The 144179-nt window shown below is 36.7% G+C and overlaps 1 protein-coding gene across 2 annotated transcripts; it reads right to left on the bottom strand.

The window, feature by feature from the left end:
- Positions 1-70973: 70973 nt before the first annotated feature.
- Positions 70974-137842, bottom strand: AEBP2 (AE binding protein 2). Of its 2 annotated transcripts, none has more exons than XM_019714646.3 (9): positions 136978-137842; positions 117858-118065; positions 109802-109909; positions 98609-98795; positions 95247-95371; positions 90246-90313; positions 88474-88587; positions 86064-86090; positions 70974-73254 (listed from the first exon to the last, which is right to left on the bottom strand). In XM_019714646.3, exons 1-9 carry the CDS (start codon positions 137637-137639, stop codon positions 73251-73253), a joined length of 1503 nt encoding a protein of 500 aa, XP_019570205.2. In that variant the 5' UTR covers positions 137640-137842; the 3' UTR covers positions 70974-73250. The 2 variants fall into 2 exon arrangements, with proteins under 2 accessions (XP_019570205.2, XP_019570204.2); XM_019714645.3 differs by lacking the exon at positions 70974-73254 and adding an exon at positions 83965-85518 and having other exon boundaries at positions 136978-137810.
- Between the last annotated feature and the right edge of the window lie 6337 nt (positions 137843-144179).

Below are 144179 nucleotides of genomic sequence, written 5' to 3'. Positions count from 1 at the left end.
ATTGGATTAGAATTATGCCAAGTACTTTTTAAAAATTAGCATTATTGTGAATTATTTTTAGAATAATTTTGAGGGCATTCTGAGGGAAAAGATTGATTGAAGAGTCTCAGAAAGACCTATAAATATACCCAAATTTTTCCTAAGAAACTGTGTGGTGCCACTCTGAGTCAGAAATGGTTACTCCAGAAGGACCCTGTTAATTTCAAAATTATAATTGTGACTTGTCTCAAAAGTAACAAAAGCAGTCTACTTGATGCCAAAACCCCTGGGCCACACGTGAAACTATATTCAAAGTGAAAATTTTATCATTAAATGCCTTAGTATGTGTTAAAATTAAAATGTAAGAAATTAAAAATATAACACCAAAAAACACCAAACTAAAAATAAAGCAGGGAATTATTAAAGAAAAATTTAATTTCTAACCAGAAAGCAATAATAATAATATATAAAATTGAAAGCTGTTTCTCTGCAAATATATTTTAAAATACGTAAACCCTTGGCAAACCTGATTAGTGGAAAAAAGAAAAAAATATACAACCCTAAGATAAAGATGATAACCACAGACATTTTTCACTTATTTTTAATCATGATTAAACCAGTTTTTTAAGTGATTTAAAAATCATAAAGGAATATCTATGTAAATCTATAGAAACTGTTCCAGACACATTTTATGGGTCACCTCAGTTTCTCAAGACCATACTTGTCTCCTAGAGCCGTCACCCATCCATCTGTCACTGCTGCCATCACCACTTCCTCAGTCATCTCTGGTTATCTCATTCTCTTCTGAGGTGAGTGCTAGGCTCTGGAAACATGATGACCTCCTTCATGTCTTCCCAGAAGCTGCAGAAGCTCTAGGCCCCTCAGCACAACTCAATCAGATCAATGTAGGCTCTGATTTCTTCTACCGATTCTGGACCCCAAAGAGGACTCCAGGACATTGGCATTCAACAGGAGTGGGATCTGGCTTTTGCAGCAGCAGCCAAAAGAGCCAGGTGATGTGATCTAGAAGGGCAGGGGAGCAAACTCCCCATGGGCAAACACTGACCAGTAAAAGGAATGAGATGGGAAGGGGCTGGCAGATAAAGCTGTCTCCCTTCATCCCTCCAACAGACTACTCCAACACATATTTTCTGGAGACTACCTGTCTGAATGAGTGACATACCCTTCTTTCACCTTCAGGAAGCAGTGGGCACTTGATAACTTGCACACTTGCATTTGCTTCCCATCCTTTCCTGTCTTGTTTCCTATCCCCTCTCTTTTACTGTTCCAGGATCACACCTCCCAATAAAACATTAGCACTCAAGCCTTCCTTCGGCCTATTTTCTAGAGGTCTCAAGCTAAGACAGTGATATATTTGAAAATTTAGAGAAAATCCTTGATTTTCTATCAAAATAAAAACTATTATATTTGAACATATAGGAGGTAGAAAGCTTCAAAAGATTAACAATCACAGAAGTCACTGGAAAACGAAGGTTTACCATTTCCAAAAAGACACTAGGCCTAGATAATGTAACAGAGAGATAATATCTAACTTTAAAAGTACAAATTCCTATTTTATTTTATCTATTCTCAACCAGAGAATTCATTTTACTTATTTTATGTGTTATCATGTTCTTATTAACATAATATAATATACCATTTTCTCCAAAAATTAGACCTTGCCGGACCATCAGCTCTAATGCATCTTTTGGAGCAAACATTAATATAAGACCCAGTCTTATTTTAATGTAATATAAGACCGGGTATAATATAATATAATATAACATAGTATATATAATATAATACTGGGTCTTATATTAATATTTGCTCCAGAAGACGCATTAGAGCTGATGGTCCGGCTAGGTCTTCTTTTGGGGAAACACGGTAGTTCAAAAAAAGAAAACGATCAGCAGTCACTTTCTTCCTGCACTTATGTACTGCATTTTGGGACTATATTTTCTTTTAATAAATGCTTGGCCTTCTTGGCTTTGTTCACGAGGCTTTGTTCCTACATCCTGGAATGCCTACCCACTCTCCGACCACACATTTAAAAGAGAAAGAAAAAATAAGAAAGACAAGGATACCTCCTGGAAATTTATTGTTTGCCTGTAAGAATTTCCTAAATCACTGGCCAGAATTATTGTTACAAATTTAGAGGGGCCCAGCTTAGGAGGCACAAGATTCAACACACCCAGAGGCCAACTCCAAACCAAACCAGAGTACTACCGGGTTTGACCTAAAAGTGACACACCCGAGGGAATTATCTACAGGCACAAGAGCCCATAGAGGCCAAACTACATTTAAGCGGTCAACCCTCACGCAGCAGAACACCCTGCGGTGGGCAGAGCCAAGTCTCACAACTAGTCAGTCTAGGAGTTAACCCCACCTACTCACAAGCGAAAAGCAATTAAAGATCTTCTTTAACAGGACAATATACACAACGCAAGAGTCACCTTTGGAGCACATGCAGAGGAGAAGAACGAAGTAGTGCAAGTCAAATATAAAGGACACATACTACATAAGATAACCCAGCAAGAACTAAGAACTCTAGGGGATCTACCTAATACATCGAAGCAAACACAGAGAGTCAGCCAGAATGGGGAAACAAAGAAACATGTCCCAAATAAAAGAACAGAAGAAACCTCCAGAAATGGAACCAAATGAAATAGAGGTAACCAACCTATCAGAGACAGAGTTCAGAATGATAAGAATGTTTAAGGAGCTTAGAGACGACATAAAGAAGAATAGAGAAATCATAATGAACAACCAGTTAGAACTAAAGAACACAATTACCGAAATAAAGAACTCACTTGAAGGAATTAACAGAAGGTTAGATGAAGCAGAGGATCGACTCAGCAACTTAGAAGACAAGTTAGCAGAGATAACCCAAACAGAACAACAGAAAGAAAAAAGAATAAAAAACAATGAAGATGGTTTAAGAGACCTCTGGGATAACATCAAGCGCAACAACATGCGCATCATAGGAATACCAGAAGGTGAAGAGAGGAAGCAAGGGATTGAGAACATATTTGAAGTAACAATGTCCGAAAACTTCCCTAACCTGATATAGGAAACCAACATACAACCCCAGGAAGTGCAGAAAGTTCCAACCAGGATAAACCCAAACAGGTCCACACCAAGACACATTATAGTTAAAATGGCAAAGGTTAAAGACAAAGAGAGAATCCTAAAAGCAGCAAGAGAAAGACAGAGGGTTACATACAAGGGAACTCCTATCAGACTATCAAATGACTTTTCTACAGAAACACTGAAGGCCAGGAGGGAGTGGCAGGAGATACTCAAAGTGATGCAAAACAAAAGCCTACAACCTAGATTGCTTTATCTAGCAAGGCTATCATTTAAAGTTGACGGAGAGATAAAGAGCTTCCCAGAAAAGAACCAGCTAAAGGAATTTATTACCACCAAGCCAGCATTGCAAGAAATACTAAAAGGACTTCTGTAAATAGAAGAAAGATGAAAACAATCTAACTACAAATTTAAAAATGGCAATAACTATGTACCTATCAATAACCACTTTAAATGTAAATGGATTAAATGCTCCAATCAAGAGACACAGGGTGGTTGAGTAGATAAGAAAGGAAGACCCTTGTATATGCTGTACACAAGAGACTCACCTCAGATCAAAAGACACACACAAGCTGAAAGTGAAGGGTTGGAGTAAGATATTTCATGCAAATGGAAATGAGAAAAAAGCTGGAGTTGCAACACTTATATCTGACAAACTAGACTTTAAAATGAAGAACATATTAAAAGACAACGATGGGCACTATATAATAATAAAGGGATCTGACAATAGGGCATAACCCTAGTAAACATCTATGCACTCAACATAGGAGCACCTAAATATATAAAACAGATATTGACAGACATAAAGACAGAGATCAACAGCAACTATCATAGTAGGGCACTTCAACACACCTCTGACAACAAGGGAAAGGTCTTCCAGACAGAAAATCAACATGGAAACAACAGCTTTAAATGACACATTGGACCACTTGGATTTAATCGATAGTTTCAGAGCATTTCACCCCAATACTGCAGAATACACATTCTTCTCAAGCTCACATGGAACATTCTCTAAGATAGACCATATGTTAGGCCACAAAACAAGTCTTGATACATTTAAGAAAATTGAAATCATACCAATTGTCTTCTCTGACCACAGTGCTATGAAATTAGAAATGAACTACAGGAAAAAAACTGGAAAACACACCAATTCATGGAGGCTGAATACCATGTTACTAAATAACGAATGGGTCAACCAGGAGATCAAGGAAGAAATCAAAAGTTATCTTGAGACAAACGAAAATGAAAACATGATGACCCAAAATCTATGGGATGCTGCGAAAGCAGTCCTAAGAGGGAAATTCATAGCATTGCAGGCCTACCTAAAGAAACAAGAAAAATCACCAATCAACAGTTTGTCTTCAAACTTAAGGGATATGGAAAATGAACAGCAAAATAAGCCCAGAGGAAGGAGATAATAAAGATCAGAGCGGAAATAAATTAAACAGAAACCAGAAAAATAATACAAAAGATCAAGAGTTGGTTCTTAGAGAAGATAAACAAAATTGACAAACCTTTAGCCAGACTCATTAAAAGAGAGAGAGAGAGTACCCAAATTAATAAAATCAGTAATGAAAGAGGAGAAGTGACAACAGACACCGCAGAAATACAAAAAGTTTTAAGAAATTACTATGACCAACTGTATGCCAACAAATTTGACAACCTGGAAGAAATGGACAATTTTCTAGAGGCGTACAACCTTCCAAGGCTAACTCAAGAAGAAACAGAAAACCTGAATGGACTGATTACCACCAAGGAAATTGAATCAGTAATCAACAATCTCCCAACAAACAAAAGCCCTGGACCAGATGGCTTTACAGGCGAATTTTACAAAACGTTCAAAAAAGAATTATCACCTATTCTCCTCAAACTCTTCCGAAAACTCCAGAGGGAGGGAAGGCTCCCAAACACTTTTTATGAAGCCACTATCACCCTGATCCCAAAATCAGACAAAGACACCGCAAAAATCTACAGGCCGATATCTCTAATGAACATAGATGCAAAAATCCTCAACAAAATATTAGCGAACAGAATTCAGCAATACATTAAAAAGATCATACACCATGATCAAGTGGGATTCATACCTGGTATGCAAGCATGGTTTAACATCCGCAAATCAATTACTGTGGTACACCACATTAACAAAATGAAAAATAAAAATCACATGATCATATCGATAGATGCAGAAAATGCATTTGATAAAATCCAGCAGCCATTTATGATAAAAACCCTTAAGAAAGTGGGAATAGAGGGATCATATCTCAACATAATAAAGGCCATATATGATAAACCCACAGCTGACATCATACTCAATGGGGAAAAGCTAAAACCATTCCTCATAAGATCAGGAACAAGGCAAGGTTGCCCACTTTCTCCATTTCTATTCAACATAGTACTGGAAGTTATAGCCACAGCAATCAGACAAGAAAAAGAAATAAAAGGCATCCAAATCGGTAAGGAGGAAGTAAATTGTCATTATATGCAGATGACATGATACTATATAGAGAGAACACTAAAGACTCCACCAAGAAACTATTAGAGCTGATAGATGAATTTAGTAAAGCAGCAGGATACAAAATTAATATTGAGAAATCAGTTGCATTTGTATATACCAATAATAAAACATCAGAAGGAGTTTTATTCTGATAAAAAACAATCCCATTTATAATTGCTTCAAAGACTATAAAATACCTGGGAATAAATTTAACCAAAGAAGTAAAAGATTTGTACTCAGAAAATTATAAGACACTGAAGAAAGAAACGAAACAAGATACAAATAGATGGAAACACATACCATATTCATGGATAGGAAGAATTAATATAGTTAAAATGTCCATACTGCCTAAGGCAATGTACATATTCAATGCAATTCTTATCAGACTACCAATGATGTTTTTCACAGAAATAGAACATATAATCCTAAAATTTATATGGGACCATAAAAGACCCCGGATAGCCTCAGCAATCTTGAGAAATAAGAACAAAGTGGGAGGTATAACCATACCTGACATCAAAGTATACTACAAGGCTACAGTAATCAAAACAGCATGGTACTGGCATAAAAACAGACACATAGATCAATGGAACTGAATAGAGAGTCCAGAAATAAATCCATGCCTATGTGGCCATTTAATCTACGACAATGGAAGCAAGAATGTACGGTGGGGTAAAGACAGTCTATTCAATAAGTGGTGCTGGGAAACCTGGACAGACACATGCAAAAGAATGAAGCTGGACCACCTCCTTACACCATATACAAAAATAAATTCAAAATGGTTTAGAGACTTAAATGTAAGATCTGAAACCATGGAATTCCTAGAAGAAAATATAGGAAGAAACTTCACAGACATTACCCGGAGTGAGAGTTTTACTGATATATCTCCTCGCTCAAGGGAAGTAAGAGAAAAATAAACATGTGGGATTACATCAAACTAAAAAGTTTTTTCACAGCAAAGGAAACCATCAATAAAACAAAAAGGGACCCTACTGAATGGGAAAAGATATTTGCCAATGATATATCTGATAAGGGGTTAATATCACATATTTATAAAAAACTCACTCAACTCAACTCCAGAAAAACAAACAACCCAATTAAAAAATGGGCAGAGGATATGAAGAGACATTTTTCTAAAAAGGACATACAGATGGCAAACAGACATATGAAAAAATGCTCAAACTCACTAATCATTAGAGAAATGCAAATAAAAACCACAATAAGATACCATCTCACTCCAGTCAAAATGGCTATCATCAATAAATCAACAAACAGCAAGTGTTGGCATGAATGTGGAGAAAAGAGAACCCTTGTGCACTGTTGGTGGGATTGCAGATTGGTGCAGCCACTATGGAAAACAGTATGGTGGTATCTCAAAAATCTGAAAATGGAACTACCTTATGATCCAGCAATTCCACTCCTAGGTATCTATCCGGAGAAATCCAAAACTCTAATTCAAAAAACTTTATGTAGTACTATGTTTATTGCAGCACTATACACAATAGCCAAAACATGGAATCAACCGAAATGCCCATCGGTAGATGACTGGATTAAGAAACTGTGGTACATTTATACAATGGAGTATTACGCAGCCATAAAGAAGAAAGAAATCTTGCCACTTGCAACAACATGGATGGACCTAGAGAACATTATGCTAAGTGAAATAAGTCAGACAGAGAAAGACAAATACCATATGATCTCACTGATATGTGGAATCTAAAGAAAAGAATAAGTGCGTGAACTAAACAGAAACAGTTTTGGAGACATAGAGGAAAAACTGAGGGTTGCTAGATGGGCGGGGGGTGGGGATAAGGGGGAAGGTGAGGGGATTAGAAAACAGTCAGTAACCACAAGATGGCCACGATGTTCTGAAAATTAATTTGGGGAATGTAATCAATAATGTTGTAAAGATTTTGTAGTGTATCCAATGGACACTTGTCTCATTAGGGCGACCACCTCAGGGATGATGTAGATGACTGATCACTGCACTGTACACCTGAAGCTGAAGTTGAACAATAATGAATGTCAACCACAAGCTTATATATCTATATGTATATGTATATGTATATGTATATGTATATGTATATGTATATGTATATGTATATGTATATGTATATGTATATGTATATGTATATGTATATGTATATGTATGTGTGTATATATCTATATGTATGTACTTACAAGAAGTGGAGTACAGCATTAGGAATAGAAACAGTGGAAAAGTAATGGCTCTGTGCGATATCAGAGGGATAGTAGATGGGGGGAGGGGGTTCACACAGTGTGAGGGATATAAATGATAAACGTCTAAGTATTACTTTGTCTTGTCCACCCGAAACTAATAAAAAAAAAAAAGGAAAGAAAACTATCAGCAAACTTCATTTATGAATAAGGATGCAAACATTTAAAAATGACATCAAATACATTCTGGCAGTGCATTAAAAGAACAATTTATCATAACCAATCTTTCAATCATTAGCAGGTCGTGTCAATGTCAACACGTATGAGGGAATTCAATAATTTTCTCAGTATAACACAAAACCCTTCAAGATCTCAATAGCGCTCTCTCTCTCTCTCTCTCTCTCTCTCTCTCTCTCTCTCTCTCTCTCACACACACACACACACACACACACACACACACACACACACACACAATGACCATATGAATAAAACATATTAGATACAGCTGACTTCTCAGAATCTTTCATACCTTCCTTGTGCTTTTTCTTCATCCCTCAACCACTGACCACCAGAGTGTCTTTGGGGTCAGTAGCCTAGCCTAACAAGGGTAGAACTGGCATTTGAGGAAAGATCACTCTAGTCTGTGTAAGCCTGACTCAGGCATTATAGGATGCTTATCATTTCTGATCCTGGGCATTACATTTCATAGTACTCCCAAGTCACTGACAAATCAAAAGCCCCCATACATTGCCAAGTGTATGATGAGGATGATCTATTCCTCCTTAACCACCGGAGGGAATTCCACAGAGAGTGACCCCTGCATTTGTACCCAGTAACGAGTGGGAACTCTATCCTTCTCAGATGACCTATGACCAGCTTCAGAAACTGGAGAGGACACCCATCATTTTAGTTCTCTTGGCCTTTCCTATCTGAATGTGCTAGAACATCAGAGCCCAGAAAATGTCCACAGAATCAAAAACGACAGAATTTCCACAGAATTCCCACAGAATCAAAAACGACAATCAACCCTGACCTATTAAGTCAAAATATTCACCACTGAAGTTCTTTTCCTCCTCTGATTCTCAGTATTACAAATGTTAACAATGCCGGCTCTGAAGAGAGATGGATATAAATCCAAATTCCATTCTGCCCTTTCTTCTATATACCATTGAGCAATTTATTAGCACCTCTGACCTTAGCTTTCCCCATCTATAGAATGAGGGAAATAGTACCTATTTTGTAGGGTCATTATGATAATTTAATGAGATAATGCTTGTAAGATGCTCAGCAGAGTGCCTAGCATATACTGAGTATATTTTATTATCTCCCCAAAACACTATACTAGCATATACTTCCAAAGGCAGATTTCCAAAATCATTTTTAATTAACCCATTTTAAATGTTCCTTTTCCATATTTTGAGGAACTTCAACCATAGCACACTTCACTGTAGTGAGAAACACCCACAATTTACTCTTGGAAGAGTTTTGCTTAAATGACAATCTCCCCAAAAGGCTATGGGTACTAATGGCACAAAAGGGTCAGACAGAAAAAGTTGAGAACCATGATTGCATTCATGTGTGGGATATAAAACTGAAAGCAACAAATGAACAATCTGAAAATGGAACTAACTTATGATCCAGCAGTTCCACTCCTAGGTATCTATCCAGAGAAATCCAAAAGTCTAATTCAAAAAACTTTATGCAGTACTATGTTTATTGCAGCACTATACACAATAGCCAAGACATGGAAACAACCGAAATGCCCATCGGTAGATGACTGGATTAAGAAACTGTGGTACATTTATACAGTGGAGTATTAGGCAGCCATAAGGAAGAAAGAAATCTTACCATTTGCAACAACATGGATGGACCTAGAGAACATTATGTTAAGTGCAATAAGTCAGACAGAGAAAGACAAATACCATATGATCTCACTTATATGTGGAATCTAAAGAAAAGAAGTGAATGAACTAATCAGAAACAGTTTGGGAGACATAGAGGAAAAAATGAGGGTTGCTTGATGTGGAGGTGGGGATAAAAGGGAAGGTGAGGGGATTAGAAAGCAGTCAGTAACCACAACTATAGACATTGAATAGCTATTTACTAAATGTGGAATGAATGAAAAACAAAGGCTCACAATGATTTAGTGCCTTAGAAATACTTAGTATTTCATTTAATTAATTTAATTAGTACTTAGTATTTTAAATAAATTATTTCTAAAAGTCATAGCTACCCTAAAAAGTAGGCATGATCAGCAACTGATTAGGTGTACCATGGCAACAGAGATGTATCCTAAAAGCAGAGCTTGGTGAAAAATGGCAAAACACAGAAAAAACTATAGAACACAATGATATTCATGAAAATTAACAATAAATATATAAGTTGTCAAAAGTCACTGAATGCTATGCATAAAAGTTGATAATTTCTCTGTGTGTGAATTTTAACTAAAAAAAAAAACTATAAACAAATACTGAAATATAATTAGTGACATGCATGCTAAAGTGTTTAGAATAAAACGGCACTGATGTCTGCAACTAACTTTGAAATTCATCTAGAAATTAAGATGGATGATGAATGGATAGAGTGATGAAAAAATTAACAGATATGTGATGAAGTAAATATAACAAAATCTTATTTGTAAAATCAACCTGGTGTTCACTGTATAATTCTTCCAACTTTTCCGTATTTTGAAATTTTTTCACAATAAAATGTTCTGGGGAAAAAATGCATGCAAAAACCATGGCTATCTTCTAAACATACAAACAGAAAAAAAAAAAGAAAAAAAAAAAAAAAAAAAAAAAATATATATATATATATATATATATATATACACACTGAACGCATTAAAACAGTGCCTGGCACACAAGAAGCAATTTATACGTATTACCAAAGTGGACGAGAGGAGGAAAATGGGAGTGGAATACGGATACAAGAGAAAATAAATAAATAAAAAACAGGAAAGAAAAGCTAAAGTGTATATGATTAGTTACCATTTTACAGAAATAACAGCTGAGTTTCAACAATGTTAAGAGCTTCTATGAATATGAAATATATATATATATATAAATTTCTTAAAATTATACCCCACTTCAAAGAGCAATTATCTGAATAAAACTGTCACCAATTCCATCTCTTCTTCTCTTGCATATTTTCCTTCTCATATCTGTTCAGATAATTAAACTTCTCTAATGTACTTTCAAATAATTAGCATTTCTACCAAGAATTGAAGAAAAAGCATTGTTCTTTATAAAATATGATTAAAATTTCTTACCAAAATATGATCAACATTTTTTACCTTTATGCAAGGTTTTTGCTGAGACTTCCATGTAAATAAATAAATAAATAAGCAAATAAATAAATAAATAAATAATTTTACACACACACACACTTCTCCTGTGCATGGGGGTAGAAATTATTCCTGAGTTTACTTTCATTCTCCATAAATTTTAATTTTGTTCATGTTCTCCTGGATACTTTCTTTCTTGTTGATTTATGGAAGTCATTGAAACAATTCCTGAGAGAAAGTTTTAGATCCTCACAATTGTTGTTAGAGTCTCATTCATCCATAGGGACTTTGTTTCTATGTTGCATGTTAAAGTACCTCATAATTGTTTAGCATTAATACCTTTCATTTTCTCAAGTTACTTCATTATTTCAATTCTCCCTTTAGAATGAAGGATGTCCAAAGACCCTAATTCTTAACACGTGCACTTGGAAATCAGCGTTTGATTTGGACCAGAGAAAATGAATCACAAAACACATAACAAAATTTCATACTTTCTCAATCAATATAGCCTGGTATTGATGTTTTTTCTTTCATTTTTTTTTGAACAGTAATTTCTAATGTTGGTTGCACATACTCCCCAGAATAAGCCACCTGATCCACTGAAGAAAGAGAAGAATATGAAAACACTACTTTTTTTTCATCATTTAAATTTTTGTATTTTATTCCTCATTCTTTGGAATTTCTATTTCTGTGTATAGGACTTACTAATAATATATTAGTACAGTACGTGTTAATCAGGAAAGTTTAGAAGCTACTGTTATGAATTTATAGTCCTAAGCTTTTGGGACTTTTTGGAAGTCCTAAACTTTTTTCTTCATGATTCATAAAATGAAGTTATAATAACCAACTTACTAGGTCAAAAGAATTTCAAATATAGAAAAGGATCATTCCATTTATTAGGCACTAAGTGTTCTTCAGGGCCAAAGTCACAGTTTTTGTGGACTACTAACATTGGTCAGTATTTTCCATCAGAGTCCTTCACAAGAATAGTAAAGATGAATTAGTCAGATTTTTCAACCCACAAGTCAGAGAAATGCTGGTGAAACTGTAGAGTGTTACACTTTGGGGTGTGTGTGTGTGTGTGTGTGTGTGTGTGTGTAGGAGAACACTCCTCCTGGAGATAAGCAGAATCTCTTGACTATAAGGTCCAAGGTCACATAACTAAGAAGTAGAGCTGCACCTTGAGCCCTCATCTTCTCATTCCCAAACCCATTGTTGTTCTAATTTATACTAAGCGTATCTTTCTGGGCACCTGGAGACTCCATTACAGCATTCGTGCAACGTGGCATAGAGCTAATATGGCTTAATGGGGGGGAAAATAACTAGAAAAGCTTCAGAAGCTTCCACCACTTACTGGATAAGTGACCTTAGAAAAGCATTTTAATCTCTAGAACCTCAATTTCCTCATTCTATGAAGAGGACGCAATGATTCCTGCCATGCCTACCTCAAAAGGTTGTCAAGATACAACCATATAAAGTATGTTAACATGGCTTACAAATTGTAAAGAACTAGGAAAGTTAGGCACTCCGTTTGGTTTTCATGAACTCTCATTAAGAGGTATTGCCCTGGGCAGGCATGTGCAGTCCTGGATATTTCCTATCTATGCTGTGAAAGTCACTGATCTTCCACTCCAGTAATTTTGGACACCATTTAATGTGAAAAGCAGTAGAACATGCAGTTTCATAGCCACCAGCTACAAAACAGTGAAACCCTATTCAAATTAAACTTAAGATTAATCCAAGCTAAGAATTCAAGAAGGACGCTAAGGGAAAGGGGAGAGCCTTTACCCACCAGCAGTTATGGGAAGCAAATCATTGTATGCCCTGAAATTGGAAGGAAAATTGGGATAAAAAATATTCAGTTTTGGTATTCTTGGAGAAGCAACTGTGTACACAATTCAAAAGGAAAATAAATGTTCCCCTTCCAAAATCATCATCTTCTGGAAAGAAAATCAGAACCATGTTTCTTCTTTCTATCCAAGCTCAGCAACTGTCAGTAAGTCTTCCTTGTGGGAAGTTAATGTAACAAAAAAACTACTGAGGGAATATTAAGACCTAATACTTTCCTTAGAATCACTTAATTCTATAACGTACAGATGGAATTTTTATTTTAATAGCCATGTAGAGAGCATTTAATACTTTAACATTTTTCCCTAGCCATTTTTGCACCTCACAGTTTAGTGCTTGGAAGAGTGAAAAAATATGACCAGTAATGCTGACAGTCAAAAAAAAAAAAAAAAAGGAAAACTTTCTCCATCACTTCTCTCTCACTACATTTTTATTGCTCACGTGGATTGACCTGCAGGGTTTAATGGCCAAGGATTAATCAGAAATGTCTGTTCTGGTAGAAACATTGCTGCCATTGCTATGGTTAGTGATTTCCTTTTTAACATAATTTTTAAAAGCTAAATTACCATCAAGTAGTGAAATGCTCTTTCTTGGTAGATTCCCTTTCATTATTCTTATAAATTAGCTGCAATTTCAAAGAGTTTGGTGCCATTTTTCCATTATGTTGAGTAGCTAAATGATCCAAAGAGGCGCTTAATATTTCTAAAAGTCCTGCCAAGTCATTCCTTCCAAACCTGAGACCACACACAAAGATGGATATTGAGATTTCTTGGTTTTAAGACTAAGACAAATGATAAGCAAGCCAAGCAAAATAAGATGAGGTGACCACTTTTAGGCCACTTCCTTGCCTAAAACACTTTCGTAATACATAACCATGAAGTTGTTTAACACTCCCCAGACAGTATTCTGGCGTTTCTTATGAAAAGAAAACCACTTCAGATTGACAACTATGGGGAAAAGCATATGTAGTCCAAGGAATCAATAAGCATGGATAGATAGAAGGTCAATGACAATAAACATAGCAACACAGGAAACCAAGTAAATGAGAATCTTAATGAAGTGTTCTGAAAAAAATGTCTATCGTCAGATTCAGCATTCACAATCAATATGACACAAATTAGGCACTTGATAATAATTGAATGAGTAGGATGAAAAGTTTAGCTAGTCTTCAAAATTATCCAAGGATTATTTTTCTCCAGAATTTTCAATTCTTAGCTTTTAAGGCTAGAGAAAGCTATTCACATTCCTAAATAGTAAATTGCAGGCTTCTGACACAGACCATAACTGGGAAGGCCTACTGAGCAGTGCATTGCTTTGAGTGGCCCTCAGCATAGTAACAAAGGCATCTAGAATTGAAATACATTTCAGGGATATACCTGAATTTTTATCTCTACCATTTACCTGGACATAGCTGACTATCTTCTTGCCCTGTCCCTGAAATAAGAAATGCTGTACAGAAGAGGCTTAAAAATACTATTTTCATCTCTAGTTACTGAAATAAGAAAATCTGGGGAAAAATATAAAGTAACAAAATATATTCTTTCTAGGCCTCATTATCAGGAAACAAAGCAGAGAACTAGACGGTTGAATGCCTATAAAGATTTTTTGTTATGAATCAGAATTAAATCACACAGGAATCTGTGTTTTTCTTTTTCAAAATAAGCTTGCATCCTTTTTCAAAGTGTGTTATTTGGTCCCATGTGTGCTACTAATAACTGTAATTGTTCTTTCTGGATTAAAACCATCATCTCCTCACTCTTTGATGTCTAGCACTATCCATGCAAGTCAGTAAAAAAAACAGGATACACGAAAAAAGAACTCCAAATTAATGCCATCCTAAGAGGAAAGTAAATGGGAGCAATGAAGCAAGGATAAAATTTCTCACTTGAGTATAGTAGAGAGAGTTTTTATTCATAATGAAGTGTATACAGTGTCACCTGGAGAGTTTTAAGACCTGTGTTAAGATCAGCCTCTGAAATCTGCAAACTAATGACTCCTAAATTTTTATCTCTACCATCTACCGGGACATAGCTGACTATCTTCTTGCCCTGTCTTAGCCCTTCACCTCACCCCATTCATGTCTTCTTGAGTAACCAATTGGTATAATAATTTCTGATATTATTTCTAAAGTAATATTTAGCACTAAAAAACTTCAATAAACGTAAGGGGGCTAGAATTAATAACAGGAAACCCTTATATGGCATGTGTTCTGAGGTCTTTACATACCTTAATTCTTTTAATCCTCACAATCCCATAGATAGTCCCATAGAAAGTAGATAGTCATCCAAGTTTTTTACAGATAATTAATGCATACACATACAGAGAGAGAGAGAGAGAGAAGAGAGAGAGAGAGAGAGAGCCAAAAAATGTATACACATTTTAAGAAAAAAACTGCTAAAATTACGCTGATGGTAATTACATTGAGCACCTCTTGTAATTGCCAAAGTCAAACATGACTTGTATTCATCTTTTGTTATCAGTATACATTGAGTATTACAATTTTAATACAGCTTTTTCCTTTCTTAAAATGTGAATACATTTTTTTGGCACCGTGTGTGTGTGTGTGTGTGTGTGTGTGTGTGTGTCTGTTATATGAAAGAATCACTCTCTTCTTGTTCTGAAGCTCAGATTTTCTGGGGGAGTAACTACTCACTTTTATATTTTCTCAGTGTAGATTTAAGCTCAGTCACTTCAGGATTTTCCTTGCTGATTCTTTCATCACAGGGAGTAAATGCAGTTCAGGTGGCCTTATAAAGAGTCATAATTTTGTAAGGCAAGAAGGCTTCTGGTCCATTGTCATACTCTGCCTTCCACTGGCATCCTCTGAGATGTATCTCATCCTGGCTTTGTTATTTTTGTTATTGTTTTGGTTTGATATTGGCTATTTTCTTTGGTGGAGTCCTCTGAGAGACATCATAGATCTCCCTCTTAGCCTTTCTGTGCCTCTCTCAGGAGCAAAAAAAAAAAAACAATACTTCCAGATGCCTTCTCACACCGCTGGTGGCCATGAACAATTAGAGTGCTGCCTTAGATGCTCTCTTCCTACACTCAGATTGGTCAAAAAACTTTTCCACAAGTCTTTTCATCTCCCCTGATTTCATCAGGAAGAGAGATTTGGAATCTCCCTGGTTGCATGATGAACTGGGGACATAGTCAATAGAAATGTCAACAAAATCTGAGGCTGCAGTGAAATTTCAGTCCTTCTTAGTGGTCTGAGTTAATTAGCTTAATTCCAGGAATTACTTGGAAAGCAAAGGAAAAACTGTTTCTCCTTGTGGAATAAACCAGTGAGATGATCCAAAGGCTCAGTCTCAACCCCATAAAGATCCACTCTCCAACATGGTAGACATGAACCACATGTAGAGGTTTAAACTTAAATTGTAAATAATGAAAATTAAATAAAACTTAAAATTCAATTTCTCAGTTACACCAGCCACATTTCAAGAACTCAATAGTGACATGTGGCTGGAGGCTACCCTTTTGCACAATACAGACATAGAATATTTCTATCATCATAGAAAATTCTATTGGATAGCACTGTCTTAGAAGATGCTTACATAAGAGAAAGCAAAGTGGGTACCCTAAAGAAAGTCATTCGAGTCCCAAATAGCAGGATTATTGATTTTGGCATTAGGCATCCAGATTCACAAGTAGAGTAACCTGCTTTCACTTTTGCATCTGGAAGAACTAAGGGCCAGAAGGACTCACACAAGAGGTAATAGGCAGTTTTCGAGAGACCTCAAAAATCATTACTTCCCTTGAGTTAAAGGGAGAGACCAAGGCGGGGGCTATTATCCTAGTTCATCGTTAGGCTGATCTGAGCTATAATGGAATGAGATTATCATTGTCTTTTACCCAGGCTGTTACCCCATGTGGCTGATACAGTTACAAAACAAAGGAAGGAAATTTCTCCACCAGAAATTGTGTGCTCTTTAAACATATACTATAGGCCCATTTCACCAAGTCTCTGTGCTATCAATCAAAAATTTTCATGTTGCCGGTTTTAAATGTTTATATTTATTTTCTTTGTCATTCTCTGCACATTGACGTATAGACTTGTTAGTCAATTGCATATCAATGTTTTAACTACACACCTAAATCCCTCTTCATCTATGCTCTTTCTTTCTCAACAACATTGTAGAGTTCTTGGTTATTCAGTTCAGTCTCCGATTTTCTTCTCTCCTTGTACCAACATTGAGCCTGTGAGCCCTCACATGTCATTCCTCTCCCTCCTCTGCCTTGCTCTGTAGAGAAGAGGGGTGCTGAGCCCTGCAGGCTGCATTTCCAAGGTTCGCCTGTAGTTGGCGGATCTGAAATTGGCCAAGGGAACTATAGAGAGAGACTGGAGACATAGAGGAAAGAACAACCCAGGGTATTTCTACCCCCTACCCCTTCTCCACCTTTGGCAGCAGCTCCAGCAGGGGCTCATCTCCTCCCTCTCTAGTGCCAACTCATACCACCCAGGCCTAGAGTGACTTCATCTACCCTAGAGTGATCCTGGCCTCCAGGCTCTAATAACACTAACTGCTCCCTTTGTCATTCCTGCCATGGCCAATACTGGGGTTGGCTCATGATGTCCTATTTGACTTCTCAACAATTCCCTCACCTGTGTGATGAGTTCTCACAGTAAACTTCCTATGTCTAACTACTAAGAGTGGCTTCTGGGTCCTGGAGGGTTCTGATGCACTGCTACAAAATCTATTCAAGCTCACCTCACATAGGAAAGCTAGCCAAGTTCTTCCACAAATGCTGCAAAATACTCACAAGCCTCCCAGGAGTCTATCAGTCTGTCTGTGTAAGCCAAGTTGACAGAATTAATTATTCCTTAACTTGCATGCATACAAGTATATGGGTGCATGTGTGGTATCCTGCTCTGATTTTTTTTTTTTTTTAATTGTAATCTTTAAAAGCAAAAACTATGAAAATTTACCCCTTGGCATGCCACCATGTTTAGTAATTCAGGTTGTGCCTGGTACAGTGGCCCCCTGCCAGGGAAGTATAAGAGATGGCTCCAGTCTGACCATCACACAAGCCCTCTGACCACCAGGCCCTCTGTCTGCCAAGGGCTGACTTGGCCTACCCAGAGTGATGCCTTTCTCTCCTTTCTCTTTGTAAGGGGTGAGGGGACAAATTTTGCAATTTTCTGTCCAGAAGAGGTTTCTCTTTCTAATTTGCACAAAGGGAACTTTGTGCTCGAGGTGGCCCTCCACCTGGGTATCCATTTTCCTATCGAGATATAGGTAACACCACTACAGATCTAAAGTCATCTAACTGACTGTGTAACTTCTGATAAGGAGCAAACAAGGATCCATGCTGCGGCCCGCACAGGCCAGGAGGGCTAAGCCTGAGGGGGAAGGGTGGGAGATTAAGAAAGACACAGAGACAGGAAAGCTGGGATCGGGAGGTCCACTGTCTACAGATGGCAGAGCAGTGGTGCAGTTTTTATTTCTCACACGGTTTTTATACAGTCTTAGAACAATAGCCTATACAAGCTAGTATTAGTAGAATAAGCAAGTATTAGAAGAACATACTCTTCTGTGAATATGCAAGTTTGTATGTCTGTCGCTGTAATTGTGTTATCTTGTTCTTTCTGGGGGAAGATGCTGACGCGAGGCCTCCTTTGAATGACCTTGCAGCCTGCAAGGTCCCCATCAGCCTACATCCTGCTCTCCACATCTCCCCCTTCTCTTTTTGTTTTAAGCTGCGGTCTATGAATCTCGTATATCATATTAGAAAATAGACTTAAACTAATCACCTTGTCTCTAGAAAGTGCCATGATGCAATAGTAATTGTTGTATGTACCTCTCCAGGGGATAAAACCTTTATGTTGAAACTTACTGAAAATAATAGATGGAGAACTGATGTTATCACATCATTGAATCACTTATATCATTGAATATAGCCACAGAGGTAGAAACTCTCCATAGCCGGGGAAAGGTGGAGATCTAAGTCTACCTCTATTAACCCCGTGAGTAATTAGATGACCCCTATGCGACTGTGCCTGTCTTAGGTTGTTCCTTTTTTAAGGAATCTTACCCGTCATTGACTAACCAGCCGTCTTTTGGGGTCGAGTTCTCCAGATGGCCCCCTATGCAGCTGTGCCTGGCTTAGGTCGTTCCCCCCGTGGGGAATCTTACCCGTCATTGACTAACCAGCCGTCTCTTGGGGTCGAGTTCTCCAGATGGCCCCCTATGCAGCTGTGCCTGGCTTAGGTCGTTCCCCCCATGGGGAATCTTACCCGTCATTGACTAACCAGCCATCCTTTGGGGCCAAACAGGGAGACATAAGGTGTAAGCACAAAGGTGAGGTAAAGTTCCCAAAAGGATCAGTCTCAGACTCTTCTTTCTTATTATGAGGGTTAGGAACGAGACTTTTTGTACTGAGTATTTGTAAGGTTTTATGCCCTGCAGCTACATTTGTGTTATCGTGTTCTTTCTGGGGGAAGATGCTGAGGCAAGACCTCCCTGGATGACCTTGCAGGCTGCAAGGACCTTGTCAGCTACATCCTGCTCTCCACAGGTCCAGGGATCTTACATTAAGAGGGTCCCTCAATCCTTTCCAAGTCCATAGCATTTTTTACATTCTAGATCACAATGCATTATAACTAATGGATTCATCTATCATCTCCATAGATTGTTAGCTCCCAGTGCGCAAGGACTGTGCCTCTTTCAGCTTTGTATCTGCAGAGCTTAACAAAGTGCATTGCACATAGCAGGTGCTCAATATATGTTTACTGAATGAAGACTGAATTGTGTTTTATAGTTTACAAACCACTTTTACATGTGTTATCACCTTTAATGTTCACAGCAACAATGTGAAGTAACCTTGATGATTTTGCAGATTTGGAAATTGAGACCTAGAGAAGCTACGGCCACACTCATGGTTAGTAATGCATGAAGAACTTCACCTTGGGCCTACGTAATTCCAGACAAATGTTCTATCACACCTATCTAAGCAATCATCCTGGTACTAATTCTGCACCAGAAGTAGGAAAAAGCAACCGATTCTGATTCTGGGTGGACGAATTACAAAAAGCTCTTTCTTCTGAGTAAACAAATTAGAAAACGACCCTCCTTCCTCCTGGCTAGGTCAGCCTGACCAGTGCACAGGCCACTTTGGCCAGGAGATTTTGTGCAGAGCACAGCCCACCCAATCATACATGCGCACACATACAGTGCGATTTGTTACAGCCCATCTGTAAACTGAAGTTCAGGGATTCCTTTTTTGTTTTTAAATTACATATGTCTTATTTTATTAATTCTAATACATACTTATACTGTAAAGATGCTTTTCTGATTTTGTTTTTTCATAATGTATTTAAACTCAAAGCATTATTAAAGAAGTCTTTGATGGCAGAAATATTTTTCCATATCACAATGAAATAGCTATTTTACGTTAGCTACTTATCTTTTCTATCACCATCATCTTCAAATGCTTACAGCACTGAGCAAGGTAATTTTGAATAGATTTACAACTTTTTTCCCATAAATCTTCCATAAATCTGTCAACCCATAGATATTTCTAATGGATTTGTGAGCATATTGTCTTTTATCGGCTGTCAATTTTCCATAATTTTTCTTATTTTTAATTCTCATTTTCAAATAGAGAATGTACCCGAGTTAACCACTTAGAAGACACCTAATCCATAAACCACACTTTATATCACACCAGGTCCACCCTGTTCCTGTTTCAGGATCATTTGACACATGTCAGAAACTGCCCTCCAGGCTCATGAAAATGGTGGTGTCTCTCTTGATATTAACCACACACACACACACACACAAAAGCAACTCTGCAAATTTTTTGTAACTTTCTTTGGTCTTCTCCTAAACTTCAAAAAAGAACCACAACTTCATTTCCTGGTTTACATTTTTTTTCCCCTGTCCTTTACAATATCAATTGGGGTCTCCTTCCTTACATCTTTTTAGGGAATTGTTATAGACACTTCTGGGATTTATGAAATAATTTCCTTATATTAATGCAAAAATTATGTTGCTTTCCAACTCTATAGAAAAAAAGTTATGATTCCAATTTTATTTTTCTCTCTTCTCTTTCCAATCTTTACCTCATGTTCCTTTTATCTCACCATTTCCATTTCTAAAACTCAAGATCAATCTTTTTCCTCTATTTCTCCATACCACCCTCCAAACCTTGCAAAAACAAGAATTAAATATTTTCCAACATGTTCACAGGTGTGCTCAGCTCTCTTTCCTTTCTATCTTCTGTCAGTCGCTGACATTTGAACACTGCTCCCCACTCCCCAATTTTGACTGGTCTTCAAAATTATGTACCACTAACACCTTTATCCATTACAGGATATAAACTTGACATTGATCTGGTAAGATGGGTATATTTTTTTAAATCAATCTGGCCATCAGAAGAATAAGTAGAAGGGTAAGATGATAGTTGGGAGGCCAATTAGGGTATAATTGCAGTGGTCCACAGAAAATGTCATCAGGGCCCAGTTGAGATAATAGTACAAGCAACACAGGAGAAAAGATGGAGCTCAAGACTCTAAGAAATAAAATTGACAAGACCCAGTGTCTGGGATGTAAGGGTTAAGGAAGAACAAGTTGTAGAAAATGCTCCCAAGATGGTCCTTGGTAGCTGAGCCATATCATCCTTTATGAAATAAGAAGACAAGAAGAGCAAACTTTGGTGAAAATTTTGCTGAAATGATTCATTCATTTTGGGGAAATACCCTTCCTGTGGAAATCAATGCTTTGTTTTCATTCAATTTGAAGTTGATGTGTAGCATTTTTTAGGTTCAGTGAGATGTGGGTAAATGGATTTTGCTTAGCCATTGGTTTTTCTGGGTTCACCTTTGATATCCCCATGGGACAACCACAATGTGATGGCTGAAAAACAGAAACACAAATTGGAACTCTCAAGAAAGATTTGGGCTAGAAATACAAATTTTTGTATATGTTTTACATATGCAAAACATAAAAATATTATATACATACTTACATATATATATATATATATATATATATATATATATATATATATAATATGTGCTCATTTTTTTATATATACACATCCTTTGTGCCATTTTTTAGCTATTGTCTCTCAACTCCAAATCTAATTCTTGCATATTGTGCTTTGTGATGCTGCGACAGAGATACTGCAAACTACATTTCCCAGACTCCTTTACCAGGTGGCTTCCTGTTAAATTTTGCACTAGAGAGAGACTGGAAGGCAAGTTGAGGAGACAGGCAATTCCCTCCTTCCTTTTTTCCTTTTGCTTAGTGTTCCCGTCAGTGGCACTTAGCTGCAATACCTGGTTCCTGCTTCAAGCACTTTTGGCACCCATACACAACCTCATCTGAAGCTATCAGTTACCAGCTGCAACCCAGTCATAATCATTCCTCAGAGGCCTGAGCCCCAGCATGCTGGTCACTTACTCTGAGGTTCTAGTTTTTGACCATCCCAACTTCTTTCCTTTTGTTTCCCCAGGACTAGGATTGGTAGCAGCCTCCTCGGTAATTATCTCCAGCACCCCCCTTTTTATTTTCTGTTCTCCAACACCTCTGGAAACAATTCCCTATATTAAATTCCCTCTGTTGAAATCTTTAGTATGGTTTCTGTTTTTGTGACTAGACAATGACTAATATATATTGGATATATACAGAAAATGAATAGGAAACTTCCTTTTCCTTGTGGAGTTCACAGATCTGTTAGATGAAGATAGCCAATAAAAGTACTAGATTCTATTCAAAATTGTTCCCATCTTTCTTGCCTCTCCCTCCCAACACTATAACAAAGTGATAGCAAAGGAATTAAAAGGTATAAACATCAGAGAGAATAGGGGAGAAAGGAGACATATCCACAGAGCATTTCAACAAATTTCTGGAAGTTAGAAGGTAGAAGACTTGTAACTGATAAAGCAAGACAGAGAAAGCCACAGCCTGGGATACACAGAGATGGTTGTGGATAAGGATCGAGACAGTCTGTCCAGCAGAGCCCCAAAAGGACTAGGAACTCAAAAACACCAATTACCATGGAGGGTGAGACTGAGGGACCGGTCTGAACAATGGAATAATTGCATGTGCATAGACTGGCTGCCTCTCCATCCCCACCTCCTTGAGCACAGTGCTCAGCAGCAGATAACCGTCATCCCCCCACCTCCAGGAAAATAAAAATGATTTATCTCCAATAAAATAGGATGAACCATCTGGGGGTAAACCAGAATAGCTAGTGGCAATGTTGTTGACCCACAACCAATTCTTCTGGAATTTAGGGATCCCTAGCTTAATAGCAGGCTTCTTGGCCACATACTTTAAAATAAAGCCTGCCAGTAAAAAAGCCTCACCACATCTACCAAAATTAAGTTTTCTACTGCATGTCTTCATTTTTAAAAAATCAAATACAGTCACACGTACAGAATCAAAAATCAAATAATATAAAAAGAATAATTAAAATTCTTAGTCACTTTTCCCCATCCACCCAGGTCTCACTTACTCCCACCCCAAAGGCAACCTCTCTCATTTGTTCTTGGATATCCTTCTAGAGTTTTCACATAAACACAAGAAAATATATTTGTATATCCCATTTTTCCATTAAAATTAGTAAACAATACACACTGGTCAGTTTTTTTTTCAATATTAGCCATTCTAATAACTGTATAATGGTATCTCATAGTGGTTTGAATTTGCATGTCCCTTATGTCTAATGATATTGAACAACTTTTCACGTGTTTTTGCCATCTGTATCAGTCTCTTATGGCTGCTAGAACATACTACCATAAATTTGGTGGCTTAAAACAACAGAATTTTATTCTCTCTAGTTCTGAAGGCCAGAAGTCCAAAGTCAGTATCACTGAGCCAAAATTAAGGTTCTGCAGGGCTGTGCTCCCTTGGAAGATGCTAGGGGAGAATATCTTCCTTGCCTTGTCCAGCTTCTAGAGCTGCATTCCTTACATTCTTTGGCTCCTGGCCCCTTCCTCCATCTTCAGAACTTGTGGGTAGTATTTTCTTTCTCTAACTCTTGGTTCCTTCTACTTCCATCATATGTGAACAAGGCAGAACTTCACAACATTTTTATGACATAGCCTTGGAAGCCACATAACATCACTTCCACAATACTTTATTGTTTAAGACAGTCAAAAATAATCCTCTTCAAAGAAGACATACAAATGGCCAACAGGTACATGAAATGATTCTCTGCATCATTCATCATCAGGGAAATGCAAAACAAAACAACTATGAGATATCACCTCTCACCTGTTAGGATGGCCATCATCAAGAAGTCCTGAGATAACAAGTATTGGCAAGGATGTGGAGAAAAGGGAACACTTGTGCACTGGTGGTAGGAATATAAAGTAATGCAGCCACTATAAAGTATGGAGGTTCCTCAAGAAACCTCCAGCAATCCCTCTTCTGGATACATATCCAAAGGAAATGAAATTAGGATATTAAAGAGATATCTACACTCCCATGTTAATTGCTGCATTATTCACAATAGCAAAGATATGGAAACAACCTAAGTGTTTGTCAACAGATAGATAAAGAAGAGGTGGTATATATTTTATATATATATATATATATATATACACACACACACACACACACACACACACACACACACTAGAATGTTATATTATTCAGCCATAAGAAGGGAATCTTGATATTTGTGACAACATAGATGGACTTTGAAAGCATTATGCTAAGTGACATAACAGAGAAAGACAAAATACCATACATCCTCACTCATTGCCAGAATCTAAAAAAAGGTGAACTCGTAGGAACAGAGAGTAGAATAGTGATTACCAGAGGCTAGGGAATAGGGAAAATGAGGAGATATTGGTCAAGGGTACAAACTTCCAATTATAAGACAAATACATTCTGGGAATTAATGTACAGCTTGGAGACTATAGTTAATAATACTGTATTATATGCTTGAAAGTGCTAAGAAAATAGATCTTAAGTGTTCTTACTGCAAAACAAAAAAGGTAATTATATGAGTGGATGAAGGTATTAACTACCTTATTGTGGTAATTAAATATATATATATACATAACATACATATTAGATATATATTAGATAATCACGTGGTACACCTTAAACTTACACAATGTTCTGTTAATTATATCTCAATAAAAGTGGAAAAAGAAAAAATTTACATATACCCTAAGACTTAGCAATTCACTTCTAAATATATGCCCAACAGAAATGCATACATATGTATCCCAAAAGACAAGCCAGAAAATGCCCATTGCTACATTATTTGTAATGCCCCAAAGCTGAAAACAATCAAAATATTTTTTCAACAGGAGAGAAGGTATCTGTATGTATCATGATATGTACATACAAGTGAATACAGGGGTAAAAAAAAAAATGAGTAAACTACAACTAAATGCCTCAACATGGATGAGTCTCACAAACATACCTACTGTACAATTGCCTTTATATAAAGTTCAAAACCAGGCAAATCTAAATTATGGTGTTAGAATATTTCGTTGTTTCCCAAGTATGAGGTGACAAAGCTATAAAACCAAATAAACAGTGATGTTAGAAATGGGACAGACATCAAAATGGCGGCGTGAGGTGAACCTCTGGAAATCTCCCCTAGAATTTACAACAAACTAAACAGTTACAATCCACAAAGGACTCCCTGCATAGTAGACAGACAAGACGAAGAGGCTCACTACTGAATTCACCTAAAGATGGGCAAATTGCATGAGCAGGGGAGGAAGGTAGGGAGAAGTGTGGAGACGGAGCCGTGTGGGCGCAGGACGCAGACCTAGCTGAGTGCTCCGAGCTCGCTGCTTCCCGGAACCACCGCAGCTGAGGGACAGGGAAGAACTCGGACTGCTAGGGCTCCGCTTATGGCCCACAGGATTGAGGGGGCAGCATATAACATGGTTGAACCCAACGCTCACGGCAGAGACCTCAGAGAAAAGATTGAGGGAAGAAGGCTGAAAACGGTAGTTTAAGCCCGCACTGCCGAACAGAGAATGGAGCCTTAGGGACTGAGACTAGCTGCCCCCTCCCTACCCTCCCAGAGCTTGCCCCGCCCCCACCTGCCCAGTGCTAGAAACAGAACAGTAGCAGTGTCAGATCAAAAGAACAGAATATTTGCTGTTCTGAGAACTGTGCACCGCAGACACAGATTCGCAGCCCAACTAATTCCGGCAAAGGGGAGGGAGCTGTGGAAGCAGGACCGGCTTTGGTGGCCGTTGCTGCCATTGCTCTGGGCCACCTCTCACAACTCACCCCGCCCGTGACACCACCTATCTGGGCGGATGCCTGCAGGAGTAAACAGAACTACTGAAACATATGGGCTCTGAATCTGGAGCTGGAAGAGCTTTGGAACATAAAAAGCTCTCCGCATACCCACAGGGACACTGCACCCTGTGACCTAGATGAACTATTAACAGAGGAGAAGCCCATCTCCCAGGGAATCCCCCCATTGTGTGAGAAGCTGGAATAGTGCAGAGAAAACATAGCACTACCATGTGGGAGAAGAAAAATAAGCTGCAGTCGGAGAAAAAATAAAACATTCTACCAACAAGTACTGGAAAACAAAAGAAAGACCGCTTCCTATCAACCTGTTGCAGAAGCCACTCCTGTAGATGTCTAGGAAGAGAAATAGTAAACCAGTAATTGCCATGAATAACCAAGGCAACAAGATAGTTCAGAAAGAAAGTGAAAAATCTCCAGAAAAGGCAGTTAAAGATACAGAAATATGTGACTTAAATGACAGAGAATTCAAGATTTCAGTTCTGAAAAAACTCAACAAGATGCAAGAAAACACAGATAGGCAGTTAAATGAACTCAGAAACTCAATCAAAGAACAGCATGAGCATTTTACGAAAGAGATTGAAATTTTAAAAAAGAACCAAATAGAATTTCTGGAGATTAAGAACTCAATAGAAGAAATTAAGAATGAAATAAGCAGCTGAGGTAGTAGACTTGACCAGATGGAGGAAAGAATCAGTAACATCGAAGATAGAAACACGTAAATTGCACAGATGGAAGAAGAAAGAGACTTGAGACTTAAAAGAAATGAAAGAACTCTATAAGAACTTTCTGACTCCATCAGAAAGAGCAATATAAGAATAATGGGCATACCAGAAGGAGAAGAAAGAGAGAAGGGAACAGAGAATATATTCAAGCAAATTGTCGATGAGAACTTCCCAAACTTGTGGACTGAACTGGACCCTCGAATCCAAGAAGCAAATAGAACACCTAATTACCTTAATCCCAACAGGCCTTCTCCAAGGCACATTGTATTGAAGCTGTCTAAAATCAATGACAAAGAAAGAATCCTCAAGGCAGCCAGGGAAAAGAAGATGGTAACCTACAAAGGAAAGCCCATTAGATTATCATGAAATTTTTCAGCAGAAACTCTACAAGCCAGGAGGGAGTGGAACCAAATATTCAAAGTATTGAGAGAGAGAAATCATGAGCCAAGAATAACATATCCAGCAAAGACATCCTTGAGATATGAAGGAGGAATAAAGACCTTTCCAGACATTCAGAAGCTGAGGGAATTTTCTAATACACGACCTGCACTGCAAGAAATACTAAAGGAGGCTGTTCGACCACCATCAACAGGGACAATTTGTGGCAACCAAAACTCAAAAAGGGGGAGAGTAAAGGCCTGAACCAGAATATGGGAATGGAGAAAGTAAGCGTGCTGAAGAAAATGGAATACTCTAAATATCAAACTTTCTTTTACATAAACTTAAGGATAACCACTCAAAAAAAATCCAGAACTGAAATATATACTGTAATAAAAGAAGAAACAGAGGGAAACATCATAGAATACCACCACACAGAAATAACAGACAACAAAAAGGCAAAGAAACAATGGAGACACAGCCTTACCAGAAAACTAAAGATAGAATGACAGGAAATCCTCACATATCAATAATCACCATAAGTGTAAATGGACTGAATTCACCAATAAAAAGGCACAGAGTAGCAGATTGGATCAAAAAACTAAACCCAACCATATGCTGTCTCCAAGAGACACAGCTCAGCTACAAGGACAAGCATAGACTCAAAGTGAAAGGGTGGAAATTGACACTCCAAGGAAATGGTAACCAGAGAAAATCAGGTGTAGCCATAATGACATCAGATGAAACAGACTTCAAGGTGAAAAAGATAAACAAAGATGGACATTTCATAATGGTGAAGGGGACTATACAACAAGAAGACATAACAGTCATCAATATTTATGCCCCCAATCAGGGAGCACCGAAATATACCAAGCAACTACTAACAGAACTAAAGGGAGAAATTGACCAAAACACAATTATACTAGGGGACTTAAATACATCATTGACAGCTATGGATAGATCATCCAAACAGAAAATAAATAACGAAACAGCAGCCCTAAATGACACATTAGATGAAATGGACATAATTGACATTTATAGAGCATTTCTTCCTCAAACATCAGACTATACATTCTTTTCTAGTGTACACGGAACATTCTCAAGGATAGACCATATATTGGGACATAAAATCAGTCTCAGCAAATTTAAGAAGATTGAAATCATACCAAGCATATTCTCTGATCACAAGGCTCTGAAATTGGATATCAACTGCAAAAAGAAAGCGGGGAAAAAAACACAAATACATGGAGATTAAACAACATACTTTTAAAGAACGACTGGGTCAAAGAAAAAGTTAGAGGAGAGATCAAAAGATACATAGAAACAAATGACAATGAAAATATATCCTACCAAAAGTTTTGGGGATGCAGCGAAAGCAGTTTTAAGAGGGAAATTTATCTCATTACAGGCCTATCTCAAGAAACAAGAAAACTCCCAAATAAATAAACTCATGTTACACCTTAAAGAACCAGAAAAAGAAGAACAAGTAAAACCCAAGGTCAGTAGAAGAAAGGAAATAACAAAAATTAAAGCAGAACTAAATGAAATAGAGAACAAAAATACAATAGAAAAAAATTAATGTGACAAAGAGCTGGTTCTTAGAAAAGATTAACAAAATTGACAAACCCTTGGCTAGACTCACTAAGATAAAGAGAGAAGACACTAATTAACAAAATCAGAAACGAAAGAGGGGAAGTTATCACGGACACCACAAAAATACAAAGGATCATCCAAGAATACTATGAAGGACCATATACCACCAAATTCAATAACCTAGAAGAAATAGACAAGTTCTTAGAAACATATAGCCTTCCAAGGCTGAACCATGAAGAACTGGAAAATCTAAACAGACCGATCACCAGTAACAAAATTGAATCAGTCATCCAAAACCTTCCCAGAAGCAAAAGTCCAGGGCCAGATGGCTTCACTAGTGAATTCTACCAAACCTTCAAAGAGGATACAATACCAGTCTAAAACTCTTCCAAAAAATTGAAGAAGAGACAGTACTCCCTAACTCATTTTATGAGGCCAACATTACCCTGATACCAAAACCTGGTAAGGACAGCACAAAAAAAGAAAACTACAGACCAATATCTCTGATGAATACCGATGCAAAAATCCTAAATAAAATTCTAGTAAATCGAATACAACAATGCATTAAAAAGATTATTCATCAAGACCAAGTGGGGTTCATCCCCAGGGCACAAGGATGGTTCAACATCCGCAAATCCATCAATGTGATACATCACATAAACAAAATAAAGGACAAAAATCATATGATTATATCAATTGATGCAGAAAAGCATTTGACAAGATACAACATCCATTTATGATTAAAACACTTAATAAAATAGGTATAGAAGGAAAATACCTTAACATAATAAAGGCCATATATGACAAGCCTTCTGCTAATCTCATAATTAATGGTGAAAAACTGAAGCCCTTTGCTCTACGTTCAGCAACACGACACGGCTGTCCCCTATCACCTCTGCAATTTCAACATAGTGTTGGAAGTCCTTGCCAGAGCAATCAGGCAAGAGAAAGAAAGAAAAGGCATCCAAATTGGGAATGAAGAAGTTAAATTATCACTCTTTGCAGATGACATGACGCTATATATAGAAAACCCTAAAGACTCCACCAAAAAGCTATTAGAAACAATGAACGAATACAGTAAAGTTGCTGGCTACAAAATCAACGTACAAAAGTCCATTGCTTTCCTATATACTAACAATGAAATCTCAGAAAAATACCAAAAACAATTCCTTTTGCAATTGCAGCAAAAATAATAAAATACCTAGGAATCAACTTAACCAAGGATGTGAAAGACCTATATGCTGAAAACTATAAGACATTTTTTAAAGAAATTGAAGAAGACACAAAGAAATGGAAAGGCATTCCGTGCTCTTGGATTGGAAGAATCAACATAGTTAAAATGGCCATATTACCCAAAGCAATATACAGATTCAATGCAATCCCCATCAAAATCCCAATGGCATTTTTTTAAAAAACAGAACAAAAAAATCAACAGATTTGTTTGGAACCACAAAAGACTCCGAATAGCCAAAGCAATCTTAAGGAAAAAGAACAATAATGGAGGTATCACACTTCCTGACTTCGGCTTGTACTACAGGGCTACAATAATCAAAACAGCATGGTATTGGCAGAAAAACAGACACATAAACCAATGGAATAGAATTGAGAACCCAGAAATAAAACCACATAAATATGGACAGATAATTTTTGACAAAGAAGCTAAAAACATACAATGGAGCAAAGACAGCCTCTTCAATAAATGGTGCTGGGAGAATTGGATAACTATGTGCAAAAGAATGAAACTGGACTGCTATTTGTCACCATGTACCAAAGTTAATTCAAAATGGATCAAAGACTTAAACACACGACCTGACACAATAAACTGCATAGAAGAAAACAGGTACTAAACTTATGGACCTTGGGTTCAAAGAGCATTTTATGAATTTGACTCCAAAGGCAATGGAAGTAAAAGCTAAAATAAACAAATGGGACTATATGAAACTTAAAAGCTTCTGCACAGCAAAAGAAACCATCGACAAAATAAAGAGGCCACCGACTGAATGGGAGAAGATTTTTGCAAATAGTGCCTCCGATAAGGGCTAATATCCAGAATATACAAGGAACTCATGAAACTCAACAACAAAAAAACAAACAACCCAATTGAAAAATGGGCAGAGGACCTGAAGAGACATTTCTCCAAAGAGGACATACAAATGGCAAATAGACATATGAAAAAATGCTCAACATCACTAATCATCAGAGACATGCAAATCAAAACCACAATGAGATAGCACCTCATTCCAGTCAGAATGGCGATCATCAACAAGACAAATAGTAACAAGTGTTGGAGAGGCTGTGGAGAAAAAGGAACCCTCATACACTGTTGGTGGGAATGCAGACTGGTGCAGCCGTTATGCAAGGCAGTGTGGAGGTTCCTCAAAAAATTATGAATAGAATTACCATATGACCCAGCAATCCTTCTGCTGGATATCTACCAAAAAAATCTGAAAACATTTATAGATAAAGACACGTGTGCTCCAATGTTCATTGCAGCTTTATTTACGGTGGCCAAGACATGGAAACAACCAAAATGTCGTTCAAGAGATGAATGGATAAAGAAGTTGTGGTATATATACACAATAGAATACTATTTGGTGGTAAGAAAAGATGAAATAGGACTATTTGTGACAACATGGATGGATCTTGAGAGTATAATGCTAAGCGAAATAAGTCAGACAGAAAAAGCAGAGAACCATATGATTTCACTGACATGTGGTATATAAACCAAAAACAACAAAAGAACAAGGCAAACAAATGAGAAACAAAAACTCATAGACACAGATGATAGTTTAGTGGTTACCAGAAGGTAAGGGGGGAGGAGGATGGGAGATGAGGGTAAAGGGGATCAAATATATGGTGATGGAAGGAGAACTGACTCTGGGTGGTGAACACACAATGGGATTTACAGATGATGTAATACAGAATTGTAAACATGAATTCTATGTAACTTTACTAACATTTGTCACTCCAATAAACTTTAATTTAAAAATTAATTAATTACTTAATTTAAGAAAAAGAAATAGGATAGTGTTTACCTGTGCGGACATAAGGGGACAGTGACTACAAGGAGTTCTGGGGAAGCTTCTGGGTTGATGATAATGATCTATTTCTTGGTCTGAATTGTGGCTCCTGATTTGTCTTTACTCTGGGGTAATTTATTGAGCTTATTAATTGTATATTTGTCTACATGTAGATCAACAAGCAAACATCCATTAAACACCTAATATGTGTATGTGAGATTGTACTGAGCACTGTGTCCCCTCTTCTTTGACCTACTTTGTTAGCATCACCTTGATGGAAGGAGCCCATGCTTATTAACTAGCTCAAGGGACAGCACAGTAAATGAGTGCCTCCAGGCTCTGCAAGTCCAGTTAGGGCCCAGTTAGGCTTAGGCCAGAGGCTCAGTCACTTTATTTAGCAGGGTGCACTTTAGCACTTCCCAGTTCATGAAAGCTCTTCTGTGCCACATTAAATTTCCAAAGGTAATTGCATGCTGATGGCCAGAAGTTCCCTGCTCCAAAGGCTCAGTGACTCGTCCTGATTCAGGTATCTGACTCTGCCATCTGGAAGCAGCAGTTGGTAGAGAGCTAGAGGAAGACCTCACTGCAACCCAGATGCTTGAGTGGGTGGGAGGCAGTGTCCAGTCTGAACTTGTTGAGAACTGTGCTCTGGTTACACACTAACTACATTATGTATTTTCTCAGCTATAAAGCTATAAGAATGGTAATATACCTGTTAATATTTGAGGACTTGTTTGCATAGTTAAGTTGTTAATGACATCAATGTGTGTGACAGTCTTGCCTGTATCCAGATGAAAATTTCAGTTGTCAAGTTAAAGAAATAAAACCATTTTGATAACCCCCCCAAAAACAAACAAACAAACAAAACAAACAAAACAAGCCCTTCAAGTTTCAACGGGAGGGCCCAAAAACTCTTCCTCTTGATAGGAGAATGGCAAGTTTCTAGAAAATATGTGACTTGAGGAAATGTAAGTGAAACATGCTCGTCACAGAAAGACAAATACAACGTGATTCCACTTATATGAAATACCTCAAGTAGTCAAATTCATATAATCAAAGAGCAGAATGCTGTTGCCAGAGAAAGGAGAAAATGAGTTACTAAGCAACGGGCCTCAAGTTCTAGAGATCTGCCGTACAATATTGCATCTACAGTCAACAACAGTGTATCGTACACTTTAAAAGTTGTTAAGAGGGTAGAGCTCATGTTAAGTGTTCTTTTTATAATGTTTTTTTAAAAGTAAGTTATGTGAGATAGGAGATACTGTCTCGATCGTCTTTAGAAAATATAATCTGCTGTGTGACCTTAGCATATTATTTGGGCATATGAAGATAAGCAGCAGCAGAGCTAAATACAGAATTAGTTTAAAAGAATTAAAAAGAGGTGGACCCTGGAGGATGGGCCTGGGGCTGATAAACAGTAGGATGGGGACTATGGTTTTTTATCTCAAGCCTTCTGTAATATTTTTTTAATCAAGTGCATGTATCAGTTTGATAGATTATTTTAATATTGTTTTTAGAATAATATAAACGTAGCTAAGATATCAGCTGTTCTCGCTCTGACCTTCACAAGATGACACTTCTGGTCTCACAACAGCCAATACTTAGAACCCAGCTCCTTCCCTGGTTTCCAAAAGAAAAAGAATCACTCCGAATTTGGAGATTTTCAAAAATTCTCTATGCAGATTTATGGGTCCATGGAAAAAGATCATATTACACACAATTGTTTTCCTAATTACAATATATTTTCGTAAATACACTATATTTTCCTAAATACAATTTTTAGATAATTTATGGAACTATTAGGTGCACTTGATTTTTTAAAACTCAAAAACTACCCCAGGCTTCTGGTAAAAAGCAACTGCCTCTCCCCCACCTGCTTTCCACTCCTAGTCCATTGTCCAGGGTCAACCTCTTTCAGTTCTTTTCAACTAACTCTATATTTAGTTCTTGTGGTGGTTTTTACCTGCAAAGTCCTCCATTTGAAATGTCTCTGCTTTTTTCAAGTCTCCTCTCTGTCTTCTCAATCCGACCCTCCAGCCCCACCTAGACTGTCCCCATTCCCTAGGAGGAACTCCTGCAAACTCCTCTGCTTCTCTGAGTCCTGGGACAACTCACTCCTCAGCCCCGGGGTTCAGCTGCAATTGCTGAGCAAGCTTGTCAACGCGACCCCCCCTTCAAAGGCTTGACTCTCCCCACAAAGAATTTTATACTTGCTGCACATAAAAGTTTCTCCTTATTTTACACAAATGAACAAAATACAGAGTAATATAATCAATCATGGAAGCTATGTTCGATGGTCAGAAAAAAAAATGCCAGGAATAAATGGCTCACTCTAAAGAAATCAGGAAAACATTTTTCAGAAGGAAAAAAAAATTAATAAGCAGGGAAGGCTTTTCAGATAGGTGGAAAGACCTGAGAATGGTAAAAATCACAGGATCTTATGGGAAACTGTATTTTTGAATTGTAAAGTTCAAGAGGAGAAAATGTGAGAAATGAACCTAAAAAAGTTAATAAGAGTCAGATGGTCCTTATATACAAAGGGTAAGGAGCTGGACGTGAGCCCACACAGTCCAGTAGTTGAAAATTTAAGTGCCTGTAAATGCCAAACAGATCATGTCAATGAGCAAAATGAGATCATGTAAATGAGAAAAAAGACAGGAAGTGTAGGCTCCTGTGGGAAACTGGGGGAAATCGTACCCTTACAAATGGAATGGTTCAATTATTTTTATACAAAATGTAAGGTTAGTGCTGCCAGAGCTTCCAGTTTTTTAATAATAGTAGAACATCCAGATTTTTCTGTCAAATTCTCCAATTTTTAAATGTTGGCAACTATTACGTGTTTTTTCAGGCTCACAGTATGTGGTCAAAAAAATTATATATACGCTTGAAAGCTGGTTTTAGCCAACGGACAAGTTTTCACATCTCCTAGAAGCAATAGGGAACAACCGTTATAACAATTTTATGACAAAGAGGAGCCATGGTCAAATCTGCAGTTTTAAAGATCACTCTGGTGCCAGGATATAGAATGGATTGACTGGGGGAAAGAAAATTAAAAATGAATGTAGAGAGATAAATTTGAAGGCTCTTGCAATCAATCATTAATAGTAGACGTGCTGAGAATCTAAACTAAGGCACTACACTTTTATCGATTATTGTTTTTCAGTACAAGCGGGTGAAATGATCCTGAGCATTTCCAGCAGAATTTGACCCAAAATGATCATTAAGAACTTTCTTGTTTCTGTAAATCTTGAGTGTTACATATACTTTCAGAGGCAGAATGGATTTATCTCTTCATTACTTTGCATAACTTCCATCTTTCTTTTCTCGTAAATGTATTTGCCAGTAGTAATAAAAGGAAAGATTGTCCATCTGGCTTTAGAAAGGCAGCTCGTTGAACCTCTACCCTCTGCTCCTGTATTATATCAATCGTAGAAGCAAAGATATTTTCTGCAAATGGTTCCCACGTGCCCACATCTCTGAATATAAAATAAACAGTGCAGGCCATGAAAACAGAGTATTTTAAACAGAGCATTCCAGCTGGGAAAATTATCTAACCATGAACCTTATTTTTACAGTCATTTAAAGATGTCCTTAATCTATCTATAAAATTAACTTTTGAAAAGAAGGAAATGGGAGAAGAAAGAAGGGGTGGGGGGAGTGGGGAGGGAGGAAAGAAGGGAGGGGGAGAGGGGGAGAGGGGAAGAGGGGGAGGGAGGTAGGGAGGGAGGGAGGGAGGGAGGGGGAGAGAGAGAGAGAGAGAGAGGGAGAGGGAGAGGGAGAGGGAGAGGGAGAGGGAGAGGGAGAGGGAGAGGGAGAGGGAGAGGGAGAGGGGGAGAGAGAGAGAGAGAGAGAGAGAGAGAGAGAGATTATCCATCTGTTTTTCCATAACATCTAATACTTCCATTTCTATGTGCTTATTTATCAGTATATTTTTCCAACACATTTATTGCTTCTAAGCAACAAATATAGAGAAAGCTTCAGCCACTTTCAGTATATTTTTAACATTTTTCTGAACCAAATCTGTGCAAGACAGATCAAATGTTATGTTAGTTGCATGTTCTAACCTATTATGTCAGTGAGAAACAATCATCCCAGGTTCCACAAACAGAACTGGTCAGGTGCTGGCCAAGCTTCCTCTCATCCAATTCCATGAGTTAACAGGGTAGCGCAGGTAGCAAATGTGTCCCACTTGTCCCCAGAACAAGAAATAAAGGAGATACTACATCAATATCACATTCTGTGCCAGGAAGGCTTTAAAGGTAGTCGGGACTTCAGTGACATGATCAGCCATTTACACCGTGAAGAAGCAAGGCGTACATGCAGGAAAGGGAGCTTTGACCCGCTCTCCCCCAAGTCCTGGACTCTGGACTCTGTTAGCACTCTTTCCAAGCTCTTTTTACTTTTCACAAAGATATGTATGGATATAACCCAGGCACCAGAGACCCTAATCTCATTGCTGTAAAATACCCTTTCTCCGTGGAGATAAAAGTCAACACTCCCACCTACCATATGTGTTTTGGGTAGTCTTGTTCCTGCTTCTATCTGTGGAGGCTCAGCTTAGCGAGGGTATAGTTCCCATCTCTGAGATCAGAATAAAGGGAAATTGAAATTCCTGGGAATCCTTCTGGAGTTGTAACAAAGGGAGATATGTTCCAGATATCCTGAGTTGAAAACTAGAATACATTTTCTCATAGAAATAATCATTAGCTTCCCAGGCAATGATACATTCTATTTAACCCATAATATTCTCAGAAAATTCCAGAAATTTCTATGTAAACCATCTGCTCTATTCCAATTCTTCCCCAGGTTTTTCTTTTTTAACCGAGTAGCATGGCTATAACCTCGCTTTGCCAGATTCTCCAGTCTGAGATTTCCACTCAAATTTACAAATTTCCATGTGTGTGCTCCACCAGACATTAAAACCTAGGTAGGCTCAGCGGGTAAGCGGCAGTGCTGCCTGCCCGCCTCAGGCCACTGACAGTGTGGGTATGTTCCACAGCTCTTCCCTTTCCTTCTATCCTTCAGCTGTCATGGTGAGAGAAATTTTGAGGCCTCATATTTTAAACGGCGACCTGCCAGTGGCAGGCCGATTCGTATATATAAATTTGATAGGTGATATCAGTTGATTAATGGGAAAATAGCATTTTATTAGACGGAGTTGAGAAAATTGCTCACTGTGTGAGGAAAAACAACTCATTCTTCTGGATCTTAAGATTCCTCTCCCCCACATTATCAGAGAGGAGTGAAAAACAGAGATAGAAGCGCACTGGATCCTTGAAATGTATGGACTGGACAATTCCAATAGAGCTTGTCAAAGTCTCAGGGTAATGGAAGGTGACCTCCTAAAGTACAATCAACAGATGGCAGTGTTGTGCCCTTGAAGGATGATGAATGATCTACAAGCATCAGCTTGGCTCCCACTGGCTTCAAGATAACCACCAGTGAAACGCAACAAGCTTGTAATGCTGACCCAGCTCCTCTCCACCTGGACCTTCCCCACGTGCCCTCCTCCAGCCTCCTCCGGGATACAGATGAGGCCATCATATTCTTCCTCAAGTTTCTTGCTAATTCTATAACTATACTATAAATTTTGTGACTAGATTCCCTCAGATCTTTTGACTTTAGAAACACTGTTTGAAGGAAGAGAAAAAAACACTAAGATTCAGTTATTTCTTGCAGTCTTCTTCTCGAGGCAACGAGGAAGCCTTGGAGTAACATGGGAGAAGTAACATAAGGAAGTGTGGAACAAAGAGTACAAATAATATCACTTCTAGATATTGTGTGGCTGCACATCTACGATCCAGCACTATCTTTTGAGGACCATAGAAAAAAGAGAGCCCCTGCCACTCTCATTTTTATAAAGCTGGGGAAAGTCTCTGATTGGTCCAACTAATTTCGCCTACCACTGATCAAGCACTCTAGCTAGGAAAATAGGGTGCTGTGGGAGACCCATCCTGTGGTAAAGAGAGTCAGCCTCACCCAAACTACATATTTGGGCTATGGAAGCCACCAACAATTCTCTAAGAGAAAGTGGAAGCACTTTTCAAAGCAGGTGTCGGGCGGGGTGGCCTGCGGGGTCTCTGCTCCCGCTCCCCATACAAGAACGCAGGATATGGTGAGGCCAAAAAGGAACACCCACGGAGCCATAGGTAGGGGAGTCATATCACTATGGTCTCACTGGAGGCTGGGTTCACTGGACGTGTGACCTGCTGTCCGTTTTCTCTGCCAACTGACTGACCCCACTCTCCCCCACTCTCCCCCACTCTCCCCCACTCTCCCCCACTCTCCCCCACTCTCCCCCACTCTCCCCCACTCTCCCCCACTCTCCCCCACTCTCCCCCACTCTCCTCCACTCTCCCCCGTAGCCGCAGCAGTTATATTAGCGGCTAATTGGCTAACTGGCTACAGCTGACGGCCATCTACTACCCGAGCCAGCACTCCTCCACGTGAGGCCGAGAGCCTGGAAACTACTTTCTGGGGCTCTGCCCCCACAGCAGGTAAAAGAATAAGTGTTTATTACACAAGAGGATACTCAAAAAGTCACTCAGAAATAGTTTTCGAAAGGGTTTTTACATGATTAAATTAGACACTTGAAGAATGTATCTCCTACAAATGGAGGGAACAGAAACCCATGCAAATATATGTAATATGTGGATGCATATATACCTTCGGTTCTGTAAGTGAGATCAGCCTTGAGAAAGTTACTCAAAATGATTCTAGCTCACAGTACGCCCACTGGTCTGTGGGATCTGTCTCTTGCTCCAACAGTGGCGAGAACAGACTTGAAGACGCTCCTTCTTCCAGCCTCCCACCATCTTTCAACCTCTTTTCCAGTCGCAACCTCCAGGACTATCTTCCCTGCCAACATCTGCCTCCGGGACCAGCTGTCACGCAGGGTGACAGGCGGGGTCCCTTCTAGGGTCTCAGCTCCCGCTCCCCACATAAGAACGCAGGATATGGCGAGGCCAAAAAGGAACACCCACGGAGCCATACAACGGGAGTCATACCACTATAGTCTCACTGGCAGCTGGGTTAGAGGCACAGGAGGCAGGAGCCACACGCTGTCCGCTTCTCTTGTCAACCAACTGTCTGCTTTTCTGTCAACAAACCTCACTTGCTAGCTGCAATCCGCCTCTCTGCAATCCGTACTCCGACACGCCATGCCAGGACACCACACCACCACACTACACCACCATGCCACACCTTGCTAGCTTAGGCATGGCAGTTATATCAGTGCTAATGGCTAACCCGTAACAGCCGATGGCCAACTAGTCACAGCTGATGACCATCTACTACCTGAGCCAGCACCTTTCTATGTGAGGCCAAGAGCCTGGAAACTGCTCTCTGGGGCTCCGTCCCCAAACCAGCTAACAGCTTTTTTTTGCTTACTCCCTTACTGACAACCAACCATGAACTTCCAGATTCCTCAGAATTATGCCACCTAGGTGAAAGCCACCATCAACCACCTGGTTAAATTGCCTCAGCAGGCCTCCTTACACACTTACCTCTCTCACGGTTTCTATTTCCACCGTTGCCTTGTGGCTCTGGAGTGCGAGGGCCACTTCTTCCTCAAGTTGGCAGAGGAGAAGCGTGAGGGTGCCTGGTGACTGTTGAAGCTGCAAAATCAGCGCAGAGGTCATGTCCTCTTCCAGGTGGTGCAGAAGCCCACCCAAAAGGAGTGGGGTAAAACCCAGGATGCCCTGAAAGCTGCAGCAGTCCTGGAGAAGAACTTGACCCAGGCCCTTATGGAGCTGCACGCCCTGCGTTCTGCCCGCTCAGACCCCATCGCTGTGACTTCTGGGAGAGCCGCTTCCTAAATGAGGAGGTGGAACTCATCAAGAAGATAGCAACCACCTGACTAACACCACCTGTTTCACGGCCCCCCAGGCTGGGCCCAGTGAGTAGCTACCATAGCTCTTCAAAAAGCTCACCCTCAAACAGGACTAAGAGCCTCTCCAGAGCCCAGTGGCCTTTGAGGGGCCCCTCTGCATCTCCCTGGTGACAGAGCTTCTACCTGAGCCTTCTCCTGGCAGTTTTCGAACCACTCTGGAGCTCTCGCCCAAGCCATGGGCCACCTGGAAACAATAAAGCTTTCAGCAGGGGAAAAAAAGCTTCTAGCCTTGCAAACTATTTGCATCAAGAAGTTTCTTTCTACCCACTATATAATCTAAAATCCATTGATTCCAGCAAGTTCAGTGACTCAGTGACCACATTTAAACTATTCGTTGCCCCCAGAGAATGCACCACACCCAAAGAAGAGGATCATCAGCTCTTAAAATTCCTCAGAACGCAGGTGAGCTTCATAGATAACAAGGAAGGCCTTGATTACCCTGGAACTGGAAGGAGAAGAATTCTTGGAACTAAACTTACTTCCTGGCAGATATCCTATCCACAATTTCTTCCGTAGAATACAGGAGAAAATGGCATCTGGAACTCAATGGTGTAATGCCTGAAGCCAAAAGAACCAGCTGATGTTCTCCTTAACAAAGAAAATTAAAAGAGCTTTCTGAATTGTTCATAAAACTGGACAATATATGAGGTCTAAGAGTCCCTGAATGTTTGTGATTCTACCAATATCTTTACTGATGAAACCAGTGTCTAATTCCTATGACTAACAATGAATGATTCTTTGGAAATTGATTCAAGATATTTCCTACCAGGCTCTGAATAAACAAGAAAATAAGATCAAACAAGTATTTGCAGCATTAGTGACATGTAAAAAAGGAGTTTGAAGACATGCTTAAAAATAAGATTCATAACTATATGCAGCCCTAGTTAGACTTGACAGAATTTACATAACTCAATGACTGTTACACACAGCTAAGTTAGCTTAGACTTTAGCAGGTCTTGCTCTGTAGGCAATATACAATGTGTGGTAAGTTTCAAAAAATGGTCTCAAACTATTCCCCTCCAACCAAAAGTTAGAGTCTGTTTCTTCACTCTAGAATCTGGCTATGTCAGGTGACTTACTTTGGCCAAGTGATGCAAACAGAAGCTTAAAAAGTGCTTTCACAGTGGAGTTTGTCCTGTGCTGCTATTGGAATTCTGCTACCATGAGAACAAACCTGGACTATTTTGCTGGAGGATAAAAGATATGTGATTCAGTCACCTCAGATAGACAGCCAACTCACTAACTGATTATGATGAATTTCCCAAGCTGAAACTAAATAATTTGTATTAGAATCACAGGGGCACATATTTAGCCCACAACACACCTGAACCTAATCAGATAAAGAAATACGAAAATTGGAGCCTATGCTGTAATGAGATGAGACTTTTGAGGGAGGGTTGCCTGTATTGTGTATGTGAGAGGGATGTGCATTTTTGTTCCAGAGGGTTGATTGTGGTAGATAGTTTCAAATATGGCCACCATCAATTCCTTCCCTCCCTGTGTGCATATGCCACACCTCATCAATAGGTAGATTTAATTTTTAGGAATCTAGGCTAATCCTGTGCCTATTTTCAACCGTAGAATAAAGCAGAGGTGATGTTTTAGGACTTGTAAGCCTAAGCTCTGAAATAATTGGTTGGCCGGCCCAGTGGCTCAGGCGGTTGGAGCTCCGTGCTCCTAACTCCGTAAGGCTGCCGGTTTGATTCCCACATGGGCCAGTGGGCTCTCAACCACAAGGTTTCTGGTTCAACTTCTGAAGTCTCGCAAGGGATGGTGGGCTCCACCCCCTGCAACTAACAACAGCAACTGAACCTGGAGCTGAGCTGCGCCCTCAGCAACTGAACCTGGAGCTGAGCTGCGCCCTCCACAACTAAGATTGAAAGGACAAGTTGACTTGGAAAAAAGTCCTGGAAGTATACACTGTTCCCCAATAAAGTCCTGTTCCCCTTCCCCAATAAAATCTTTTTTAAAAAGAAAAAAAAAAAAGTGACACTCAAAAAAAAAAAAAAAAAGAATTGGTTAATCATACTTTCTTCCACTTGAAACACAGAAACCATACTCTAAGAAAATTGAGGAAAATCAAGGTCAATCACCCCAGCTGAGCTCCAGGCCAACAACTAGCACCAACGAAGAAGATATCTTAGATATTCTACACTATTTGAACATTTAGCTGCCTATAGCCCCAACCAACATCACATGGAGCAGAAGAATCATCCAGGTAATCCTAGTCAAGCCAAAGAATCGTGAGCGATAAAATGTTTGTTTTTTAAGCCATAAATTTTGAGGTGGTTTGTTATGCAGCAATAAATAATTCTCAGGTGATAAGGAATATGAACATGGTATTTACTGATAATGAAGAAAATGAAGGCAGGTCATATGGCGGGAAACACTGTAAAGATCATCTATTTTAAACTAATGTGTTCTTCACTCCAGGAGAGAAAAGGTAGGCTATGCAGTGAGTTCATGAAGAGACCTTTCTAGAACCCATTTTTCCTGCCTTCCCAATCTGTCGAGTCCTGAAAGCAAAATCATTGAAAAGACCCATGTTCCCTAAATCACAGCCACATTTCAGAATTACTCTTGAACATGATATAAAATCCTGTTGTATTCTTTTGAGAAAAAGCAGGGCAGCAATTTCTTAGAGATCAATGTAGAGTTTCTGAGAAGACATTTCTATGTGATATGTATGAAGCAATATTTGACAAATTTATTCAGATGAAAGATTTAGAGAATGTCTCTCTTCATATAAAACTTCAGAAGAGAAAGGTTGATGGAGGAGAAAAAAAATGTTCATCTAAAAACTTTTTCTATAAAGAACAGGAAAGATCTGGCTGCTGTTGATAGTCATTTTTCAGGTGGCAAGGAGATCTGGAGACCACATGTTGCTATCCAAGGTGAAGAGAATGTTCATGGAAAGTGAAGTCTTAAAACAGCTATACTGTGAATGGCAATTCAACCTAAAGCTACCTAAAATGGTGATCTCTAGGAAATCATTATCTTACCCTTTGAAGGACCAGGAAACAGACAATCTTTTTCTAAAAACTTTTTTGCAATTAATTCTCAAGCAGGTTTACAGATATGCTCACCTTTGATTTCTCTGACAACACTTTTATTCTTTGGGAGCGTACACCGTAGGATTTGTAGTCCTTTCAACTTAATTGTTGTCTTTTAAAACAAATACATATTAAAAGCTTTGGAGGAAAAACATGTGGCAACAAAAGTTTGATTTTATTTTATATGTTGAACAAATGAGACATAATAGGGCAAAATGTGACCTTGTCTCTGTCATAACATTGCAAGTTCTTAAACTTGACAAAATTCAGCATATTCAGTTTAAATGGCACCATATGTCATATTATATAAGTATTCAACTGACTTGCTCAGTGTTACAAGCCAAAGTATCAAAACCTAGGAAAAAGTAAGATGTTTAAAAGGATGATATATCTACTTTTTGGTAACTATTTTACCATTATTTTAAAAGGACTACATACAGGCTTTGAGCAAATTGCATATTTTGCTTGGCCTCTTGCCAAGAAGTAAATATTTGTGGTTAATTGCTAATTAAGCTAAAATTAAGTCTCAGTTCATCACTATACATGACTTAGCTATTAGAATCTCTTTTCACATAAGATCTTCTTATCTAATCCTCTCTGTCCCTTTTCTTTTCACAAAAATTCATTAAACTTGTAACCAGAACACTGTACCTTTACTGTATGTAACAATATTTTTATCATCATGAAAGGAGGCATGGTTTCCCACCCATAACCATTGAAAGTTTAATTTTGATTACTCTCAGCAAAACATGAGTATACTGAATATTTAATAAACAAGATATCTACGCACAGAACACTAAATCTTCCAAACCAGCATTCTTATGAATTAAAAGATTAATCTGATATTTGGATGAACTTTTCTCTGAAATATGTATGGACTAAACAAATAGGGAAAGAATTCAATAAAAGCATTTTAAGTTTTGTTTAAACAGTTTAGACAGCTATTTAACTATCATATCTATTGACATTAAAATATCTATTGGTTCTTCTCAGGAAGAAAATATCTTCTTCAATTTATCTTTTTAAAAATATGGATCAATATCAAAGTAACAAATCTTTTTAATGACAGGTTTATTATCAAAATTTCTTTTAAAAAATTGTACTGATAACCAACTCTTGTAAGTCCCATTGTTTACATTTTTATGATTTCCCAAAAGGCAGATATTGTTTTTACATAAACTTAATTTTTATTGATAAAAAATTATCTTTTCAAATTTTCACTTAAAATTCATACATACATGGTCTTTATAACTATTGTTACTAATCATTGCAAAAAAATAGTCCACTAAATTAGCAGAATACAAATTGCCTAATTCCCCCCCCTTTTTTATGTAGTTTTTCTTTCTATAATAACTAGAGAAGTTAAGATAATCTCTCTAAAAATAGTTTATTTATTTCTGTAGAACAAACTCTCAGAATTATGATTATTAAAGAACATCTAAAATTTCTGTGGCACATCACTTATTGACAAATAGCTCTTTAAAAAGATTGAACCAATTTAAGGTGCCTCCAGAAATAGTGATTTCCCTGTTTCTCCAAAGTCTTATCAATGTTGATTTTTTAAATTTTTTACATATTTGTTTATATCATTCTTAGTTTTCTTTGCTTTCATCAATTTTTAAATGTTAGATTAATATTTCTATATTATTTTAGGCAATCTTTCTGTACCACCACACCATGGTCTATTTTTCCTTTGAGGATTTAATGCTTTCCTTAAAAATATTTTTCTTTATAAATATTTTTGATATTAGGCTTTACTTAATTATTTATCATATATATTTGCCACTTTGTTTCTTTTGCTTTCTTTGCACAGTTTTATCTGTGTACCTAGAAGGAAAAAAAGTATCTCATATGAGGATAAGCACACCACTTCTAAATTTTAAGAACTTTCCTTAAATATTTAACACTCTAACCTAATTAATAGGTGGCCTAGTAAACAATGGATTAACATAGATGTTATCTAACCTAGTTCTCACCAGGCAATTCTTTCAACTATGTTAGAGAAATATTCTCCAATTTTTGTCTTGTGAATAATTTCCTACCTGCGACAAACTGTGTAATAGCGAAATGGAAAAGAGAAAGAAAAAACTATGTCTTTTGACTGTATCTCTTATGTACCTTTTGTTCTGTTACATATATAAATACATCATTCCGAATACTAATTCTCTTCAGCTGTGACAAATTTGCTTTTAAATCCATCTATGTTCTTAACTTCAGTTTTTTTGTTTTACATTTGTAAAATTTCTATTTTGTTCTTTTTTTTTTATGTCCCCAGCTTTCTGGTAAAGTTCTTGATCTTGTTTTTTATTCTTTTAAATATAATTAGCACAGTTATTTAAAAATATATGTATTAACTCCATTAAATGAATCCCCTGTGAGCCCATTGCTATTGTCTATTGCTTCTCTTCATTTTTAGTCACATTGTCTTGTGTCCTGTATGTCAGTCACAGTTATTTGTGATTGGGTACCTGACATACAGAAACACACTGTAAAAATTATTTGAGGCTTAGAATGTTCTCTTCCTCCAGAGAGGATTTTACATTTGCCTCAGACATAAGGCTGATAGCAATACTTCATCACATTAACCAGGAAATGAGATTATTAAAAGGTAGGCTTTATTCTCTATGAGAACTGTTGTATTTCTGATTCAATCTTCATCTTAGGGTGTAACTTTTTATGGTCCTAAAGTTTGGGAGGCATTCACCAGGGTTCTCTCTTATTGGGCCTGAACTCCAATTTTTGTCCCACTAACCTCACAAGACTGTCAAATCTCTGTTTAGCTTTTCAGCAGTCCTTCTGGAATTTATTGGCCTTTTCATGGGAACATGAAATGCTGGGCTCAGCTCTCTGAATTTCATTCTGGATCTTGGTCCCATAATTCTTTACTGGCTCATTAGCTCTCCCCTGCTTTCAAGCATACTTTATTTCTATTTTGAAAGATTCTCTAGATATTCTTAACAAAATAGTCTATCTGGCATTACTGAAAGTAATATCACCAATCTTCCTCATTATCTTATTTATTCAATATATTTTATGTTTGGTTTTCTTATAGTTTCAGTGCTGCAATTTTTTGTCCTTTGATTTCCAGGAATATGCTTAATGTTATATATGAAAGTAAGAAATTTTTAGTCTTCAGCTCTTTTTTCTCAAGATTTTGTATGTTTTCTTTCTGTCTCACTAGTAATAGGTTTTATATACCCCCTCACTTCAGATTATAAATTCTCTATTTTGGGGAAGGGGAGGAAGAAACAGGATTTGGGCTCTTGTTATTTTGTAGCCCTTTTGAGCTACAAATTTTTCATTGACTGAGACACATTTTTAGCATGCTTGCTTTGAATTTATCTTGCTGATTTATTACGTGATCATAAATTGATGTATTCCATAATTTGGTCTTTTTTTTTTTTTTTTTTCCCAAGACAAGTTGTCCTTTCAATCTTAGTTGTGGAGGGTGCTGTTCAGCTTCAAGTTGTTGTCCTTTCAGTCTTAGTTGTCCAGGTCCAGTTGCCGTTTTTCTAGTTGCAGGGGGCACAGCCCACCATCCCCTGCGGGAGTCGAACCGGCAACCTTGTGGTTGAGAGGACACACTCCAACCAACTGAGCCATCCGGGAGATCAGTGGCAGCTCAGCTCAAGGTGCCATGTTCAATATTAGTTGCAGGGGGCAGAGCCCACCATCCCTTGTGGGACTTGAGGAGTTAAACCGGCAACCTTGTGGTTGAGAGCCCACTGGCCCATGTGGGAATCGAACAGGCAATCTTCGGAGTTAGGAGCATGGAGCTCTAACCTCCTGAGCCACCGGGCCGGCCCCCATAATTTGGTCTTGATAGGCTACACAGCTTTAATGTTTCCTCAGTCCTATCTTTATACACAGTTTGGATCTCCTTTATCTTACCCTTCAAAATTTTAGAAAAATCTCGTGAGTTTTCTAGTCCAGTCCAAACTCCACCCTCAAGAAGGTGGAGCATAATTCCCCACTCCTTAAACGTGAGCTGTGCATAGTAAATTCCTTCCAAAGATTATAATATAGAAAAGGGAGAGGGGGGAATAACTTTGTAGTGGACAAATCTATCAAAGACTGCCTTGGCCAGGTGATCAAGGTTAATATCAACAATTATAAGTACTGTATACACTGTTGATGTGATGTAAGAAAAAATGGCACTTTACCTCTGTGGTCTTCCTCCCAAAAACACATAATGCCAATCTAATCATGAGCAAAACATCAGAAAAACCCAAGTGAGGGACATTCTACAAAATAGCTGACCGGTACTCCTCAAAGCTGTCAAGTTTATGAAAAACAAGAAAATCTGAGAAACTGTCACAGACAATAGAATCCTCAGGAGACATGAAAGTAAAAGGGAGCTAGATGTACTTCGGGTTCTAGAGAGATTGGGAAGTTTTCGACTAGTCACTATGGGAAAAGGTGAAATCGCCAACAAGGGAATAAAAAGATAACTAGTAACATTATAGCCCAGTAAAGATTAGGTTGTGGAACTCAGAGTATGGCTTCCAAGAACTATTTGATATTCTATTTCCATTCAATAAATGTCCATTGAATATCAACTATGTGATAGGCATTGTTCTAGAAACGCAGGCTACAACATCAATCAAGGCCAAAAAAGATTTTATTTTCAAGACATTTAAATTCTAAAAAAGATGATACAGAAAATAAAGAAGTAAATGACTGAATATCACTTCAGATAATATTAAGAAGAAAATAATTTATAGGATGCAGTGAAGATAATGATGGAAGATAAAATTACTTAGATTGGATGATCTGGAAAGACTTTCTGAGAAGAGGCAGCAGAGTGGCCAGTCACCAGGAGAGGGATGACAATATGGAAAACTTTTCATTGGTAAATCCCAAAATAAAGAGCAGATGTGTTCAGATCCAAATTTGGAATATTGTGAAAGCTGAGAGCCATGAAGCACTCTGAATTCTAAGGGTGGGCAAGACAGTGAAGTCAACAAGATGTATTCATACAAAAGAGGAGCTACAAAGAACCCGCTGAGTTCCTTGCAGCTATGAGGATGGAGGAGATCCAGAAGTTTCCCAGGTCCCCGTGGGGGTACGCCTGGATGTCCACCTGACAGGAGGCCATCTGTAGGGCAAAGGTACACACACTGAAAATCTATCGCATGGATCTCCTGATTTAAGTAAAAGAGGGCACAGCTATATTTGAGAACCATCATTTTTGCCAAGTTGTTTAGTGTGAATCAAATACACAGGCAGACTTGCTATTCGCCGCCCCTTCACCCCCACCCCAGTAATACAAACCAGAGAAAGACCAAGAAAGGGGTTCCATCAGTGAGGCTAACCCCAAAATACACATTCACAATACATATCTGCTGAATTCCTTTAAAGCTCAGGTTTGATGATTCAGCTGAATGAAAATGGGGATTTGCTGACCTCTATGCTTTGCTTGTTTTCCTACAGAATTACACAAATTACCACAAGGAAGATTTCTTAAATAAAACACAACTGGAGGAAAAAATTTGCTTTTTCAATTAGATTATAATATACCATTGAATAACTTGGCAAAAATTTGGCCATGTCTATTCTGATGATATGAAGAGTTGCTCAGATGAAAGCAATTGCTGGAATACGCCTGTGATCATTGTACATGTACTAAATAGTTGTCTGTGCAGCATTGTGAAAGAAGTTGAATAAAGTCATAAAAATTGTCAAATTTATTAAGGCGTAGTCTTTAAACTGGATTTTCTGAGTTATTTTAATGATAAGGGTGGTAAATTCCAGAATATATGTTTTTACATTGAAGTTTTTAGTAGTTTCAAGACAAGGTTCTGGAACAGATATTTCAAATAAAAAAATAAATAACTTTTTTGTTTAAAAAAACCTCCATTAATTAAACATCTTCAAATGTAACTTAGTTGTACCAGCTGGAGTATCTATATGTTATTTTTCACCAGCTGAGTGGGCTCATTTGGTAGTTCATGCTCCCCAACAGCAGAAGAAATGTCAGAAACAAAATTGAAACCAACTTGAGACTCAAAAGAATACTATTTTTACTCTTCTGAAATTCTGAGGGAATGTCAGACTCAACATGCCACTAATTAGACGTTTTCACATGGCACCACTGAGTAACTCAGGGTACTGAGACATCTAAAAACACAGTGTCAGACAAATATAATAGTGATTTAAGCTTCTTCAGGAGTCCATTCATAAACTCCTTTTAAAAAGTGAACCCAGTAAGGAAGGAGCGAGTTTTTTGGGATATTCTCAGTATTTTAACATTGATACATAAATTTCCTAATATGGCTCTATCAGACCTCAGGATCAGATTAACTGAAGGAATTGAGATTGAGATTTGCAAGGTTTTAATTAATGTTTTTTAAAAAATTAATTACAACTTTATAATTTCTTATCAGTGTGAAACATTTCTCTTCATACTGTGCTACCAAACAAAATATAGAAATAAATTACATACTGATGTTAATATAACACTGCAATTGTCACCTGTAATCCTTCCTGTTGAAGAGCATCCTCTAAAATTACATGCTGAAATCCTAACATCCAGGACCTGTAAATGAGACCTGATTTAAAAATAGGGTCTTTGCAGACCTAATCAAGTTAAGATGAGAGCATCATACTCAAATAGGATAGGCACCAATCCAAATGAATGGTGTTTTTATAAAAAGAGAAAACAGAGACACAGGGAGCTCACTGTGTGAAGACACAGACACACAAGCACAGAGGGAAAACGGCCATGAATGAGACAGAGATTGGAGTTGTGTTGCCACAAGCCAAGGAATGCCTGGAGCTACCAGAAGCTGGAAGAGGCAAATATTGTCCTCTAGAACTTTGCTGGGAGCGTGGCCCTGCCAACTCCTTGATTTTGGATTTCTAGCCTCTAGAAGAGTGAGATAATAAATTTCTGTTGTTTAAAGCCACCAGTTTGTGGTAGTTTATTACAGCTGCCCTAGGAAACTAATACAACTCCCATTTCAATTGTTTAAGAACAACAAAATGGCCTCTATGCTCAATGCCTAACTTTTTAATAAAGGTTATCATTTAGAATTCATAATTGATCTAATAATATTATGTACTGGAGTCTATGTAAGATTACATTTGACAGGAGGAGGCTGCAGTGAAAAAAGTAAAATAAAAAGACTTTAAATTCACTGTCTCAGTTCCACCACATCATATTACTATCAGTTCACTAAGGTGAAGAGGGAGAGAAAATGACTTGTCCAAGATGACAAAGCAAATTTGCAGTAGATGCTGAGCTAGGACTTTTATGTCTCTTGATTTCTAATCCAGTATTTCTCTCCTGCCCTACTGGAATGAGGCTTCATTCTCCAGGGCTGGAAGCCAAGAAAGATTTGAAAAAGAAAGCCTTTTCAGCATAAGAATATTTAAATAGCATGTTCCCACACAACGCTCTCAAGAGATTGCCTTTCATATTTAAATAAATATACATTCTTTAGCCTAGACAAGTCTAGGATTTGTCATAAATATAAAATCAATTCTCATGTATTTGGGTAGAGGGTTCAATTCTGCATTTTATGACAGTATAAATAAACTTTAAATATAAGTGTGTTCTACTGAGTCAGGAGAAAAAGAAAAGAGGTGTTTATGATGGCTACCACTCCCAATAGGAACAAAATAATTACATATTTTTCACCCTAGGATATTACTTATTAAAAAGTAGTAACATATTCCTATTTCCTATCATGCTTGTGAAGTAACTTTCAGGGGTTATTCAGGTCCTTACTGAGGATGACAGAAGGACCAGTATTGTGTCTTGGACACTCTTTAGAAGTTTGATCCAGTTTAATTTCTTGGCTGAGTTCTTGGCTTTGTTGAAATCTCTCTAAAGGTTGAGGTCAAAGGGGCCTCACTAACAACAGGCAGCCAGTTTTTCCAAATGGAGAAAAGACTCAAATTGGGAAAAGAATGCAGAGGCAGCGATGCCTTTTTTATTTCTACAAATCATCAGTGGTATGGAAGGTCAAGCAAGCAGGGCTGAGATGGAAACAGTGTGTTTCCATTTTAAAGAGGAATGTTAACAGGATGGGAAAAACTTGCAAATATGAAAATGGGAGGAGTTTACTGAGGCTCAGGGATTGAAGGCTGAAAGTTCCCTAAGCTTCCAGCAGAATCAAGATATCCAAGGCAAAATGTTCCTTTTAAATGGAGCCACTAGTTAAGAAAAAGGTATAGAGCCAAATGTGAAAAGAGAAAACAGTTCAGTCCTTGGTTATAGGGAAAATGAAAAACAAAAACAAAAGCCTCCAAAGGAGTTTGTTCCCTTCATTGTTTAATTCCAACCCTTGCAGTTCTGAACTTGAACGTTACCCTGAGAGACATTGGTTGGTGACATGCCACCCCAGAAGTGCTTACACCTCATTTTTTAAACATGCTTTTTCTCAAGGCAGATCTAGAACTTGCCATAAATCTAAAAATCATTGCCACTACCTGGAAACTCTCCCAATAAGCCAGAGAAGCAGTCTTCACACACCATTTCACCGCACAACAGAAAAGCTGCAAGCTGAGTTTGTTTTTAAGCTTTGCAAAGTCAGTATGGAAGGCTGCAGGTAACTACCATGAACACAGTGATGAGACGGAGGGATTGTGATGTTGGCACTCAGTCTTCTAGTTTTGAGATTTGGATCTCTGGTATAATCTCAAAAATAGAGCATTTAGGGCCACCATCACAATCCCTCTGTCCCAACACAGTTTTAGATTATTTCATTCTCCCTTCAAGTTTTCAGAAAAAGCTTGCCACCAGATATGTTTTTAAAAATTCCACCTCGCGTGAGAGATTTCTTGGCACAAAGAGTTTTTCCTTTCATGTTATAGTAAGAATGTGTGCGCCACATTTCTTCAAAAGGCAAGTTTTCCTTTCACAAACAGAAAGAAAGCTCCTGGAACCTGTGGCAATCCTAAACAAAGCTACATCTGGGTATCCCACTTCCCAAGCTTTAGGAAAGCTGGAATTATATTTACCTCAAACATCTTCATTGCGTCACCTGAGCTAGTCAATATTTTGCAATGATACTTATTTTTTGGCTAACATGGAAACAATCTTCTTTGCTTCTTAGTGCTAAAATTATAACTGATCTTTCTTGCAGCAATGGAAAATATGACTGTGACACTGAAAACTATGTTAACTGCCTAGCAAACGCACATGCCCCAATTCTCTGGAGCAGAAATCAAAGGCACTTTATTGCGTAAACAGCCCGCCTCTGGAATCTCTCTTTCCAGGCAGACAAGAAGGTGGAGACATGGGCAGGACCTGAGGCAACATTCTGTTGACTGGAAGCAAGTTGATTTGTGATTAGTAAAAACAATTGTAATGTTGCCCCGTACCACAGAGAAGCAAGCAAGGCCGAGTCCCCTGTCTTTTCATCTAGTTAACGATGTGCACTGAGATCCAGAGAAATCAGTGTGCCAGCTCACAGCCACACAGATGCATCCCTCTCTTTCCAGCTTTTCACCTGAAATCATCATTGGACTTTTGAAGTCAAAGAAAAAATTTGATGCAAAACACTGAGAAATGCAGTTCTTTGGGGATTTTTCAGACTCAGTCTTTTGAAATTAATTTTACTCTTCCATAAAAAGAGTCTGAGGCAAATGGGTATGGTATTCCATTTATTAGATTTGATATGGACAGAGAACCATTAACATTTTCATTCAGGAATTTCTACTTTTTCCTATGTGCATCCTTTTCCACGGGAAGCCTTAGCACTGAGCATAAGAAACCAGATCAGGTTTCCCTTTTTTTCTGTACAACAAAAACGAGCTTTAAGAGTATCAAGGATTTCAAAGTGTAAGAAGACCTTACACCCTCTGTTTTTAGGTCAGAAGTGGTAGAAAGCTAGGGGACTTGTCAGATGGGACGAGGCTCTAATCATGGCTCACTGATACACTTGCTGAGTTATTGTGGTCCATGGAAGAAGGCACGTTCACACAGTGTAGTGAAGAAGGAAGGTTCACACAGCTGGACACAAATATGATGGGTACACTTTAGTGTCACGGGACCTTAACCGAAAACAGAGGAGCATAACAGAGATAGAGGGGCACCAAAGAAGGCTGCTCTGAGGAAGCAGTGAGCAAGCCACTATCAGAAGGATGAATTATCAAGGCCAGGTATTCGGAAGGAAAGCTGTGGAAAGTGTTCCAGTCAGAAAGAATAGCATGCTTAGAAACAAGAAAGCAGAAGACGGCAGGGAATGCTAGAGGAAGAGAAATAAGTCCAATACGGAATCCTCCAACAACTAAATATTCATATAGGGAGGACAAAAGGGTAGAGAAGCAAGAATCAATCCCCACAAAACCCATGTTCCACGATCTGTCAAGATTTGTAATGAGTTTGTATTTATAAGTGCTTATTAGCTTCATATGGCACATAGTAAGAGCTATAAAAGTGCAAAAAAGTAAATAATTACCTAAATATATAAATACATTGCTGGGAGGCTTCACTTGAGATCACCTGGCAAATGAATATGACAGAGACCCTCTCTATCCAAAGACAGGAAAAAAATAGAGACCAGAATAATCTAGTTTTACTATAAGCCTGGAAGTTAATGAGTATGTTATATATTTGGGAATGGGATTTTTTTCTTAATTAGAGAGGAAGTGAGAGAGAGTAATTAATCACTGAAAAATAATACTTCAAAAATCAAAGTGGTTTGCAAAGCATTGTTTGCAAAGCCGTTTTTCATTTGACTCCCATAGGTTTTAATTATAAAAAGGAAGCAGGAATGAATTTGCTTCGTGGTGTTCAGTAATAAGACATAAAGTTTCTTTTTTTTTTTCTTCAACTTTTATAAATCAATTTAATTTGGTTTTGGCCCCAACCTACTCTCACCTAGTAAGGTTAAAAGAAAATTCAGTCTAACATGGTTCAGAAGGAAGGGGTTTCTCTCTCCTATTATTGGGGGAAGGTCTTCCCATCTGTTTCCCCGAGATCATACAAGAATTCTGGGAGATTACATAGTGCTTGGAAAATGAGGGGAGGGGTTTTAGTCTGTGGTGGTTGTCATGGTTACTGCTGTTCTTTCCATGTGTGAAGATGCTGATAAGTACTGGTCACCATCACTTCAGGGCGATGCTGAGATGCAATCCCAACTGTCCTTACCTCTTACCTCAGGCTCAACTAAAGAGTTATTTGGTAACGCTCTCAAATCCAAAGCCCTCAATATCCAGCCTTGACAGGCTTCCTGCATTTGATCACATAGATGCAGTTATGGGTGCTGCACGCCAATGGATATAGGCCTTCACCACTCTTCCCAACATCAAGGGAGTTGCTTCCTGAATCATCCTTCAGCCAACCCTGCCTCCATCTTTTTATTCTAGTTTGGTCCTCATCATCATGGGCCTGAAATACAAAAACCAACACTTTCCCCATTGGGACTGAGAGGTAGGAGCACATTGCAGAACCACTCATACCTTTAAGGAATAATGCTGGATTCATCTTCTGTAGTGGGAATGGTCATAGAAGACACTTTATGCTTCCTGGGTAATGCACAGTAGCAAAATTAAAATCCAAAATATCAATTACTTTTTTTCCTAATAATTCACAACTGCAATAGCAGTATTTACAAAATCTCTCTACAAAAAATTTTCCATATAAACCTAAATCTGTTTCCACAAAAATTTGTTTCCACAAATATAGTCACATTAGTTCAACATAAACATTAATTTTATTTCCTTTTCCATCTCAGCTCTCCATGGTTATTTGTATTTATTTGTATATTTCTTGCCATTCAGGCCACATTTGAGAAGATTTTATTTAATTGAGACTCCTCTCCACCTCCCTTTAGGAGTCCTGTTTTCTAACTCCCTAACTCACCTAGGCTAAGTTATCTCTTACCTACTCCATAGATGATAGCAACTAAGTCTCTTGTCTAAATTATCAAGTGACTCACCATTCCATCCTATAGTGCCCCATCCCCCCACATACATACAACAAAAACCACTACTAGTATCACTTTCCAGGGCAACATCCACTTATGCTAAGGATATTCAGGTTAAGTCTAAATGGTCATATTGCTAGAACCAAAATTCACTTTCTCTGTTTACTTCCTTAATTGATACATAAAACTCATATAGTTGGGGGTGGGGGGAGGGAGGAGTGGGACCTCCCGTATTTCTAAAGAAATAATCACTGAGGCAGGAGATCAAAAAAACAAAATTCTGTAAGACAAAAACTAACAATTGTGAAAGAAGAAAACATTGGTACATAAAAACCACAAACTTTGATGCCGAGAGAGGAGTTCTGATTAACCAGGAATAGATTTCTGAGAAGAAAGTGCTTTTCTTACAAAGATGGACAATTTTGTAAAAACTTCTAGGGATAGACAACTCACTCCTGGCTGGTGTGAGAGGAGCTGTTTTTTCCTGATTAGCTCTCATGCTAACTCTCTCCAAATTTCCACTTAGTCCACCAGTAGCAACACATGAAGTTCTTAGAGGGATTTAGGAGCAGTAACGTGATTGGTAGAGAAGCTAAAATAATTATCTTGAGCTGAGTTTGCATAGCGATCACCCAATCTGTACTTAGATTGTATGTTACATGTCAACTAGAATAACAAAGCCATTGAAAGTTATTTCCACTTATACGTTACATAAGTTTCAAAAAAAAAATATCCACTGCCCCTTGTCAAACATGTGTGTGTGTGTGTGTATATATATATATATGTATTTTTAATTTGAAGTCATTTAGAGGGTGAGGATGAATGAATTTTGAAGAAACTATTCCTACTTCACCTCTATCTTACATCTCAGCAGATGACGACACCATTAACGTCTAAAACAAGAGTGAATTCACCAATCAAGAACTTCTTTACTTTCCTTATCTGTAAAATGGGGATAATAATTGTATCAATCCCATAGGAGTGTTGTGAGGATTAAATGAATTCTAATACATAAAGCCGATCAGCAAATGGGATAGCAAGCATTAAACATTAGCTATTATTGTAATTATTCCTTAATTCCCCCCAGCAAATCTATAAACCTACTAACATCTGCACTCACCAATTTTCCTTTTCTCCACCTGCTAAAAGTATAACATCCCTCCTCCTAAGCCACCTGTGCTCTGGAGAGCCATCTTTTCCAGCCTTCTACAGAACATGGTGTTATCAATCATTTCCCCTCATTTCTGTATGTCCAACTTGTCCTCTGCAGAGACTCCTTCCTATCATGAGAAACTAAATTTTTGATGCATTACCATCTCCACAACAATAAATCCATATTATAGTATCTTTTTCACTTTTTATACAGACTCGGTACTTGCTAGTTATGGTCCAAAATCGAACTCATGATCTCCACATCTCTGTTCTCAGAGATCTGGAGATACTGGTGTAAATACACCCACTGTGCTGCTGGTTGTAGAAAGCACAGCACACACAATTATGTAACCCATAATACTTGATGATAATAAACAACTATGTTTCTGGTTTGTGTATTTACAATAGTTTACAGTGTACTCTTTCTACTTAAAACAAAGTTTGCTGTAAAACAGTATGCTGTCACGGCCACAGCAGCCTCATATGTCTTATGTTTACTGAGTCTCTTTGTTGCATCATTTTCTCGTTTGATTTAATCTCACGTTGTTTTATAAATTTAGTGTAGCCTAAGTGCACAGTGTTTATATAAAGTCTACAGGAGCATATAGTAATGTCCTAGACCTTCATATTCATTCACCACTCACTGACTCACACAGAGCAACTTCCAGTCCTGCAAGCTCCATTCATGGTAAGTGCCCTATACTATTTTTTATCTTTTATACTGTATTTTTACTGTAACTTTTCTACGTTTAGATATGTTTACATACACACTTACCACTGTGTTACAACTGCCGACAGTATTCAGAACAGTAACATGCAGTACATGTTTGTAGCCTCGGAGCGACAGGCTACACCATACAGCCTCCGTGTGTAGTAGGTGGCACCATCAAGGGTTGTGTGAGTACATCTATGATGTTCACATAATGACAAAATCACCTAACAATGCATTTCTCAAAACATATCCCCGTTGTTGACACACGACTCTGTGCACACACATACACACACACACTGGAGTATTATTCAGCCAGGAGAAAGAAGGAAATCCTGTCATTTGTGACATGGATGGATTTTGAGGAAATTATGCTAAATAAATCAGAGAAAGACAAATACTGTGTGATCTCACTTACATGTAAAATCTAAAAAAGCTAACCTCATAGAAATAGAGAGTAGAATTGTGGTTACCAAGTGTTGTGCAGGGAGGCCTGCGGGGTCTCTGCTCCCGCTCCCCATACAAGAACGCAGGATACGGTGAGGCCAAAAAGGAACACCCACGGAGCCATAGGTAGGGGAGTCATACCACTATGGTCTCACTGGAGGCTGGGTTCACTGGACGTGCGACCTGCTGTCCGTTTTGTCTGCAACCCACCGACGACTCTCTTTCACTCTCCTCCACTCTCCTCGGCTCTCCTTCGTAGCCGCAGCAGTTATATTAGCGGCTAATTGGCTAACTGGCTACAGCTGACGGCCAATCAGCCACAGCTGACGGCCATCTACTACCCTAGCCAGCACCCTTCCACGTGAGGCCGAGAGCCTGTAAACTACTTTCTGGGGCTCTGCCCCCACAACAAGCATTAGGGGGTGAGGGAAACGGGGAGATATTTGTCAAAAAGTACCAACTTCCGGTTGTAAGATGAGTAAGTTCTGAGGGATCCAATGTACAGCATGGTAACTATAGTTTACAATACTGTATTATAGTCTTGAAACTTGCTAAGAGAGTAAATCTTAAATAGTCTAAGTGTATCAAATCAACTCAATGCACACAATTTTATATAACTGTAAGTAAAGTTGTAAAAAATAAAGGAGTAAAAATCTATGATTTTCATGTTTGCCCTCTTTCCCCAAAAAAAGACTAATATCCAGCATTGGTGAAAGTGTAGCAAAGTGATTATTTCCATAAACCCTTACTGGGCTTACAAATTGGTGTAGCCATTTTTGGAAGTAACTTGGCAACACTGTATGTAGCGATTTTTGACCCAGTAATCACACTTCTAAAATTTATTCTTCAAAAATATTTCCACACATGCACAAAGGTACACATACAAGAATTTTCTCCACGGAATGATTTTAATAGAGGAATGGTCCTGATTGCCTATCAATAAGAAACGAATTAAATAAACTACGTATATCCTTCCAGTGAGGCGCTTTGTAGGAATTAAAAATAAGAGATCTCTATGTGCTGATACGGAAACACCTCTAAAGTTTATTGACGAGCAAAATATAAAGTGATATACCATTTGTATAACAAAAGGGGGAAATATACATATATTATGTATATGCCAGAATACATATACACGTACTCTCTGAATACAAAAGAAATGGATAACAGTGTTTTCTTATGAGGAGAGAAACTGAGGGGCAGGACGTTAGGGGGAATCATTTTATTGTAAACCTCATTTGCTGCAAAATATATTTTACATTCAGTCTGTTGAACAGTGTTAGTAAAATATTTGAACATAGGCCACTGTAATTTTGAGATTCAAGAAGTAAATTTGGGCCAGCCTGGTGGCTCAGCGGTTGGAGCTCCATGCTCCTAATTCTGAAGGCTGCCAGTTCGATTCCCACATGGGCCAGTGGGCTCTCAACCACAAGGTTGCCGGTTCAACTCCTCAAGTCCCGCAAGGGATGGTGGGCAGCGCCCCCTGCAACTAATATTGAACATGGCACCTTGAGCTGAGCTGCCACTGAGCTCCTGGATGACTCGGTTGGAGCACGTCCTCTCAACCACAAGTTTGCTGGTTCAACTCCCGCAAGGGATGGTGGGCTGTACCCCCTGCAACTAGCAATGGCAATTGAACCTGGAGCTGATCTGCACCCTCCGCAACTAAGACTGAAAGAACAACAACTTGACTTGCAAAAAAGTCCTGGAAGGACACACTGTTCCCCAATAAAGTCCTGTTCCCCTACCACAATAAAATCTTTAAAAAAAAAAAAAAGGAAGTGAGTTTTACAAGAAACGTGCAGGGCTTATAGAATGAAACACAAAACTGTTGTAAGAAACAAAAGAACAATTCAATAAATTAAAAAGATACATGTTCCTGGGTGGAAAACTCAGTATTCCCAAGGTGTCAATTCTCTACACAAGAACATATTATAATTCCAATCAAAACACCAAAGAATTTTTGCATAGTAAGATTATATTTCTCCATTAATTTGAAATGTCACTTTTATCATGTAAATAATCTTATATAATACTTCATATATGATAAAGTAGCACTTCAAATAAATGGAGATTTTTTTTTATAATTTATTTTTTAAATTTATTGGGATAATTGTTAGTAAAATTACATAGATTTCAGGTGTACAATTCTGTATTACATCATCTATAAATCCCATTGTGTGTTCACCACCCAGAGTCAGTTCTCCTTCCATCACCATATGTTTGATCCCCCTTACCCTCATCTCCCACCCCCCATCCCCCTTACCCTCTGGTAACCACTAAACTATTGTGTGTGTCTATGAGTTTCTGTTTCTCATTTGTTTGTCTTGTTCTTTTGTTGTTTTTGGTTTATATACCACATATCAGTGAAATCACATGGTTCTCTGCTTTTTCTGTCTGACTTATTTCGCTCAGCATTACACTCTCAAGATCCATCCATGTTGTCACAAATGTTCCTATATCATCTTTTCTTACCGCCGAATAGTATTCCATTGTGTATGTATACCACAACTTCTTTATCCATTCATCTATCGAAGGACATTTTGGTTAGTTCCATGTCTTGGCCACCGTAAACAAAGCTGCAATGAACATTGGAGCACACGTGTCTTTATCTATAAATGTTTTCAGATTTTTTGGGTAGATACCCAGGAGAGGGATTGCTGGGTCATATGGCAATTCTATTCGTAATTTTTTGAGGAACCTCCACACTGCCTTCCATAACGGCTGCACCAGTCTGCATTCCCACCAACAGTGTATGAGGGTTCCTTTTTCTCCACAGCCTCTCCAACATTTGTTATTGTTTGTCTTGTTGATGATAGCCATTCTGACTGGGGTGAAGTGCTATCTCATTGTGGTTTTGATTTGCATTTCTCTGATGATTAGTGATGTTGAGCATTTTTTCATATCTCTATTTGCCATTTGTATGTCCTCTTTGGAGAAATGTCTCTTCAAGTCCTCTGCCCATTTTTCAATTGGGTTGTTTGTTTTTTTGTTGTTGAGTTGCATGAGTTCCTTGTATATTCTGGATATTAGCCCCTTATCGGAGGCACTATTTGCAAAAATCTTCTCCCATTCAGTTGGTGGCCTCTTTATTTTATCGATGGTTTCTTTTGCTGTGCAGAAGCTTTTAAGTTTCATATAGTCCCATTTGTTTATTTTAGCTTTTACTTCCATTGCCTTTAAAGTCAAATTCATAATGCTCTTTGAACCCAAGGTCCATAAGTTTAGTACCTGTTTTCTTCTATGCAGTTTATTGTGTCAGGTCGTATGCTTAAGTCTTTGATCCATTTTGAATTAACTTTGGTACATGGTGACAAATAGCAGTCCAGTTTCATTCTTTTGCACGTGGTTATCCAATTCTCCCAGCACCGTTTATTGAAGAGGTTGTCTTTCCTCCATTGTATGTTTTTAGCTTCTTTGTCAAAAATTATCTGTCCATATTTATGTGGTTTTATTTCTGGGTTCTCAATTCTACTCCATTGGTCTACGTGTCTTTTTTCTGCCAATACCATGCTGTTTTGATTATTGTAGCCCTGTAGTACAAGCCAAAGTCAGGAGGTGTGATACCTCCATTATTGTTCTTTTTTCTTAAAATTGCTTTGGCTCTTCGGGGTCTTTTGTGGTTCCAAACAAATCTGATGACTTTTTGTTCTATTTCTTTAAAATATGCCATTGGGATTTTGATGGGGATTGCATTGAATCTGTATATTGCTTTGGATCATATGGCCATTTTAACTATGCTGATTCTTCCAATCCATGAGCACGGAATGCCTTTCCATTTCTTTGTGTCTTCTTCAATTTCTTTCAAAAATGTCTTATAGTTTTCAGCATATAGGACTTTCACATACTTGGTTAAGTTGATTCCTAGGTATTTTATTCTTTTTGCTGCAATTGCAAAAGGAATTTTTGGTGTTTCTTTTTCTGAGATTTCATTGTTAGTATATAGGAAAGCAATGGACTTTTGTACGTTGATTTTGTAGCCAGCAACTTTACTGTATTTGTTGATTGTTTCTAATAGCTTTTTGGTGGAGTCTTTAGGGTTTTCTATATATAGCATCATGTCATCTGCAAAGAGTGATAATTTAACTTCTTCATTCCCAATTTGGATGCCTTTTCTTTCTTTCTCTTGCCTGATTGCTCTGGCAAGGACTTCCAACACTATGTTGAAAAGCAGAGGTGATAGCGGACAGCCCTGTCGTGTTCCTGAACGTAGAGCAAAGGGCTTCAGTTTTTCACCATTAATTATGAGATTAGCAGAGGGCTTGTCATATATGGCCTTTATTATGTTAAGGTATTTTCCTTCTATACCTATTTTATTAAGTGTTTTAATCATAAATGGATGTTGTATCTTGTCAAATGCCTTTTCTGCATCAATTGATATAATCATATGATTTTTGTCCTTTATTTTGTTTATGTGATGTATCACATTGATGGATTTGCGGACGTTGAACCACCCTTGTGCCGGACGGATGAACCCCACTTGTTCGTGATGAATAACCTTTTTAATGCATTGTTGTATTCGATTTGCTAAAATTTTATTTAGGATTTTTGCATCGGTATTCATCAGAGATATTGGTCTGTAGTTTTCTTTTTTTGTGCGGTCCTTACCAGGTTTTGGTATCAGGGTAATGTTGGCCTCATAAAATGAGTTAGGGAGTACTGTCTCTTCTTCAATTTTTTGGAAGAGTTTGAGCAGGATTGGTATTAGATCCTCTTTGAAGGTTTGGTAGAATTCACTAGTGAAGCCATCTGGCCCTGGACTTTTGCTTTTGGGAAGGTTTTGGATGACTGATTCAATTTTGTTACTGGTGATCGGTCTGTTTAGATTTTCCAGTTCTTCATGGTTCAGCCTTGGAAGGCTATATGTTTCTAAGAACTTGTCCATTTCTTCTAGGTTATTGAACTTGGTGGCATATACTCCTTCATAGTATTCTTGGATGATCCTTTGTATTTCTGTGGTCCGTGATAAGTTCCCTCTTTCGTTTCTGATTTTGTTAATTAGTGTCTTCTCTCTTTTTATCTTAGTGAGTCTAGCCAAGGGTTTGTCAATTTTGTTAATCTTTTCAAAGAACCAGCTCTTTGTCACATTAATTTTTTCTACTGTCTTTTTGTTCCCTATTTCATTTCGTTCTGCTTTAATTTTTGTTATTTCCTTTCTTCTGGGTTTTACTTATTCTTCTTTTTCTAGTTCTTTAAGCTGTACCATGAGGTTATTTATTTGGGAGTTTTCTTCTTTCTTGAGATAGGCCTGTAATGAGATAAAGTTCCCTCTTAAAACTGCTTTCGCTGCATCCCAAAAATTTTGGTAGGATGTATTTTCATTGTCATTTGTTTCTATGTATCTTTTGATCTCTCCTCTAACTTCTTCTTTGACCCAGTCATTCTTTAAAAGTATGTTGTTTAATCTCCATGTATTTGTGTTTTTTCCCGCTTTCTTTTTGCAGTTGATATCCAATTTCAAAGCCTTGTGATCAGAGAATATGCTTGGTATGATTTCAATCTTCTTAAATTTGCTGAGACTGATTTTATGTCCCAATATATGGTCTATCATTGAGAATCTTCCGTGTACATTAGAAAAGAATGTATATTCTGATGTTTTAGGATGAAGTGCTCTATAAATGTCAATTATGTCCATTTCATCTAATGTGTCATTTAGGGCTGCTATTTCGTTATTTATTTTCTGTTTGGATGATCTATCCATAGCTGTCAATGGTGTATTTAAGTCCCCTAGTATAATTGTGTTTTGGTCAATTTCTCCCTTTAGTTCTGCTAGTAGTTGCTTGGTATATTTCGGTGCTCCCTGATTGGGGGCATAAATATTGATGACTGTTATGTCTTCTTGTTGTATAGTCCCCTTCACCATTATGAAATGTCCATCTTTATCTTTTTCACCTTGAAGTCTGTTTCACCTGACATCATTATGGCTACACCTGATTTTCTCTGGTTACCATTTCCTTGGAGTGTCAATTTCCACCCTTTCACTTTGAGTCTATGCTTGTCCTTGTAGCTGAGATGTGTCTCTTGGAGACAGCATATGGTTGGGTTTAGTTTTTTGATCCAATCTGGGACTCTGTGTCTTTTTTTTGGTGAGTTCAGTCCATTTACATTTAGGGTGATTATTGATATGTGAGGATTTCCTGTCATTCTATCTTTAGTTTTCTGTTAAGGTTGTGTCTCCATTGTTTCTTTGCCTTTTTGTTGTTGTCTATTATTTCTGTGTGGTGGTATTCTATGATGTTTCCCTCTGTTTCTTCTTTAATTACAGTATATATTTCAGTTCTGGATTTTTTTTGAGTGGTTACCCTTAAGTTTATGTAAAAGAAAGTTTGATAATTAGATTATTCCATTTTCTTCAGCACGCTTACTTTCTGCATTCCCATATTCCGGTTCAGGCCTTTACTCTCCCCCTTTTTGAGTTTTGGTTGCCACAAATTGTCCTTGTTGATGGTGGTCTAACAGCCTCCTTTAGTATTTCTTGTAGTGCAGGTCCTGTATTAGAAAATTCCCTCAGCTTCTGTACGTCTGGAAAGGTCTTTATTCCTCCTTCATATCTAAATGATATCTTTGCTGGATATATTATTCTTGGCTCATGATTTCTCTCTCTCAATACTTTGAATATTTGGTTACACTCCCTCCTGGCTTGTAGAGTTTCTGCTGAAAAATCTGACGATAATCAAATGGGCTTTCCTTTGTAAGTTACCGTCTTCTTTTCCCTGGCTGCCTTGAGGATTCTTTCTTTGTTGTTGATTTTAGACAGCTTCAATACAATGTGCCTTGGAGAAGGCCTTTTGGGACTGAGGTAATTAGGTGTTCTATTTGCTTCTTGGATTCGAGGGTCCAGTTCAGTCCACAAGTTTGGGAAGTTCTCATCGACAATTTGTTTGAATATATTCTCTGTTCCCTTCTCTCTTTCTTCTCCTTCTGGTATGCCCATTATTCTTATATTGCTCTTTCTGATGGAGTCAGAAAGTTCTTGTAGAGTTCTTTCATTTCTTTTAAGTTTCAAGTCTCTTTCTTCTTCCATCTGTGTAATTTCCAGGTTTCTATCTTCGATGTCATTGATTCTTTCCTCCATCTGGTCACCTCTACTACCTAAGATGCTTATTTCATTCTTAATTTCTTCTATTGAGTTCTTAATCTCCAGAAATTCTATTTGGTTCTTTTTTTTGAAATTTCAATCTCTTTCGTAAAATGCTCATGCTGTTCTTTGATTGTGTTTCTGAGTTCATTTAACTGCCTATCTGTGTTTTCTTGCATCTCGTTGAGTTTTTTCAGAACTGCAATCTTGAATTCTCTGTCATTTAAGTCACATATTTCTGTATCTTTAACTGCCTTTTCTGGAGATTTTTCACTTTCTGTCTGAGCTATCTTGTTGCCTTGGTTATTCATAGCAATTACTGGTTTACTATTTCTCTTCCTAGACATCTACAGGAGTGGCTTCTGCAACAGGTTGATAGGAAGCGGTCTTTCGTTAGTTTTCCAGTACTTATTGGTAGAATGTTTTATTGTTTCTCCGACTGCAGCTTATTTTTCTTCTCCCACACGGTAGTGCTATGTTTTCTCTGCACTATTCCAGCTTCTCACACAATGGGGGGATTCCCTGGGAGATGGGCTTCTCCTCTGTTAATAGTTCATCTAGGTCACAGGGAGCAGTGTCCCTGTGGGTATGCGGAGAGCTTTTTATGTTCCAAAGCTCTTCCAGCTCCAGATTCAGAGCCCGTGTGTTTCAGCAGTTCTGTTTACTCCTGCTAGGATCCGCCCAGATAGGTGGGGTCAGGGGCGGGGTGAGTTGTGAGAGGTGGCCCAGAGCAATGGCAGCCACGGCCACCAAAGCCGGTTCTTCTTCCACAGCTCCCTCCCCTTTGCCAGAACTAGTTGGGCTGCGAATTTGTCTGTGGTTCACCTTTCTCAGAACAGCAAATATTGTTCTTTTGATCTGACACTGCTACTGTTCCATTTCTAGCACCAGGCAGGTGGGGGGCGGGGCGAGCTCTGGGAGGGTAGGGAGGGGGCGGCTAGTGTCATTGCCTAAGGCTTCCGTTCTCTGCTCGGCAGTGAGGGCTTAAACCACCTTTTTCAGCCTTCTTTCCTCAGTCTTTTCTCCGAGGTCTCTGCCGTGAGCGTTGGGTTCAGCCGTGTTATATGCTGTCCCCTCAGTCCTTTGGGCCATAAGCGGAGCCCTAGCAGTCCAAGTTCTTCCCTCTCCCGCAGCTGCGGTAGTTCCGGGAAGCAGTGAGCTCGGAGCACTGAGCTAGGTCTGCGTCCTCCGTCTCCGCACTTCTCCCTCACCCCCTCCCTCACCCCCCCCACCCCACACCCCCCACACCCCCCGCTCGCGTGATTTCCCACCTGTAGGTGATTTCGGTAGTCGGCCTCTTCGTCTTGCCTGTCTGCTGTGCAGGAAATCCTTTGTGGAGTTTTTGTTGTTCGATTCGTTGTAAATTCCAGAGGAGCTTTACAGAGGCTCACCTCACGCCGCCATTTTTCCTCGCCTCTCATAAATGGAGAATTTAAAATTGTATTTTCAATGGAGAATTTAAGATTGTATTTTAAATTGGGCAACTATTAAAAGCAGGGGGCAGAGTTACACCCCACCTTCAAATTACATGTAAAAGACATTTTCCACTGCTTTACAGAGTCAAAAAAACTCTTTAAGCCTTCTCTTCAACAAAAAATGGAGGAAGAAAAGAATAAAGGAAGGGGAAAATATGGAGGGGGTACCTACTAATTAAAAGAAACTTCAATATGTATTTACCGAAACCAATGTATGGGTCTTATTTGATTCCTAATTTCAAACTTTTAAAAACGATGTAAGTCAATGAGGAAAATGATATTGAATAATTGATATTAGAGACTATTAAATTCTAAATCTGTATGTGTGGTAATGCTACTGTGGTTATATTTTAAAAAGTAAAATCCTTACCTTTTAAAGATACAACTCTGAATATCAAAATATCCCAACAGGATCTGGGGGCACATATAGATGTAACAAGATTGACCATATATCGATGTTTCTTAAAGCTGGGTGATGGATGCCACAGATTCATTAAGCTACACTCTGTACTCTTAAATATGCTTGAAATTTCACCTGATTGTGTGTGTGTTTAAATGAAACCAAAAAATAACCTGAATGACTTACTCTGATATTGGACAAGAAAGGACTTTCTACACATTAACAAAGAAAAGATCCATAATGAAAAAGATTGAGAGATTTGATTAAAAATCTGTCTAAAAAATAACAGAAGTTATTAGACATTGTTTGCAACATGTAAAAGGATTAATATTCTTACACAGATGAATAATAACAACTATAACTGGCAATTAGCATGAGAATGTACTCAGGCTTTATTGTAATAAAATGTAAATTAAAACAATGAACTGTCCTTTATACTTATCAATTTTTTGTATTTTAATAATATTCAGGAATGGAAGGGCACTTAAAAACAATGCCACATACCATTTGTAGAATGCAAATAACAAAAGACACTCAAAGTTTTCAGTTTAATGATGTTTATGAAAGCATTGTTTATACTGGTGAGACACTGGAAACTAAAATAATAATAGATGATCAGCCAACTGAAGTATGGTACACACAAACAATGGAATATTACATCAGTACTAGGAGTCCAACGATGTAACAATGCTCAGCTAATACAGGATCCATTATTAAACAAATCTGGGGAAAAAACTGTATAGAAGAAGAAAATATCCTCATATATTGATAGCTAATATATTAACAGTGATTTTAAAAATAAGTGGATAATTTTTAATTATTTTTGTTCATATTTTCTAAATTCTGTATATTGATTGTGTTACTTTCATTATTTGGAAAATTTTGTCTTTTGGAAAATGTACTTTATGGACAAAGAATTACTCTCATTTTCTTTGTTTTCTTTCACCAAGGGGCTCAAGTAAAAAGAAATACAAACTGATGCAGCTAAAAATAGTTCCCATTTTTCTTTGTATGTTACCCAGTTAGTAAATAAAAATTTAACTATTAGAGTGCTACAATATCTTCTGAAATTTGTACCTGTTTTCTCAAAAAAAAAAGCCTACCCAACTTAAATTCAGATTCTCTCTATATATATCCTCTTTATAAATTAGATAATACTGTAAACCAAAAAGTAAAGCTACCTTCAGACATGCTATACAAGCTCATCTAGGATTGACCAGTCTGGCTGTCTTGTCACTGAAACAATAATTGATTTAGCACTGAAATGATCTTCTATTCAATCTCTGTACATATAAGACTGGCAACTGCTGAGAGGTTTCTTCACCAATTTTCCAAATACTATCCTAAGTTTTCTCCTTACTTCTTCTGTCTGGCCGTATCTGGGTGAAAACAAAAGCTATCCCAAATTTCTTCTCCTTATGGCCAAAGGAACACTTCTCAGTCACTAGCTCTACGGCACCTAGTAAAAACTGGTTCAGGTATTTCTCATGAGACAGAGTGAAAATATTTAACCACAAAACCAAAGCAGTTTGTACAAACTGTAGCTGTAAATAAAAATTACTGTTATTTAAACCAAGTAGGCAAAAAAAAAAAAATTGTCAGAAACTTGAGCCTTTCCAAAGCAGCTGCACTCTGTACATAGCTGTTTTCACAGGTAAATTATCTCCACTCTTTATCACTAATGCCCATAACGGTTCTTAGGAAAATTCCAGAGACAAAGGCAAACATTAAAGGCCTAATAATGGCATCACCTTTCATTCACTTAACAAATACTCTTAAGTCTTTTCTATGGGGGGCCATACATAAGCCAGGAGAAAGACTATTTGCAAATCAAGGATTTTTTTCCTGCTGCCTTCTCAATATTCTGTAAACTCACTGTATTTACAGATACGCTCTATGCCTTGCCTTGTTCTTGGACTGATTTTTTTTCTATTAATATGGATAGCTCTACATTTATAATGAAAAGTGAGCACCTCCATTTAGAGAACATTTCTTTACAAATCACTTTTTAGGAGCTACTTAAAGAAAAAAGAATTATCTGTAACCGAGACTATGAAAACCTGGAAAGAGTGAAGATCAAATTGCGAACGTTATTGGAAATGGGTTCATTTTTCTGCTTCCCTCTGACCTGAGTTTTAAATAACTCTGATCAAATCTTATTATAAATATACTTTATTAACAACACACACTGGTAGTTCAATATTGCAACGTTCTTATTAACAGCAAGATTTTATACACTTTAGAACTATTTACATACAAAAAAATTAGTAAATGTCCCATACTTTAAGCAAAATATGCAGAATTATTACTACTACTTTCTACTCTCATCATGCTGTATTTGCATGAAAGGTGAAAACTGCTTCTTAAAAAGTTATTTTTAGAAAGTCTTTCATATTCATTCAATAACAATTTATTGACAACCTTCTAAAATATAAAAAAATCGTAGAGGCTGAAAAACATACATAAACATAATACGGGATACAAAAGTCAGTTACAATAAAAGTATTTATAAAATTGGCCATTTGACTTTGGTGACAATTCAGTGACTGCATCACTGTAGAACATTCTGTATCAATAGATTCATTAAACTAATGCCTGAAGGGACTAATGCTCAAAGATAATCACTGCACTAGAAGGAAACCTCCATTCTTTCCCTTTCCAGCCTTTTCTTACTTCTTCACGTACTAACGTGTTTCCCCAAAAATAAGACCTAGCTGGACCATCAGCTCTAATGCGTCTTTTGGAGCAAAAATATGACCCAGTATTACATTATATTATATTATATTATACCCAGTATTATATTATATATTCTATTCTATTCTATTCTATTATTATATTATATAAGACCCGGTCTTATATTAAAATAAGACCGGGTCTTACATTAATTTTTGATCCAAAAGACACATTAGAGCTGATTTGTCTGGATAGGTCTTATTTTCAGGGAAACACGGTATAGTCGAGGTTTCCAGGTTTATAAAATGGATCAGGGACCCATCATTACAAACATAAGGAGGCAGACACCTGAGTGGTTAACTGACTTGGCCTGAAGTCACAGAGCTAATCAGAATTAGCAATCACAACTACCTTCTACCTTCCAGCTCACTCCCCCTCATGCACATTCACTGAAAAGTTTGCATTTGCTTCCACGTGTACTCTGTTGGTATCCACTACCACTCTTATGATCATTCTAATTCCAAGATGCATGTAAGGGATTAATGACCCACTCTAGCCTCTCAGTTACTTGTCTTCCTTACATCCCATGAGCACATCCTCACTCTCACCTCAGTCACCCACTCTCATGGTCGGATGTTGGGTCTCTGTTGCAGCAACTAATGATGGATCATGATCAAAATCTTAATGTCAAGCATTGTACTTTGAGCAAATTCCTGCCTTTCCATTTCACGTCTAGTAACAATGACTCCAGCAATTCTCCAACCCCACCAGGACCTAGTGATTTTTCTCTCCTCACCCAAATTAGATGCTACCAACCACATATTTTCCTAGGACTCTCTCCCCCCATTCTACCTGCCTATAAAATAAAATCCAAGTTCTAGTTAATTCCAATCCACCATCTCCACAGCTGTGCCCACACAGCTCATCATGGCTTGGGGGAAATATACACAATGATGATACTATCACTTTAAATTTATGACGACAAACCTCGTGTTATTTCAGTGCTGTCTAGTATTTCTATCACTGTCTTTATTCCATTCGTTCTCCCAGGTAATTTTCACACCTTCCCCTCTCTCCCTGAAAGACTGGAATACATCCAGAGACTGAAATACCTCCAGAAACTGGAATACATCCAAATGCCTACTTACTTCAGGCATTTAGATGTCTAATAGGCATCTCAAATTTAACCAAACTTGTTTTCTCCACCAAATTCCATTTGTGTGAAGTCTTCCCCAAACTAGTAAGTTGTTCTAAGTTTTACTCAGTTGCTCAAATAGCCTTAGAGGCATTCTTGTCTAGCTCTCTCTCTCTCTCTCTCTCTCTCTCTCTCTCTCTCTCTCTCTCTCTCTCACACACACACACACACACACATACACACACACACAGACACACACCCCTTTTGGTCAACTCCGTTACTGCTTCAGTTCAAACCACCATCTCTTTCTTCAACTCATACAACCCCGAGTAGCTTTCCCTGTTCCACTCTTGTGTGGACAATATATTCTATCCCCTATAAAGCAACCAGTAATCCTTTTCAAACAAATCCTATCCCTTCCTTCACCTGCTCACAACCCCCAGTGACTCTGATCATACTCAGAATAAAACCCAAAGTGCTCACCAATATTAGGCCCTCCCTATATTAGCAGTTAGCAAACTAGTGCTAACGTGCAAACTCTAGTCTACTGTCTGTTTTTGTAAAAAAGTTTTCCAGAACACAGCCATACCATTTGGCTACCCAATATCTCTGGCTACTTTCCCGCTACAATGGCAGAGATTAAGTAGTTGTGATAGAGACCCTGAAGCCAACCCCACCCACCAAAATATTACTACTTTTACAGAACAAAGTGTGCTTGTCCGTGCGCTTATGATGTGTCTCTAGTCGCCCCTCACTCACTGGACGGCTGGCTTTCTATTTCTGCAGCAGGCCAAGCCTACACACACCTCAGGCCCTCATACTTACACCATCTTCCCGGAATATGTTTCTCCCACTTATCCACATGCCTTGCTCCCTCTCATGTTACTCAGGTCTCTCTGCAAAAATATTACCACCCCAGAGAGAACTTCCCAGACTGTGCTCACTAAAATAGTGCCCTACAGTTCTCTAGCTCCTTACTCTGCTTTATTTTTCTTCATGGCCTTTATCACTAACTACACATATATGTTTATTGTCTTATCCCTCACCTCCCCACTAGAATGTAAGTTCCATGAGGACAGCATCTTTTGTTTCACTCATTCCTGTATCCCCTGAATGCTGCACATAGTGGGAAGTCAAGAAATATTGAGTTAATACATTTTCTCAATCTTCATTTGATCCCTCATTTTTTCCCATTTGATTCTTCCTTTTCCTTTGAATCGGGTGAAGTAGAGGAAAACCAGAACTTAAAAATCATAAAAACAGAAATACTGTACTTTAATTTTGTCTGAGATTGCTTAATGTTAAGATATAAATTACATAACATACAGTCTGTAAATACATCCCTGATTCCTTATAAATGCTTAACTCTCATTTACAGTATTGCAGCCAGAGCAGTGGGATGAATTGATAGCAGCTATTTATTTCTAATGGTTTGAACTTCTGTTTCTGGTCTGGAATGTAAAGAGTTTGGACATCATCACTCTGTCCTAACAAGTAGAAAGCTCAATTGTAAATTAACAACTTTTCTTAGGTCCATCAGAGAATTGAGGTCACAGGGCAAACCACAGCCCCCAAAACTAGAGACACAAAGAGGTGGATACAAAGAATCACACTTACTGGAGCAGAGACCTCCATGGGAACCAGTATTGAGGTAGGAAAGCTGTAACTAGTGAACTGCTGGAGACTCAGTGTGGACAAGTTTGAGAGTTAAAAAAACTCCAAGGGGACCTACTCCTGGCCCCACCTCCACTTTTGTGAGTTTTATCTCCAGGAGTCCTACCAGATTCTCATAGTGAAGACAGAGAAAAGTCTTCTACTTTTGGCAGGACCAGGGGAAAGTAGCCATTTTGAAAGTCACGCAAAGCATTCTGCAATTTTTAACAAGGCCTGCACTCTAAGGAAACTATTTCACCAGAGACTAACCCTATTGGAGTTTTATCAGAATCTAAGTGACCTGGGAGAAGTCCTTCAGATGGGACAAGGAAAATACCCAACTACAGACTTCTCTAGCCATCCTGCCCCACCTAAGTAAGGAAAAGACTGAGAGGCACTCGAGAAGGTCACCGCCCAGGGGCACAGGCTCACCTAACCATGGGACTACAGAAAGCTGCTCCTACCTCCCTCATACCTCACTGCCTTATCACTAAATGCATGTTGAAAAAAATTACCACAGTTCTTTTTACCAGGTACATCATATCCCATTTTCAACAAATATTTACTCCATGGATATTAAAATGCAAAAAGCACATTTTAAAGAGACATAGCAAGCATGAAAATCAAACTCAGATACGGCAGGCATGTGGAATTATCAAGCCTGGGATTTAAAAGTTAATATCAATATGCTACAATAAATATTAATAGGCTCATGGAAAAAGTAGACAACATTCAAGAGCAGATGGGTAATGTAAGCAGAGAGATGAAAATTAAAAGAATCAAAAAGAAGTGCTAGAAATCAAAAACTGTCATAGAAATAATGAAGAATGACTTTGATGGCCTCATTAGTAGACTGGACACAGTTGAGGAAAGCATCTGTGAACTTGGGAATGTATCAATAGAGACTTCCAAAACTAAAAAGCAAAGAGAAAAACAGACTTAAAAAAAAAAAAGAACAGAATATCCAAGAACTGTGTGACAACTACAAAGGTTTAACACATGTGTAATAGGAGTACCAGAAGAAGGAACAGAAGAAACATTTGAAGCAATAAAGACAGAAATCCCCCAAATTAATCTCAGATAGCAAACCACAGATACAGAAAGCTCAAAGAACAAAGATAAATGCCCAAAAAATCTACACCTAAGCATATCATATTCAACCTGCAGAAAATCAAAAGATACAGAAAAAATCTTGAAAAATGCCAGAGGGGAAAAAAATACCTTATCTATAGAGCAAAGATAAAAATAACAGCAAATATCTCAGAAAACATGCAATCAGAGAAAGTGAAGTGAAATATTTAAAGTGTTTAAAGAAAAAAAAACAAAACACCAACCTAGAATTCTATGAAATCATCCTTCAGCAGTGAAGGAGAATCACTTTCACAGACAAATAAAAATTGAGGGCTTTTATTGCCGGTAAGGAAATACTAAGAATAGTTCTTCAGAGAAAAGGAAATGATATAGGTCAGAAACTCAGATCTGCATAAAGAAAGGAAGAGCATTATAGAAGGAATAAGTGAAGAAAGTGTACTTCCAATGGTTTTGTACCATATTTACCTTGCTGTTTGTCATAAATTAAAAGTAATTTCAATCACTAAGCAGAGTTGCATTAATAAGTGGAAACAGCTTGGACGCAGACAAGAAGAAAGATGAGTAAAACTTGGTTAAGATTTCCTTGACACTAATTTAAGATGCTTTCTTTCAGAAATGCTTATTCTTTTAACACAGTGGGCAAAATACATTCAAATAATTAACCACTTATCAAAAAGGCACAGTAGTAAGATCTCTGGGTTTATAATCAGGCAGAAATGGTTCAAACTCCAGGCTCGGCAACTTGCTGGCTGTATAGTCTTGGGAAAGTTACCTGAGTACCTCATCTGTAAAACAAAAATAGTGAAATCCATATTTCATGTTAACTGTAAGGATTAAATGTAAAGCATTGCAAATTCACCTAGTCCTCTATCCTGCTAATTCTAAACGCTTAATAGCCGAGTTACAAACACTATTAATCTTGCAACTTCCTCTTTCCACTAGTTTAGATCTAACAAGTTTATGGAGAATCTCTAGTAAATTTATAAAATTTCAGAATATGCATTTTGTGGACATAATCCCAGCTGTATCTTAAATATTTTTCCCTATCTTATAATTATTATTTTTAAAAAATATTACCTTGCTTCATACTTTATAATAGTATGAAACCTTCTGAAACAAATGGGGGGGGGGAAGAGACCAAACCAGTTTAATATCTTCTCCAAGGGGTGGATGAAATGACCCTAGAAAGTGCCTTCTAAAAGTACTTCAACCTCCAATCTTCATCAGATGGCATCGAAGGCAGACCTGCTAGCCCATATTCCCAGCCACAGAAAATGCCTACTGCATACATATTTGTTGCTCATTATAATTCACTTCTGTATTTTCCTCCCCCAGCTTTTTTTTCTGGCAAAGATAAAATTTCAATTATTTGGTATTTACTAAATCTGCTTAGACTGTCTTATGTTCAAATTTCCTTTTAATCTATAAATATCAACTAACCTCTCTATACTACCGTGTTTCCCTGAAAATAAGACCTAGCCGGACCATCAGCTCTAATGTGTCTTTTGAAGCAAAAATTAATGTAAGACCCGGTCTTATATTAGATATTATGTTATATAAGGCCAGGTCTTATATTAAAATAAGACCATGTATTATATTTTAATATATATTATATTATATTACATTACATTATTAGACCAGGTCTTATATTAAAATAAGACTGGGTCTTATACTAATTTTTGCTCCAAAAGATGCATTAGAGCTGATTGTCCTGCGAGGTCTTATTTTCGGGGACACACGTTATGTATTAGTCTGTATTTCAGGAAATATGCCCTATGTTACTAACTTCCTAAGTGATTCGCACAATGTCACAAAAGAAGGCATAATGCTGGAGAAAAAAACCCAAATATTTGGCTCAGTTCCATGTTAATGAGGCTATTTTTCACCATATAGAAATAAATCTAGGCAGGACTTTACCTGCCCGTTTGAATATCACACTCCATAAAAGCAAGTTCATTTTTAAGCGCTTTAAAGGCATTTTTGATGTTTTACCTCTCACAAAGTTAAAATGGGTCACGTATTGTACTCTGCATTACTCCAGTACTTTTTTACATCCAATTTTAAAAAATGTAATGGTACAATCAGAGCAACACAGCACTAAAAAGGATACTTGTCTTAGCTACCTCACACTGGAAAGCAGGTGTGAATATATTTAATAAATAATATATTTGATTAAGAACTGTAAGAAAATATATTAATTTCCCCAGTAATGCATTGTAGCATTTTCAAATCTTGGAAAATTATTTTTCAGTAAAATTTAAACATCTTCTTCCAATATTATGACTTATTCCTTTTCTTAATTTCCCCTCTGGAGTGCAAGGCAGAACAGCATCCTGGACTTGATCTTATGGAACTTAAAAGTGTGTGGATGGGATTTTTGCTCCAAAAGACCCATTAGAGCTGATTGTCTGGCAAGGTATTATTTTGGGGGAAACATGGTATTACTCCAAGTGATTCATGTTAAAGCCCCCTTATCTCACATTATTGCAAAAAAGATCTAAAGTGGTATTTGGTACACAAGATATAAAGAATAAACAGTTACCTTTCTGTTCCTAAATATTTGATAACAAGTAACTCAAACCATTCATCATTCTTTACCACCACTTGGCACTTGGTAAACCTAGCAAAAAATGTGTCTACTATGTCTTAGGTTGAATTACTGCTGCTTGTTAAAAAGGTACCCAGGGTTCTGCTTTTGTTCAAGCCCAGACTCAAGAGGAAGTTTATGAACAATTCACTGGAGGTGAAATGACAAACTGGTCTTTATGACAATGTGTAACAACTTAACCTAGATTTCAAAGTATGCAAACTGTATTCGCAGGCTTCTACTTTAAATCATTTCCACCATAAATTCCTTCCTGACTCATGACACTTCCATTTGGATGTCTAATAAGCATCCTAAATATAAACCATTCAAAGCTTAATTCACCCCTCCCAAACAGTCTCCAAATTGCAGCCTCTCCCATCACTACTGGGATGGCAGTTCTACACTATTAGTTTATAACAAAAAACCTGGGGTCGTTCTTGACTCTCTCATACCACATCCCAAAACTCTCAGCAACCTACCTTCAAATACCCAAGTTCCAACTCTTTACCACCATCCATTCTGGTTCCAGCCACTGTTTATTTTAATAGCCTTTTAACTGTTCTTCCTGTCTCTGCCTTCGCTCACTTACAGTCAATTCTTCAGTCATCAAAACGATCCTTTAGAAACATAATTCAGATCACAACTTTTCTCTGCTCAAAACCCTCCAATGGCTTCCCATCTCCTTAAAGGTAAAGTCCTATCACATCAACCCCAGCCCTATGACACACCAAGCATGATAAAATACAAGCTCTGAGAAGTTGGGGTTTTAAAAAATGTTTTGTTCAATGCAGCGTCACCAAAACCTGGGGTCATGCTGGGAAAGTGTAAGAACCCAACACACATTTGAATAAATGATCTTGCCTCAAGGGTTTTGTACTTGTCCTTTCTGCCAGGAATGCTCTTCCTTCAGGTAACTTACATGACTTCTCACTCAGCTCCTTCAGGGCTTTGCCCAAATGTCACTTGATCAATAAGGCCTTACCACCTACCCTACTTAAATTGCATCGCAAATTCTCTCCCTATTCCTTCCCCCATTTTTTCTTCACAGCATTCACACAAGACCCACTATAGTTTATTCATTTGCATACTGCCTGTCATCTCCCATCCACACACTTTTAAGTTCCATAAGATCAAGAATGTTTACTTTGTTCACTGTTGAATCCCCAGAATCTAGAGCAATGCCTTGCACTGTGCAGATGCTCTAAGATTTTGCTGTCTATTAGTATTTTATTAATTTTTAGGCTAACAGTTAACTCCACAACATTCCTGGTACAACAAATTCTTTGCCAGAAATATTTGTTCTAACATCTCCAGTGTACCTAAAAGCTTCCATTCTAAGCCACACTACCTTAAAAACTGATGTAAATTATGAAATTGTAATTAAACATGTTTTAAAAATGCTTTAGTATCTTTAATGCTGCCCAATCACATTCCAAAACCAGACGTCTTTTGTATTTAATAAATCTTAAATAACCTGAAGTCAGAGTTCAGATAACTCAGTGTCCTCAAACCTACTTAAAACATAACCAAAAGATACAGAAAAAAATGTTCAGTATCATTAGATGTAAGCAGAAAATGTAAATATTTATTTACAGCATTTACTGATCCACCTCAAAATCATTATGCAAAAGACAGACACAAAAGAGTACACACCGTGATCCCATTTACATAAAATTTAGAAAATGCAAACCAGTCTACACTGAGAGATCAGTGGTTGCCTGGGGCTGGAGGGTAGGATGTACTGCAAACAAGTAGGAGAAATCTCGAGACAGAAAAGTTCTATATCTTGATTGTGTTGGTGATTTCATGGTTACTGTGCATCTGTCAAAAGTCTTCTAATTGTACAATTAAAATAGATTATAAGATACCTAAATTAATCAGATGTTAAAATGAGATTATTTTTGTGATGATACATGATTGGAGAACTTTTATTACCCAAGAATAATCAGAAAAACTAAGTAAATTGCACATTTCCTCCAATGACAAGACGGCATCCACAGTGCATTTAAAGAGATAGATGTAAAGATTAAGATTATACTCTTCAAGCCATGCTCATTCAAAACAATGACTATGAATCTCATTGAAATCTCACAACAAATCCTACTGGGTGATAATAACATGGCATTTTACAAATGAAAAAATAGGCACTATAAATTTAAATAAGTCTCCCAAAACCATAGCCAGTTTTCAGCTGAACTGAGAATTAAACCCAGGCGAGTCCTCTTCTTAACCCACTTTTCCACTTTACATTGACTAAAATGCAAATTTAAGTATTGGTGAAATTCAGGGAAGAGCATTCACATCCAGTCAATGGGAGTTTACGTTGGTACCACCCTTTTAGGAAAACATTTTGGCAATACCAAAACTCACAACAGATGCAACTCACAAACTCTTTTAAGTCAGGTAACAGTCCCTTCCAAGAAATTACAGTATAGAAAGAAACACCTCTCCAAGTGTATTTCCAAGGATGCTACTGTATTAATTATATGACAGAAAATATGTAAACAATCTCAGTATCAACCAACAAGGAATGCTTAAGTGACTATGGTACATCTCTCTTGGCCATAAGAAAAGTTAAGAAAGAGCTATATGAATGTCTTGAATAAAAGCCAAATCCAAGAACTGGATTTATAACAATTTAAATAAGCATAAAAGAAGAGTTTTAGAACGAGTCAACAAAATATTAATTTGGAAACCAGGAAAGTGTGGCCAGTTGACAGTAACGACTTTCATTCCTAGTTCCCAGTCTATTTTAATTTCATTTCACATTACAATTTTAATGAATATTTTTAAAATACTATTTTTGAAATTTTTATTGGCTAGAAAGAATTTTCAATATGCAAATATATTTCTTCCAAGAGTTGCCCCAATGTGATCTCAAGAGTCCATGTTAACTCCTTTTCTGGAAACTTTCTTTTCTTAGTTGTAGTATTCTAACACTACTGATGTTTAAGACAAACTTTCAAAGAAATGCTGACTACTCTGAATTACATTTTAAAATGAAATTAGCTATGTTGGGTGATTTAGGAGAGAACACATAGGGAGGAGTACAGAGAAACTTAAATAAGCTCTCCTACCAAGAGTAACATTTACTGCCATCTTTTAAAAGTATCATTAAAAAGATGTTAAATTTCAGTCAAAATGGCAAAGTAAACACTGTACTCACCTCCTCTCAGGACCACATCAATTACAACTGAACTACAGAAAAATCAAAACAGAATAGGCTGAAGTCTAGATGAACTGAAGCCCTACAACTATGGACATACAGAAGGTACCTCAAGACTGATAGGAGGGGCAGAAACACAGGAAGCCTGGTCCCACACCTGGGTGTGACCATTAAAAATTGGGAGGGATCATCTCAGCTGCTGCGGTGGCCCCTGACGGGCTACAGCTCCTCCCCAGCCCAGGGTTTCAGTGCCAGGGAGAGAAGTACCCATAATTTCTACTTGTGAAAACCAGCAGAAACTGTGGCTGAGTGAGACGGAGGGCGGCTGCACTCCCAGGCACAATTCTTAAAAGGACCGAGCACAGACTTATTCAATGATGGACTCTCTATGAGCACCAGCACTGGGTCAGCAAACAGGCACTAAGGACACACGGGAGGAACTAAATTGTCTAGCCTCAGGGTGAGGACAGGAGGGACAGCCTCTCCTGGACAGAGGAGCTAAAAGAAGCCATGTTTCTTTGTCAAGCCCTCCCCCTCCCTGCGTGCAGACGCAAGCAGATGTCATGAGTCTCCATCAAACTAGCTATCACCTTTCATCTGCCCCACCATAGTGATTCCTTAAGACCACACCCCACGCAACTTTCGGGCACACCCAACCTGCTTCCAGTGGCTTTTCCCGTATAAAAGGCCTGCCTTGGCTCATGCTGTGGGCTTTCCTAAAATCTCTCAAAGGTTCACAAAACCCAAATAATCAGCATCTGGCTTTGGCGTGTCCCACATCTCTGGCTGAGCAGCCCTAAGCTGGGCACTAGCGACAGCCAGCCTTATTTCACAGCTTGGCCTCCCAAGGCACCTCTAATCACAGTGTGGACAAAAGCCATCTCTGGATGGCTTTGTGGCTCATGACAGATAGCCCTACGCAGGGCACAGACTGTGGCCAAACTTGGCCTGCAGGAGGTTCCCTTCTAGGAAGCGCCTGGGCTGGCAGGCCCAGTGGCCAGCTTCAGACTGGACTGGAGCATGACCTGCCACCTCCAAGGATGACACACCCAAAGGGCAGGCTGGGTAGGCACCAGAGTCCCACTAGAGGGAACCCTGTTTTGAAGGGTCAGCCCCGGCACAACAGCTCCTTCACTATAGTCACAGCCAGTCATCAAAATCAATCAGAGGAAGGGTCAATCCCTCCTACTGACATGCAAAAAGCAATCAAGTCTCAACTATAATAGGCCACACACAACCAACAAAGGACACACCTGGAGCACCTGGCTCTGGTGACGAGGGGGAGAATGCACCACTGGGTCCCACAGGACACCTACTACTTAAGACCACTCTAAGACCAGCAGACATAGCAGCCCTACATAGAAACAAACACAGGGAGACAGCCAAAATGGGGAGACCAAGAAACATATTCCAAATAAAAGAACAGAATAAAGCTCCAGAAAAAAAACAAAAACAAGCAACTGCCAGATGCAGAATTCCAAACACTGATTTTAGGATGTTCAATGATCTCAGGGAGAACTTCAACGAAGGAAAGAGTCATAAAAATTGAGATGGAAAACAAAAGAAGCCAGTCAGAAGACTACAATAACTGCAATGAAGCATACGTTAGAGGGCCCAGGTTCAGAAGCAATCACTAGAAAATACCCTTTTAATGACTGCTATCCCTCTTCCAAGCATAGCTGTAAATTAAAATACATTATTTTATTTTTAATGCACAGTAAGAATGCAACAATCCCAGGGGCGGCCAGTTAGCTCAGTTGGTTAGAGTGCAGTGCTCACTAACACCAGGGTTGCAGATTCAATCCCCGCGTGGGCCAATGTGCTGTGCCCTCCATCAACTAGACTGAAAACTACTTGACTTCGAGTTGATGGGTCCTGGAAAAACACACTTAAAATAAATAAAAGTTAAAAAAAAAAATGCAACAACCATACACACACACACAAAGGAATATTGCTCAGCCATGAAATGGGTTCTTGCCATCTGTGGCGGCATCAATGGAAATGAAGGGTATTGTGCTGAGTGAAGTACATCAGACAGTGAAAGACAGATGCAATGTGATTTTGGTTATATGTGGAATCTAAGGAACAAAACTTAAAAAAGCAGAAACAAACTCATAGATACAGAGAACATGTTGATTGATGGTTGCCAGATGGGAGAGGATTTGGGAATGGATAGAAAAGGGGAAGGGATTAAGAAGTACAACTTGGTTGTTACAAAGTAGTCTTGGGGATGTAGAGTATAGCACAAGGAATATAGTCAATAATATTGTAATAACTATTTATGGTGTCAGGTACTAGATTTGTTGGGGTGAAAGATGGGTGGGGGTGGGGGACATGGTGAAAAATGTGAAGGCATTAAGAGGTACAACACAGTCATGGGGATGTGAAGCAAAGCATAGGGAATATAGTTAACAACATGGTAATAACTGTATAGTGCCAGGTGGGTACTACGTAGTCGGGGGATCAATTCTTAAATTATATAAATGTCTAACCACTATGCTGTACATCTGAAGTTAATATGAAATGATACTGAATGTTAACTTATTTAAAAATTAAAAAGGGGGGAAAGTGAAGGGGAATAAGGTTTAAATTTCGAGGTATAAAACAAGGCACTGGGATGTAACTTACAGCACGGGGAAAATAGTCAATTAATATTTTGATAGCATAGATTGTTGGACTTAACGGTGATCATTTCTTTAGGTCTATAAATTTTGAATTTACTATGGTGTATACCTGAAACTAATATAATATTGCACGTTAGCTTTGTTTTAATAAAAATCTAAAAGATTTATTAATAAGATAAGCTATTAAACTCTCTTAATTTGTGAAATTCAAAGACATAAACTGGGAATCTTCTAATCCACTCATCTGCAACACTCCATGATGTTTATACTAAACTACTTGCATTAGGCTCAGCTATCAAAAGTAAATGCTTACATTTTACAATCTATTATTATTCCCTAGCTACACAGTGTCCCCCCAAAACTTTATGCTTTTCTAAAAGGAAAAAGCCCCAAAGCATGTAATAATCTTATGAAAGACCTAGTAGGCATCCAAATATAGATGAATTTCTGAAATAATTTTAATAGAACATACAAATCCTTGATTTCATAAATTTGTAAGATTTGTAAAGTTTTTCTTTACCGGAATCATAGAAATATTCAAGAGGGAAAAAAGTGCTTGGGGTAACAACGCTTTGGGATGAAGACAAAACATTAGAATATTCAAATACTGGGTAATATCTTCAAAAGAGTGTTGCTTGCTACTTAAAAATATGCTACTCATATCATAAATATAACCAAGGTATTATTTTTTAAAATGATGCTCATCCGAAAACAAAATTAAGAACATTTTCAACAAAATTAAGTAAACCAAAAATGGTTATGTTAAAACTAAGTACATAAAAATATAAGATCAATCATCCTTTACACTGAGACCGTTTAGACAAACTCAAATATAGGTTCATACGAAAAGTTACATAATATTATCAGTGTGGTTTAAGCCTGGTTATTTCAACTCTACTAATGTTTTACATGGCTATAATGCTCCAAAATATCTTACTATAACAAGTTCTCAGTTATAATACTATAATTTGTGCCACGTATCATGCTAACAGGCAATGGCAGAAGACACTAAAAAAAAATTTATAGTAGTATTACAATGTTTGTTGATTTCCTCTTTCATGCTGTGAAGTTTGGTAGGAAAAGAATACTGACCTAGGAAAATGTATGGATTGCAATTCCTGCTGTAACCATTTATAAGTAAGTCCTTTTTAATTTTCAAAGTAATAGAACCATGTGTTATATACCATGCAAACTTGATTCAGGAAATAAATTGGACTATGTCAACATTTCTTTTTAATTTTTAAAAATTAAAACTAATACAGCATTTCATATTTTAAAGACTACTGAGGTTCATGACCATCAGAAATGACAAAAAAAAAAAAAAAACTGCGGACCTTATTTATATTAAAGCTGTAGTGTTAGAACAGCAAAACATCTACCAAGTCACAGATTCTTTAAGACTTAAATTATATATATACATATAAAATTATATATGTAAAAAATTTTATCCTTTTAAGAACTTATTTTTATGTATTTTAGACTAGAAAAATATTTTTCACTGAAATCCCCAAAAATGTACTTCTTTAAAACAAACCAAAAAAATTCAAATGACATTATTTCCTTTCTATAAGACTATATATATATTAGCATCTCTTTGTAGGTCTACAACCCTAGGCCTTGTTATATAGATAAATATATCAGTTTTTCATATTGAGAATTTACCTAAAACTAAAAATGCTTGCCTTTTAGAAAACTTTTCAAAAGTATTAAACACTTAAAAAAAAAAGTTGTTGACTATATAGAAAGCCCACCCACAAACTGTTTTAAAGACTTCAACCATATTTTGCTATTATTGTATTTTATTCAGATATCTAACACTTCTGTTAACCATGTATTTAAAAAGAATTCAAATAGCAAACAATAAACGATGATTTAAACAACTGTTGCGAATTCTATACTTTTAAGAGTACTTAAATATTTAAAACATTTTATTAAAGTGTGAAAGGAAAAAAGATTTACAGTCCAAGTTTACCAACATGATTATCATTGCTTTCAATGAGAACAAATCTTAAAATATGCAGTGAGAGTTAATTACTCTCCATCTTAGTTTCCTTTCATCTGAAATTCAGAAGTAATGTGTGTCCACTTTAGGGAAGATTTATATATATGAACAAAGTAAGTTTATTAAAAAAATAAACAACTTTAAATAAATTTTTACAATATTTTCCACTTCCAAGATTCTTTTAGATAGAGCAAGATGTGGCTTGTGGTTTAAACATGACCTGATTTACAAAATCTTATTTAGTCCTAATTAGTAAAACAAAATACAAAAACACAAATGGTGAAATATTAAGTACTAAGAAATCCAATGTAAAAGTTAAAAAACAAACAAAAAAAAACAAAAACAAAACACTCCACCATTTGTTGTAGTAACCTAATATGGCAATATTGAAAGTATATTATACAGCTTTCACTGAAATTTAATGTACTGGCTTATTACCAAGATTAACACTATCATACTAAAATGTAACTTGTGTGGTCGTTTATTTTTACAAGAATTTAATCAACTGTACCAGGGTTTGGCAAATTTTTCCTTAATAGGTCAGAGAGTAAATATTTCAGGTTTATAAGCCAAAAAGTCTTACTACTCAATTCTGCTACTACAGGGAGAAAGCAGTCACAGGCAACACAAAAATGAATGGGTATGCCTGTGGGCTGCGGTTTGACCTCTGCTGAAGTAGACAATGGATTTTGAGTAAGAGACTAATTATACTTCAGGGGCCATATGACAAATGTCATATATAGGGGTTAGGAGGAACAATATAGATGAGTAGACATCACTTAATGGACATTATAAATTAAAATGTTCACACTTATTTGCCAACCATAACTGCATGTTTTTATATGTATACATACAAGTTATAAAACTCTTCCACTTTAATTCTATATTCTTTTTGGCCTATTAACAGTATCGGACCAAAGTCAGATAAGCAGCAAAGTATCATGAGTGATTATGAGTACTCAGAGGCTAACCAAGAACCACGAAATATGGTTTTAACATCTAAATATTTCTACACAATGAAAAAACTAATTTGCTGTGCACCTAAAGAAAATATTAAATGTTTATTTCAGATGTCATTTTAAAATTTAATTGAATTGTTACAATTTTGAAGCTAAATGTGATTTGCTTTTGTTTTATTAGAAAAAATACTTAGGCGTCTACAATCATCGGTCAATTAAAAATGACTTACAAGAACATGAGGCAATAAAATAAAAAATACAGGTACAAACTATATATCCAAAACACTTCTATTTGGCAATTTTATAACAAATCAAAATTTAAAAAGAACAAAGAAGATTGCAGATTACTTCGTAGATACAGAATAAAGCAATTGATGAAGTGCTTAAGCAAAAAACAACAAAGGTAAGAAAACACACTTTTTTCATTTTAAAAATAAAATCACATTTGCTACAGATCATATGGATAATACCTTTATTAAACAACCATTCCAGAATGTCTTATAGTAGCCGTGCTTTTATTTGCACTTCAGTTAATTTTATATGACTCATTTCATGTATATAGCTCTTTACCCCACTGGTAACGAATAAAGTTTCCCATAATTTTTATTATTTTAAAATTTTTTTAAAAGTAAATGAGAAATGATTTATGTAGCATGGAACCTTTCCCATTTTGAAACCAAAGGCTTAGTTCTATATTTTTGTCTACTCTTTATTTAAAAAATTTAGTGTAAAAATTGCTGGTTTTTATATCACTGTAGTAAAGTGAAAACTCCTCAATCAGGAGTATTTTCTGCAGTTTGACTGCATATAACCACATACTTTACAATACGTCCTTCCAACAGTAAGGAAATAAACGATTTCACGGTCACTGTCAGAAATGAGTGCCATAACTCTATTATGGGTATAGGTCCTCCCTCAAAGACTTTCTGGAAGGATGTTCAATGTGTTTTGTTCTTAAAGATATTAACAGTAGTACATAGTCCCTTAAGTCTGCAAAAGACATTTATTGTTAAAGAAGGTGCTTTATTAACAATTCCTCTGGCAGCACTAGTGAATTACAATATCCTTCAATATTATTTCTACCCATAATATATACATTTAACTTTCATGCCTCTAGAAAAACATCTACAGTACATTTCATAATATAAAAATATATTACAAATCTGCTGAATTATTTACAAGCAATGTTCTATTATCTCTATGCAACATTTGTTTGATACAATACTAACAAGTTACACATATTTCCATTTCTGTAAGTTAAAAAAAAAAATCTATATGGCTTCTTGCTTAATGAAGCAAGAAAGTGATTTTGTTTTCCTTTTCAAAACCAACTTTGGTGCATAAAGGATTCAGTTTGAAAATACTTTAAAAAAAGAATACAATTTTTCTTGCATTAAGAAAAAACTAAAAAACCAAATGCTTTCCTCAAAAAAAAATTAGAGGCCTATGTAGGTTAAAATGAAAATACTATTATTCAAATATTTGAAATAGAGGTTTTTCAAAAACCGTTAACAGATTAGTTATATAGGTAAATATTAACATACTGTACTCCATGAGAAAACCCTAGTCCTGAAAAGGGAGCCACCAGACATACGGCAACACTCTTTAACAGATATTTTCAGCCCTAATTCGAAAGACGAATTTTTAGTTGATTGCAAATGTCGTTCACTGTTTGCTTAAATACAAATTGAACACTTTTCTTATCAGAGTTCTGCAAAAGAACACAAATGGCAACCAATCACATCTATTTATCATAATTGAAAGGTAAAAATTATCTCTTGATAATTTTCATTGTCTAAATATTTCCTAATATGACTTCAAATCAATAGACACTGTTAAGATAAATATCCTTACAGTGCTTTTGGTATTTGTAAGGGCACATGTTGTAATTGTTTTTCTTTCCAATATAAACTACTGTAATCACTAAAGGGGGAAAAAAAAGCAGCTTAAAGCAGCAAGCATGCAAAGCCTTTAAGAAGCTGTTCCACTAAGTTGCCAGAAGAGTGTTTGCTCAGTCTCCCACAGTACCATTCCATGAAAATGTGGATATACAGTAATATATTAATATATTCCACAGAAGAGCCTACTTCATTCACAGAATGTTTACACTAATCATAAATATTATTCTAAATATTGGATTAAAAAAAAAGGAAGGGGGTTGACTCTAATGTGCAACTTTTACTAAACCCATTGTCAGTGACTAAGACTGCAGGTGTCCCCGCTCGTTTGCTTTTTATGTATTTATTTATTTTTTACCTCTTCAACCTCTTCTGCGGCATTGTTCTAGAAAGAGAGAAAAATGAATATTCTTTTATTCAAATGAATCAAAAACACATTTTAAAGTACTACAAAAGAGACATTAAAAATATTTATAAGATATAGGCAATGTGATCATGATCATTGAGCAACATTAAAAATTATTTCCAAAACATTCGCACAGAATAGATGCAAATTTAGTTACAAATACATCTTTTTAATAAATTATTTTTATGTAGCCTGCTAACGTATTTCTAAAAAAGAATCTCATGTTTAACACATGCATTTTAACTAATACTTTAAAACAGATGTTTAAATCTCAAATAAATGTTCTTTTCAGTCTCCTTTTTAAGTTAATGTATTTTTGGAAGGCTTGCCATGCTTTCATTTTGAGATGTGCATAAACCTCAAACTATTTCTCCTAAAATAAGTTAGAATTGTTTTTTTCCCCTTTTACTTAATTTCACAAGTGTTCCCAATCAAAATCCAAAACACTGGTAAGATGTTACACCACAGCAAATGTAGGTGGTTCTATTACTCTGTACCACTTTAGGGTAGACTACATTCTAATTTCTGGAATAACAGAAGTATGAAAGTTTAGACTCAAAGTTAAATGTTAAGATTGAGGGGAAAGATAGGTACAGTTAAAGAAAAATTAACTCCACAGAAGCATCTACATGTCTTAAGAACATCTTTATCACCCAAGAATGAAATCAATAAATATTGTAAAATTACACTTTGAGAACATGCAGTACAATTCCTATGCACTTTTGGACATCAGTTCTAAGCTTGAATGATTTTTGTTAAGTTACTTTCACTAAAATACCTAAATTGCTTCATATACAGCACAAGAACAGAAAAAATAAGCTGGTTCTGTGAAAAAGGAAGACCCTTAGAGAGGGGGAAGTAGAATTCAAGGCAGAAACACTGAAGTTAGTCTTGATCTTATAATTTATAAGATTCATCATGACCCTTTGTCAACTCTGACTAAATCAGACCTGTTTACAACCAGTTGTAATAGCAGGGTGGCTCTCCCAAAATATCACTTTCAGAATGCTAATTTTAATTACTCCCTTCAAAGAGTAAGCAGAAATACACCCTAAATTAGGTAACAGTAAGTAAAGAATATTCAATTATTTTTTAATTCACAACTTTTCCATAATTTTGGTAGTGGACTTCCCTCAATCTTCTCCTTTAAGGTTGTATTTCACTGTTCTCTTTGCTAGTTAATTTCTTGATAACCTAGCTCATACTACAAAAAGAAGGCTTTATTGTGCTTAGCACTTTTATCAAAAAACACATCAAAAAAAAATTTTTTTTTGGAGTAGGGAAATCTCGAGTCTCTGTCTTTCCATATGGCAAGGACCATTATGTTAGAATTTCATTCTCAAATGATGTCTCAAATTATAAAGTTCCTATTACAGTGTATATAGCATTCCAAAAGGTAGAATCATGGAATGAACAGAAACTTCAAAGTGTTTAAGTGCTTCAAATTTTGGCATAGGACATAGTTTATGATAGCTAAAATTCACATTTGGGATTATCAATTATTATATGTCATCTTATACTTATCCAACCTATTCCTATTGTAAAATACATATTCAACTTTCTTTTAAAGTATTTAAAGTTTGTCCATAATAGTGCCCTTTAAGCATTTAACCACTTTTTAAATCACCCTAGTGTATGTCATTTGGACAGAAGCAGTATCAAGTTCAGTCACATACTATCAGTGTAACCTTGGGCAAACTATTTAACCTCTCGTCTCAGTTTTCCAATCTGTAAAACAGAGATAGTAACACCTACTTCACAGGGCTGCTGTGAGGATGAAGTATATGTAAAGCACCTAGCAAAGTGACTCAGCACATAGTCAGAAATGTTGGTCTCTTCTCCTTCCCCCCCTATACCTCCATAAGCACAGCACACTAAAACAAAGGTCAGATCAGAAAGTTATTAGAAATGTGAACACTCTGAGCTACCTCTTAAAAACAAACACAATAATATATAAACTGCTCTTCTGAAAAGTTTGGGGAAGAATCTAAGTTTTAAAAATTCAATCCTTTATGATATTTAGGGCACATGCACTACATTCCTCCCAGAGTCACAGAAGTATTATAAAAAGAATTACATACTTAAACAAAAGGCACTTATTTTCAAAATGCTATGTATATTACAATTAAGCTACTTAAGATAAATCTGGAATTAAACTGGCACATAAACTTGACCAAAATGTTATCTTTCTGGATTCTGTAATTTATAAATCTTTGTGATATAATTGCCATATACAAAACTCCAGAAAGCACGATATGCTGAATTCAGTACTTAAAAATAAGACCTAACCTTACATCCAAAACTTAGGAAGATTTAAGATTACAATTCAGAAAATAGAACATCAAACCAAGAATTAAATTACCTGTATATGTTTGGGTCCAAAAGCAAGGCAGTATCTTTGGGTAGCTTTGATAAATGAACTACTTTAGTTTTTAACTGGTGTCGTTCACTTTCATTCACCCACACATCAGGCAGACTATAAATTAAAAAATAAGTCATAAATAAAATAACATTAATTTTAAATTTACCCCTCACATACCAGTACCCAGCCTTTTCCGCTAGTTTGATAGGGCTACCTAGGCTAACAAGCTTACTCAGGAGCAAGGGAACTCAGCAACCCAAGCAGTGGGATGAGGAGTCTCAACTGAAAATGGTAGGGTGAAATTTCAGGCACAAATCTGGGGGTGCATTAGGAATTTTTGGTGGCAAAGCCCTATCAGACTTAGACACACATATTAAAACACTCTGCCTATATTTTAGCTTGCTGAGTGAAATTCACACTTGAGCCTGACTTGATGGAAATCTGACATCAAGTTCTAAAGAAGTAAGTGAAAACCCCAAGTTCCACTTAAAAAAAAAAATTGCACGTGTAACCAAAATTCTAAAATCAAAGAAATTTATCCTAAAGGAAATTCCAATAAAGACGTACTATTTGGATTGATCAATTTCTAAAATACTAAGAATACATAGGCATTTGAATGTATTTTTTAAAGAAATTAAGTTTATAACCTCAATATAACAACAGCTCTTATAAATCAGTATGAAATAGGTGAACAGGGATGGGGTTGAAAAAGGACACAAACCATCAATTCACCAAAGATATGAACAGTTTAAAAGTGATCTTACTAAAAAAAAAAGATCTTACTTATAATCAAAGAATGCAAAATGTAAGAATGATAAAAAGTGTTGATAATAAGTCAGAGAAATAAGCTCTCTCCTGTAGAAGATGAGATTAGAAATTGGTACAAACGTTCAGAAGGATAATGCCTATCAAAAAATCATATTTTGCATAGTTTGTATATTAATAGATTTTAGTATCTCTTTTAACAGTAGAGAAAAATGGGTAACTTTAATGTTCAGCAAAAAAATCTCATTAAATAAATTGTACATGGCCATTTCAAAATATTTTACAAAAGCATTTCCATAAAACCTGGAAGGGGAAGAGGGGCAAGTGCTAGAAAATATGTTCTACACTAATGGAAATTTAATAGTCAGAAGAGTTTTAAAAACTACATCTCTTTATTTCAATATGCTCATGAGAATTATAAATTCCCAAATCTATTGAATAACTTTTTTATCCAAAATGTCTATGATATATCTTTATTACTTTTGTAACAAGAAAAATTTTTAATAAAAGGATAAAAAGAAAATTAAAATTGGTATCTAAATTAAGGAGCATCTCATGTGGGCCAGAAGAAGTCTAAAAATGGTACTAAAAATCGAAAAATAATACTGTCAGAAAACTGGTAAACTGCTTTTTCTATAAAATAGCATTAATTGCGTCCTGGAAAATGTTTAGGAATTTTTTAAATAAATGATTCAAACAAAGGTACAGCTAAGGCAGCCTGCATTACTACTTGAAGGTCATTAAAAAATCCTACAAATAATTACATTTTATTAAAAATTGTTATAACAACTTTTATTAAAAACAATAAAGAGCTAGTTTTAAAGCTTATACCCTGAGCTAGGAACTGTAGGAGCTTCTACCTCTTTAATCCTGACAACCTCAAAATGTTTCATGGTTTAATTTCTGTTAAGTCTTTTATATTTGAATCCAGTAACAACTAATTTTTGAGTATGAGATTTTAATAAAAGACATTAGTATTCATTATACATACTACTCCAAATACTTACATGTCTTCAGGCATCCAATGAAGCAAAAGTTTTATCTTCCCAGAATCTTCTTTTCTCTTAGCTATTACCTAGTAATAATATGGAAGAAATCATAAAAATGATTTGTAACACATTATTCTAATGTATCATTAAGAAACACTTTTGATTCTAATCAAGAACTTTCAAGTGTTCATATCCTGGACCAGATATTACCACCACAACATCTTGTTCTGTCCTGCTTTGTAGCAATTTCATCTTTGATCACATATTTTCACAAAAGAAAGAAAAAAAATTGAAGGTTTTTATAGCCAAATATAAAACCATATCTTTATTAAGGAACTGAAAATGCTATTTATTTTACTATCTACTGTAAAGTCTATAGTTTAGCTAGAATGCTAACCAAGAATCCATATTGGCTGGAATATTTTTAAAGAACAAATAAACAGTAAAGAAAAAATATTGCTAGGAAGAGAAAAGTCTCTAACTTACAAGCAAGGTATTTGTTATTTGCTTGGGGTTTTTTGCTTATTGGTTGGTTTGGTTTATTTTAAATGAAACATTAGCCAATCAGTGTTTAGGTTCAATTTTAAGGAATCCACCTAAGTTAAAGGTGGATCAACCTAAACGAAAAGGTCTACAGAATTTAAGATAAACATCTTAAGGTGTCATTCATTACTAGATTTTGAAAATTAAGGTAATGTTTAAATAAAAACAAATCAAAATAACCACACAATTTCCCTATTAACAAAATTGGTATGTGTTTTATAATCTAAATCTCAATATTTTTTACCAAGTTTAGGTTCCAAACAGCCACACAAAATGTTACGTCAAACTCAAAACATACCATAATCAAGTAATAATAGCACTTTACAAAAAATAAAATACTTTCTAAGCCTATTATTTAAAAACCTATAGTTAAGTACCCTAATTCTAGACTTGGAAATGAGTTTAATTAAATAGCCCCAGGACAGATCTGAGGATGCTAAAATAACTCTAAAAAGAAGTAAGATATGAAAACCAACCAACCACAGCAAGGCAATTGACTGGTAACTAGGAATCTGCTGACCTCTTCTGGAGGAGGCTCGAAAGAAAATGTTTCAATTAAAGAAGTTAAGACAAATTAGGCAAACTGCACAGCATAGTAAACTCACATATGTATTTTTCTGCAAATTGCTTCATTATCCGTATAGTTATTTCCTATGAAAGTTAATGTGATAACTAGAAAAAAACTTGTAATTAGTACTGAACATTCTGACTACTAACAGAAATAATTCTGTTTAACACATACTGCTTCCATCAAAACCAAGTCATAGAACTTCAGAAAACTTGCTCACCTAGCTCCTTTCCTTTCTTATTGAGCCCAAAGACCTTTCCCCATTATGGATGTCTTTTCCTCTCACTTTCCGCAGGAAAAAGCATTCTCCAGATTACATTCTACATTACTCAGTCAAGGTACCTCTCTCTGCCTCCCCAATGTGACTTGGGAGTACAAATCATTCTTATTCCTGTTTTTTTTAACTTATAACAAAACATAGTTTTCATGTTCTTAAATTCTCTCAGATGTTTTCTACAGCTGGAAAACTTATATTCATTGTCCTAGACTATTTTGACTCTCAGTTAATTTTTATTTTCTTCCAGACTCCTAATAACATCACCACTACTTTCAGTTCTTTCATTTTTTAATCAATTAATTTATTTTTTTTACCATCTCCACTCCCCTCATGGTGAACCTAAGGATTTCATCGCAAGGAGTGGTCTAGTGAAAGTTCGTTATTTTTTTAAGTATCACCTTATTTATCATCGCTACCACTATTTCATCAGATTTATTGTCCTTGAAATTATTAAACATTGCTGAGTCTCAAATCTCAGTCCTTAAATTTCTTTTTTCTACTTATACTTAGTTCCTAGGTGATCTTATCCAGTCTGATACCTTTAAATACCACTAATATGCTGAAAACTTCCACAGTTGAATCTGTAGCCACACTCTCCTCTGAGCTCAAACTCTTACATCCATTAGCCTATGTGACAGAGGCACTAGATGGCTCTACAGAATGTGTCCAAATTACAGGTATACTCCCCTCTCCCCCAATCTCCTCACCACCAGTCTGTCTTTTAAATTGCAACTCCATCCTTATAGCCAGTTGCCCAGACCAAAAACATTGGAATCATCCTTTCCTCTTGTTATCAAATCCGACATCTGATCCATCCATAACTTTGTCAGTACTACTATCAAAAGATATCCCCTTTAACCTCTTTGGCATCTCCACTAGAGCCATTCCAGTCTTTTCCCACCTGGGCTACTGAAAAGACTGATCCCCTCTTCCCCGCACACTGACCTATATAATCTGTTCTCACAACACAGAAACCAAAGTGAACACATTAACATTTACAAGAGAGGACAGAGATCAGTGAGCTCTCTAGGGCATGGAGTAGAGGCAGAGATGAACTACAAAGCTACATCAGTCAAGTTCTGAGTGATGGGAATGTTCTGTATTTTAACTGGTGGTGGTGGTGGTTTCATAGGCACGTAGAACTATCAAATCTCATAGAACTGTACACTTTTCATGGGCGCAATTTATATTTATTATACCTTAATAAAAAATATTTTAAAAAATCACATCAGATCATGGTTATCAAACTCCTTCAATGGCTTCTCATCACACACAATAAAAGTCAAGGTCCTAGTCCAATAAGGTTCTACATAGTACTTCTCGGACTTAACTCCTACTCTCTGCCTCACTCATTTCCTGCAGCTACTGGCCTCCTCGCTGTTTTTCAAAACACTTGGGATATCCCCGTTTCAGGAGTTTGTATTTGATTCTCCCCCTGGCTGAGATGCTCATCCCCCTAATAACTGAATGGCTCATATCCTCAGTTCTTTAAGTTCCTACAATTTTACTAATTTATCTCATTTATCATGTCTCTTCCACTAGACTGTAGACATGGTTTATTTTTGTTTGTTTGTTTGTTTGTTTGTTTTAACCTGTTTTATTCACTTCTGCATCATGAGTACTTGGCACAAAGTAGGTACTCAATCTGTAAGTGAATAAACAAATTAGCCATGATCTGGTCACCACATCTTACTGACTTCTAGGAAAAAAAAAACAACTACAGACCCACCAAATCATAAACCTATGTTATCAAACTTCAAAGGAGGATTTCCAAATATCACTGCTGAGCAAGTTCTTGATCTTGCTGAATCCCAACAAAATTCCCAGCGCACCCATTTTAACTTTGTCTTCAAACCCTCTAATTTTCCTTCCAACCCTTCCCTTCTTTTTCAGGTAACTGTTTCCAGTGTTCTTTACAAGAGCGTAAGTATAGTACACCTTTTCTCAAACCCAAACTCATACCTCTCACGTACCAATTTCAGAAAAGGTTCCCTTTCCTTTGTATCTTATTTTTTAGCTTCTTGCCTTTAATTTTGGGAATCAAAATCAGGAACTTTGAATTGGAAGTATACATACAAGAAAAAGTAAAAATGCAAGAAAGCCTCATTACTACAGGAGATAGAAAAAAATACAGATTTAAACCAGTAAAGATACTGATACCAATATAGACCTTTTGTATTTAAATTATTGTGCATCTTAATTGAAATATAAAAAATAAAGCCTTAATGTAATATATTTTATATTTTAGCAGCCAAAATTAAACAATCTTTTTCCAGGGATTCAAAAAACTAAGAGTCTGGTCTAAGTTTTATCTGTACAAACTTATTTTCACCAAACTACACCAATTTAAAGATGACTGGATAATAAAAAAGGCAAGGGCATGGAAAGAAAGAACTCTTTAGTAACTCCTAGTGTAAGGGTAAAACTCAGGGAATTGATAACGTAGTTAGACTTAGCTAGTTTGCAGTTTGATCTACCCTGGTATTCAGCTGTTTTCTCTGTTTCTCCCCTCACTGATTGATTTAAGAACTCTTATTTCCTTTCTTAAGGCTACACATACCTTGTTAATCGATTTAATCAAAAGAATCCTAACCTAAAAAGAGCAATTTCTTAATCCTCAGGCCCCCAGGAACACCAGAATCCATTTTGCAGTTTTTACTGGTAATACATAAAGCCCCAGGCCACGGTGGCCAGTCCGGAGATAACATTATCTTAAAACAGACCAGACCCCAGAAAGCAATGTCAGCCCTCGTCCTGCCTGACCGACTCCCCCTTTCCTTTGTTCTGTTGTGTACCTATAAAACCTCTGACTGTTCTAGGAACGAGGAGATGGCCTTTGGACAGGAGTCTGCCTTCCTCCCAGAATGCCGGCATTCTGAATAAACCTACTTTTCTTTCCACCAACCTCTCTCGATTTTTAACTTTTTCAAGCGGCAGGCAGCGGGCCTTAGCACTGTACCACTAGTTAACCAAAAATAAATTATGTATTCCTTTTTCAAATATGATACTTTTCTTTTTCTATGTTGAGCAACATAATCATTCAACAAATATACTGAGTGCCTACCTACTATGTGTCAGAGACAATTAAAGACACTTGAGATACATTAGTGGAACAAAACAGATAAAAAGTCCCTCCTTCACGAATCTTTAATTTGATGGCCATGATCTTATTTTCATTATCTTATTTTCTGTTGAACACAAAATTTAGATGTATGTTTTGGGGGTGAGTAACATGCAGCATGTAAGGGTGTGAGCTAAAAGGACTCTAAAGTTGTAATTTTACAAATGTGGAAACCAGAGGTCAGAAAAGACACCTAGTTTACTAAGGTCAGAGCCTGACCTTCAAATGCCTAGTAGCCCAAATGCCAACCCAATATTCCTAAAAAGCTCAAATTGAAGGCTAAAATATTCAATTTAATCACAAAAATGTCTACTTGTAGGAAACATTTGCTTTATAGCCAAGAATACAAGTAATTTTTTAAATACTGGTAAAGCAAAAAAAATTCTGTGATTTTTGTTAAAATGCATCTTCTTAGATTTTGAGCAATTTAGAAATACGATTGTGAAAGTCAAAATACATGTTTTTGCAAACCTATAGAAAAATTGAAGGAAAAAATAAATAAATACTTACAGTACTATGAAAAACAACACTGTGTCCCTTCCCTAAACTTTCTATATGAGCTGAGAGGTTAAAGCATATGGCTCGATGTCGTATCGCATCCAGTGTTTGTGCATCGAAGAAATCATGTGGTCGTGCTAAAATCCAATACAAAGAAATAAAGAATATTTAAATAAAACAGTCTGCTAACCAGCCAAATAGACTATTTCACACAAAAACATGTAATAAGTTAAGAAAGACTAAAACAATTAACAAGTATCAATCTAGGTTTAAATGCAAGATTTTCTTTGCATTCAAAACATGAAATCTAGCTGACAAGATTAAGGATGTACAAAGCAGGATTCCAACTAATGAGTTAGTGTGGGTTAATTTGGTCACTTGGTGCGTGAAGTTCTAACTTTAGATCTCATGATTGCACATTTCAGCTACTATCTTTCTCATAATTTTACACTTTATTCCAGTATCTCTTCTGGGCACCAGTCGCACATTTTCACCACTCTAATGATCATCTCCATCTGTGCACCACGTTGAGCTCTCATTCACCACAGCCAAACATACGGAATATATTTCATGAACCTTCTATATTAATATGTAATCAACACTTTTCCAAATTTGACGAAGTGGTAATATTATTTGGGGGATTTTGACAAGTATTTTCTTCATTATAATAACTCTTCTAAAAACCACCTAAGAAAATTATAAACACATTTTTGAATGCCAGTAAGTCCACCAAAATTCTTTCTAGCTCTCAACTCCATCAGTTACCGTGTTTTCCCAAAATTAAGACCTAACCGGAAAATAAGTCCTAGCAGATTTTTCAGGATGACATGCCCTGAATATAAGCCATAATGCATCTTTTGGAGCACAACTTAATATTACACCCAGTCTTATTTTCGGGGAAACACGATATCAGTTGTGTGATTTGGGGAAAACTGTTTAATCTACCTTAGCCTGTTTCTTTAGTTGTGAAATGGAGATAAAACAGCTACAGATTATGATTAAGTAAAATAAATGCACATGGAGAATGCCTTAAGTCATAAAGCAGTTTATATTAATAAGCTTATACCACTTTTTAAAAAAACTCACAAACCTAGGGTAAGCAATCTTTTAGTGATCACAACAAAGCTATATATACGTTGAACATATGATTTGCTAAGAACATTTTTAAAATTTCAGTTTACATCCCACTATTATATAAATTGTGCTATTTTTATTCTTAATAAAAAAGTTGCTCAAACTAAAGATGAATTTATTGTTTACAATTGTGCTGCTTACTAATACATGTAATTTTACAAGATGATCTGTAATTAAAAATTAAACTTTACTGACAATAGAAGAAATGGCTTGATTTCCTGGTGCAAAATATTCTGAATTATATGTAGCTGATTTACCATATATTCTGATTTATTACCACCGTTGTTTCCCCGAAAATAAGACCTAGCCAGACAATCATCTTTAATGCACCTTTTAGAGCAAAAATATAAGACCCGGTCTTATTTTAATATATTAAATAATACATTACTTAATATATTATTTAACATATTATTTAACATAATATAATAATATATTAAAATAAGACCAGGTATTATATTATATTTTATTATATTATATAATATAAGACCCAGTCTTATAGTAAAAAAAGACCGGGTCTTATATTAATGTTTTCTCCAAAAGACGCATTAGAGCTGATTGTCGGTTAGGTCTTATTTTCGGGGAAACATGGTTATGTAGAGTGGATTTCCATCTATCATTCATGGAGTTCTCAGGACATCTACACAAATATACCACACCTTTTGTGGGAGGATGATTTCACCAGTTGGCATACACGATAAAACAACCTAGAGACCTCTTTTCTCATTGGATTTTTCCTCAGAAGGAGAAAAGCAGAACACCACTTAGTAACAAACTAGCAGAACCCCCCAAGACTAAGAATGCAATGATCATGGGAAATAAGAAAAAAATATTTGATATTTATGGGAGAAAAAAGTCATGATTTTACCTAATGCTGAGAAATAAAGCCCCTTCCTATTAGATCTGTGACTACTGTAAAAAAACGTATGTACTTTCTTCATGCTCTCCAAGTATGCTTTTTTCCTGAGAAGGATAAGCATTTAGAGAAAATGACACTAACTCAGCCCTCTCAATCATTCAAACAGAAGTCATCGCTTGAATTAAATTTATAATAATGAAGAGTCCTCAAACCTTAGTCTATGCATTCAGACCTCAACCATGTTATGTCCACTATTAAAGTATCAAGAATACTAAACTTGAACAATAGTTTCCAGAGCAGGTGTGTATCCTGATGCATCAGAGTAAGGGAAGAAAATAGTATCACTTCTTTTCATCTTGATATTTTTCAATATTCCTTCTTGGTACTGTAGTTGTTTCATAATGTGTAATAGCAGTATTACCTGTATATACTGTATAAGTACACGTTATAATTGGGGGGTCCAAGAATTTTTTTTAACTGATGAGCTACATAAGGAAAATGGATCCATAACCTAAATTCAGTAGCTAACTTTGAAAAATAAACGTTTATTCCAACAATATGAAACAAGAGTTTAGGAAAGTTTTCTTCACTTGTGGTTCATTCAATGTCCACTGTAGCTCTCTAGTAACACAACAATTTCAATGTTTTAGAGACAAGATTTATAATCTGCATTAGTTCTAGCGTCTATTATGCACTCTAATCAAATCCAAGAGAAAGCGTTAAGATACAAGTTTTTTCTTTCTAGTTCACCCTTGGAGTGACCTCCCTTTTCAATGACAGCTTCACTCAATCAGTCTTCATTCAGGATATATTTAATTAGCCAGCTGACATTATAAACCAGGCACAGCACTAGGCTCTAGGGTTTCAAAGTCAATTCCAGCTGCCAACATTTACAAGCTTGTCATCTAATTGTGTTCTATCCTAAATATGGAGGATACATCTCATAATCTGGTAATTAAGAATGAACAATTGTACATGTGCTACAATAGACAGTTAAGTGCTGAAACAGACTAAATAGTTTTGCTGTTCACACACACCACTTTGCTTAACTTTTACTTGATTTTTATCTTTAAATGCTTGAAATTCTAAAACATTGTTAGAAACACCACACTGCCATATTTTATATTTTATTAATTGAGAACATAATCAAAGTAGCCCTCAAAATCTAATTCTATACGGTATGTATTTAAAGGCCATATATACCTATACTCCCTTAGCTACTACAGATAAAATACCACTGAATTCTCACATGGTCCCACAGGTATCCTGTTTATTACTATTAACAAAAACAGGTAAGAAAGTTGAAGAAAGGCAAAAAACTGAATTTGCATGAAAGCCCAAGATATAAATGCATTCTAATACAGATTTTCAGTGAAACACTTACGTAATGAGCGTCGTCTTTTGTTCTTTAATTTCCTCCTTTTGTTTATTCCAGCTTTAGAAGGAGATTCTTCTTTGGCCTTTGGCTGGCTAGAAACTTTTGAGGAGTTCTGCTGACTGAAGTGTGTGGGTACATGGCGAGCTAGCCCTCCCTGAGAAGCAAAGCTGGCATTGCAGCCACCAACAACACACTAAATGAAAATAAAAAAGGATGTCAGGGATGCTGCGTAGGGAACAAGCATAATATGAACGAGTGAATATTTCGTATTTTCAGAAGTAAATCATTAACACTATAGAACTGATTCCAGACACTAGGAACCATTTCATTTTATAAGTTGCCCAAAATAATACACATTAAGCAGTGAGTGGCAGAAATGGAAAATAAAACTCAAGTTTCATGACTCCCCAGTTTACTGCTCTTCCCACAATCTGCAAGATAAAAATAGTGGGTTTATCTTCCCGGAAATCTGGTTTTGAATTAGTCACTTTTTAAAGAGGTGCAATAAGTTTTGTTTACATCAAAGAATTAGATACCCTGGCATTTACTTGGATTCCTGGGTTTTTTAAATATTTTTATCTTATAACATATGCTATATCAAAGCCTTCAGTAGCCTCCCTACTGTTCTAACAGATAGGAAAGAAATACAATAATATTGATTTAAAAATTAATCTAGTCTCTCAGAGAAGACTTAGGCTCAGAGCTGGTCTTATGCAATCCTCTATAAATTCCATTAAATACTGACTCTTTAGCCTGTACATACAAGATTGAGAAAGCAAAAGGGGAACTACCCAAGTCAACCTAGTGGATCTGCTATTTGAACAATCAAAGCAGAATGTTTGGATATCACAAAAATTATAATACACAAATTGTACAAGTGTGTGATTTCTAGCTAAATCTTAGGAAATATTTGCAGGTCTTATAACAAATGAGTTAATCAAAACAAACACCACTTCTAGAATGCTCAAATAGCAAAATCCATAGCTTGATTGCTGGTGCCTTTTCTATTAGTGACTTTATCTAGTTTACTTAGTTACTAACTTGACAACCAAACTCTAACCATCAAATTTTGTCATGTTTAAAACGCCAGCTACTTCCACCACATTATTCCTAGATGCTTCAACTTATATTACATTAACCACATAATACCACAAAAAAAATCTACAGGCTCTTTCTTTCAATCCAGGCACCTCTATCATTTTAAACTTCTAAAAACAAAATACAACCCTCTATTAGTAGATTCCAACTGTATTCACAGTGCCTCTAAAAACCTACCCAAGTGAAAAGGAGTTCATCCTCCTCTGAGATCCTCACACTTGCACTGCATATCTAGATACTTATCCCAACTCATCCTTTCCATGCACTGTGAAGACAGGAATATATATCTCCATCCAGAAGCATCTTCTATATCATGTGTATATTTCTAAATATCATATGTGTATTTCTAAATATATCAGCAGAACTGAACTGCTTCAATTGTGATAAAACCAATGCTGGCTGAAACACTTCACTGTAAGCTCCTTCTATAGTGCCATCGATAATAATTCCTTTTATTTTGATATACAAGAGACAATTTTATGGACTCTAATGGCAGTCAGCATTGCAAATAAAAATCTGCCTGTTCTAGGGTGCATACTAAGTTAAAAGGCAAAAGAATTATTCAAAATTTTTGTTCAAATACTCATCTATTCTCTATATTTAGTAACATGGAAAATTTTAGTAGTATAAGAATGACTAAGATAGAGTTCTCACCCTAAAAGTGTTTATATGCAATCAGCAAGACATACATGCAAAGTGATAACTTCCAACGACTAAAGTCCAGGGTAAGGCATAGAGTGCTATGGGAACCCTGAAAAGAAGCAATTAGCCATATCCAGCACTTTAAAATTAGTATTTCATTTACTTATTATGACCCAATCAAGTGTGGACCTCAGATAGCCTGCATCTAGAATGTTCAGCTATAGACTCTGACCACAAGAAGTTAACATTGAATGGTTATTGAATTCTTAGAATTTAAAAACTTACTATACATATTGCTACATACTACTTTAAGCAAGGCTACTATAACTAAGAAACCAAATTTTTAATTTTATTTAATTTTTATGATTTACTGTGGTTAAATTCATATATACCACATTAAAACTAAAATGTACAATTCAGTGACACTCAGTGTATTCACAATGTTGTATAACCATCAGCTCTTACATCCTTGCCAACACTTATTTTTCATTTATTTTATTAAAACTATCCTAGTGTTGGGCCGGTCCGGTGGCTCAGGCGGTTAGAGCTCCATGCGCCTAACTCCGAAGGCTGCCAGTTCGATTCCCACATGGGCCAGTGGGCTCTCAACCACAAGGTTGCCGGTTCGACTCCCACAAGGAATGGTGGGCTGTGCCCCCTGCAACTAGAAAACGACAGCTGGACCTGGAGCTGAGCTGCGCCCTCCACAACTAAGATTGAAAGGACAACAACTTGACTTGGAAAAAAAGGCCTGGAAGTACACACTGTTCCCCAATAAAGTCCTGTTCCCCTTCCCCAATTAAAAAAAAATACAAAAAAAAAAAAAAAAAACTATCCTAGTGTTAGCTCATTGTGGTTTTTATTTGTATTTTCTTAATAACCGTTTAAATTTTTAATCTGAAACCCGATACCCAATTTAACTACTGAAAAACTGTTAAGTATGTTCAAAACAACTTGGGTGTACGAATCTATTTCTGCAACTGCAAATTTTGTGCAATCTAAATATAGATCAAGTGTGTAGCATCTGAACTGAGTGTTTTAAGTGGAACTACCCTAATGGGTTAGTTTTGCACTGTCTAAACATTTCAACCTTAGACACATACAGCTACTGAGCACTTGAAATGTGGCTATAAAATACATACCGAATTTAGAAGATTTAGTACCAAAAAAGCAAAACATTTCATCAATTGTATACATTGAGAAAATGTTGAAATAATATAATCAGTTATATCAAAGAAATTAAATTATTTTCACCTGTTTCAATTATTTTAATGTAGCACTGCAAATTTTATAATGACCTATTTGGCTCACACATATTCCTATTACACAGTACTGCCACAGAATAAGCCGTACAATACTTATTTTTCTTTGTTTCCAAAAAGATATCAGTAGGTATTTCCTAACACCTACTCTAAAAACATACATTAAATAAGCATCTATGGTGGCCAATGTTTCAGATATTTCAAAGAATATAATATAAATAAGTTGTTGCCTTTGGGTTCCAGTTTAATATTGGTTATTCAAACAAATCTGTTGAAAACTCCACATTTCAAATTTTAGAACAGCCACTTCACTACAATTAAAAGGCAGAGATGACCGTAACAGTTCAGATCAAAGCCCTCGTGTTTAAATTCAAAGAGATTCTGTGATATGATTCCACCAGAATTATCCTTAATTGTAAGGGTCCCAGTAGGATGGTGGATTTTCTCCTGGGGATCCCTCAAGACTGAAAAGAATAGGCTCTGGTAGCATCTAGAACTGAGAAGATATATTTTAAGTTTATTTTAATCAGCAATGACTCAATGATCTGAAAATAAAATCAATAATAAGAATTTTAATACAAAATTGCTTCATCTTTGATTTTGACTATCCATTAATCAAGAATCATAAATCTGAAAAAAGAAAACACACATATGCAATGAAAATTTAGAGGATAAGGGTACTCTTTTACTAAAAATATAGTAGAATCACAATCACACACATTTCACTTAAACACAAATTCTTTTACCCTAAAGGAGAAAATAATTTTAAGTGTCAATATTCCACTCATTAAGTGTATATCAGAGAACAGGTGAGAGACAAATCAGCTGTTGCCTCAAATGGCCTTAATATCTTCATTCCTCTTAACATGAGCATTTCATGGTGCTCAGTGTGATGTAGAGTTCAAATACTCATGTTTTCACCCACATATACAACAATGACCCCTCAACTCAAGTCACCACAGGCTATTCTGATGAATAAGCACCTTGTTTCAACAATCAGGAAAAAAACTGGTTACTGAACACTGAATGTGTTAAATGTCCTATCTCCCTAGTCTACTGAAACACTATTTATGTTGGCTACCACTGTAGTCGAGTAGCTGATCTAAAATTTGAAACATGAAATTACTGGGTTTTTTTCCCTAAACAGTTGTTTAAGTGAAGCAATACTAAGACTGTCTTTGCTAGTACTAAGACTGTTTTATTCATGTTTATAGTCTCAGAAGTGCCATGAAAATCTACAAGGGGCTATTGAAACATAGCAGAAAACACCAGTTTCACAGAAGATATGGTAGTACTTATTAACAGGTAATCTAAAAGAAAACAAAAATTCCAAGTAGAAATGTTGGTTTCTTAGTTTTAACCACAGTAACATGGGATGATAACATCAGAGGAAACAAACTGGGTGAAGGTACAGGGGGACTCTCTGTACTACCTCTGCAACTTTTCCACAAATCTGAAAATTTTCCAAAATAAAAAGCTTTTTAAAATTCCATGTAGAAAGCACAGCCTACACAAAACCACAATGAGGGTAAAGTGTGATCCTTTTGAGAACTACAAGTGGTACAGTATGGCTGGAACACAATTTCCTAGGTAGGTATGGTAAGAAACGAATGAGAGTAGAGACGCAGGTAAATATGAGGTATGCACGCATCATGCTAAGAAATGTGAATTTTAATTTGGAGAGAGTCAGGCGTTACCAAGGATTTAAAATAGTACAGTGCCCGACAGAACCACAGGAGACTAACTGGGGAGAAAAGAGTATGGTGAGAAGTAGCAGTCATATTCAAATTGACAGGATTTACTAATGCATTTAGTGGGCTGATGGAAGTTGAGAGAGAAATCCAGAATAATTCAGGGCTCTTCAAGCCAGAGTACCTGGATGGATATCTTACTATTTACTGAATCTCAACTACAACCACATTTGGAATGGAAAACCTCAAGATATGTGCATGTTAAATTCAAAATGCTCTATTAGACATCCAAAGTGAATATTCTACTCTGGAATCCAAGAAGTTAGGGTTAGAGATAAAAATCTTGAAATAATCAGAGTATAAGTAGTATTTAAAATCAGAGGACTAGATGAGAACACCTAGGGTGAGAACTTTTAAGAGAAAAGAGCACTCTCCAACATGTCGAAGTCAGGTAGAGCAGAGGCCAGCAAAGCAAACTAGAAGGAGCTGCCAATGAGTTTGGGAGAAGGGGTGAAGGGGGATGAAGAATAGGCAAAGTGTGGTTACCAAGGAGGCCTAGAGAAAAAAGTGAAAGTTAATAAAAATCCCATATGTAACATGCACATAGTAAACACAGCATAGATCTTTCTTCCCTGGTGCTTTTTCCCCCCTTTCAAAGAGCACTGAATTGGTAACCAAATTTACCAGAGAAATGTTTAGTATCAGCTAGCTATTGTATCATTAGATGAACTAACCAAGTTCACCTAATGATATAATAAGGGATATTTCTCTTATAAGCCCCCCCCCCCATAAGAGAAGTATCTTGTAGAACACTTTCTTAAGCTTTGGTGCACATCGAATTCACCTCAAAGATCTTTTTAAATAAAGCAATGGCTGGTAACATGTCCCAGACAGTCTAATTTAATTGGTCGTTGGTGCAACTCAGGCACCAGGATTTGGCACCCAGTGGCACAGTTCATACAGTAAAGGAAGAACCTCTTAATTTGTACCGGCTTTCCAAATAATAAGATCCCTACCCGTCTCTAACAGCGACCAATTGGTTTTTCTTTTTCTCTTTTTTTTTTTGAGGGGGAGGATCATTTTTTGTTTTTTTAGTATGATGATGACCACTGCAGATTATTACCCTTATTTATACTCCAATTGTACTATCTTTGGTCACTGGGAGCCTCCTAAAAATTGGCTGTTGAGGCTACGGAACATGGGAGCTTCAAACCCACAGACACATAACAGAATACAAAATGACAAAGAAGAATTAAAGAAAGATAGAACAGGGTGTTTAAAGCTCTGTTTATATTACATATAATGCTGAAAGGCAAAAGATTCTCACTAAAGTGTGTGTGTGTGTTGCGATGGATGTGTTAATTAAGTAAATGGAGGGAATTCTTTCACAACTGTATATGCATATCAAAACACAATGTACACTTTAAATCTTACAATTTTATTTCTCAGTTACACCTCAATAAAGCTGAAAAAAGGTAAAAGATTTTAAAATTATCAGTATCAACTTCCATTATAAAATAGATCATAAAGGAACTGAAGAAGGAAACTATTTCATGACTCATTACAATGAATGATGTAATATTAGTATCACTCACATTGTGTCCTGTGACAAATTACCAGAATTTGTTTGTATGTACAACTATAAGCCACTTTATAGTGAGAATATAATAGTTTAAGTCTGGTTTGATAAAATTTCTTTTCTCTTTATCAATCTTTCAGGCTAGGTTCTTGGTTCCAAAACATCTAAAAAGATCGGCTGTTTCATATATTAGACTTGAAATAAAGTCTAAGAGTTTTAAGTACTACTCTATCACAATGAGAAGCTAGTCAAATACGTCAATATTACGAACGGAGTTGATTATGTTGAACTAAAGAGGACTAGCTGCTGAAGAAAAGTTACAATAGATAAATTAACCCAAGACAATTAAATAACTATAACAAATAACTGTGTTTAAAGAAAACAAGAAATATCAGAGTAGGGGAGAAACATGGGAAGAAAGTAAAACAACTGAGTTTATCTGAGAAGTACAACTATACAATTTTGAACATATACATGCAAATTCATCCAGACAAACCACTGCCACACTGGCAATAAAGAAAAAGGAAATCAAAACAAGCACCATACATGCTGCACATAACTAAATTTTATTTTCTTCAGTTAAATAAAATATTTCTAAGTGAGGTGGGGTTGAAAACACTTAGCCATTATAAAGCTTAATAGCAGAGAACTAACAAGAATCAAAATCATAATTACAAAAAAGAGAATAGTTCAAAGAATCCCCAAATCCTAGTACTATGAACACACGTAATGTTTTCCAAACTTTTAATAATTAAAATGTTTTACTACGTTTACCAAAATGACAGCATCAACTCCCCTTCCTACAAATTCTAAATGTACATATAAAGCAGAGGTAGGTAGGTAGGTAGGTAGGTAGGTAGGTAGGTAGATATAGATAGGGGTGTTTGTGTGTCTGTGTGTGTGTGTGTGTGACAAAGTGAACACTTATCTAGGGATAATCTTTGCACTTTAATTATCAGAGATAAATATCATTAAAACCCTTGGCAAAGAAACTATATTTGCATTTTAGGAGTATGATTTTACAAAACTAGAATTTCATAATGAGCTGACATGATCAATTATTTTCATGACACTCTGTCTTCTTATCATCAAGCATAAGACAAATAAATTTAGGGACTGTAAAACTAGGCTGAAACCTAAATGATACACCCATGGCTTTCATTTCCCACATCAAGTTACCCCAGAAGCCACACAAGTAAAAACTGATAGATTCAATACATAAAATCTGTATTATGTGAGCATCAAAATAATGATAGTAGTAATACTACAAATTAAGGAAAAGCTTTGTTGGCTGTGAACTTCCAAGGTCTGTCACAGACAGGCCACACAGGGTACTTATAACAGCCCTACCTTTCCCCAGTCTCTATTCCTTCTCTTTATTCAGGCATCAGTCTAAAGAATAACTTTAAATATTTTTAGTAAAAACAGTACACATTTTTTAAAACCATTAAGATGACTTTATGAATTATCCCACACACAAAGCAGCCACACTGACTTTTTTTTAAAACACAAATAATACTGAACTCTTTGGCAAATGCTTGAAGCATACTGTATATATAAAAGAAAACTACAATGCAAACTCCTTAGAATAACCAAACTCCAGACTAACACAGTTAAGAGACAGCAACATTAACCCAAAGACAATATACAACACATAAATTTACATAGTAGCTGTTCTGCATTATAAATTATTGGGAGGCACAAGTGGTTAAGGACACAGAAGCCAGATTCATACAGCCTCTTAAGTCCTCAGTATGCCACTAGCTGCCATTAACCCTAGAAAATATTTAATTTCATATCAGTTTCCTCATCTATAAAATGAGGGCAACAACAGTAATTACCTCAACGAATTGTTGTTGTAAGAATTAAAATACGTAATGCAATAAATCATGTATGTAATATGCAAGGCACAAAGCAACATTATTCAAGCCTTTTGCTAATCATGATTATTTCTGACTTCTACACTCCGCCTTGCTCATTACACAACAAATAATGTAACTGTCCATATAAGAAACTTTTTGCAACCAATTGCTTTTAAATTTAATTTCTAGATAGCTCAAGCTTACTAGTCAGAAACAGTTAAAATATTTTCAAATTGCCACCATAAAATACCACCTATATATATGAAACTACATGCTATTCCCTAAATAACCTACTTATTCTGTTCTTTTATGCTTTCTCTCAAAAGCGCATTTTTCTATAATTAAGTAGTGGTGATGATTGCACAACCCTGTGATACACTAATAACTACTGAATACTACAGTTGGCAAATGGTAGTAAATTGTATTTTAAAACACACACACACACACACACACACACACACACACACACACACACACACACCCCTGAAATGATCTCCCTATCACAAGACAAAACTTGGCTTTTCTGTAAGACTGTCCTCATCTTCATACATTAAGAGTGGGCACAGATTTTTTTTTTAAAGAATAAGAAAAGCACTAATCGTCAAAAAAATTAAATTTCACTAAAGTTAAATACTGTTCTTCAAAAGATTCGATTAGGAAAGGTAAAAAGGATAGCCAAAAACAGACTGTAAAGTTATTTACAACACATATCTGACAAAGGAATTGTTTCCAAAATATATTTTAAAATTACACAATAATAAAAGACAAACTATTCAAATAAAATAAGAGAAGGCTTGAATAGGCACTTCATCAAAACAGAAAAATCAAACAGCCACAAGCACATGAAAATGTGCTCAGCATCATTACTCACCAGGGAAGTAAAAATTAAAGCCACAATGAGGTACCGATACACATTCACCAGGATGGCTAAAATTAAAAAGACTGACAACTAAAACTTTCATTTGCTGCTGATGGGAATGTAAAATGATATGACCAATCTGGAAAAGTTTGGTATTTTCTAAGAGGTGAAAACTCCCTATTCTATGACTTAGCAATTCCTCTCAAAGGTATACAGCCAAGAGAAATGAATGCATGAGTGCAATCAGAGGACATGGAGAAGAACATGCTAGGGCACACTGATTAATAATAGCCAAAGACTGAAAACAACCCAAATGCCCACTGGCATTAAAATGAATTAACTATGGTTTATTTGTAAAATGAAATATTACACAGCAATTTAAGAACGATTACTAGTACACACAACAATAAGGAAAAATCTCACCGCTATTTTGCTGAGTGAAAAAAGCCAGACACAAGAGTTCACACAACTAAGCCAGGATGACAGAAATTATAATATGGCCTGGGGAGAGGGGTAGAGGTCAGGTGAAGTATAGACTGGAAAAGCACATTAGGAAATGCTGTTTTACTGAAAATATTCTTCATCAGAATGGTGGTTATACAAGGTACCTACATACATATGAAACAAATCTTTAAACTGTTGAATACTTAAATGTACTTAGGCACTTTATTATATATTATGTTATACTCAATAACTAAAAAATGTTTAGAAAACATGAGACTTACCTCAAACATCATGACTTCATCACCTGCTCCTATCTAAAGACAACTCCCACTGAACTTCTCCTACTCCTTCCCAGTCTCAAATATAGTACAGCAACCCTTGAACAGCACCAATCTGAACTGCACAAGTCCACTTATACGTGGATACTTTTCAGTCAGCCCTCCATATCTGTGGGTTATGCATCCACGGATTCAACCAACCGCAGATTGAAAACAGCATTTTCGATCCACAGTTGGAAATCCATGGATGTGGATGCGGAGGGCCGGGCTCACTGTATGCACACTCTATGCCATTTTATATAAGGGACTTGAGTATCCGTAGATTTTAGTATCCTCGGGACTTGGGAAACCAATCCCTCAAAAATACCAAGGGCTGAATGTAGTTCAGTTTTGGGGGAGTCAGTACACACATTTTCTATAAAATTAAAACTGCTCTAAAATAAAAAACTCATTTTAAAAAAGTAAGATACAAAAACAAAAAAAGGAAAAAAAACAAAAATAAAGTACAGACAGTATATAGTTTACTAAATTCTGTGTAAAACAAGGTATAAGAATGAGACCACGTATTTATCTGCTTGTAGTTTCATAAAGAAATACTGGAAGAATTCACTAGAAACTAATAACAGTGGTTACCTTATTTGGGAGGGAATAAGGGAACAAGAAAGGGAGCAAGATTTCTCAATGTAAATCACTTCTTTATATTTTTTTAAAAACTTCTTAAAGATTATCTTTTCAAAAAAATTTACATGACTTAAAAAAATAAACTCCACAAGAATTACCTTCTCTAATGAAACCCAGGGGAAGTTTCTCACACAGTATTTACTTACCAGAAGATAGTATGGGTTTAACAACTCTTAAACTTCTTTAAACACAAACTTTTAATATCTTTGGTATATGCCTTCCATAATTATAAGCCAAAATATTTTTTAAATTTTTAATAAAGATAAATGGATGCTTTTTATTAAAACTTGCTCTTTATACAGATTTCCCTGACTATATCCATTGGACATAGTAACTTACAATTAAGCTCAGTAATATGACCTGAAAACTGATCGAAAGGAATTAGGTCCCTTAATCTTTTACAATTTCATTTTGTCATATAATCATTGTTTGCTAATAAAAAGGCTGAAATCTATGCCATAGATTTCATAGGAAAATCTGTTTCATGGGAAAACATAATTAGAGCACAAGGCATTAACATCAACCAATTTTAAAGACATGCATTAAAGTTGTTCATCTGTCCATTATTTAAGACCCTTCCCTCACAGAATTTTGTTCTCCAAATTTTAAAAATTGGATTAAATTATCTCTCCCCCTCTATTTTTTAAATTCCATGCATCTACTGGAATGTTAAAACAAATGGTTGTTTTACAATTTTTTACTATTGCAAAATAATTGTTTTACAATTTTTTACAATGGCATTAAGAATCTTGTCAATTTAAGTTGAAGTTAAAGAGAAAAAATACTCACATACATTTACTTACCTTGAAAGGTTTGTCTCCACTGTGTGTCAACATATGCCTCTGTAACCAACTCTGACTGGTTGACGGCGTGTTATATACTTTACAACCTTTCCATAAGCAAACAAATACCTGTTAAAAGAGCCATAATAATTTTCATCACTTATTTCAACAAAGAATTTTATTCCTTGTAAGTTCAAATGAACATGTTGAAAGTCTTCGATTAACAAAAAGAGCCATTTAATGTATGAGTCAATCAAATGCTTAAAATAGTTAAACTTTCTGAACTTCCATTATGAGAGGCACAGTATTAACCCTTCCCTCTTAAGGCTGCTGTCCATTCCCTCCATAAGGAACTGATACACTAATCTCAAAGAGCCACTCAGAAGGAAATATACAAAATATTAACAATACATCCTTAGGAACTAGGACTATGGACCAGTGTTTACATTTTGTATTTACTGTATGAGGGAACAAGCATGCATTAATTTAATTATCAGGAGAATATAATGGTATAAAGAAACAGTGAAAATAAAACAGTCAAATGTTAACCAGTGGATACTGACAGTTTCATTTTCAAAGAATGAGGAATACAATTATAGAACTACAATTTTTCTCTTGAATTCCTGTTCTCACACACATATTGTTTATTCTTATATTGTTCTAGTCACTAAAAATGATTTTCAATTATCTTGGTAAGGAAGCAAAATCTAATACAAAATGTCAAATTAATACAATTGCAAAAGCAACCCGCACGAGCTCCTCTATCATCTTAAAAGGTCTACATTCTTGGGTTCAGGCAACTATGACTGGATTTGGAAAAGTACAATCTAGCAACTAACAATCTAATCTTTATCATCTTCCTACCAGTGTGATCAATTTTCTAACTGATTATATTTCCATCAAACTGAACACTGAAACTGTTACCGAACATCAGTAAAAGAATTATTAATCTACTTACTGTAATCATCATCTTCAAAGTACCATTTCTAGGCTCTGTTCTCTTCTAAGGTAAGAACAATTATAAATAGAGCCACACTTTGAAGACTATAATATACAACACATATACACCTAAAACTAAAAAGGTACTACATATAGAACAGAAGAAACACACAAAACTGAACAATCATTGAAGTCAATTTAAAATAATTTGTTTTAAGAGCTAGAAAAATCAACAGTCTAAAATAACTGAGATCAATTTTTATTCAAACCCAAAACCATTTTACATCAGATAGGCCTAGCCAGGCAACACTGCTATTGCTGTTTGATGTGACTGTTTAAAGTTATTGCATATCCTGATTCCATAACAGATTTGCTAGGTTTTTAGTTAAGCAGATATAGAAGTCATAACATTTCCCCTTTCAAACTTAAAAAATTTCTGACCTTAGTACATATTTATAAAATGATTCCTGAAATTCCTATTAAAAGCTACTTTTCAAATGAATCCACAAAAAAGAAAAAAAATGTAAAGCTACACCTGTACATTGTGAAATTTCAATAAAGTTTGATAATCACATGCAGATAATCAGTGCTATCAATTTCCTGACTCAAGACTAATAGACTCAGTCTTAAATTTTCAATCCAAGTAATAAAGACGAAGCAGAGCTTCGTGTAAAATTCTCACAAGCCATGCCCATAAACAGGAAGGCCTGAAAGCAAGTATCTGGAAACAAAATTAACATAATTTATACAACAACTTTTATAACAGTGAAGAATTCTGTTATGTAACTCTAAATAACTCCTGTGTTGAGTTACTCTCAAATAAAAAAAAAAAAAGATCAGACACTCAACATTGCCCCTATCTAACATTACCCAACCACTAAATTTGAGAGAAACAACAAATCTGTGACTCCTAATTTTTTTCCTATAAATAAACTCAAACATGGAAGCAATGGCAAACCCTGTAATTCCATCAGATAATAACGAGCCTTAATTGTGAGTAGTTATGGTCTAGACTCTAGATGGAATAATATCCAGTAACCCTATTAGGGCAACACTTTCAGGTTCACAGAAAAACCATAACCTTCAATCTAGCGAATTACAGAGGAAATTAAGTAAGTGTAAAGAGACCAAAGCTAACCATGTTTAGCCATATTTGGGTGAAATATTTGAAAAATAATTAGGGGAGAAGGAAACACTAAACTTGTACCAGGACAGTCTTGATACACAAAACAGGCACTAAAAATTCTCATCAAGGATCCACAAAAACCAAAATTTTTTAAAAGCTAAATTTCCTTTCCTAAGTTATATTAGGAAAACCCTTTGATAAAACAGATAGTCCAAAATCTGACAAAAGGATCTTTCTTCAAACCTGAGTCTTTTTAGATGCACAGTATGTGGAAACATTTTTTATACCCTATTTTGAGAAATTTTCTCATTGTAAAAATTAACACTGAAAACCAAACTCCATAGAAATTAAACTCAAATATGAAAGAAATCATTTGAAAATCAAATCTATCATGGTTCCTCTATACTCTTAAAATGAATTAAGATTTAGCTACATTAATTAGAATACTGCGGCAGAGGTTCATAGTCCAGTCTCTCATGATAAGACAGATTTATGTTATATTAGGTTGCATTAAATGTAACAGAAATAGAACAAAAGTAAATGACCTGAATTCTATCCAGCTCTTTCACACTTTGAAGCTATGTAATCTTGGAGGAATCACTTATCTATATTTCCTTTCTTATCAAATAGACAATATAAGAACACTTCTGATAATTCCAAAACACGATAAAAATGTAAGATGGTATGTTTTCTCTGAAATGCTAGTTAACATAAAAATTGTGTTTACATTAGACATTTGGAGGTCTCTTCTCAAAATAACTGCTACCAGATTATTCTGCCATTGTCAAAGAACAAAGGAAAATACCACACAACCATTAAAAGAGCATTTTTGGACTACCAAAGAATCTTCAAATTTACAATAACCTAACATATAAGACGTACAGGTCTTGCAATTTCAATGTTAGAAGAGGTTTGGGCTTTCTGTTGAGAACTCCTTTAGAACTCGTTTCTATCAGAACAAGTCGGTTTCACCAAGGATCTCCTCCAAAATGCCCCAAAATGAAGAAGGCTGGTACAAATCTGGGAACCAAAGGTAGTCTCAGTCTCCTTCACGTTCATCAATTTCCTTGAATAAAAGTACCAGTGTATTTATCAGAATGTATGCATGGCCTACACCTACAATGGCTTGTGTGACAATAGAAGATAAAGATAAATGCATTTACACTTATCTGGTCACTAGCATCTCACACTCGAAGTGTGCAAATGAATCCATCAAAATTTTCTGTAATTGTAAAATTCACTGCTAAGGAATGTAATGCAATCTGACAGGGCCTACATACGCATAAGGAAAATTCAGCGATCTTTAGTGAAGTAAATTAAAATCAACCAAATATATTCTAAATACAGAGCTGGCAAGCAGTATAATTTATATGCCCAAAGGGGAGAGAAAGCCTAGTTTTACTAAGAAATTAGATTCCAAGTGTACCAAGAAATACACCATCTAAAGGTAGGACGAGGTTGGATGAATGATTTCATGGTTCCTTTAAGTTCCAATATTTCTCAGAAAAAACCCAGTTCGTTCTTTTACAAAATGTGAACATACAAGAGAAGCAAAATCTTTTTTATATCTAATTACTTTGTCTTAAATTAGTTTGCTCTTTCAAGATCTGTCCAAAATAAAGTTATAATTTTGTATCCTATTATTTTTAGCCACATTAAGTATATTAACATTTCCAATTTCCTCTGTTAAGACATTTAATAAAACAGAGAACAAAAATGCTTAATAAAACAAATTACAAGAATAAAATATTTTTTATTTATTAAGCTGACCAATTTCATGTTATACTCAAGAGATACCAGACTGGCAATCAAAATTCAAAGTGACCTACGACTGATTTCACTTCCAGGCAGCAAACTGATTTAACCCTGCAAGTCTACAAGTGTCATTTTACAGAACATAAAGGCAACTGTCCCCATACAAGTCTTTGAATAATATCCCATCATTGGGCCAGCCCGGTGGCTCAGGCGGTTAGAGCTCCATGCTCCTAATTCCGAGGGCTGCTGGTTCGATTCCCACATGGGCCAGTGGACTCCCAACCACAAGGATGCCTGTTCAACTCCTCACCCCCTGCAACTAAGATTGAACACAGCACCTTGAGCTGAGCTGCCACTGAGCTCCCAATGGCTCAGTTGGTTGGAGCGCGTCCTCTCAACCACAAAGTTGCCGGTTCGACTGGACCTGGAGCTGAGCTGCACCCTCCACAACTAAGACTGAAAGGACAACAACTTGAAGCTGAACGGCACCCTTCACAACTAAGATTGAAAGAACAACTTGACTTGGAAAAAAGTCCTGGAAGTACACACTGTTCCCCAATAAAGTCCTGTTTAAAAAAAAAAAAAAAAAAAAAATAGGGGCCAGCCCGGTGGCTCAGGCAGTTAGAGCTCCATGCTCCTAACTCCGAAGGCTGCCGGTTCGATTCCCACATGGGACAGTGGGCTCTCAACCACAAGGTTGCCAGTTCAATTCCTCGAATCCCGCAAGGGATGGTGGGCTCCGCCCCCTGCAACTAAGATTGAACACAGCACCTTGAGCTGAGCTGCCTACCGGATGGCTCAGTTGGTTGGAGCACGGGCTCTCAACCACATGGTTGCCAGTTTCGACTCCCGCAAGGGATGGTGGGCTGCGCCCCCTGCAACTAGCAACAGCAACTGGACCTGGAGCTAAGCTGCGCCCTCCACAACTAAGACTGAAAGGACATCAACTTGACTTGGGAAAAAGAAAAAGGCCTGGAAGTACACACTGTTCCCCAACAAAGTCCTGTTCCCCTTCCCCAATAAAATCTTTAAAAAAAATACCATCATTATCCCCCACCCCCCAAAAAATATCTCCCTCTAGTCCTCTCCACTCAAACATACTAAAAAACATATACAAAGGTAAACTTAATAAAACTACATGTATAAAATAATTCCTGTATCAAGAAACATGAACAAATTTCTTTCTGGCAATTGTTTTCCAAGTAAGAAATAGTTAAAACAGAAAGAACAGAAGATTAATGGATCTTATTGAACCACTGAAATCCTATAAGAGAGAGTTCCCCAACTACCAAAACGTAGATGTACATTAAGAGGACATACTGGGGTTTGAAATTTGATACAACAGCTCTGTCTAGTTTTTGAAAACCAGTCAGGCATAAAATGTATGGGTCCAACAATACAATTCTATTATACTTAACAAAAAAATTTAAATTTTTTGCCTGTTTTTATTTTTTAAACAGGAGAAAGCCCTCTCACGATTCTTTTTTAAAAGGTTATATTCGTAATTTGGTATTTAAATGGTTAGTGTAACTTTTATGTACAGTTAAGTATCCACCCACTTTGACACGTGAAAAGGTCAAGAAAACGTAAATTACACCAACTTCAACTTACAAATGTAAAGTCTACGTGAGATAGTATAGCTTAAAGCGGGAAAAAGAAGTTTCTAAGTTGTTATATGATGGTTTTGTTTTTCCCAGGGTCAAGATCAGCATGGGATGAGAAAAAGAATAGGAATTAATATAGTATTTAGATCTTGCTAACTTACTAGTCCAGTAAAATTGTCATCTTTCAATAATTAGAAGCATAAAGTCCTCTAGAGTTACCAACTTTTTCCTCATTTCTTTCTGTTCCATTATGACAGTTTAACACTTGGAGTAGAAAAAAGTATCTAAAAAATAAAGTTATGTCATCAAAATCAGCTGTTTTCCACTTATATGAGGTATCTAGAATAGTCAAATTTGTACAGACAAAAAATAGAATAGCAGTTACCAGAGGCTGATGGAAGGGAGCAAAAAGGGAGATATTAATGGGTACAGATTTCAGTATCAGATAACGAAAATGTTCTGGAGGTGAGTAGGGGTGATGGTTGCACAACAATGTAAATGTAACTAATGCCAATGAACAACAGTTAAAATGACTAAGTTCCCTTCAAAGAGGCCATTTAAAAAAAAAAAAAAAAATCAGATGTTCCAACCAACAACTATTCTATTTTAAAGCATAAAACCAGATGAAGATCTCGTATCTTAAATAATAGTATCAGGTTTTCAAATTCTCATTCATACTTTCATTCTGAAGACTGTAGCAATGACTAGTATGTAGAATTAGGATTATTTTCTATATTTCTCTAATATTTTATATTTTTAGGTTAGCAATTAATGTTCTTCAAAGATGAGGACTCCATTCTGTGGTCAAAATAACATTACTCTTAAAATTAGCCTGAGAATCATATTATTTGTAATAAAGTAATTTTATAAATAAGTTCAAGAAATGACATGGGGGTGTCCAACAACTTGTAATTATTATAGAAATACTAAGACTTCATTCATTGCTCTGTAATATCAATAAGGTATATGCAGTTGCAGTGATTACATGACACATTCAGTCTGTAATTCCATTTTTCTACAAACGTACAAAGGGTTAAAAACATTCTCATAAGGCTATGTGCCAACTCAACGTGTAGGATGCAAGACTTAGGAATGTGAAATTCTCCCACACTACTAAGAAAAGTTCAGAGATCTTCTACATACCGTGTTTCCCTGAAAATAAGACCTAACTGGAAAATAAGCCCTAGCATGCTTTTTCAGGATGACATCCCCTGAACATAAGCCCTTATGCGTCTTTAGGAGTAAAAATTAATAACACCCAGTCTTATTTTCAGGGAAACACGGTAGCTCGTGATCCTATATAGTTGCTAAGTTAAGTGACTAAAAAGCATCATGTCATGGCTCATATCACCTTAGTGATATATACCAACTGACATCGAGCACTGGCTCACAAAAAGCACCTCTATAATGACCAGGAAACCAACTTAGTTAAGATAGTGCACACTTAAAATCTGTTATATGTGAGGGGAGAAAAAAGACTGTTACCAAAATTGCCTAACCCCCGGGGTGGGTTATGCAGTGAAAGTACAATATGATGGACACAGTTCCTTAATACTCCATCTAGTGTCTACCTGGACACAGTATATATTAAATCTAGTAAGACAAATATTTACTTATCAAGCTTGAGTAATCCAAAGACTGCTGACACATTATAACATATTGTTAAAACAGCAATTATCTCCTAAATTTCAAATGTAATACCACAAGTTAAAATGTTAGGGGTGTTTATATATGGTTGCATGTTTTTTTAAAAATTAACAATATAATCTAATTATCAATACAACCTTTAGAACCAGTTGCCTGCTCACTTAAACCCTGATGGATTTTAACAATTTTAGTATTAGTATATCTCAACAGTGATGGCAGGGTGATGGGAAATAATGTGGCCTAATAAATTATCTGTACTTACAATGTGATATTAATTTCTGGAAAAAACACTAAATGTGGTAACTATTCAAAACAAACCTAGATAAAGTTGAAAAAATGATTAATATTATAAATAATATTTTGGCCCATTACACTTTGACTCAATTCATTTGCTTAGCTCTTTATTCACTACTTAATAAAAATTATATGAACTGACACAATTAAATGTGTCCTGAAAGGGTGTATGTCAATATTGACTAATAAGAACTTTTTATCTAAGATAGCTCTGGCAAGACCTGGGAAAGATGATCAATTCTCACTTGCAAATAATAGGTGTGGGTTGTCATTTAATAGGATTGTATATACTAATCCTGGTACCAAGTATCTTCAGTTAATTTCAGCATCAGGGATAATTCAGGACCACTCTAACAACAGAAATCCTCAATAGTGCCAATTCCTATATGTCCTCAACTCAAAATATCAGAACCTTGGAATACATTATATTCATTTATAATATTCCCACTGTAATATTTCAAAAAGTCTAATTTCTTCAAAGTAATATACCTCAGAGCAAATTAAAATCCAACACATATAGTTCTATTTGAGTCTACCAAGTATGTGGGAAGTAAATAAAAGAAAAAAGAAAGAAAAAAACAATTTGAAAAAAGAAAGCCTGTGTAAAAACAATCCCAAATTACTTTGAGAGACAAAAAAAAGCCTAACTAGCAATTATAAATTAACAAAACTAATGAAAACAGGAAGTAAAAAAAGAAATCACAAAACCAACCCCTCCTCGCTGACCATCTACATGTATGGAACGGATGTGATCTGCCAGATCTGGACTAGAGTTGAAGCAAGCCTGGCACTGGTCCCAACAACAATTATAGGCAATATTTTTGCTTGAAGAAGTAGTGCTTCCTTGTCCATTCATCATTGCTGGAGTTGAACGCCCACTGGAAATTGTGCTGTCTACATCCATTATAGTACTGCTTATGCTACAAAAGAAGAAAAAAGGCTGTTATTCCTAGAAATTCACTAACATGAATATGATATTATAAATATTTAATTAAGATTACCACTTGATATTCTGCTCCATACAAATCATACTACCCATATTTTCCTTTAGAAAACAACACTGCTTTGAAATTATTTAGTTGACAATAAAGTGTAAATCAAGGCAAAAAAATGCTAATACCTCAAAACCAGATATGTATGGGGTAAGTTAAGCAGCTTTTAGCAGATATGAACTCCCCAATACTATATGCTACAGAAAACCAAACACACATATACACACACACACACACACAGTTCATAACATTTCATCCCTTCCATCATTCTAAGAAGCATGATAAAGTAATAGTTTCCCACTGTAAATAATTCAGAATCAAAAGATTATTTTTAGTTTTCCAAATCACTTGTTGACCCAAAATCTTTTCTTCTATCCACTTATCTGAGAATATAACTGCCATCACATTCTACCTCTTTCCATCTCAAGTAAGTTGGGAAATTTTGCTGTATTTTCCCTTCTAAATAAAAAAAGCAGAAGAGAAAACACTGGGTGCAATAAAACTTTCTGACTTTACCAAAACTGGAATAAAATGTTTTTTCCTGGCCCTCAACTTTTTTTTTAAATTAATCTCTATCCATCAAGAGACTGAAAATACCAATCAATCCCTTTTACTTTTTATTTACTAAACAAAATATTACATATTGGTAATCCTTTTATTTACCAAAAAATTATATTAGTAATGACAATAATTTTCAATGCTCAAAATTTCACATCTTAATAAAATGTAACACACTTATGCTTCCATTTGAAAAGCAATTCATTTATTTTTTCAGTATCTTCTCAACAGAGAAATTACATGGAAGTAGTTTCAATTACAGAAGGGTCAACAGTGAGAATGTTTTCAGATTAAATCCATCAAAAACTATATAGCTACTTGCAATTTAAGTACCAGTATATTATGAAAATTATGTTATATTAAGAGGTATGCTTCTCTAACGCAAGTTTTTATTACAGAAAATTTCAGACACAGAAAAGTGTATATGTCTGAATTCAACAATATTTTGTCCTACTGGTTATATGTAATTTGTTTGTCTCAATCATCTGCAACTTGCAAACATGATACTTCAACCACAATTATTTCAGCACATACCTTCTAAAATTTAAGAGCATTCATTTATACCACTACAATCTTATTTGCTGACACCTACCGGTAACAAACTGAATTTTAACCAATTAAGTAAGCTTAATAATTAGTGTCTAACATCAAATGCACCCATTTAGAAGAGCTAACAAAAATGGTCTTGTAGGATGCTTCAGATAAGAAAAATGGTCATTTTCCTTTAAAGGATAGTCACGTGTTTAAGTTCATCCAGCTAACTACCTTACCAGTCAACATATAGATTCTAAATTTCAACTCTAAAACTTCATTCTAAAACTTTTTAATCTCTGTAAAACTCTCAAATACAAATCAGCTCTTGAATGAGTATTTTTTCATAAATTGTTATTTTTTTGCAGAAATAAACTGTGGGTATGGTAGTTTTCCTACACTGAATCACAACTTTTTATTTAAGCCCTAGAAATTTCAAGTTTCATGAGGCCCTTAACCATGAATTGGTTACCTATTTTCCTTATCACTTGCTTCATATATTAAAATATTTTAACTGTGAAGCTCATACTTTTGTGCAACTCTAAAAGCAATTAAAATATTAACAGTTTTAAGTAAACAACCAAATCACACTCAATTTATAAACAATCTCAGGAAAAGAGAGAAGTCTCAATGACCTATTGTGGTATAACCTCCACGGTACAGTTAAGTTTAAAACACACTGAAGAGCAGGGTAGTTAAGTTCCAATTTGCATACGTGAGTGGAAGAGGAAGATAGATTTAGATACAGCTATCCTCTACAGGCAAAAGCTCTGTGGATGTTGGGGGGTGGAGCAGGAGATAAACTTTCACTCTATATATACCTTTACGTATCATTTCTAACCACAAAACTGGACTCCTTTTATTTAAAAGTCCAAAATTAGTTGAAAATGAAACCAAATCAATTTTCTTTAGACTGCAAAGTAAAACAAGGTCAAGAGACTCCTATACTTGTGATAAATCCAACTAAAATATAGTCTATCTGCCTACTGCTTAACATACTCTTGCTTAGTAACTTTACCACCGAAGAGGAACCGTACCAGTTCAAATACCTATGAACACTCAAGCACTGTTTAATCAGTCTGTGTGCAATACCATTCACTTAAAAAAAGAGTATTTTGTGTGGACAGATTCTCATAAACGGACAATGAAATGCAGATTTAAGAGCATGAACTCTGTCTACCATTGGCAGAGCAGGTGAAGAGCAGGTCCCATGATTCGGAAGATTTGAAAAGCACTCGCACAGGCACAGCACCCCACAGAGCCTCCCACAACCAGGCAGGGCCAACAGGAGTCCTACATCACAGCACTTCTTAGACTCCCCAACTTCTACGAAGTGTCCAATCTTAAGCCTGTAGGCTCCCTCTTGGCTCCAGATCCATCCATGCTGGAATCTGAAGGCAACAATCCTGATGTAGGAGACAGGAGACAAGTTACAGGTGATTTCTGAGTGTGACAGAACCCTGAGCTAGATACCAATTTCATAGAAAGCAGTGTCCTTCTTCCTGTAACAGTAAGATAACAAGATGATCAGAACTAAAAGGTGACATTTCACCTGATCTGTAATACTGCTAGGATCATATATATATTAAATTTTTTCACTGAGTAATTATGTCTAGTGAACATTTACTGATTCTATAAAACGTGAACAAAAGCAGCCTGGTATTTGGAAGAAAACCTAAGCCAGAAAAAACACTCACACTATTCAGATAGTTTCAATAATCTAAAGCAGTGCTTCTCAAACTAATGTGTATATGAATCACCTGGGATCTTATTAATTGCAGATTGATTCAGTGGGTTTGGGGTAACACTTGAGACACTATTTTTAACAAGCATCTACTTCTTGATGTTGCCACTACATACATTTTAAGAAGCAAACTCTAAAAGATCTCTTTCACTGTTATTATCCCACTGAGACTAACCAAAGTATCTAAGGAAGTGTCTCGTATTATAAAATGATGAACTAAAGCATTTGCATACAGCCACATAAACACCATGACTGCAGAAAATCCATGAGTTTCACAAAACAAAAAACAAACAAAAAAGAAACCCACACACACATTATTAGAGATGTCAATGCACTATTTAGGAAAGGACATGAGATTATTTTCAACACAACATTCCCTTTTCCTCTTTTCCATGGACCATGTTAAGAAAGCTTCTGGCAGACCAGAGTTTTCCACTTTAACATCTAGAGTAACTAACTACATGGATGTTATGAAAATGGCTTCCTTAGAAACCAATTGAGGGCCAACTCATGTATACATACAAGCACAGCCTTTTCTTTGAGAACTCAAATTACTTCCAAGAAAAATATCTGCATGGTGGACTTGACCACAGTCAACAGGGATATCAACACTGAGAAATGAAGATGGGCTTGCTAGATGACAAGATACAGGAGCAAAGGAAGCAATACATGTATGCTATGTAATCATGACGGAGAAGGACAAGACCATGATCTCAATGTAACAGAACAAGAAATGTGTTGATATGGTTTCAGATTCCACATTGCAAATAACTCCTAAAATATCATTTGTCAAGTTTTGGCATATCATCAAAAAGCCACAAAACTATCTAAAATGGCTATTATAATATTCCTTCCTTTCCAACTAAATGTCTGTATGAGGCCAGATTTTCTTCACATAGTTCAACCAAACAAATTCATTGCAACAGACTGAATGCAGAAGCACATGAGAAACTAGCTGTTAAGCCAGACATTAAAGACATTAAATATAAAACAATGTCACTTCTGTTTGCTTTACTGGAAAAGTTATTTTGCATTAAAATACTGTTTGTTACATATAACTGGTTTATTTTTAAATTAATTAATGTTTTAAAAAGTCCTTGGTTTTAATTTCCATTCCTAAGTGATTGGAAATCACTTAAGTGATAAATATAACCCACATAAATAAAAGCTCCGTGGATTCTTCAGTAACTTTTTAAACACTTTAGCTGATATATAATTCACATTCCTCAATATTTAAGAAAGCAAAGGGGTCCTTCAGGGCAAAATGTTTGAGAACCACTGTTCTAGACTATCTGAGCTTAACCATCTCTCTGAAACAGAGAGGAAAGTCTATTTTTACCTGGAACAGTTTTATTTTATTCTGAAGTTAACTCATTCTGAGGTCAAATGGGTAGAACAGCCTTATCTGCAGCCTTCTTTTCAGCTATCTGTAAGGAAATTCATCTGTGTTGTGGATTTCCCTTGGCAACGTTGGGTCCTTTTCTTCTTCCCCCTGCTCTGAAATGATTTCTAGGCTACTGAAATTTCTAACTTCAAAGGAGAGTTGAGAACAGGGGACCTAAAGAAGATATGGGTGCATAATTTGAAATCAAGTATAATTTACTCTAGTAACTCAAAAAAATTAAAATATGAGAATTTGCAATTTCTTATAAATATGACATTGATTAACAAAGTTGCAGCTCTGCACTGGTGTTTCCCAACCCTAATTTAGGTCTCCACATGTCCATTCATATAAAATTAGATCTGCAAATTGCACACCTTATGCTTTACCCAATTAAACGTCTTCCTTGGAAGACTCACCGTTAAACTTGTTGCAAGCTCTACTCTCCTAGGGGAGTAGCCAGGTGGCTAGTTCCAAATTAAAGGGCTTACATGAAATTATTTAAATTTTATTGCTTAAGTTGGAGGGGCTGGTCACTTTCACATTTGTAATATAAAGACAATTAAGATAGTTAAGTAATGGTGTCTTTGGAAAACAATTTCCATACTAGTAATACCCTTTTACAACTCTCCATCAGTAAGAACGAAAGTTTATATGGAGTCTGAAAGACAAGCTCCCCATATTCGCAAGTCAAATCTTCAAGACTAAGCAGCCAAAAAGGAATAAGGAAATAAACTGAATGCTAAAACTGGAATAAACTTGTATCATCCACAAACCCTACTTCAAATTTAAATTCATCTAAAAACCTTTACTTTCTGACTTTATAAATTAATGTTAAAATTTTAAACTTATAAAATAAATACTAGACCGCAAGGCTCATAATACCAGCATGGGCCAGGGAGCTGTGTCCTACACAACTAGACTGAGAAAGAACAGCTTGAACCGGAGTGGGGGTGGGGGGGCGTGGAAGAAGGGGTTAAAAAGAAAAAAGAAATCAGCATACCAAGAATTAAGAGCCTTAATATGTAAAAGGTTCTTACAAAAAATAAATAAATACTAATAAAATACCATTTTAATATGTCTCATGCACTGGGGTTCCATATAAAAATCCATCTGGGAAAAAAGTTTCATCCACTACTCAAAGTCTGCAAATTGTTTTCTCAACCACTGACCTCAAAATTGTCAAACTACTATGAAATGGATAGTACTTTTACATTAAAAAGTTAGACCTGTATTTTATATACAGAATAAATGACAGAAAGGATAAAATGTACCATAAACTTATAAGAATGTAGTAGAAAAACAGGATGATCCTGGCATCTAACTACAAGATCTGGAAGTTAGTGATCAAGATTCCACAAAAGAACCTCCCTAATCTCTAATGCAGGGGTGTCCAAACTGCGGCCCCCGGGCCAACTGCGGCCCATGATCCATTGTTAATTGGCCTGCAGCAAATTCCAAAAATATATTTAGTTTACTTAAATAAACCAGGTGAGGCAATACGTACTTCACCTCGAGTGAGTGGTCCGGCTGTTTGTGTATTTTACCACATATAGTCCTTGGTGAAAAACGTTGAAAAAAGTTTGGACACCCCTGCTCTAATGGATCAAGGCTGTTTTATTTTTGTTCTGTCAATGAAAAACAATCTTTAGGAAGTCTTCTGGTCATAGTTTGTATGTTAATTATTATAAAACAAGTATTCTATATGTTTTAAGAATGTATTCTAATGTTTTAAGAATGGAACATGGTCCTCCACATGAAAAGAAGTGGCATGAAATACAGGGCAACAAAAATTCTATTGGTCTAAGTAAGGAACATTTAACAGAGTCAGAGCAAACATTATAAACTTATGTTTACCTTTGAAATTGGTAATAAGCTTTGGACATAAGTATATTATACATAGTTTTCAAACTACTTATCAAATTGTAGGTAAACAACATTATAACACACACAGGAGCTTCCTAATCTAATCATGCAACAATATAAGGTGTTACTCGGCGAACAGGTGATGTTCCAGTCATCTATAAAAAATTGCCACTCACTACGAATTTAAAAAAACTAAAATATAAGAATCTTCAATTTCTTATAAATATGACATTGATTAACAAAGTTGCAGCTCTCCACTGGTGTTTCCCAACATTACTCTATGTCTCTTTCACATGTACAATCAAAATTATTAAAGGTTACAATTCAAAACAGTGCAAAGCATTTAAGAGGATCCTGTATTTTTTCAAATTCTCAAATTGTATACCAGATATTATACAACTTTAAGAGTAAAACTCTGAGTTATCCATAACATTCCACTCCCATTTGTTGGAATGGACAATTATTTTGTGTCCTGCTCCTTATTCTAGGCACTGACAAAGGGATTAAAAACTAAAACTGACCAGTTACAAGAAACAGGTACTTCAAGAATACTATGAACTGGGGTGGCTGGATGGCTCAGTTAGAGCGCGAACTCTCAACAACAAGGTTACTGGTTCAATTCCCACATGGGATGGTGGGCTGTGCCCCCTGTGACTAAAGATTGAAAACAGTGACTGGACTTGGCGCTGAGCTGTGCCCTCCACAACTAGATTGAAGGACAATGAGTTGGAGCTGATGGGCCCTGGAAAAACACACTGTTTCCCCCAAAAAAATTTTTTTTAAATACTATGAACTGCCTACCTGTTACATTTTATGACTTTCTCTTAAGGGGGGATTATGTAACATAATACATCAAAAGTTGTATCACAAGATATTCTATTTAAATCTGACTTCCCATTCTTTATCATAACAGCTAATACCTAGTATTTGCTGTATATCCTGCATTGTTCTCCGTGCTTGTGTCAGACCGTATTTTCCAAAGATGGCCAAACCAAAGTACACCTTCCCACATCATCCTTTTCTTACAATGTGGCATCAGCAGGGAGGGAGGATGAGAGGGGTCTATATTACTTCCCCTTGAATCTGAGCAGGCCTGAGACTGCTGCAGAAGTGATACTGCCAGATGTCTAAGGCTCTCCTAAAGACAATACAGCTTCACCATGGCTCTTCTCGGACACAAGGCTTGGAAGCCCTGAACCACCATGGAAAGAAATCTGATTCTTCTTAAGCCACCGTGCTGAAGAGATCCTGTGAAGAAAGTACAGAGCCAGAGACAGATGCCGGGAGCTCCGGCTGTTCCAGCTTCCAGCTGTTTGGGTCTTTTCCACCCAGGCACCACGTATGTGACAGATATATGCGTGAGTTTTCTAGTGAATGCAGTCTCCAGCCTTTACACTGCTCTCAGCTGACACCAAGTGGAGCAAGAATGATCTAACCCTGCCAAGCCCTGCCCAGATCGTAGATTTGTAAGCAAATAATTGTTTTAAACCCATTAAGTGTTGGAGTGGATTCACATGCAGTCATAGTAACTGTAACAATGTTTGACATGTATTAACTCATTTAATGCTTACAACAACCATACAAGGTACGTACTGTTAGTATCCTCATCTTACAGATAAGAGAGACTGATAATTATGTGGCTTGCCCCAAATCACATAGTACAAAACACTAATGTCAAACAATTTAACTGCCACAGTTATACAGGTTAAATTACTGATTAAAAAAAATACTGAAATGCAGGGCTGGCCCAGTGGCTCAGGTGGTTGGAGTGCCATGCTCCTAACACCGAAGTCGTCGGTTCAATTCCCACACGGGCCAGTGAGCTACACCTGCTACAGCTAAGATTGTGAACAACGGCTCTCCCTGGAGCTCAGCTGCCGTGAGCAGCCTGAGGGCAGTGTGAGCTGCGTCAGGCTGCTGTGTGCTGCCGTGGGCTACTGTGTGCCGCCACGAGTGGCCAGTGGCCAGCGTGCCAGTGTGAGTGGCCAGCAACCAGCGTGAGTGGCCGAGAACTGCTGTGAGCAGTTGACCGGCGACCGAATGCCTCAAGGCGGGGGGAGTGTAAGGCTCACAATACCAGCATGGGCCAGGATGCTGTGTCCTACACAACTAGACTGAGAAACAACGGCTAGAATTGGAGGGCGGGGGGAGGCAGAAGGGGAAAAAAAAATACTGAAATGCAGTCTATTTTACACATCAAAATTACTGTCACTCAGTCTCATCTGGTATGCACACACACACGTTGTTTCTTTGCTTTTGTACACCTATTATTGCATGTGCACACACAAAAAATATTTAGCATTTGCATATAATTTGACTCATCTGGGCAGATAGTTTTACAAACAAAATAAACTATTAAATTTGATTTCTACAAGTCAAGTAGCTTCATAAAAAAAATAATTCAAGGTCAGTCATAGAAAGCAACACTACCCTCAGGTAGAATGTGTCCCAAATTCAGAACTGAAACAGATCTGAGCCTAACAATGTCAATATAAAAATCCAACTCCAAATATTCATTCCAGGGACGAAGGGGCAGTTACTCTAGTTTTTACTTACCAAGAACAAAAATTAGTTATGAAACTGGTCTTAAACTGGATTAAGGAATTTAGAACACATCAGATTTCTGTAAGGCCAACTAGTTTTGCCTTTCAAACTGCTGCAGTGCTGTAGGTTTTTTGGTCTTTACGCTGAGAAATAATTAGAAAGGAAAAAAAAAGTAGAGACAAATGTACATTTTATATGTGCTCAAGTCAAATTTCCCCATGGTCCTGTCTACTCACCTAAGGTAGGAGGAATTTTGCTTCCTTGATCTGCACTACGAATCATCTCTAAACCTCTCATGTGGGACAAACTCCTAAATCTAGCTAGTGTCTTGCACACAGTAAATGTTCGTAAGTTTTCAGTAACAAATTTAAGTAAGATTTTTAAGGTAAATAAAATATATGTCTTTGTCACACTGAGATAATCATAAAAATTAACTGAAGGCACACTAAAAATTATTAGCCAAAACCAAGATATTATTACTTATTATTGCAATTACAAGCTGTTATCACTGTAATATAAAAAGCTAAAATGGATTTTTCTAATCAAGAAAAAGATTACTCTCTATCCCCACAATTATTTCTCTAAATAAAGACAAAAGATTTTCCCAAAGACCCAGCAATACTCACTAAATTGGCCAAAGGGGACTGTCATGCAACAATGATGAAATATAACCTACGGAAAACAAGTAGGCTGTATTCTTCTATCACCAACTGTGCACTGTGCATATTATTTTAAATTTGTTTCTCATCTCTAGTCTACTTCCCTTTAAGATTACTCCACCCACGTTTTTCATCGAGCTTAAGATCAGCATGCAATTATCTTCAAAAAGACTGCAATACTTGAAACATTCTAATTCAATACAATTACACTATAAAGAGCTATCTTTTACTTTCTTAAAAAGATTTCCAGAAAAATACCTATATAAGCAAATGTTGCATGCAAAAAATTTGCTATGAAGAACAATGCCCATTTTATAAAGAAGTAATCACATATTTATTTGGTGTTTTTATTAAGTTAGTGTTAAATCATAAAAATGATTTTAGCAGATGATTGCAGTATACACCATTTCTGACAAAAATGACTACAGTACCGCTCAACACCTCAAAAGACGTGTTAAAATGACTGCCAACATGAATTTAATTCACTAAGAAGTCTACTGCTGATTCATCCATTCTCCGTACTTTAACAAGTATTTATAAAAAGTAATGGCAAAAATTGTATAATTCAGAAATGAACTAGTAAATGTATTTATTGAAGAATACTAATACCCTTCTAAAATCTGTGTTTTCTCTAATTGGTAACACTTCATCTTTCTAGAAACTCAAAATATAAATGAAAACCAGAGAAAGCAAATCAGAGACTTTGAAAAGTGTTAAAGAGATAAAATGCTAATAAAGACTCTATTCCTCTAAAGACTGAATAGCTACAACACTTAAAAATTAACTTCTGGGGCAGACAGTTAGCTCAGTTGGTTGGAGGCCGGTGCTCTTAACAACAAGGTTGCCGGTTCGAAGCCCTACATGGGCCACTGTGAGCTGTACCCTCCACAACTAGATTGAAAACAATTACTTGACTTGGACCTGATGGGTCCTGGAAAAACACACTTAAAGTATTTTTTTAATGTTTTAAAAATTAACTTCTATATTTCATAGTCTTAAGAGAGATCTAGGCTACATAATCTATGTATACATAAATATTACAAATGAAAATGAGGTTTCACAATGAAATGTAAATGAATGCTTCACAAAAGAGACAGGCTGAAAATTTAAACAGCCACTTACTGAAACAATTTTAATTAAAATTCCCTGCTCGAGATTGTTACAAGTCACACAGGCAGTATAGTAGCTAGTAAGACCTCATCTAGAGCCAAGACTGCCTGCATTTTAAAGGAGCTGTGTGACTTGGGCAAGTTATAATCTCTGTGGACCTCCTCACCTCATGTAGTTGTTTGTGAGGATGGAATAAACTGAACTTCCAAAAATCCTTTCAATAAGCTCAACAGTCTCAACAAACTAGACAGTTTTCTCCTAAAATACTATGCAAATTAATTTTTTTGTTGGAGAACAAAATTAAGTTGGGGAAGTTTGCTTTTTTAGATGTAAATAATCACAAGCTTTTTCAAATATGCTGTTGGAAAAATTGGGGGAAGACTTAAGGCACAGAATGGTTCTCCTCCTTGTTTCAAGCAGCCACACTGATGACTGTGAGAAAGAAGATGTATGTATCAGATACATCCATATTCAGTTTAATTCAACCACTTACTGAGTCACTCAATATAGGCAGTGTAATAGGTAAACGTAGGTAGGTAAGTGCTGAAGTATAAAAATAAATAGGACCTAATTTTAATCTTAAAAGTGTTACAGCCTAGAGATGACAAACAGAAACAAATATTTCAATACAACACCATAAATATAAATTAGAATTCTGGTAATTTTTGAACCCAGAAGTACCTATCTGAAGTTCCTTTGAGATCCTGGATACAACAAAACCATACCAGCAATATTCTCGGTTTGTCTAAAGGATAGATCCAAATTATAGTGTTTAGTCAAAAAACCCCACTTTTAAGAAAAAGAATCAATCTGAAGTTCAAAGAAATGAAATGATTTGCCAAATTTCCTGCACGCATTATCTAGTAAAGTCTGTACTACAATACTGATTACTTACTCCCACTAGAATATTCTTTCCACATCTCTATGTTATGAGAAATGGGAGGACAAATGACCATGAATTAAATACAGCCCTAGGCCCTTTTACATATTCCATCTCATTTAATCATAACACTAAGATATTTCTGTTTTACAGGTAAGCAAACAACTTAAGAGACCTTAAATTAAAATAATTCAAATCTTTCTGACTTAAACTTCACACTCTTTCACTACCCAATGTTCCTTCAGTTATTTTAGTAATAGATGTGTCTGGCGGGGGGAGGTAAACTATTGTTCCAATTAAAACCTCAAGAAATAAAACTTCCACCCACAAATAGTAACATAATAATTGTGTTAGAGACAACTCAGGAAATGTTTCTCTTTCCTTTGATTCAGTTTCCCAAGAGTGACTTTTCCCCCAACTTGTACCCTAACTCAAGTATCTTCAATTCACACCTGTACTAATTATTCCTATTTTTTTTTTTTTTTTTAAGTGTGTTTTCCAGGACCTATCAGCTCCAAGTCAAGCAGTTGTTTTAATTTACGTAGTTGTGGAGGGCGCAGCTCACAGTGGCCCATGCAGGGCACCGGGCTCTAACCTACTGAGCTAACCGGCCATCTCCTCCTCTTACCTCTTAATTGGACTCCCAGCTCCCAAACCTTCCTTCTCTACATTTGCCACATATAATTAATTTTCTTGTAAACATGAGTTTCATCATTCATCCCAAATATATTTAAGAATACCTAAAATAAGGGTCAAGCACTGTGCCAGGTGCTGTGGTGAGAGCAATGCTAAAAACAAGACATGGTTCCTACTCTCAGGGAGCACACATTCTAACAGGATAAATAGACAGTAAACAATTACTCAAATTGTGATAAGGGCAATGAAGAACATGGGAGTGCTAGCAATGTGTCTAACAAAGAATGAGGGATGGTTTGCCAGAGAAAATGTTCAAGGTAAGACCTGAATGTGAGTAAGAGTTACAAAGACAAAAATTGGGGAAAGACAAAAGAATCTGACTCACAAACTTATATTGAGAAAGGTGTGTATACAAGTTGGCATGAAAAGTCCCACTTTAGCCATTAATTCTTACTTTCCAGTTCCAACCAATGTGGATCCTCTGACGTAGGCAGGAAGTCGCCTGAATATGCTAGGCTCTTTTCTTCATGTTTCATTGAAGCTTTCTAGAATAAGCATAAAATCCAGTCGTTCCCCACTCCCACCAAAACTTCAGTAATTAATTACAATACTCTCCAATTTTAATTTTGTGTCACAATTTACAGAAAAGCTAGAAAATAATGGAATCATCTTTTTAAAAACTAAGTATCTGGAGAGATACCATCATATTTCCTTCTTATAACTGAACAGGGCACAATGATAACCATCAGTAAATGCTCAAAAATTGATTTTTTAAACATTCAAACACCTATCTGATCTTCTATCCATGCCCCAAATTGTCCATTTAGTTTTAAGGTCTACATAACTATTGTTTTCACAAATGCAAACTATTAGCCATAATAATGAATTCAACATATGGTTAGATCACTGCAAATCCATTACCATTACTAGAAAACATTCCTCAAAGCTTTTTACTAATAGAACAGTGCCTTCACTTACATAATTAAAAACTACTAAAAATAAAAGGTACTATGAGGCTTTTTAGGTCAACCACAGAATACATGTTAATGAAAATTGATTAAAATTTAGATTTTGTAATGAAATATTTTGATCTAGCCTATTCTTTTGCAAGTTTCTGCAGCACTCATTCAGAAACTTGCCACGCATTTAATAGTTGGTACAGTACTTTTTGGCATTTAAGATCTTTTACTGCTTCATAACAACAGATCATCAGCAGCTATTATCAGTTCATTTGTGCAGTCTGTCTCACCCACCCACGAAGTCAGAGGCTGTTTTATTCACTGCTATATACTCAGCACCTCGATTAGTACCTGCACATAATGGAGGTTCTCTGTGCACCTATGAAGTAAATACCTATCCTATAATGAAGGCTTAATAAACTGTGTGGCAAATACTCTACATGTAATCCCCACAACAATCTTACAGGAAAAAAACTATTACTGTCCACTCCTTTCACAGATGAGAAACCTGAAAGAGTAGTAAGATGCTAAACAACTTCAATAACTGTCCCATGGTCACCCAGCTTAGGAGAGCCAGAACTCAAATTGAAACATTCTGACTCATATTATACTCTTAATCACCTCACTGTCTATACTTTCTCCCTCCTTAACTTCAAAATTTCCATTTAACTTTGGTAAAATATTAAGCATTTTTATACAGCTCCTAAACAATAGTTTTAAAAAATACCCTCTGGGGACTACCCACTTCAGATTTCCATACCCACACCCATTTTTTAAAATATGGCTTTTACAGAAATTTAATTTGAGTTATCCAATCTTTTAACACATATTATGCACCTCTGAATCTCCTCTAATTTGGTACTTCTTGACTTAGACCAAACTCTTTTGAAAATGTGATAAAAGTTGTTGACATCTTCTCAGAGACATGCCCCCATAAATTTTGCATACAATCTCACAGGACTTATTTGAGTGCACTCCCAGAGAAAAGCTGGCTTTAAACTCACCAATACCAACTATAAAGGCACCAATTACCGGTCCTCATTCATAGTCTTTTTTACATAAATTCTATTGTTGGTATTTCATCTTAATTCTAATAATTGAGTACCCACCATATTCAAGGTACTGTGTTAACTACTACAAAGTTCTAAACAAGATAAACTGTCCCTGCTCTCAAAGACATACCATTCTACAACAAAAGGGACGAAGCAAGCATTCAAATAACATGGGTTCTTCAGAATAGTTCACAGGAGTAGTTAGAAATTCACTATTCGTGGTAAATCCTAACCCTCTTTTGCAGTTCAGGAAATAAGGTTCAATGATAATCTTAAAATCATAAGATAAGCAGAAAGACTAAGATTTGAATTGTGCCCTTTGACTCCAGATTCCTGCAATATTCCACACCCCTCCACACATATAGAGTAGCGCCATAAAAGGGGAGGAAAAAATAGAGAATACAAATATGGGAATTAGTTTTTAAAAGACGAGGAAAGGATTCGTTGTGGCATTTTGATGGGTTTTGAAAGATTGTCTTGGTGAACAAAAATCTGAAACAATTATTGTGTATCAGGATATAATTTAAGAAAACAAAAAAACTTATCTGCTAAATGAAGATGTATGAAGAAACTATGAGCAGGTATATGAAGGTCATAAAAAGGCATTGTGGCTTATTCACTGCTCTCTCAGATCACTTGCTCTGGGGAAAATGAGCTACTACTTCATGATGACACAAAAACAGCCTTATGGAGATACTGACTTGGTGAGTTAACTGAAACCTCTTGCCAAAAGCTACATAAGCGAGGCATCTTGGAAAAGTATTCTAGCCGGTCAAGCCTTTAGCTGACTGCAGTGCGGGCCAATGTTTTCACTGCAACCTCATGAGACCCTAAGCCAGAACTACCGAGCTCAGAATTCTCCATTCTTGACTCTAAGAAACCACATGTTAACAAATGTTTAATTTGCAAATTTTAGGAAAATGTGTTACACAACAATAAATAATACAACAAGCATGGTGTGAATCTCTAACTGTGTTTACATGCGAGTTAATGAAGTTTTATACTAAGAGTTATGGCAAAAGCTACACCTTGGAATTAAGTCTCACAGCAATACGCAAGATGAAGTGGGTGGGAAGCATTTTGTCTTTCCACGTCCCACAACAGCTAGTAAAGAGTCCTTCACATAGTAAATACCTGTGTTTGGTAGCTTATATACAGGATTCCCTGACGCAACAAAGTAGCCTTAACGGTTTTTAAAAGTAAAATGACCCCTTAGAATCTCTCCATATAAATTCAATCCTGTAATCTGTAGTTTTTTTGTCACCATTCTTTCCTTAACTGAGTGTTATAAATGTTATCAATGAAAACAGGCCTATTTGAAGCTCTTCCCTAAATTTAATCAAAATGAAAAGGTAGCTAAAAGAGGAATGAATTCCAGAGAGACTATGGACAGCTGGCTGTTTCAGAGTTGAAAGGGATAAATAGTAAAAAGGAGTTTCACCATGAAGTATGAACAAAGTATTACTTTATATAAAAATATTTTATTGCCTCAAACATACAGATCCTTAATAAATATTGACAATAATCTCAACATGCAGCCTTCTAGTATTAATCTGATTTAACAATTTAGCCTCTATATTAGAAAAAAGATCTTCCAAATCATACTACTGGGAAATTGGACAATATAAGCCTGTTTTCCCAGTGTCAAAGCAATCTTAATTACACCTCAAAATTGGCAACCCAAAAGGTTGGAAGTCCAAATTTTGACTTTAAAAATGGTTAAGGGCCTCTGGCCTTTGCTGATCATTTAAAGTAAGTTTCACACTATATGCCCTTCCCTACCACCCCATCCTTACACATGCACTTTTCACTTGACATGTGATTTATCCAGAAAGGCTGCTAAAAGCGGCTGAAAAGAGGTCTTGTTTTTTTTCAAAATAAGCTATGACTTATATTCTAGTTGGGGGAAAAAACAACATAGTATAAAAAAAGAGACAAATAACCACAAAATAGAAGTTGTTACTATCAATTCACTTACATAGATTAGAAACTCAGAGTACTTTCACATAAGTATAATCTGATTCAATAGCTAGAACTAATTTGTAAACTAAACATTTTAAAGGCTAAATTTTAGATTCTACCGGGTAAAGTTGTATTTAACTTAACTTAGCCTCTGAAATTAACTTAAGAGGTGGTAACTTTTTAAAATACTCACGCTCCGATTCAAAGTAAAACTAGTTTTCAGTGGTCTTGCACGGCTAAATACTACCCCCAAAGAAAACTCCATTATCTCTATAACCGAAGTAAAAGCAAATTACCTATGAATTTTAAGGTTTTCTTACTTTACCAAAATAAACACACTAATACACACTTAATGCTGGTTTTGAATAACTCTCCTGGGGAAAATTATCAATGTTTCTGTACCAAGTGTCATTTAATCATTTTATCGTCACTTTTCACCACACAACACTTCCAATACATGACTGTAAAGTGACACCTTGGATCACAAGCTTAAGATCTAAGTCTTTATATTTAATTCTTTCTTAAAAAGAAGCTCTTACAGTTAAAAATATTTAAGATATTTCAACAAATTCTAAAGTATGTTAAACTCAAAGACGCGGTCTAAGTTCAGTGACAGAAAAACTGAATGGATGTTCTAATAGAAACAGTAGATTCTAATGATAAAAAAAATCATTGCCATGGGAATGTCAAGTTTTTTTAAAAGCACTTTAAAACCACAATATCCTTTCATCAGTTACAAACATAAAGACTTCATATAATGAAATCAATCTATAAAATCCACATAGATAGATGTAATCTGCAAGACAGTTTATAATTATGAATCCTTTCCAAATTTAAAATAACTCTTAAAACAGACTCAGAGGCAATTTCAGAATTAAGATTACAAAGACCATAACCAATTTAACTAGTAATGTAAGGCTTTTTAATACAAATGATAAATATTTTACCCTGAAATGGTAAAATAACTACAATATTTTGAAAAGCAAGAATGTTTCATTATCAAGTTTTAACCTTATTTGGACTTAGGGCACCAATACCTTACTCCTTACTCTGAAATATGATATGAAAATTAGATAATCAAGTGAATACCTAATACAGATGAAATAAAGCCAAAACTCTACCACCCAAAATATTACTTGACCAATAATTCATTGTCCCCTAAAAGGATTCAGTAGCCAGATAGTAACTCAAAACACACCAAAAAACTGACACATACAGCTTATTTAAGGTGAATTATTCTAACTCTTGCGAAGTGGAAATAGCAGGGGACTTGAGAACCTTTGTTCAGACCCAGCTCCACCTCTACCATTCTAGACTTACTGCGTTTAGTTGAGACACTCAATATGCTTCTTCATCTGTTAAATGGAAGTCAAAATAATGCCTATCTTGCATCACAGTTATGAGCCATGAAAACGACTGCGACACTTAAATTGTGCAGTGCTAGGTAAGCGTGTGTGCGTGTGTGTGTACCAAGTAAATGGAAGAACTGTGGTAGATGCTGGTTGTACAAACTAATGTCAACTTTCAAATATCTATGAGCACCACTGCAGGAGGATATAATAAAATGACAATTAACACATGCTTCACTGTGCAGTTCACATCAGTTTTTTATTTTATTGAAAACATTCTCTTTCCTGCCATGCTTATGTAGTGCAGTGCAATTTTTCTAAGGTTAGTACAGCCTATCCCATCCCAGATGTTTTCTTATCTAGGTATTAAGTAAGCGTCAGGTTCTAATGCTTTATTTTCAAAATATTTAGGGCCTTGTAGTCCTCATTACATTCAATATAAACCAAAATATTCATTTCTATCAGTTAACCGATAATGCCTAGAACTTCATACTTAAAACTTTTAAATTCAAGTCAATATCGATTTTTAAAAATTCTACTGCTCATCAAAACAGCAAATGGTCGGAATAAATGCTACTGTACTTTAGAAGCAGTTTTCTGTTTTTAAAAAATACATTAAAAGCCAATTAGTTAAAATATAAAGTTTTCAAGAGATCAAAGGTAATGCTAGTTAACAGTTGAAATGTACTACTGCAACAAATTTTACTGTCCCGAAAAAAATGAAACATATTTGTCAGTCTCCACGCTATTTCTAACGAGCTTTAGAAAAATGTTAATTTCTTCAGAGATTTCTCCAATACATGACTTTAAACATTATCAGCTAAAACCATGACTCTCACGTTAAAGCATTACTATAGAAAGACATTAAGCCGAATACCAGTATGTTGTACCTTGAAGACTGTATTTTCATCCGATTCCAACTCTCTTTGATTCCGCAAATTTACTTTAAAAGACATCAATTCATTTTTCTTTTCTACAAAGACGTGTTCGTTTTAAACTTTCTCCCAGATTTCGTCACAAAACAAATAGAAGTTATTAAAATCATTTTGGCGATCATATTAATGACCACACATACGGAATTTTGGAAGTACTGATTAAATATAAAAAGAATAGTCTCTTCTTTTTCAAGTAGAGAGGCGTAATAATTGGGGGGCATCTCCTTCATGAAAAGGAAGTTCTGTTAAATCCAGGCGAAACCAGCCATGTTGGAAAACACTTGTCAATTAGAGTTCTGACAAGTGTTCGCGAACAAGGTTGACGCTAACCCTCTGTACCGAGGTGTGTACATCAAGGAAGGGCCTCTTTTGCTCCGCCAGAGAATCTAGGCCTACTTTGGGGTTGTTTCCGAGTTAAGAACTATCTTTAGGTTTGTAAGGACTGCAGAGCCAAGGGAGAAGAGGGCGGGGAAAGGAGAGTTGGGGGGAAATGGTCTGAGAGTTTGAAGCCGCTATCCGCAGCGAGAGGGGCGCGGCGGCCGGGAGAGATTTCCGAGTTGAGCCTGGGGGAGGGGCTGGGGATTCGGGGAGCAGGGGAAATCTCAGCAAAAAAGTCCCCTTGGCCCAGGAGTGCAAGAGAAGGAAAAGAAGGGGAAACGCTTTAGTGCACTTACCTGTCCTCCGAGTCCATGCGGCTCAGGGGTTCCCCATCCGACGACATCTCCAAGCTACCTCGCCGGCCCCCGGAGGTCGCGCTGCTTCCGCCTCCCCCGGTCCCGTAGCCCTCGTCGCCGCCGCTGGAGACGACGCTGCTGCTACTGCTGCCGCCCCTGCCGCCGCCCTGGCTGCCCCGCGGTCCCTTGGGCTCTTCCAGGCCCTCCTTGCCGTCCCCATCCCCGCTACTGCTGCTGGCGGCGCCGGGGCTCAGCGAGCGCGTCTCGTCGCTGCTGCTCCCGCCGCTGCTGCCCACCAGGCTCTCGGCGCTACTCTCCTCCTCGCCACCGCCGCTGCTGCTGCTCTCATCCTCCTCCTCCTCTTCCTCCTCGTCCTCCTCATCCTCCCCGGCCTGACTGGCGCTCTCGGGGCTCGGCTCCGACATCGTCTCCGCCTCACCGCCCCCCACTCCGCCGCCGCCTCCACTGCCCCCACCGCCGCCGTTCAGCAGCAACGCTGCCACCGCCTCGGCCTCAGCCTCTTCTTCCTCCTCCTCCTCCTCTTCCTCCTCCTCGGGGGGCTCAGCCCGGCCCCGAGCCGCCGGGCCGGGGCTGCCGGAGGGCAGAGGGCTCAGGCGGGAGAGCTCCTCCAGGTCGGCCATGTCGGTGATAGCGGCGGCCATGGCGGCGCCTGCTCCTCCTCCTCCTCCCCGCCGCCGCCGCCTCCCTCTCTCGACTCGCGCTCACTCGCCCCCTCCCAAACGCCCAAAACTCCGCCGACGCCGCTGCAGAGCAAGAGGAGGGCCCGCGAGCTGCGTCAGCCTGCACACGCGCTACGGAGCCCGCGCGGGGACAGGCGCGCGACTGCGCGCACTCACGCGGAGACGGCTGCGCGCTTGCGCGGCGGCGCTAGGTGGCACCTCCCCCGGCATCGGGTTCCGCGCCCGCGCCCCCACCAGGGGCCCGCCCCTCCGTGTGCTCAGAGTTTCCTTCGGGCCTTCCCACGCCTTCCCCCGCCTGGCAGCGGCGTGACACGCCAAAAGAAAACCTGAGTGCGAGCAGGGGATTTTAACAGCCCTCCGAGTTCTCACGATAAAGTCATTCATTCCGGGGTGTTTGGGGAGTGTCCCCTGTGTACAGGCACTGAGCCAGGAATCTAACAAGTCCTTAGTTTTCGGAGAGCTTACAATCTACGACGAGAGGCGATTAAAATGAATAAAAATTAATACAATGCAAGCTACTAAATCTATATGCGCAACATAGAGCCACAGGTTTTACTCTAAACCTGTGCTTGAAAACCTCGAGGAATGGTTAAATCACAGTCTCAGAGCAAGCATATCTTTCATGTTCAAGATCTTCACACTGGCTCATGAGCCCTCTAAAATTTGTACATCCTTATACTGTTTAAAGTGGTATATACATTTTTCCAGCTTGTTATAAATGTTTTATAACTCACACTTTTTAAAATGTAGCCGATAATTTCTAAATACCATAGGGATTTATTACCCAGTAATATCCACTTTTTAAGACAATCTCTATAATCTTCTGGAACTCAACATTCCACTTCCCCTCCAGAGTTTTTTCCTAATCATATATTCTATTTTTTGAGCTGTTTTATCGATTATCTTATATTCCCTTGTAATAAAAAGGTGTGTATAAATTGACATTTAAGGGCAGTTTTTAAATTTCCTGTGATCATAAAACTCTGTCTTATTTCAACTGATAAAACAACTAACTATATTGCAAATATTTATAAGTACCGATTAAACATACATACAATGTTGGAAATGCATCTCACAGATATGGAATTGGATGAATTTTTTTAACCAATTTATTTTATCAGTAGATGAGTATTACCAGAATAAGACTGAGTTCAGCATCAATTCCAGTCCAAGTTTTCAATTCCATGGATGTAAGCATTGAGAAAACGTGTCTACATAAATAAGTAGGTGAAAATGAATGGAGTCTTGTTACAGTAATGCCCCATTCTTTGAACTCCTTCCAAATTATATGCAAAAAATCACATAAAGATCTAACAAAACATTCTTTTAATGATTTATCAGCTGACAACTCTGATTTGGTTCCCTTTCAACTTTGTTTAAATAAGTAACTGAAAACCACCTGACTTGTAAAAGGACATGTTACTCATTCTCTTTTCCAGTCAATTGATTCTTTTGGTGTCCTGGAGGTTTTGCATCGCCCATAGTATATCTCACTGTAGAAAGATTTGGGATGGGGAGGAATTATGCCTTTTATTTGTAAAGTAGGGGAGGGACAACTGGGATGAGAGAGACTGAAAAGGAGAGCACTTTACACTCAGACCCCAGGCACATTTTCAGGCAGATCAGTTTTAGGATTGGCTAAGGGAATTGAGTATCAGAGGACTGATGGCTTTAAAACAAATTCTCCATCCTCATGCACATGTTGGAAAGTCTTCAAATACCATGAGTACCCCAGTATTTTATCTTCTGTCCTAGGCTTTTGAACAGGTATTATATTTTCCATATATTGCCTCAAGGGAAAGCAAAAATAATAAACAAAAGTATGGGGCATTATGGTTTACAGATACCTTGACACACACATACAATGCAAAACACTAACTTCAAATATTTTAACCTCAAAGCCACTCTAAGAAAGACAGGAATGTATTATCATCCTATGTATTCTAAACTAAGAAATATTAGAGCGTTTAACTGAAAAGTGTATGCTGTATTAAGTGTGTGTGAAGGCACTGTATTAAGCCCTGGAGATAAGTGTTAACGTTTAACTGAGTTAATCAAGGAAAACATGAATGTAAGGTTTGAATGGATGTGTATAGTAGGATATATAACAACATCTAAGTTTAATTCATTTGAGCTGGATCTTGAAGAGTATACAAAATAGAATTCTGTGTGAAGAGAAATTCTAGGACTAAGAAGCAATAACATGGAAAAGCATAAAAATTTATTCGTTAGTGTTAATTAACCAAGACAAAGCAAAGCTAGAAAGCAAAAAAAGAATTAAAGATTAGATTGCAGAAGTTTGAATACAAAGTTTGATTTTGAAAGACAATAGGTAGATACTGATATTGTTTTAAAAGGTGTAATATAATTAAAGTTATGTTGGAAGGGTATCTAATGTATAGGAGATATGGTAAAAAGAGTGAAAAGTGAATGTAGATTAGACATGTATTTGTCTAGCTGCAGTATTTGTACTTAAAGAGTAAAATGAGCTATTGTGGAACTGGCTTTTTTGAGAAAAGCATGTTTGCCATCACTGAAAAGTTTTTTCTTAAATTGGAAATTTCCTGACAATTTGGATAATAAACACCTGTATACCTGCCTAGATTCATCACATACTAACATTTTGTCACATTTGTGCAGGCTGCGTCCCTGTCTCCTCTCTCCACAGTCTCTTTCCCTCTCCCTCTCCCTCCCCCTCTCACCTTTCCCCTACCCCCATTCCTTCTCTTCTCTCTCTCCCTCTTCTTTTAGTTATAGACCATTACTCTGCTTGTGTCTCCTTAGAACAAGAGCATTTTTCTACATAATCAGTGTCACAGTGTCATTATCCTACTCACTGAAGGGTGTGACTAGAGGCAGGACCTTTGGGTGATGCAGTTACTGCAGGTGGCATCAGGTAAGAGAGGTTGATAAAACTGTAAGAGGTGTGTGTGGTCTGCAGACCAGTGCCCATCCATGAACTGTTTGTTACAGGTCTGCAGCTAGATTAAGTACTGAAATTAGCTTCTGGAAACTTTTATCACAACTTGACAGAGTCATTTTGTCTGCTGAACCTAGTAATAAAAAATCGGGGCTTGTATTTTTAATGTCATGAGTTTATTTTTATTTTATTATTCTGGTAATTCACTTTTACTGTATTTTGCAAAAGTTATCAGTCCACTGGAAATTAAAAAAAAAAAAAAACACTGTTCCTTCATAGATGGAGAATCACTGTTCTGTAGTGCGCTCGTATAATTCTATGCATAATTATAAGTTACCCAATAACACACCATTGCATACGACCTATATGATTAGAAATAGCATTCAAACACATTGACTACAATACTAATGGTCAGATTAGCAACCATAACTTGAATTTCACAGACTCTTCTACCTACCAAGCCTATGAACATAGTGAGGACACCCCTAGCTTTCTGGGAGCTCCTGGGGTGTGTATGGGAGAAGTCCCTCATATACTTAAACATTCCTCTCTCTCAGTGCCCCGTGCTCCTGCTCTGTTCTTGTAGGCACTGCAGGCTCCTACCAGGATCTGTTATACAAACAAAATAGCCAAAGCCATGGTGCAGCCTACAGAAATGGAGATCACCGTGCTGACCTCTTATAGGGGAACCCCAAAGCAGACTGCTTGTGCTCAACATCTTATACAGTTTTCAGTGAAACAGTTCTTTATGTTTTTACTCAGGGCTCTGTTTCTCTTAGGGACCCAGACATGCTTTCATGGGCCGAGATTGGCGACAGATTTGAGTAACAGCTCCCCTAAGCTGTATTTATTACTCCCCATCCAATGACTAAGTCTTTCTTATAGGGCTTCTCTGTCTAATTCTCTTACCACAAAAATGAGTTCTATTCTAGGAAGCAGTCTCAGGCCCCATGTCAGCAGGTTTCTTTCAGTCCTGACTCACTAGTTTTCCAGACATGCCCAGACATGCTTGAACCCCAGCAGCAGACCCAGCTTAGATTGAGATTCCTGCCACACCACAAGTGAGATACTTCTGAAATTTTTTCTAAAATGTGCAGCTATAATACATTTTACAACTTGATTTCAGGTTCCTCATTTTGCCTGTTGATACTGCCATATTGAGCAGGATCAATAGTAGCATAATGACCTCATTCTCTGATTGACTTGAAGTCTAAAGAAAGTATGCATGAAACAAAGCAGAAATAGACTCATAGATACAGAGAACAAACTGATGGTTGCTAGATGGGAGGGGAGTTGGGGGAATGGGTGAAGAGATTAGGAAATACAAATTGGCATTCACCAAATAGTCATGGAGATGTGAAATATAGTATGGGGACTATAATCAATAATGTTGTAAAGACTACGTAGGGTGTCAGATGGGTACTGGACTTACTGGGGGGAATACTTCATAGATTATACAAATGCCTAACCACTGCCCTATACACCTGAAACTAATATGAAATAATAATGAATGCTAACTATAATTAAATATATATACATACACACACACACACACACACACACACACACAGAGGGTGCCAAAAATGTATACACATTTTCAGAAAGGAAAAAACTGTATTAATATATACCGATAACAAAAGATGAATACAAGTTTGACTTCTGCAATTACAAGAGGTGCTTAAAGTGGTCACCATCAGCATCCAGACACTTCTGATTATGGCAAACTACTGCTTGAACAATGTTGACCAAAGTGTTAACATCTCTTATAGTATGTATATATTATTTTGGTATCCTGGCGAATATAGTCACAAGATGTAAAGTACAGCATAGGGAATGTAGTCAATCGTATTGTAACAGATATATATGATATCAGAGGGGTAGTAGACTTGGGGGGGTTATCACTTTGTGAAGGGTGTAAATGTCTAATCATTAGGTTGTTTTGTACGCTGAAACTAAAAAAAAAAAATAAAGGAGGGAAGGAAGGAGAGGGAGGGAGGGAGGGATGGAGGGAGGGAGGGAGGGAGGGAGGGAAAAGAGAGAGAAAGAAAGAAAGAAATTATGCATGAAAATACAGAATATCTTACAGGATGATGGAATGATAGGATCTTAAAGCTGGCAAGAACTAGAAATCTGATGAAAGCTTCACCAATCTGTCGATTACAATGCAACCAAACACAACCAAATAATGATTATAGTATTTAAATTAAAATGTTTCTGTCAAAGCAACCATTTTGAGACATAATTGCTTTGGCTGGCAACTTTCCACAATAGGGAAATCATATGCCTGTCTAGTATTTTGAGTAGTTTCCCCTTTTGAATTTAGTAAAATGTTTTTCCTATAATCTATCAATGAAAAGTTAGGCAAAATGTGAAAGTTGATATCACATATACCATATTTTTTTTATCCCTTTACGTATTTTATATCTGACTGCTTAACCAAATACTTTTTTCAATGTTTAAAACTCTTTCAGTTATTAAAATTGGAGTTGATGGATAGTATTGGAGCATACAAGTTATAATACCAGTTAGTACTTTATCTATCAAATCTCCAAGAAGGCAGGGAAGACTCTAAACATAATATTTAATGGGTGAAATAGTTTTAAAAGTGCACCAGCAGTTTGGATAAATTACCTTGGCTGCAAGCCAAAAAAAGAAAAAAGGCAACCCACCCCCTTCCTTTGTGAAAGTACATGTGGCATCTATTTTAACTACTAATCTTACTCATACTCTTTTTCCCCACTCCTCTTTCCTTTTCCCCTTATTTTATTACTTGCTTTTATATCTACCTTGTATTCCTTTACCCATCTTTGTAAGTTACTTCAAATTATTTATTTATTTTTTTATTTTTACTGGGGAATATTGGGGAACTGTGTTTTTCCAGGACCCATTAGCTCCATGTCAAGTCATTGTTTTTTTTTTCAATCTAGTTCAAGGCTCAGCTCACTGGCCCATGTGGGATTCGAACCGGCGACCTTGGTGTTATGAGCACTGCGCTCTAACCACTGAGTCAACCGGCCACCCCAAATTATTTTTTAAAGTGAGTTTTGTTGAATTCTTTTTGTTTTTTGCAGAACCTGCTAATCCTCCTCCACTTTACTCCCACCACGGGTATCTGCTGGCACATGACCTTCCAGCATCACTTAGAGCCAGGGTTGGCTATGGGACTAAGTTCTGACCAATGAGCTATGAGCAGAAGCGATCACATCCTCCAAAGGAAGCTGCATGCTCTTCCTTCTCTCACTCTTCCTGTGCCCTGGCCACGGGCTGCAAAACAGACATGATGTTGGGGGTGAGCCTTTGGGCAGAAAAAGTCTTATAATCTACTCATGTAAGGTTAAGGAAATTCTCACTCTCTGTCCTCAAGCATGCCTACAAGTACCTTGCATAAGAGATTCACTCTGAGGTGGCTGCAGCAATATCCAGAGAGCAGAATCCGCCTAACTTCTACTCAAGTCTGTCAGTAGATACTTCCAATAATTGAATGGAAGGCACTGGGGAATTTATTTGACACAGAATCAAATAAAACTTAGACGGAGAAGGTAGTAAGTTGCTGAGATTGCCAGCAACTTATTCACCACATA

The sequence above is a fragment of the Rhinolophus sinicus genome, chromosome 1, assembly GCF_057876585.1.
Source record: "Rhinolophus sinicus isolate RSI-liver-muscle chromosome 1, RSI-T2T, whole genome shotgun sequence".
NCBI classification, from domain to species: domain Eukaryota; kingdom Metazoa; phylum Chordata; class Mammalia; order Chiroptera; family Rhinolophidae; genus Rhinolophus; species Rhinolophus sinicus.
Note: the sequence above shows the minus strand (reverse complement) of the source record. Positions and strands in the feature narration are given on the sequence as shown.

What these genes read in the sequence shown, in the direction of transcription:
- AEBP2 (XM_019714645.3), bottom strand. Translation starts at nt 137,639, where the DNA reads ATGGCCGCCGCTATCACCGACATGGCCGACCTGGAGGAGCTCTCCCGC. An exon ending in GTGGAGACAAACCTTTCAAG is followed by an intron (nt 98,796 to 109,801) that starts GTAAGTAAATGT and finishes ATTTTCATTTAG; the next exon opens with TGTGTTGTTGGTGGCTGCAA. An exon ending in CAAAAGACGACGCTCATTAC is followed by an intron (nt 95,372 to 98,608) that starts GTAAGTGTTTCA and finishes ATTGGATTTTAG; the next exon opens with CACGACCACATGATTTCTTC.